Source organism: Oryctolagus cuniculus, chromosome 7, assembly GCF_964237555.1.
Source record: "Oryctolagus cuniculus chromosome 7, mOryCun1.1, whole genome shotgun sequence".
Taxonomy (NCBI): domain Eukaryota; kingdom Metazoa; phylum Chordata; class Mammalia; order Lagomorpha; family Leporidae; genus Oryctolagus; species Oryctolagus cuniculus.
Window position 1 is genome coordinate 75,351,801 of NC_091438.1, and position 130,994 is coordinate 75,482,794.

At 41.5% G+C, this 130,994-nt stretch overlaps 1 protein-coding gene and 2 pseudogenes across 13 annotated transcripts; 1 reads left to right on the forward strand and 2 right to left on the reverse strand.

Moving 5' to 3' along the window:
* Nucleotides 1-28,092: 28,092 nt before the first annotated feature.
* On the reverse strand, nucleotides 28,093-113,496 carry RWDD3 (RWD domain containing 3). Of its 13 annotated transcripts, none has more exons than XR_007923532.2 (7): nucleotides 113,341-113,468; nucleotides 112,373-112,583; nucleotides 100,619-101,106; nucleotides 97,868-97,983; nucleotides 58,867-59,078; nucleotides 39,352-39,462; nucleotides 28,093-28,425 (listed from the first exon to the last, which is right to left on the reverse strand). XR_007923532.2 is itself a non-coding variant. In XM_051856233.2 (5 exons), the coding sequence occupies exons 2-5, from the start codon at nucleotides 112,572-112,574 to the stop codon at nucleotides 97,655-97,657; spliced, it is 921 nt and encodes a 306-aa protein (XP_051712193.1). In that variant the 5' UTR covers nucleotides 112,575-112,583; nucleotides 113,341-113,468; the 3' UTR covers nucleotides 95,514-97,654. The 13 variants fall into 13 exon arrangements, 4 of the variants coding, with proteins under 4 accessions (XP_051712193.1, XP_051712194.1, XP_002715891.1 ...); XR_007923535.2 differs by having other exon boundaries at nucleotides 100,609-101,106; XR_011390142.1 differs by lacking the exon at nucleotides 112,373-112,583 and having other exon boundaries at nucleotides 113,341-113,496.
* Nucleotides 43,372-43,491, forward strand: LOC127493764 (5S ribosomal RNA; annotated as a pseudogene).
* Nucleotides 101,248-109,247, reverse strand: LOC108177704 (proteasome activator complex subunit 2 pseudogene; annotated as a pseudogene).
* Nucleotides 113,497-130,994: the final 17,498 nt, after the last annotated feature.

The following is a 130,994-nucleotide window of genomic DNA, read 5'->3' on the forward strand; positions in this document are numbered from 1 at the left end:
AGCTGGGCTGTACCTAATGTAGGGAAGGCAATTTCAAATGACATCAAGGCATTATCACTTGAAGAAAAAGGCAATGGTGCTTAGTAGACAAAAAAATAAAGAAGAAAACAAACCAGAAATAATTATTGCATCTATTTCCTACAAGTGCTATGAGTAGGATGTAAAGCGCTTAGCACAGGACCTGAGACAGAGTAAATGCCCCACAAATTTTAGGTGCTTGCCTTGTACGAGAAGCCACAGAAGAGATACTTTATTGGAAAATAGTAAACCATGGGCTCCTCTGAGATACTTGTTAAATTCTCCGTTTGTTGCTGACTTAAGATAATCGTATGACCAATCACCAAGTTCAGTAGTGGAACAATAGTGACATGCATGGTGCAGACATAAAACTCAATGCATCAATGAGGTAAGTTAGGTCTAGAGCATCGAGACATAACAGGAACACAAGCTGGCAAGGGGTTGTCCACCAGGAAAGCGAGCTAAAGACTAACTCGGAGTTTTCCTCAGGCATTTTCTTGCATTGGTAAATACTTAGACAAGGTAGAAAGCCCCAGAGAAGTGACATCTCTGATGCATCCAAAGAACAGGCACACATTTCGTCACCCCAGCCTCTTCTCACTGCCCAATAACATGCCTGCTCTGCACACCACACATGTTCCTCAAGCCTGCCGCTCGCGGCTCCGGCCTAAGCCCTCCCAGAACACTGACGCTCAGGGCCATGGCCATCCATTTTGCACAGGTGAGCAAAAGGAAACCTTCAGCTGAGTTGAGGTGTTATGAGAGTCCAACCACCCTCAACTTGCTCTATTGTTAGATACCAATCACACTCAGCCCAATGTCAATCATGGCCTTGGAGGAAGGAGGGATATGTCAGGTAAGAACCCTGAATTAAATTCAATCTCCAGTGAAGCAAAGTGACCTTCTAGGAGCAGTGTTCCTGTGCTATCACATCAGCTACACAAGGCTGACAACTAGCCAGTCTATTCTACCCTCAAACGTATGCATATCCATCATACGCATCTGATGAGCGCTTCTCAGCCAGCAAGTGTATTAATGAAAAATTGAGATTTGGGTTAAGGTGAAATGGGAAAGGGGGAGGCATCCCCATCAGCCTGCTATGTTCCCATCACTGGTATCAGCTGCTCTGTTCCATCCTAAATGGGACCTGCTCTCTTCCCCATCATCATGTCATTCTTATTATGCCCACAAATGATAAGGCAAAAATCCATCATCACAAACCAGACTGTGAAAAATCAACTAACAATGTGAAGTTGAAAATGAAGAAGAAAGTCTGGCATTTCCTTTCACCTGAAGGGGAAAAAATGATGAAGCCCAAGGCAAGCCCCCCTTACCATTCAGCAGTCCATCTTACTTTAAAATACACAGCACACAGACTGAACAGGAAGATTTCTGCTATGCACGGCAATTGTTCCATTTTCTGTATTTCATAACCTGCAATTTTGAAGCCATGCTTGGTACACACGCTTGTAAAATAGTCATATCAGATAAAAGCAGAGGGATGCTAAACTATTGGAAAATAAATCAAATTCTCAGCAAGCAGTTATATCCATCATGTTGCCGCAAGCGCACGTATAGTTTAAGCTCTGCGCGCACAGTCTATCCATTGTAATGATTTGGGGTCAGGATCCTGCCACATGCATTTAGCATTCACTAAGAAGTAAACCCAAGAGTATAGCAGGGAAGAGTGTGGAGCTGTAGCTTTTGGTCCTGCAAGTTGCCCTCAATGCATTTGTTTGAGTACAGCCATTGTATCTAAGTAGCAAGGCAGAGAAGAATTAACACATGCATAGAACGTGTCTGCTTACAAGGCACTTGCCTGAGCATTATCTCACTTGATCCTCCTTGGAAGACAAATGCAGAAAAAGCTCACATGGGGCACAACAGCAAAAAGACATTTGGAAGCATCTGAATTGTTAAGAGAAAAATCTGCCAACCCATTCACTCCTACCCCCTTTCAAAACTGAGGTGGAGGTGTTAGAGGGCTGTTTCAGCAATGTCTCGCCCTAGATCCAGCAGATTCACATTTGACTTCACCAGATATCCTACTTCTTTTTCTTTTAATACAAACGGAAGACCAGTTTTTCAGACAATTGCACAAGACTTTGTGAAGTCTTATGTAAGCACCAAATATAAAAGTTATTCAGAGAGAAGAACTGAAACTAATAAATACCATTATTTAGAACTACACATCATATGGTGTGCTATCATACAGTATTGAAAAATATTTCATAATGTTCTGATATAAAAAATACAAAAATTGAAAAGCTGTGGGATTTTCTTGGAAGAAAAAAGAAAACACACAAAGCTTAAAGTCACAGACAAGCCAGGAGCATTTTCAAGGCTATACAATAAGACTCAACCTCATCAGCATGGTTCTCTCCCAGAAACAAATGTCTGGCAATCAGCCTGCAGCTCTCCCACATCTCCACTCCTTCCCAGCACTAAGTCTTCCAGAATCTTGGCTGCCTGCTCACCAACACCCCAGATTCGATCATCCAGAGCCCTTCCTCTCTCCTGCCTCCAACCCGGAGCTATGCTTCAAGCCATATTGTTTACTACTAGAGAGGACCATGGGATTTCATAAATTGGCCCCTGTGTTAGTCTGTTCAGGCGGCTACAATAAAATAGCATAGACTGAGTAGCTTAAACAGCAGATGTTTCTCACAGTCCTGGAGGCCAGGGACCTGAGATCAATGTGCCAGCATGGTTCTCTTCTTGGCTTGCAGATATCTGCCTTGCCCCCTGGGTCCTCACACAACAGAGAAAGACCTCTAGTATTGCTTCCTCTTCTCATTAGGCTACTAATCCTTGTCACCGCATTCCAAATACCAACTCACGTTGGAGGTAGGGCTTCAACATCAGGATTCTGGGAAGACACAGTTCAGTGCTTAGCTGCTCCGTTTCCAGGTCCTCGTGTACTTCCTCTGCAGAGCCTTCCATGTGGGACAGTAACACTTCCCCTCATGCTGTCATATCTCCTCTCTTAAATTTATATCTGAAGCCAAAATATCACCTCGATCGTAGCTGTAGTTCTGTAAGAATAATGCCCGGGGCCAGCGTTGTGGCATAGTGGGTAAAGCCACCACCTGCAGTGCTGGCATCCTATATGGGCACTGGTTCGAGTCCCAGCTGTTCCACTTCTGATCCAGCTCTCTGCTATGGCCTGGGACAGCAGTGGAAGATGGCCCAAGTCCTTGGAACCCTGCACCCATTTGGGAAACCCAGAAGAAACTCCTGGCTCCTGGCTTCAGATCAGCGCAGCTCTAGTCGTTGTGGTCATTTGGGGAGTGAACCAGCAGATGGAACACTACCCCCACCCTCACCTCTGCCTCTCTGTGACTCTGCGTTTCAAATAGATAAATAATTCTCTTAAACAAATAAACAAAAGAATGATACTACCAGTCTTAGTAATGCTACATGTCTCAGTCCATTTCCAGGTGCTGTAACACCACATAGTAGGCCATTGATGAAGCTTGTTTGGCTGGTGGTTCCAAGATTGGGAAGTCCACAGCCACTGTGGGAGACAGTAGGGAGATACATCAGAAATCTGAATATAGACCTACCATATGACCCAGCCATTCCACTCCTGGGAATTTACCTAAAGGAAATGAAATCAGCAAATAAAAGAGTTATCTGTGGCCCTGTGTTCATTTCAGCTCAATTCACAATAGCTAAGATATTGAATCAACCAAGATGTCCATTAACTGAAGACTGGATAAAGAAATTATGATATATATACACTAACAAATACTATGCAGCAGTTAAAAAATGAAATATTTTAATTTGCAACAAAATGGATGCAACTGGAAACTATTATATTTAGTGAAATAAGCCAGTCACAAAAAACAAATACCATATGGCCTCTGATCTATAGTAACTAATAGAGCACCTTGAAGGTAATCTATAGTAGCAAAACTGACACCTTGAGATGCAATGATTTTGAACAGCCCTTGTCTTGACTGTTGAAGAACCATGTTTTTCTTGTTTGTTTTTTGTTCTTTTTTTCTTTTCTCTTCTTATTATTCAGTGAACTCTCTAGTTAGTGTAGGGTTAATCTTATGAGTATAAAATTAACTGAAAATTGATATTTGTAAAAAATAAGAATGGGAAATGGAGAGGAAGGAGGAAGAAGGGTGGGAGTACAGGTGGGAGGGTGGTAGGGGGGAAATAATCACCATGTTCCCAAATTTATATATATTAAATGCATCAAGTTTGTATTCCTTAAATAAAATTTTTTTAAAAATGTGTACAATGGGCAAACATTATGGCATACACAGCAGCATCCGATATTAGAGACCAGTTTGAGCCCCAGCTGCTCTGCTGACAATCCAGTGCCCTGCTTATGTGCCTAGGAAAACAGTGGATGATGATCAAAGTGCTTGAGTATCTGCCACTCATATGGGAGATCTAGAGGGAGTTTCTGGCTCCTGGCCTCAGCCTGGCGCAGCCCTGGTCATTGTGGCCATTTGCTGAGTGAGCCAGCAGACGGAAGGTGTATCTCTCTCTCTCTCTCTCTCTCTCCCTCCCTCCCTCCCTCCCACTCTTTGTGCCACTCTGCATTTCAAATAAATAAAATAAATCTATTTAAAAAACAATTTTTTAAAAAATGCATTCTAGAAAAAAAAACACTATTCTGTAGCATTTAGAATCCACAAAGGGGAATGAGCCCAAAGGAAAAGCAAAAAACAAGCTGGAAAGACCCATAGATGATCCTCCCTGGGATCAGATACGGTCTGCTGGCAAGTGTCCAGTTCGCAATCAGAAACTAAGACAGTTGTAAGGAGTGGCCATCTCTTGGGCACCTTTTTCCTGAGTTTGCCAAGATCAGTCATGTTGTCAGGTATCACACTAAGAAAATTAAAGGACAACCACCAGGTCCTGCTGAAGAGGATACTTAAATTAATCCATTACTGCTTCTCAACCCCCAACGTCCCCAGCAGGTACTAAGGAGCCACCAGCAGATCCAGTCAGCTCAGGAGGTAGGGTCCAATATTTACCAAGCCAATGCATGACTGCCACTCACCTCCCCTTCTATTTCTAAGGATTTCAACTTCAGTCCAAACAGAGAAGCAGAACCAAGGGATGGACACAATGAACTGAGTTTTTCTAGGATCATGATGATTTTTTATCCCCCATTTTGAAATCATCTTGCCAAAATCCTCATGCACAAATCAAACAAGGTGACTGATCTGAGAGGAAGTCAAATTGAAAGAAAAAAATCTGATGTGAAGACCAACAGAAAATTTAAGCCCTTTGAACAGCTCCATCATTTGCAAGCTTTGGCCTCTCTGGGCTTGCTGTACTCCCACCTCCCTGAAAGCTAGCACTTATGATCCATTGTTCAACAAAAGGAAACGTTCATCATTGCCCTTTAGAAAAATATACTTATAAGCTAGTTTATTAATAAAATCAAGTTGATTCATGTAATAGCATTAATTGAATGAATTCCAGGATCGGATCGTAACACAAATGTTTGGATTTTACAATTTGAGAATTATTGAATTGTTTCTCTGTGATTTTTTAAAATCCAAATATGTTATATTTTGCCTACACACTTAAAATAAGTATATAAATCTTGTTCAATGCTTAACAGTAAATATCTGTTTTTGAAAAAAAAATTTTCAGGACTGAAATTTAGTAGAGACTAAACAAATACATGTAAAATAAATGAAGTAATGTTAATTTGGGCTAACCTTAATGTTACACCGTGCAAGTGATCGTACAGTTAGATGTGTTCCTTTTTCATAGATGAAGAGTTTCTGGCTCAAGGTCACAAAAGTGACAAATGGTCACACTGGGACTCAAGGAAACTATGTATATTGGGAAGTCAGTACAGGACTGGTGTCCAAGAAGGTAGATTGTCAGCTCTGGCCATGCCACCAGCCTTCTGTGACTTTGAGTATCATTATTAATTTCTCTCATCCTCAGTCTCCTTATTTAACATCCTCTGCCAGTTTTAAAATCTTATAATTCTATAAATTCATACCATCTTGTTCCTGCATGTCAGTTAAAGATCCTTTCAGATGAGAGACTAAATGAAATCCTCCCAGATGTGGTATAAAACCACACAGTTCTTCTATGCTGCAACACTATCATATTAGTCATGCCTTGAGCACACTACCTCGATTTTCTAATCCATGCAAGTGCTTAATTTGTTGTATGCAATTTGTTCTCTTTCAAGTTAATATCCTTGTATTATAAAAATCAATAAACACACATTGAAAATAATTACAAAGATATAAACCTCTTACTTTGCAAAAATACGTGGGTAATGCATGCATTTTTCTACTCAGCAACATTTACTATATGTTAAAAATGATGTTCTATGCAATCTTAGGCAGAAGAAAATTTTTCCTAGGGAAATTTCAAACATCTACACGAAAAAAAGAGAATACCCATAATCAACATAACGATTTCAGGAATGGAATCAACAGACATAAAATCACCTCCTTTGGTTCTTTGGGGGAAAATAGTCGACGATAAAAATCAATGCTTGCAAGAGGTGTGGCATCTTTGGCCAGCACCCACTTACTGGTGTTCAGTGTGCACAAACTTTTATGGCTTTCCACGACAGCACTATGGGATCAATGAAGTTGTTTTGGGGCCTTGAATTTCTTACTCTATAGAACTATTGGTGCCAACCCATGGAAGATGGGTGAAGTAGGCAGCTGGGTGCCACAGGTCCATTGGAGTGGAGTTTGTCTCATGGGCTCTGACCGCTGCTTAGAGACCACAGTGGACCTACGGATTAGGATTTAATAGTTCACAAAGTAGGCTTTATGAGACACTTGTTCAGGTCAATTAAATTGGAGAGATATTGCATCGCTGTTCTATTCCCTTTTTTAAAGTTTGAAGGGGCCAGTATTGTGGCACAGTGGGCGAAGCTGCCTTGCCATGCTGGAACACCATATCATAGTACTGGTTGCAGTTTCAGTTCCTCTGCTTCAGATACAGCTTCCTGCTTAGGCACCTGGATGGCCCAAGTAGTTTAGTCCCCTGCTGCCCACAGGGAGGCCTGAGGAAGTTCCTGGCTCCTGGCTTCAGCCTGGCGCAGCCCTGGCTATTGCAACCATTTAGGTAGTGCACCAGTGTGTGAAAGATTTCTCCCTCTCTGTCACTCTGTCTTTCAAATAAATAAATACATCTTGTTACAAAAAGTGAAATTTTGCAAAACCTATGAGTATATTAAAGCCTCTACAAAGCCCTTGGTAAAGACTTGCCTAAGCTGGTTTAGGTCACATTTCTCACATCCATTTATCCATAGGGTTCCCAGCCCTCACTTCAGTACCTCACAAAGTATCCCAGGGAATGCACTTAGTTAGGACCTGCTTCTGTGACATAAGGTTAAACATAAGAAAGGGAAAGAGGGACTCCCATTCATGGATAACTCTGGGGCCTTGCTTCACTCTCTGGGCTTTGGATGTACAATTTTATTTGATCCTTACAATAATCTTGCAGAAAAGCAGGCATCTTGGCCCAGTGGATTAAGCCATCACTTGGGTCTCCTGCATCCCATAAGGAGTGCCTGGTTCGAATCCTAGTCACTCTGCTTCTGATTTATCTTCCTGCTAATGTGCCTGGGAGGCATAATGCCTCAAGTGCTTGGGTTCCTGGCACCCATGTGGGAGATGTGGGTTAAGTCCCTGCCCCCCGGCTTCAACCTGGCCTGACGCTGGCTGCTGTGGACATTTGAGGAATGAACTAACAAATGAAAGACCTCCCTCTCCCTATGTCCCTCCCTCTCTCTGTGTCACTTTCCCTTTCAAATAAACAAATAATCCTTTCCTCAAAACAAACAAACAAAATCTATCCTGTGGAACAATATCCTATTATTCCCATTTGACAGATAAGGAAACTGAAAATACATGTGGAATTGATTGGGAAAGTTGCTCACAGTCAAGTGAAAAGAATCAGATTATAAATACAGGCATATATGCATTATATATAGTCGAGAGTTAACATTGTTAACTAACAGCCTACAGGATTTTTTTCCCATTAATAGACATTGACTGTCAATATGTAAAACCTAGGAGATTCCAAATTTAAGAAAAAATCGGAAGCATTAGTGTTAAGGGGCCACTTCTTGGGTAACATCAGCTGCCACTATAGTAGCTGTCTCTTTAGTTGAGAGCTGCAATCCCTACCTCCCCATACCCTACCTGGCTGACTTGACTCATGTCTGTGAGCTGTCTGGTCCAGGCCAACATCCAGGCGCATGATGTCTGGTCTAGAAGGAGATAAGCAAATGCTCTAATACAGCGCTGTGGGTTGGTCCTAGATTATAAACACTTCAGAACAGCTCCTGCCCTAACAAACAATTAAAATTACTTGTTTGAGAAATTCTCAAATGGGAAAGCAAAAGGATAACTTGGGACTAGAGATAGGAGTGCTCAGGGGAAGTGATTTTAAAGCAGAGGACTGAAAGATTCATAGAAGTTATCTGGCAGAACAGAAAAGATAAAAAGTCTTACAGGAAATTAAGAGTATTATAGGGAGACCCCTATGAGTCTTCTATAGCAAAATCACTCAGACCATCAACAAGGCTGGGAAACTGCAACACAGATTCTGGTCTTCATAATGCACAAGGTCTCTAGGGCAGAGGAAATTGCAGGTGCCCACACCCCACAGCCCTGGGGAGCCCACAAGCAGAGCATGTATGGGACAGATACAGGGTCACAGGAACAGAGGCAGATGAGAGGGCTTTGATGTGGCTGCAGCAAGTGATGCATCTGTCCCTCCACGGTGCCTGAATGGTGGATCCTTTGATCTTGCAGTTATGTCAGGACAAAATACACTCCTGGCAATTTATGTATATTGTCTTATCTAATTTAATTTAATTAGCAAATAAATAATTATGTAGGAACTGATAGCCCATGTTCTAGAAGAGAGAACAGAGGCTCCATAGTTACATCCCTCACTGAAGGATCCATGCCAGTAGCAGGGAGAAGAACCAGACAGAACTTAAATTTTTTTAAACTTTTATTTAATGAATATAAATTCCCAAAGTACAGCTTATGGATTACAATGGATCCCCCCCCATAACTTCCCTCCCACCTGCAACCCTCCCCTTTCCCGCTCCCTCTCCCCTTCCATTCACATCAAGATTCATTTTCAATTCTCTTTATATACAGAAGATCAGTTTAGCATACATTAAGTAAAGATTTCAACAGTTTGCACCCACATAGAAACACAAAGTGAAAAATACCATTTGAGCACTAGTTATGGCTTTAAATCACAATGTACAGCACATTAAGGACAGAGATCCTACATGAGGAGTAAGTGCACAGTGACTCCTGTTGTTGACTTAACAAATTGACACTCTTGTTTATGGCATCAGTAATCACCCTAGGCTCTTGTCATGAGGTGCCAAGGCTATGGAAGCCTTTTGAGTTTGTGGACATCGATCTTATTTAGACAAGGTCGTAGTCAAAGTGGAAGTTCTCTCCTCCCTTCAGAGAAAGGTACCTCCTTCTTTGATGACCTGTTCTTTCCACTGGGATCTCACTAGCAGAGATCTTCCATTTAGGTTTGTTTGTTTGTTTTTTGGTTTTTTTTGTTGTTGTTGTTGTTTGTTTGTTTTTTTGCCAGAGTGTCTTGGCTTTCCATGCCTGAAATACATTCATAGGCTTTTCAGCCAGATCCACATGCCTTAAGGGCTGATTCTGAGGCCAGAGTGCTATTTAGGACATCCGCCATTCTATGAGTCTGCTGTGTATCTCGCTTTCCATGTTGGATCGTTCTCTCCCTTTTTTATTCTATCAGTTAGCATTTTCAGACACTAGTCTTGTTTATGTGATCCCTTTGACTCTTAGTCCTATCATTATGATCAATTGTGAACAGAAATTGATCACTTGGACTAGTGAGATGGCATTGGTACATACCACCTTGATGGGATTGAATTGGAACTTAAATATTTTAACCCCAAAGCTCATACCCTACATCAGGGGTTTGCAAATGACAGGTAAAGACATATTACTGTGCCATGACATCTACTTAGAGGCTTATAAGATAAGCATTTAAGTGAAATAAGTAATATTACAGGACTAAATAATCACATGAAGTATGCTTCCCATACAGTAATGCTAGAATGGCTTTTTGAAAGTTTCATTTCTGATTTACACGTTGCTGGGGTCCCTATGTTTTCTTCTAGTACTTCCATGACTTCTTTTGATAATTTAAATGTTTTGTCTGTTTGGAATTTATCCCACCATAAATGCTGATAAAAAGTTATAACTTCTTCCCCTCAGATATCTAGGCAAATGGTCCAACATTATTTTTTTAATTACTCCATGTACTCCATGTACTAAATTCCCTTTTATATTCAAGTATACTTCTGCATATACATGGTTATTTCTGGATTTCCTTTCACTTATCTGCCTCTATTTGCTTACCTGCCACACTGTTTCATCTACTTCAAAAACTTCAGTTTCTAAATATGTTTTGATATTTAGTAGTACTTGTCTCATTTCCCCATAACCATCATCAATACTGTTTTTATTGAATATTCTACATTTTTTAAAAATTTATTTTTTTTTGAAAGTCAGAGTTCCATAGAGAGAAGGAGAGGTGGGGTTGGGAGGGTCTTCCATCCACTGGTTCACTTCCCAGTTGGCCGCAGTGGCAGAGCTGTGTCAATCCAAAACCAGGAGCCAGGAGCTTCTTCCAGGTCTCCCACATGGGTGCAGGTGGCAAAGAACTTGGGCCATCTTCTACTGCTTTCCCAGGCCATAGCAGAGAGCTGGACAGAAGTAGAGCATCTAGGACTCGAACTGGCACCCATGTGGGATGCTTTCCCTGCAGGCAGAGGCTTTACCTGCTATGCCACAGTGCCAGCCCCTGAATATTCTATATTTCCTCATATGAGCTTTGGAATTCAAATGTCCAGTTTCAAAAAAGAAATTTTTATTTTTATTTGAATTAGAAAAAAATTAGATCTTTATGATGATAAATATGTCTTTCCACTTGTTTTAAGGTTTTCCAATATACTCCTTTGGTGTTTCTTAAGAATATTTTTACATTTGTTTTGTTTTTTTAATAGATTTTTTTGAATAGATCATTTTTAAATAGGTCTTTCACATTTCTTCTAAAAATAGATTCTTAGGTATTTATTATCTGGGTTGCTACTATAAATACATGAGTTTTTCCATCTTATCTTTGTTCATATATAAAAGCTATTAATTTTTTATTAATTTGTCCTCAGTAATTACCAAAGACACCCTATGTAGTGTTTTTTTCAATTGACTCCCTTGGGGACTCCAGGTGAAAAATTATGTTATAATTGTATAACATATAACAATTTTATATTATATATATTTATATTATATATAACATATATTATATGTTAAAATTTCATAACATAATAATTTTATAATTATATAATAATTATGTTATAACAAATAAGCCCTTTCTTTTCTGGAATCTGCTTTGGCTAGTATCAAATAATGTCAAATTCTATGGTTGATTGTGGACTTCCTTAACTTGCTTTTTTCTTATGGTCTTTAAAAGGAATTCCTCTATTGTTAACATTAAACTTTATTCTGGTTTTTCTACTGAGCCAGTAAGAAAATATTTTTCGGGGCTGGCATTGTGGCACTTGCCTGCAACTCCGACATTCCCTTTGGGCTCCAGTTAGATACCCAGCTCCTTGCTAATGCTCCTGGGAAAGCAGCAGAAGATGGCCCAGGTTCTTGTACCCCTGCACCCATGTGGGAAACCTGGAAGAAGCTCTTGGCTCCTGACTTCGGCCTGGCCCAGCACCAGCCATTGCAGCCATCTGGAGAGTGAACCAATGGATGGAAGCTATCTCATTCACTATCTCTCCTTCTCTCTAATTCTGACTTTTAAGAAAAATAAACTTTTTTTTAAAAAAAAGAAAGTATTCATCTATTCCTGTTCTATTGAATATAGGTGTTCATAAATACTTTTTAATGTTTGTCTATTTTCACCTTCTTGAAAAACAGATAAAGAGAGAGATCGTCCATCTGCTGGTTCACTCACCAAGTGCCTATAAAAGCCAGGACTGAGCCAGACCAAACCCAGAGGCCCAGAACTAAACCTTGGTCTCCCATATGGCTGGTAGAGACCCAAGTACTTGAACCATAATCCGCTGCCTCCCAGGATGCATTAGCCAGAAGTTGGATTGACCTCTCAACTTCCAGAACCAGGAGAAACACACTTTTGTTTATAAAGCCAGCCACCCCATGCTACCTCCTTAGAGCAACCTGAACAAACTAAAGCAGCAATTGGGACCCCGAAGTAGGGCTGCCTCTGTAACAATACCTAAAATATGGGGGCAACTTTGGAACTGGGTGATGGGTAGTAGCTGAAAGAATTTTGAGGTTCAAGCTAGAAGAAGCCTACATTGCCATGAACAGAAAGTTAAGGACAATCCTGGGATGACCCAGAAAGGAAAGAAGAGAAAAGAAGAGGCAAACTTGATCTTCTTCGGAAATGCCCAAGTAATTCTGAACAAAATGTTGGTAAAAATACTAGTGATGAAGGCTGTTCTGATGAGATCTCAGACAGAAATGAGAGGCATGTTATCAGGCAGTGGAAGAAAAGGCCATTCTTGTTAAACAGTGGTAATGAACTTGACTGAGTTAATGTTTGGGGCTCTCTAGAAGCAGTGGCACGAATCTCCCTACTGGATGTTCACATGACATGACCCTCCCAACAAACTCTCTCATTCTTTCCAATATGGATAGGCTGAAAATACTCCAAATCCTCAAATGCTGCTCCCCTTTGGATAAATGTTGGGAGTCTTATATACGCAGTCTTTGATCCACAGCTCAGCCGTGTAAGACAAGGCCTTGAGCCTAGAACACTTCTCTACCAAGAGATAAACTGCCATGTACCCTTCACCAAGCTTAACATCTCTTGTGGGAATATTTCTGCCTGTTTCAGATTCAATACGTGTTAGTTTATTCAGCTTAAGCATATGTGTCAAGGGCCCTCAGGCCACGCCCAGCTTTCAATATTCCAGACTTCACAAGGACAAGAGTTCTTCCTCCATGGCACAAGAGAAGTGTGAATAGGCAAACGGTCTCCAGGAGAGACCCACAGGCTGCGGGGACACAGGGCACACTGTTGAAGCTAATCTTGCTCTGTCTCTTCTCTACACAACAAAGCATCCTATGCAGCACTTGATTGTACTGTGCTTTCCTCAGAAATTCCAATACCAAGATGCAAGGGACAGAGGTGTTCCCCCTGGGATTGGGAACTGGTCTACAGTATTCTGATCAACAATTAATAATTCCTTCTTTAAATCACTTCTGTTTCCTCAAATTTTGTTATAAGCAGTCAAGAGGAAACAGTCTGCTCCTTCAATTTTAATTGGATATTCCCTCAGCCACATTTCTAACCTGACAGTGCATTGATTTGGACTTCTTAGCCTCCAGAATTATAAGAAATAAGTTTCTGTGGCTTAAACACTGTGGGGAGCAGCTCGGACTAGACTAAGTTACTGGAATTAAGACTTATTCTATGCATCTGCTCTCCTCTGTGGGGAGCAGCTCGGACTAGACTAAGTTACTGGAATTAAGACTTATTCTATGCATCTGCTCTCCTACAATATGGCGCTGGGAGAGGAGAAAACAGCTTCTACCCAGCTGCCTCCAGTTCAACCAATAAACTGTAGGACTTGCTCCTGATTGGAGAGCAGCGTACTCGGCGTGTGGGCAGCCGAGTTAGGATTGGCGGAGGAGGACTATAAAGGAGGAGAGAGACGGCATGCACGAGGAACATCTAAGGGGAACATCTAAGGGAACCCGTGCAGACCCCCAGAGAGCCGGCCGGCGGTGTGCCGCTCCCCTGCGGAAGTGGGGAATGTGGCCAGGGGGAACTGCCCTTCCACGGAGGTGGAAGGGATAGTAGCCAACCCGGGAAGAACCAGCAGCAAACCCGGGGAGGGCCGAGCAGACGAAAGAACAGCGCAGGGTCCTGTGTCGTTCCTCCACGAAGAGGGGGAGCGACATAATGGTGCCGTGACTCGGATATGAAGCCTAGGCAGGGCTTAGTGTTGCTCCTCCACGAAGAGGGGGAGCGACAAACACCACCTAGATTATGGTATGTTTTATGACAGCTTCTTAGGTTGGCAATATAAGAAGCCTCACAAACCTGCAGCTATAACACATAGAGCCCGCATGGAAAAATCATGCTTGGTGGCTATTCTCAATAGTTCCTACTGGATCCACGCTTCGGTCACCCAGCCCTTGCACTGGCCATAGACTGGCTATCCCCTGTCTAAATTTCTATGAAACCTGAGAATTGGATAAAATGCTTCCTATTTTACACCAAAGAGTTTAAAACAGTTATGAAATTATAATATAAAGTAGGAACAAACATTATAATTTGCCTTTCTTTGTCTCATTTAATGTTTTTTGGCCTGAATTCAATTTTGTCATATTTAGTTCATACCTTATTTTGTTTAAATTTGCCTCTTATGGTCATTTAATTATTTTCAACCCTTCTGAATAATTTTTATGTGTTTCTTTTTTTATTTTTTTTATTTATTTTTTGACAGGCAGAGTGGGCAGTGGGAGAGAGAGAGACAGAGAGAAAGGTCTTCCTTTTCCGTTGGTTCACCCCCCAATGGCCCCTGAGGCCAGTGCGCTGCGGCCAGCGCACCGCGCTGATCCAAAGCCAGGAACCAGGTGCTTCTTCTGGTCTCCCATGCGGTGCAGGGCCCAAGTACTTGGGCCATCTTCCACTGTACTCCCGGGCCACAGCAGAGAGCTGACCTGGAAGAGGAGCAACTGGGACAGAATCCGGTGCCCCGACCAGTACTAGAACCCGGGGTGCTAGCGCCACAGGTGGAGGATTAGCCTATTGAGCCATGGCGCCGGTCATGCATTTCTTTGAATAAAGCATTGATTAAGATTTTTCTTTAGACCCCAAAGTAAAATTTTTTTTTCTTATTTAGCTGTGGAGTAAAGCTCATTTACAATTTTCAATATAGAACATATATTTTTGTTTCAGTTCAGTTGTATTATTTTGTTTTCTCTTTTTTTTTCGCCAAAGAAACCTTTTATTTAAGGAGTACAAATTCCATAAGTACAACTCTAAGAATATAGTGATTCTTCCAGCTATACCCGCCCTCCCACCCACACTCCCACTCCCCTCCTTCTCCCTCTCCTATTCCAAGTCTCATTCTCCATTAAGATTCCATTTTCAGTTAACTTTATACACAGATCAACTTTATACTAAGTAAAGACTTGAACAATTTGCACACACACACACACCCCTTGAGAAAAAGTTTTACAGTTAATTCTCATAGTGCAACTCATTGAGGACAGAGACCCTGCATGGGAAGTAAGTGCACAGTGACACCTGTTGTTAATTTAACAATTAACACTCTTATATATGATGTCAGTGATAACCCGAGGCTCTTGACATCAGCTGCCAAGGTTATGGAAGCCTTTTGAATCCATAATCTCTGTCAGTATTTAGACAAGGCCATAAGCAAAGTGGAAGTTCTCTCCTCCCTTCAGAGAAAAGTGCATCTTTCTTTGATGGCCACTTCTTTCCACGGGAGTCCCACTCACAGAGATCCTTCATGTAGGCATTTTTTGCCATAGTGTCTTGACTTTCCATGCCTGAAATACTCTCATGGGCTTTTCAGCCACACCAGAATGCCTTAAAGGTGATTCTGAGGTCATTACTTAAAGCGATTGTCATTCTATCAGTCTGCTGTTCCAACTTCCTATGTTCGAACACTCTCTCTTTTTAAATTTTATCTTTTAGTATTGCCAGACACTTCTTATTTATATGATCCATTTAACATTTAATCTTACCTATATGATCACGTTAACACTTTTTTTTTTTTTTTTTTTTGACAGGCAGAGTGGACAATGAGAGAGAAACAGAGAGAAAGGTCTTCCTTTTCTGTTGGTTCACCCCCCCAGTGGCTGCTGCGGCCAGTGCGCTGTGGCCAGCGTACCGCGCTGATCTGAAGCCAGGAGCCAAGTACTTCTCCTGGTCTCCCAAGTGGGTGCAGGGCCCAAGGACCTGGGCCATCCTCCACTATACTTCTGGGCCACAGCAGAGAGCTGGACTGGAAGAGGAGCAACCGGGACAGAATCTGGCGCCCCAACCAGGACTAGAACCCCAGGTTCCGGCACCGCAGGCAGAGGATTAGCCTATTGAGCCACAGCGCCAACCCACATTAACACTTAATATGATCACTTTAACATTTAAGAGGGCATTTTTACCACCCAGCCTAATGGAGTTTGGGGTCCCATGGCAAGTTTTTAAACTGTACACTTAGAACTAATTCCACAGGAACATATGTAGAACCATACAGCTTTACAGTTACAAACTTCCTCCTCCCCTCTTATTCCCACTCATTTTTTATTGAGAACAAGTTCAATTGACTTTATGCACATATGATTAGCTCTATGTTAAGTAAAGAGTTCAATAAATAGTGTGAAGAAAAAAAAGTTCCTCAAAAATTGAGGAAAGGGCTGTTCAAGTCTTTTCTTCTGGAAGTGTCAGTTGCACTTCTACAGATTTCCTATTAGGTACTCTGTTAGTTATCACAGATCAGGGAGAACATATGATACTTGTCCCTTTGAGATTGGCTTATTTCACCAAGTATGATGTTTTCCAGTAATGTCTCTCATCAGGTAACCAGGGATCCCAGAGCACACAGAGCTTCTCACAGTGAGTGCCCAAAGTCCCAGCCACACCCTGAGTCTTCCCACGCAGGCTGTGTTTTCACAGTCCCAGCACACAAGTCTCCCACTGTCACAAGCACCCAGCTCCCTGTTTTCCCCCTACCAGACTCGTGTTCCCACTTGGCTGGTTGCTGGGTGCAGATACAAGCTAGCACAGCTATTACAAATGTCCAAAATGGCGTTTGCTCTCTATCAGCTTGTTACAGGATGCCATTGCAGGGTGATTGAGGAGAGAGAAACCTGCCCCCTTTTGTTTTTTACCCTCTACTAGTTTGGCAGGTGCACTATCCCTCAAAGGGCTCCAAGCCAGATTCCCTCTAGGCTCTTCCTGTAGCTTTTTCACCAGTGGCTTGGACTGCTGCAGTCTGGTCTCACCTCACTCTCCAACACTGGTGCAGAGGCTCTTGGCTGCTGGGGTCCTGAGTTGTGCACATCCACGCACTCCACATAGGTCCACTGTGTCCCTCTAATTTGTGTAGTTTCCTCTGCTGTTTTCTCCCTAACTCTTCCCTGAGACTGTATTCTTTCCATTTCTTCAAAACTATCTTCCCCTAGACCAGAACAGTAAGCGCTCTCTCTGCTCTGCCATCTTAATCCAATCTCCTGTTTTCTCTTTTCAAGTTTAGTTTTTCACTGTATGGTCAACTTTTGAGAAGGAGTCTCACAGGGAGAAACCCTGTGTGTTTAGGTGCATATAGTTATTCTATTGTTTTAAAAAGCTTTATTTCCATCGATTACACTATGAATATAACTTTATAAAATACTCTTGGTCTTCTACATTTTTTGAGATGTAAATGTTTTGGGGATTTTTTTTGTTAATATAAAGAGAACAGATTTCATGCATTCCATTGGTACAGTTCCAAGAAGACAACCACACTTCCCTTCCTCCCCTCTGTTCCTTTCATCAGTTTTTGCAAAAACATAATTTTAATCCACTCCGTATTTAAAGCCTTAACTTACCATTAACAATAATATTCAACAAGTAAAAAGACCACAGTTCCACAAGAGATGGGTCTTCTATTTTTAAACATCATTTATTCACTCCTTACCATTTCTTCTTCCCCCTCTTCCTTCTCCTCCAAATCTCTCTCTCTCTCTCTCTCTCACTCACACACAAACACACACACACACATATACACACACAATGGAACATCAATATTACCTTTGTATGTTTAAGCAACTGTTTCGTTTTTATAGTTTATTTTACAGCTTTAAATAAAGTAGTTTGGTGATCAGTTATTACCAAGGAGGCCTGAGTAAATTTATTCTACTCCCTAATTTCTGTTCAGCTTTATTTTTTCCATTGTAGTTAGTTGTATCATTCTTTCATTGTCACATATACAACACTTGGATTCTGTTCTATCACCCTAATTTCCACAATTTTCTTAGTTTTGGATCCACATTTTTTTTGACAGGCAGAGTTAGTGAGAGAGAGAGACAGAGAGAAAGGTTTTCCTTTTCCGTTGGTTCACCCCCCAAATGGCCACTACAGCCAGCACGCTGCGCCAATCCAAAGCCAGGAGCCAGGTGCTTCCTCCTGGTCTCCCATGTGGATGCAGGGCCCAGGCAATTGAGCCATCCTCCACTGCACTCCCTGGACACAGCAGAGAGCTGGACTGGAAGAGGAGCAACTGGGACAGATTCCGACGCCCCAACCGGGACTAGAACCCGGAGTGCTGGCGCCGCAGGCAAAGGATTAGCCAAGTGGATCCACCTTTAAACACATGAAAACAATGAATTTGGACCTGTATCTTAAACCATAAGCAAAAATTAACTCAGAATGGTTCAAATAACTAAATACAAGAGCTGAAACTAAAAACAGATGGAGAAGTACAAAAAGCAATGTTTCATAGCATTGGATTTGCCAGTGACTTCTTGTATATTATGCCAAAAGCACAAACAACAAAAGAAAAAATAGATAAATTGCACTATGTCAAAATTTCAAAATTATCTGTGAGTCCAAGGCCCAATCAATGAAATGAAGAGATAATCCACAAAATGAGAAACACTAGCAAATTTTATATGTGATAAGTGATAATAAGTAGTTAGTATCCAGAATACGCAAAGAATGCCTACAACTCAACAACAACTCCAATTAAAAAATGGTCGAAGAACCTGAGTAGGCATGTCTTCAAAGAACGTATATAAATGACCATAAAACACATGAAAAGACACTCAACAGCGCTAATCATTAGGGAAATGCAAATCAAAACCACAATGAGATACCATTCATTAGGTTGACTACTAGTTAAAAAAAAAAAAAAAAGAAACAAATGTCAGTAAGAATATGGAAAAATTGGAACCCTTTGTAAATTGTAAGAATGTAAAATGGTGTAATGGGCATGGAAACAGTATGATCATTCTTCAAAACATGAAAACTAGAACTAACATGTGATCTAGCAGCTTACTTCTGAGTACATATTGGATCTTGAAGAAGTATTTGTGCATCCATGTTCATAGCACCATTATTCATGATACTCCTAAGGTAGTAACCCAATGGCCATAGAGGGATGAACGGAAAACAAAATTGTGGTATATATGCACAATGGAATATTTTCCACCCCTAAAACAAAGGAAGTTCTAAACATGCTGTAACAATGATGGACCTTGATTAAATTATGCTAGGTCCAATATCCAGTCACAAAAAGATAATTATGTGATTTATGTGATCCTATTTGGGGAACCTAGAATAATCGAATCCATAGACAAAGAAATAAGTTGATGATTACCATGATATGGTGGAAGGATGAACTAGGGAGTTGTTGTTTAATGAACATCAAGTTTTAGTTTTAAAAGCTGAAAAGAATTCAAGAAATTAGCTGCACAACAATACAAAAATACATATTACTACTGAACTATACATTTAAGGATGGTTAAGATCTTAAATTCTTATTACATATATTTTATCATGATTAAAAAATAAAATTTTAAAGAAAATGTACATTAAAAGGAAATCTAATACACATTCAATTGCATTGCATGGCCTTATTTAAAACTCATAAACAAATCAACTATTTTTTAAAAAAATAGTTGAAATAAGCCAGTCCCAAAGGGACAAATACCATATGTTCTCCCTGATCGGTGACAACTAACTGAGCACCAAAAAGAAAACCTGTTGAAGTGAAATGGACACTATGAGAAACAGTGACTTGATCAGCCCTTGTCCTGACTGTCGAGGAACAACTTAATACTTTATCCCTTTTAGTATTTTTTTTTGTTCTACTTAATACTATTGGTTGAACTCTGTAATTAACACACAATTATTCTTAGGTGTTGAAATTTAACTGAAAAGTGGTTTCTGTTAAATATAAGAGTGGGAATAAGAGAGGGAGGAGATGTACGGTTCAGCACATGCTCAAGCTGACTTGCCCCAAATGGTGGAGTTAGAAACATGCCAGGGGATTCCAATTTAATCTCATCAAGGTGGCATGTACCAATGCCATCTCACTAGTCCAAGTGATCAATTTCTGTTCACAATTGATCATAATGAAAGGACTAAGAACCAAAGGGATCACATAAACATGAATAGTGTCTGAAAATGCTAACTGATAGAATAAAAAAGAGAGAGAACGATCCAACATTGGAAGCGAGATACACAGCAGACACATAGAATGGCAGATGTCCTAAATAGCACTCTGGCCTCAGAATCAGCCCTTAAGGCATTCAGATCTGGCCGAAGAGCCCATGAATGTATTTCAGGCATGGAAAGCCAAGACACTCTGGCAAAAAAAAAAAAAAAAAAAAAAAAAAAAAACGCAAACCTAAATGAAAGATCTCTGCTAGTGAGATCCCAGTAGAAAGAACGGTCCATCAAAGAAGGAGGTACCTTTCTCTGAAGGGAGGAGAGAACTTCCACTTTGACTACGACCTTGTCTAAATAAGATCAATGTCCACAAACTCAAAAGGCTTCCATAGCCTTGGCACCTCATGACAAGAGCCTAGGGTGGTTACTGATGCCATAAAGAAGAGTGTCAATTTGTTAAGGCAACAACAGGAGTCACTGTGCACTTACACTCCGTGTAGTATCTCTGTCCTTACTGTGTTGTCCAATGTGAATTAATGCTATACCTAGTACTCAAACAGTACTTTACACTTTAGATGTCTGTGTAGGTGCAAACTGTTGAAATCTTTACTTAATATATGCTAAACTGATCTTCTGTATATAAAGAGAATTGAAAATGAATCTTGATGTGAATGGAAGGGGAGAGGGAGCGGGAGAGGGGAGGGTTGCGGGTGGGAGGGAAGTTATGGGGGGGGAGCCATTGTAATCCATAAGCTGTACTTTGGAAATTTATACTTATTAAATAAAAGTTAAAAAAATTTATGAGACAGTCACAGAAATATGATGTTGATATTTAAGATATTAAGCAATCACTATTGTTTTTCAGGTGTGATGATGGTGCTGGCACTGTGATTTTGAAAATTATTCCTTTTGTGTTGTGATAACACTACAGAAGTAATAGGTGAAAGGTCTGATAGTAAAAATTCAGTTGGAAGACGAGGAAAGAATGGCCAGGGGAATGCTTAAGACCAGATTGACCATGATAACTGTGGAAGCTGAATAATGGGCACATGGAAATTCATTCCATTATTCTCTCTGCTTTTGTAAATTTTGGACTTTTGCCTAATAAAAAATTCAGTTTCCAAAAGAAAAATAAAAAGCTCATTGGCAGTTTGTTCACCAGCATTATGCAAGCCTCATTTGAGTGGCAGAACTTCTCTCTTTAGTTTCTTGAATTCACAACAGTCCCATGGCAACAGTGTTTCCTGAAATCTTCCCTGTGCAGTTTGAGTGGATCTAACAATTTCGACTCACACGTTCCCTGAGAACTTGGTGTTGCTCTTCTACCTTCTGGTGTTGAATGTTGCTGTGGAGATGAATACGATGTCAGCCTGATTTTTTTTTTCTACTCCAAGTTAAGTCATCCTTTCGCTACACAAAGAATTGTTTTATCTTTTTTAGGGTTCAATAGTTTCACAAGGATATTGCTTGTTTGTGATGGCCTGGATCGACGTTCCTTGGCACACGAAGTGCATTGCCAGTTATGTGGAGTTCTATCTTACACTGTTGGGATTTTCTTCCATTGTTCATGTTTGTCATAGAGAACTCCAGTTTGAGAGTCTGGACTCTCCTTTTCTTGCCTCTTGTGTCCATTATTTATATCATTAGAATTTTTAAGGTATATTTTTTTCTTTTTTTAAAAGATTTTATGTACTTATTTGAGAGGTAGAGTTACAGACAGTGAGAGGGAGAGAGAGAAAAAGATCTTCCATCCACTGGTTCACTCCTCAATTGGCCACAACGGCCAGAGCTGAGCCGATCTAAAGCCAGGAGCCAGGAACTTCCTGAAGGTCTCCCACATGGGTGCAGGAGCCCAAGCACTTGGGCCATCTTCTACTGCTCTCCCAGGCCACAGCAGAGAGCTGGATTGGAAGTGGAACAGCCGGGACTAGGACCAGCGCCCTTATGGGATGCCAGCGCCACAGGCAGAGGATTAACCTACTGCTGCGCCACAGCACTGGCCCCAAGGTATCTTTTTTCTTCACGTTGTTGTGTCTTCATTTCATGATTACTCATTCCCTACATTGTAGTTCAATTTTCCCATTTACCATTAACTTCTTACCTCTCTTCTGGGTCCCTATATTTTGCCATTTGGGTCTTCTTTCTTCAAGGTAATTGTTCTGTTGAGTACATTTGCCGTTCTAATTCATGGAAAGTCGTTCATACATGGCTTTCACCTGCTCGCAAGCGTTCTCCACCTACCAGGTAGTTAAGTTGCTCTTTCCCATATTTTTTCCATATAGGATCTTTCCATCAATGCTTTTTTTAAAACTGTTCATGACTGAATTAATTGCCGTGTCCTAAGCCAGCTATTTCCCAGGGCTCTTTTATCAGGGAGGGGCCAGGTGACCTTCCAGGCTCCACTCACTTCTCTGCAGCCCCAGAAAACACTGCTTTCTGCAAAGACAGCTCCCCTCTGGAGTCTCCATTCAGCCCTCTCCTTATTTCAGGGTGCCAAGCAGAAGAGGAGCACTTGGGCATTGGTCCTGCAAACCTCAATTCCTGAACAATCCTGCTAACTTTAGCACTTGCCATGAGCCCTTCATGTTCAGGATGAATATTTTCGCTGGCACTCTGCGATCTGCCATCTCTCAGCATTCTCTGTGCTGCTGCTTTTTACTTCCTCCTGTGCAGCTACTGCCCAATTTCAACGTCCCTTGGCAGCCTTTACAGGTGTTGCAGAGTCTATATTTGTCTCTTTTTTTTTTTTTGAAAATGCAAAGAATCTTCATTTTCTGTTTGTTTTTCTGTCTTTTCCTTTTGTATAATTCCTAGGACAAGAAAGGAGGAAATGCTGCTATATGAAGTCTGGTTCATACCAGAAAACTGACATTTTTAAGAATATACTCTTGAGAAGCTTTATGCTTTCCATTTTCTTGTGGTTGCCTTTCGTTTCGTTACTCTGGTTTTAATGAATTTACCCTCTATAAAAAGAGTTCAGTTTCTTATCACATGCCATGTGTATAAAACTTGTTTAGTCCATCAGAGGCTTTCTTAGTGAGAGTACACCATCTCATCTGGGAACGCATAAAAATAATGTAAAGGGAATGATAAGCCCAGATGCAATAGAATTCTTCCACTCAGTCAGTCCTGAGACGGAAGCAGGATTATTGCAAAGCAACTTATGATGCCTTACCAGCTGCTGCATTGGATCCTGCTTAAACTCTGCAAGATGACAGGATGAACTTATTCTCTTTCATATAATGAAACCAGGATCTTTCATGGTCAGTAAGAGTGTGGAAGCATCTGGATTCATTGACTGCAACAGACCTTAATAGTGTGTAACTCGCTGGGGGAAAATTGTGTGTATCATATTGTCATTTTGCATCTGTTACTCTGATTAGGATCATTGTAATACATTCAAATTCATTAATGGTGGCTACTTTGGATCCCTAAATAATTAATGAAATCATAGGTGTTTCCCTAAGCAACAAGCTGATGCCACTGTGTATTAGGCAGTGCTATGAGCTCGAAATAAACAGCTCTGACACAGTTGCAGCTGCTTTGCCACACACCTCCCCTTGTACCAGCTTTCCTTGGCTAAAACTAGAAAAACAGATCAAGGGACAGCAGTACAAATCAAAGAGGAGAGTAAAGCAGGCTACGTGAGTCGTGATGGCTCTAAATGCAGAGTGCCAGGCCCCAACTCATCCACTGACAACCTCTGGATGGTGGGGTCTGGGATCACCATTTTAATAGACAACACAGTGAATTTTTTATGCCATATATACTGAGAAGCTCTAGTTAGAGACCTCTCTCCCAGAAAAAGTCAATAAAATAGAGAAATCTTAGCCCACCAGTACACAGACTTTTCTAACTCCAAAAGCCGATATGATTCCAAGACGTAAGGAAAGAATTTATCTTCATTCTGAAACATAAAAAACAGGACCAGAGTTGTGGCACAGTGCGTTAATCTACCACTCGTGATGCCTGCACCCCATATCCAAGTGCCAACTTCAGTCCTGAATGGCTGCTTCTGATTCAGCTCCCTGCTAATGTGCCTGAGAAAGCAGCGGAAATTGGCCCAAGTGCTTGGGCTCCTATCATCCACATGGGTGACCAGGATGGAGTTCCTGTCTCCTGGATGCAGACTGGCCTAACCCTGGCTATTGTGGCCATTTAGAGACTGAAACAGCGAATGGAAGCTTTCTCTCTCTCTCTTTCTCTCTCTCTCTCCCCTCCCTCCCTATCTCTGTCACTCTGTTTTTCAAATAAACAAATCCTTAGAAACAAATCTTCCCCTACTCAATTTTGGTGATTGCTCCTCCCACTTCAGTTTCACTCTGTGAGTAGCTGCCCACATGTGAGGCAAAAGTGTTAATATTCTGAGGCTTATCCAAGAATAAGCTTAATGGAATAAAAAAGATAAGTCAGTTTATTAGGCTGTGATTAAAAAGGCACACACAATTAACTGTGCAAGTGCTTGTTTCCCAATTTCCCCAGGACAGTGATTCTTGGCAGAGTATTCAATTTATCTGCATTTCATCAAAACGGGAGACCCTACAAATAAATGGCAGTGGCATATCCTGGGGCACTGAAGAGGTCATGAGACGATCTATTATCCACACAGACTGCAAGTGCTAATAAAGACAATGCCCTGGAACTATGGGCTTTGGGTGTATTTCTAAATATCTCAAGAGGAGATGGGGACATGAGAAGGGAGGGAAAGGAAAATAGAAAGTGAAGTTTGGGTAGGTGAGCAAGAGAAAAGACCAAGGCACTTAGCCCAATTCACATCTGAGAAAGCACTCTGCTGGGGGAGGCACTCAGTCTGGGTGGCCTTTCCTCCTGGCTGCACCTTTAAAAAATGGAAAGTACCCACAGGTGAGCTCAGTAGTCTCTGCCACTACCATCATTCGAAAATCAATCAGCTGCACATGGAGCTAGGAGGCCCAGAGGATCAGTGCAAACTCCAGGTGTCTACTCGCACAGCAAACTATGCCATGGGCCCACAAGGGCTAAGGCAAGGAGCAGGGCTTGCAAACGGAAATGAGTGTTGAGAAAAAGCAAATGTTAGCAAAATGTTACTAATAGCTGCCATTTGTCAGGCCTTGCTAGATGTCAAGCACTTACAGACAATCCTGGACTTAGCACAGTTTGACTTAAGATGCTTTGACTTTATGATGTTGCTAAAGCAATAAGCATTCAGTAGAAACTGCACTTGGAATCTTGAATTTTGAGCTTTCCCCAAGCTGGTGATATGTGGGGTGATGCTGTCTAGGGATGCAGTGGCAGTGAACCGCGGCCCCGGCCAGCCATGCAAGCACAAGGGGGAAACAACTGATGTTCTGCATTGTGCTGTGTTGCTCAGCTGGGACATCCGGCAAGTTAGGAGTATTAAATGCACTTTTGACTTCAGGTATTTTCAACTTCTGATGGGTTTATCAGGACTCTGCTCCACTGTAAGTGAAGGAGCGTCTGTATCTATTGAAGTTTAATCCTCACAGAAACCTTCCCAGCTTGCACTCATTTTACTACTGAGAAAGTGAAATGTGTAATAAGGACACTCATGTGGTGAGTAGCAGAATCAGGATATGGACCACGTATACCTAATACCAAACTCCATGCTATTCGTCACAACTCTACTACAGAAGATGCTCTGTCTCTTGAGTGGTGTCTGTTTGCCCCTCTGGTGAGTAACACAGGAGGAAAGCATCTGCATCCATGACTCCACACTCAATCTAGCTAGATGAGGGATGCTCAGAGATACAGAGCATGCCCGTGGCTGACTTTGGCCATGACAGCACAGCTGACCTTCTGGATGAGAACTGAAATCATAAGTCAAGAATCTCTGCTTCCATTACGTGTAAGCTATGTGGAAAACAACAAAATTCATTAAGTAGATGACTTATTTTTTCTTTCCTGATCATATGATCGCAGTGTTACACATAATATAGCCTGGCACATAGTAAGTTCTCCCAAAATGCATGATGAATGAATCAATTCACAAAGAAATAAACATCTACATATTCCTCTGCAGGAAGTCATTGCACATGGGGCAACACACCAACCTCAGCATCATTCATCCTTTTCACCATATGTGTGCCCCAAACTTCCCCACCAGTAAAGCGAGATGGCTTGGTCATAGCTAATTACATAAAGTGCCAACAGCAATAATACATAAGGTTCATGCCTTGAGAATTCCCAGGCTAATGACTCACACCGCCAGGGTTGTTTGTACCTGGCCATTATTTTTTGGCTTTTCCTCGCATTTCATTTTTACTATAGGAATCAATATAGGCTTCTAATCATTTGTTCTTTGACCTGAATCATATGGATTTACACACACTTTTCAAGGCCATGGAATCATTTTCTTGGAGTTTCCACAGTATAAGGATCAATTTTAACTAATCAGAGCTAATTAGAGATCACAAACCCTCCCAGTCTTTATCTAGAACCTATGCAAGTTTTAAAACATTGACATGATTTTCCAGCTGACTCAAAGTTTATTTCATGGCAAGTATTAAAAGGACCCACATTTAGCAAATAATCTTTAGCTGTGCACCTTTCAATTGACAGATGGCTTAATGAGGCGGGGAAGTACTAGAAGTTATACCTCCTAAGATTCAAACATGTTATCACTATCAGATGTATGATCTTATTAAAAGAAATCACTAAGCCACACTAAAATTCAGTTTGCCCAACTGAGACATGAAGTGTTAAACTCTACTAGTTTTAAAAAAAACCTTGATGTGTCATTTCATTTGATCTTTCTTATTCCATTAGTTTGCCTTGTTTACCAACAAGGTTGGAAATTACCTGAGGATACACCATTAATTTCTTGCTTCAGTTCCATTGCTTCCAGAACACTGTTAAACACCAAAAGCTGATCAGCAGTCAGCTAGATTTAAGTAAATCAAGGTTTCCTGTGTTTCCCTACCACAAATGGAAAAGCCTTCCCAAATTTACATAAAGAATACTCTTCGAGAATCAGAACAATATGTTGTATTTATATGGGTTTTCCCTTTTTGTTTTATTGCTCAGATACGTGTACTCCTTTAATGAATGTGTGTGTACATACTTTAAAAAAAAAAATCTGTGCTTCCTTCTCTCTTGGTTAAAAATTCTAGTGGTGTTTACATGATTTCTCCAAGTGAAATTTTCATTGAAAATGGAGAATGCTCAATTTCTGCTTGCACTCAGTGATTTAAAATTCATGACAATTAACAAATGAGTCACAGGCATCCCTCCTGTAACTAATGCATTGGAAGCCAAATTCATCAATTACAGCAAGGATACAGTATCTACTTAACCAAACAGCCAGGCTTCTTAGACTTTGCACCGTTTTTATTTGTTTGCTTTGCCATTCTCTTTCTATGTGTTCTATTCACAAATTGTCTCCCATGAAGGTGTTTCCCCACTGTATTGCCACTTGGCTGTCTATACATAACTGCGTGGTAACGCAACAGAAGCACAATGGACAGAGCCAACTCCAGTCTTCTCAATTTGCAACTACAGCTTGAGAAGAATCTTGTATCAGGGTGTTACATGCTAGCTTTAATGTGAGTGTTGTAGTCTGAAACGAAAATTATTTGTACAGCTGGAATATAACATTTGCATAAGTTACAATTAAAAGGGAAAATATAATTACAAATTTTCAACTTAATTTGAATGGTTTTTGAAATGCTCATTTGGCATAGGCAACAGCTTGCAGACAAACAGAACACACTCTTGGAGTTGCAGTCCTTTGTCTGGGTACCAGTGGCATAGTGAGCTCATTTTAAAGGGCTTGCTTTAACCCCTCAATCGCAACAGCAGCAAGCACTGAGAACCGAAAGTACAAGACACTGTTTGTTTTCAAAACAAGATTACAACATACACAGTGATTCATAAATATTTGCATCTTTTAATTGTTTCTAAAAATGAAGTGGCAAGTGGCATCACACAGGAATGCTATTTCTCCCGTGGAGCGAACGAGCAGCAGAATTTTAACTAGTTTCATTCCCTCTCAGCTCTCAAATCTGAGAGCTTCGGTCGCATCTCCTGTACAATGTTTCCCTCATATCACAGTCTCTTTAATGGCTCCTGTTTCCGATTGTTTTTCTTCTTAATTACATGTCTTTTTCTTATAGTTACTTCCTGCTGAAGGCATGTCATTCTTCCCAGACGGTGTCCGCTAGGTGTCCATGGACTGAGTCCATTCGTTCTTTCATTTTCAGAATTTCTTTCCTAAGAAGCAAAGGGATCCTTTTATTAGCTTCCAACATGAAAAATCAAAATTCTCATGAAATACATTGTTCAGCATGTTTACATGCAGCCCAGCTTCCCCAAAACCATGATCACTGTGATTATTATGTAACACGCATTGTATCGCATCAATGAGGATTGAAAAAGAGGGGAAAAGGAGAAAATTATTTCGTTCAGTCTTTCCCAGGGAAAAAAATGCATTCAAGAAGACATAGAAACCAAAAAATTACACAATTACGCCTTTTTATTTTCCTGATCCTTTTTTCACAGCTATATCCAAATAATGAGACACCAGAAGATACTCTCAGAAAAAAAATGAATTATGAAAACTCATCCTTTGTTCTATTTACCCCAGAATCTGAAAAGAAAACTCTCTGGGAAACAAAAAACCATGAAGAAATAATATAACTTTATTTCATTTCAGCCTTTCCCTAAGAAAGCACAAAGATGCTCAGTGATCAAGAGTATTATTAAGTAGCATGATTCTTTTTTACTCTAAGCAACTCTGTCTACTTAAGGAATAACAAATGCAGGACAATGAGAGGACCACCTCACCACCTTCAAGAAAATTCTGCTGAAATACTTGCTGAAACTAATGAGGAGACTACCTATATGAAGTCCTATTACACAGTCATCTTTTGGGCAGCAGATTTAGAATAACTTTGTCTCTCAAAACTGGGATATAAATATAACAAATATATGGTAAATATATATGGATAAGTGTAATTGACATTGGAAAAAAATTCCAAAGCTTTAGCAAATTATAGCCTGGAACTATCTCTTGGGCCAACAACTTTCCCTTTTCTTTCCTCTTTGATTCATAATAGATAATTGCATCAGACCCTAAGTTCAAAGTCATAAGTCAGAACAAGTCATTTCCTAGAACAATATTTCCACAATGGTAGAACATTTACCACCAGTGAGATATGTTGCCTCATTTCCCAATATTTCAGTGGCTATCTGTTCATTTGTTAAACTATGCCATCTTTTGATTCCACCAACTTCATTAGTTAGAATAAGGCTAAATTATTCCATTGCACAAAGATTTGAGAAAAATACCACAAATGGAACGTAGGTATAACAAAAATCATGAAAGAGGCATACAAATGACTAAAGTCGAGGAGCGCATACCAGAAAATCACTTCTCCTTCAGGGGCTGAATTCCTAAGGGGGAAAAATGTGCTTCTCAAAAAAAAAAAAAAAAAAAAAAAAAAAAGGAAGAAAATTAAAACCGCTGGGAAAAGCAAAGTATTTCTGATTTTTGCCTTTCTTCTTGATTCACAGAAAGCATTTCTCAAAAAAGACTAAAAGCACCACAGCACAGGGATTTTCTTTGAATGCTAAGAGAGGGTTTGGGCAGAAAGGCGCAGCACTTCTTCCTGAAGAAGCCTTCCAAGAAACCTTGGGGCAAAGGAGAGCCTCTGCCAAGTTGAGGAGGAGCTGTGGGTTGCTTCTGCTGGCTCTACTGGTCTCCTCAGGGCAGGGTTGCTGTGATGCTGCCCAGCAAGCCAGGGCTGCCTACAAGTGAGAGGACTGCATGGGATTCCTGCATCTGGGAACAGATGAGGGTGGTGAGCCAGGCAGCCATCTTCATCTCGTGGTGCACCCACCTTCCACATCTCTTGCTCTTCCTCCCCCTGTCCTCCCCTTCCTTCCATTCCCTTTTTCCTCTTCTGTCTTTGGCCAGTTGAAATGACTATGACTGTATAGAAGCCTAGCTTTTTTATTTTTATTTTTATATAAAACGTTTTGCTTTAAATCTGGGTAACTTCATAGCTTATGATTCTGATTCTCCAAAGAGTCTAGAAATAGATGAAAAATAGTTTTTTTTCGCTTGCATATGGTCCTAGGATAGATACATTGTGTGATTCCATACCCATTCCCACCCTAACCACAGAAAATGGAGAAACAAGTAGTCCAAAGGCAAAAGAATGATGATTCCCCCCTTGGAGGGAAGAATAGCACTTATAACACATTATAAGAGTGACTGCGGGGCTGAGGCTGTGACGTAGTGAGTAAAGCTACTGCCTGCAGTGCCAGCATCCCATATGAGCACCGGTTTGAGTCCTGGCTGCTCCACTTTCCATCCAGCTCTCTGCTATAGCCTGGGATAACAGTGGAAGATGGCCCAAGTCCTCGGGCCCCTGCACCCGCGTGGGAGACCTGGAAGAAGCTCCTGGCTCCTGGCTTCAGATCGGCGCAGCTCTGGCTGTTGTGGCCAATTGGAGAGTGAACCAGCGGATGGAAGACACTTCTCTCTCTCTCTCTCTCTCTCTCTCTCTTTCTCTGTGTGTGTGTGTGTCTGTAACTCTGACGAAAATAAATAAATCTTAAAAAAAAAAAAAAAGAGTAGCTGTGGTGAGGAGTGGAGGACAGGGGAAAAAGAAGACCCTCAAGAAGGGCACTGCAGATAATCCCTGCACTGTGTATTGTTTGTACTCTCTAGAAGGAGCCATGCCACTTCCAATGGTAATCAGGGAACTCTAGAACAATTCACTATTAATACAAAACAGATCAAAAACAGATCCTTCATTAAATGTTTCTTTACACTCTTTCACATAAGCAACACATCATAGAGCAAATGTCAAAATGCATATAGAGGCCAGCGCTGCGGCTCACTAGGCTAATCCACCTGTGGCGCCAGCACCCCAGGTTCTAGTCCCTGTTGGGGCACCAGATTCTGTCCCGGTTGCTTCTCTTCCAGTCCAGCTCTCTGCTGTGGCCCGTGGCAGCCATGTGGGGGGTGAGCCAATGGAAGGAAGACCTTTCTCTCTGTCTCTCTTTCTCTCTCACTGTCTAACTCTGCCTGTCCAAAAACAAACAAACAAACAAAAAAATGCATGTAGAGGGTAGAGCAAGGTTTTTCATACCAGATTCCTTAGAGCCCTACAGGGAGGTGGGAGCTGTAAGGTGGAAGGAAGGGGCATCAGGTAGAAAGCTCTCCAGGATCTATCACCCCCTTAAACTCACAGCTCCACTTTTATCTCTTTTATTTATAGCAATCACTGAAGATTTCATTTGATTTTAAAAAATATAATTTTAAAATTTGAAAAAATATTTGTGTGCCTAGATTGACCATGGGAAAATAGGAAACAAATTTTAAGGTTTGTGAATGTTTCTTCAGACTGATCATTTCTTATCAATGCCTCAAAAAGTTCAAAATAAATGCTGCTCTTCTGTGGGATCCACTTCCATTAGCCTTGTGAATCACACCCTACTCCTTTTACCTCCAAGAACTTGAACTGAATCGGGGAGAATGGCTGGAGCAAGGGGATACATGGAACACATCAAATGGATTGCTGTCCCTTTATGGTTTTATATAAAATTGCCAAGGTACTAAGACTTGTGTCTGACATGAGTCACATAAGTTTAAATAGTTCCTTCATACAGAAATGACAACATTCAAGAGTAGTTTAGGTAAAAGAAACTCATTAATTTCAAACAGGAAATTATTCCCCACAGGAAAACATTCTTTAATTGGAGCATTGTGATGGCACAGAAAAATATCATGAGTGTACCAATTAGAAGGAAGTCATGAGAGTTCAGGCAATGAAACATGAATAACTTCAATTCAATGTATGTGAAAAGTGGAGAGGCTCTAAATTTGTTAGAGATGACCATACGTGGCAGGTGGCTTCCAGGGCTAAGGCTTACTGCCTTCATGATCTTGACAGCTAGGAAGAAACCCCAAAGGCTGCTTATCCTGGATAAAGCCATTCCAGACAAATGGGAAGACTGTCATCTGCATGGATGAGGTCTTTTAGAGCCATGTTTCTAGAACTTCTTGGAATCATTCCAGTGGAACAATACTCAGGAATCACTTCCACTCCTCCTGGGGCATGAGTGGGAGCAAGTATAGAAGAGTAACCCTTTGTCATAAGGAATGAGGAAAGGGGAACTGGTTTGGATAAGGGACATTGTAAATGTCAGTTCACATTACAACCACAAAAATGGAGACCTGCCCTATCAGAACTATGGCAGGTTAGTCCACAGAACAGCCACAGAACAGCAGATGTCAGATAGACTTTCAGCCACAGACTGGAAACTGTTACCCAGCAGGACTATTAGTGAATTTTTTATATCTGTTTGCTTTCTTGTATGATACGTGCTTTATACTGGGCCTTCAGTCTGGTTTTGTCATTTCCAAAGTTTCTGAATGACAGCATCATACCCACCTTTCAGGAAGAGTTCAGCCCCAATTCAAATTTCCCTTCCTTCCCCAGAGTTCATGAGTCCTCATTTGTGTTACAGGCACTATTCAAGCCTCTAGCACACCAACTTACAGGGAAATGAAGGGAGAGAACAGTCCTTGCTTGAACCAAAGGGCAGAATAAGGACATACATCTAGCAAACCCATGGTATGCACCCGGGATGCGTGCAACTGTTGTCACTGACTGGATTACAAGACCCAGGATGACAGGAGAAGAGAGACTGGGGCACTGTGTGGCATCAATCTCTTGTATATATCCCCATTCTAGCCTCTATGGATGGCTGCTTGGGTCCTTTTAGACAGATGAGTAACAGCATGGATTCTAAAGCCAGTTCCCTGGTTCAAATCTCAATTCTGTCACCTACTGGTTGCCTTGAGTGAGTCCGTTAACCTGTCTGGCCTCAATGGAGAAGATAACAACTCATGCCTCACTAATCTGTTGTGAAAATTACACAAGGTAATGTTTGTAAAGCTCTTCCAGAAGTGACAGACACATAGCAAGCATCATGTAAGAAAGAACTATTATATTTGGGAAGAGAGACAGTGGAAAGTAAAAAATGAAAATTCTTCAATTTGGGGACAGAAGCCTCTCTTATTCAGAACCATTGAGAGAAAACTTGTCAAGAGACTGATCTACCTAACTCTGTCATTGACAGGAGCCAACGGTGGTCCCAGCAGCAGTCTCTGTGCTTTAGAGAGGCAACGATCTTTGGATAGATTGGCTCTCAACGGAGGCACGGTAGCCTGCAGCAGAAGCAATGATCATCGCCAAGGGTTGTCAGTGAAACCCAAATGTGGTGTCACAGATATCCAGGGTATGCAGTGGAAGCAACCAATGAGACTGAAGGAAGTGCTGACACCCGGTGGAGATCTGTACAGTGGCACCGTAGGCAGTGGTCAAAAACACAAAAGTAATCAGTACTCAGTGGACAGCACAGGTGTGTCCATGACACATGCTCACGGGGAAACTCTAGGTCAACCAGAAACACTTGGATGTATGGCTTTGCCTTTGTATAGTTTTGTTCTGTGACTTCAGTGTGGTGACATCCTAGAATTATCATTGGTGTGGCTTTGTCTTTACAGAAGAGAAACATTGAGAAATCACTCAAAGCCCAAGCTTTGGATTCAGACAGACCTGTATCCACTCAACTGAGACTATTTACTGTGCATTTCTGCTGTGCCACAGGGTCTGCTGCAGCTGCTGAAACTGCTACAGTGAGCAAGGCACAAAAGATTCCCCCTCTCACAGACAGGGACATAGCCAGTAAACCAGTAAGGGAATAAATTAGTGAGATCTCTCCTGTGGTGAGAGCTGCAAAGACAGTAAGGAGGGCCATCATGTGTGGATACGGAGCAGGGGGAGCTACTTACACCTGGCAGCCAAGGCAAGTCTCTCATTCACAGGGAGGGCTCAGTAGCCCGGAAGAGACAGCTCAAGGCAGGGCTGCAGATAGAGTGAGGGACCTCAAGGAAGGAAGAACTTGGTAGACTGAGGGAACCAGGAAGAGCAAGGCTAAAGCAAGGTTGAGCAGACCATGATCCGGAGGCCATGTCCAGCCTGCTCTTATTGATATGAATGAAGTGTTACTGGAACACAATCCCATTCATTTGTTCATTTATGCTGCTTTCATGCTCGAATGGCACAGTTCAGTAGTTGTGACAGATATCCTATGGCCAGAACAGCCTGAAATATTTGCTACCTGGCCCTTTACAGAGATAGCATGTTGACTCTGGCCTAAAGCAAAGCGTGACAGCAACAGAAACTGGCATTTAAGGGGGAATGGGAGTGGCAGACTCTGCAGGACCTTGTAAACCATGGAGAAGGCCTTGGGTTGCATTTGAAGTGTAATTGGAAGACACTGGGAGGGTCCAAGCAGGGGAGGCCTGTGATTTTACCTATGTTCTTACAAGGCCACTCTGGGAGCTGTGAGGAGATGGACTGTAGGGGCAAAGTGGCAGCAGGGAAGCCAATTAAGTGACTACTGCTGAGCCCAGTGAGAGATGAAGGTGCCTCTATGAATGAGGATGGTAGAGTGTGGACAGGACAAGTAGTCAAGATGTGTTATTGCAGCTGTAACGCGCATGAGAATCCCAACTTTAGTGTAACCATAGGCAAGTTACTCAAACTCTTTAAGCCTCAGTTTCTTTCCAACAAAAACCTTCAAAGCACAATTGCATGATTATATTTAAAAGTGCACATGAAGCACCTGTCACAAAACACATGTTCAATAAATGTTGGCTCTGATGACTTTAGCTGTGGTTATTGTTAACTGGAGAGGAGTTGAGGACACACTCATTCCTCTATCTCCCCAAAGATGTGTGTGACACATCATAGATGCTTCATAAATGTTCATTGATTAAATTATTATTTTTTTAAGAGGGGTAGGAGCTGGCACTGTGACATCGTGCCCTGCAGTGCCAGCAATCCCATATGGGCACCAGCTCATGTCCTGCTGCTCCTCTTCTGATCCAGCTCTTTGCTTATAGCCTGGGAAAGCAGTAGAGGATGACTCAAGTCCTTAGGTCCCTGCACCCGTGTGGGAGACCCAGAAGAAACTCCTGGCTCCTGGCTTCAGATCGGCTCAGCTCTGACCATTGCGGTCATTTGGGGAGTGAACCAATGGATGGAAGACCTTTCTCTCTGTCTCCTCTCTCTCTCTCTCCTTTTCTGTAACTCTATCTCTCAAATAAATAAATAAAATCACTAAAAATGAAAGAAAGAAAAGAGGAGTATTATTCACTGTACTGTTTTTGCCTGAAGTGCTTTTTTTTTTTTTAGGATTAACATAGTATGTTTTCATGAAAAATTCTGGACACACAGTGCTAGTTGTCTCTAAAGAGCTGGTGTCCAGCATATTATGCAGTGCTAAGGAAATCTCAAATGCTACTCACTGGGAAACCTCTGGCTTGATGAAATGTATTCATGATTGTAATAATGTGTTAAGTCTAAACTATAAAGTCCACAACGCTCCAGAAATTCAATCATATCAGGTACCTACATATCAGGAATCTGCCACAGAGAAGACCCAACATGAGTCAAAAGCCATTGTTTTAAGGTATCAAGCTGTTTCCAGCCTTATTTTAAACCAGTTGGACATTCTGATCCCTGTCCAGCCTTTTGAAGAGGCCCTACTTTCTATCTTTATCTTCATCTTTTTATTGACTCATTATGCTGCCTACAAAAAGACATTTATTAAAATTGGAACTTCAGAATTATTTGTCAACTTTCTTATTCTTTGGCATCACCACTTGCCAAGAAAGACTTGAAATCTGATTTTAAGAAGTTAAATTTTATCATCCTGAAATGATCAATACCATCTAAACAATGATTTCAAATGAAATTACATTTGACATATATATTTTCAAATGAAAAAAGATACCTATAAGGCAGATATATACTTCATAGTGACTTCTATTTTTTTAAAGTGGTTAAATATCACAATGGTCATACAGTACAAAATTATAAAATCTTTAAAACGCCAACAAAATAAAATATTACAAGGCTCATTTACCTGTTGTAGTCACCATTACTGAAGCTGTCTCCACCATATACATGTTGCTATATCTCAAAGGTAACAAACTAAGACTAAATGAGAAAATGTTTTAGAGTGGCCACCAAATCAATAGTAGTAGTAGTAGTAGTAGTAGTATGCAAACCTATCAATTATAACTAAAGTACTCAAAAAATATGGGAAAATAAGAAAAACATTTTAAATGAAGTGCATTAAAGATGAGAATTCCTTATGATAGTAAAGAAAAGGTAGAAATCCTTGAAGCATCAGGGAACAGCCATAGGGAGGGAGTTTTTGTGTTTTTTTTTTTTTTACACGAAGCCTGGCATCTCACAAATAACGTATGTTCCATATTATGTGGCAGTTGCTATGGTAACAACCTTTATTTTCTGAAACAGTACACAGATGTGTACAACATACTAACTTGCTGGTTATAAATTACAGCTTTTCCCATAGTTCAATAACTTAAGAATTCCACGTTTTTGAAGTCTCAGAAGTTCTGTTGTTATTAAATTTCTTATACGAGATAATTTTCTTGTACTTTCAAAATGAGAGTGTTCCCAAGCAGGCCAGAGAAAGGAGCAATGAGACAAGGGGGTACGTGGGAGAGCAGCGGTGGACTGGGGACCTTCCTAGAGAGTCTGCAGGAAGCCCACCGAAATGAGGAGGAAATGCTTTTAATGAGTTAGACATCATGTACAAGAGCCACGAGACATCACCAGCAAATTGATGTCACAAATAAAGTCATAATTGATTTCTTATTACAAGGTGCCACATTTACAGTTTTTAAATAAAGGAAAATCATTTCCTGGAAATGTTACAGCCTTAACATAACTTTACAAGCATAATGGTGTGGGAGAATGAATTAGACAGGTGACTTGGCTTCAAATGAAATTTTTTGGAACTTGCAAAGATCTTACTGGTAGAGAAAATTCATGTTATTTTGTTTAAAATACAAAGTTGACAGTTTATAAAGCAAAGGTCAGAGTTTTGCTGATTGGTCTGTTTATCTTTTCACAGTCTAACCTTAATCAACAAATATGTATTGAGTGCTCTCTACGTGCAGGTAGCTAACTGTCCGTGCCTAGATGCATATCAACACGTGCAGCAACATAGTTATAGAAAAGCTCTGTTCTAAATGTGGTTTGTTCCTATTGTGAAAATCTACATTATGTTTTCCATGTGCAGGATCTGAATGGTTTCTTTAAATAGAGCATTCACGCTGTAGATTTTTCAATCTTCAAAAAGCTTCAACCCTGCAGTGTTAATCAGGTGGAAGTTTATTACCTGGGAAACATGTGAAAAATAAGGTTATGTAGTAATCATTTGCAGTTTAAAAATAATTTTCTAAAATAAGAAAAATATTTCTAATTATAAAGAAATTATAAGAACGCTTCTATAAAAAGCAAGGCACCCTTAACTTAGACCGTCCAGAAATTATACTGCTAATGGATTTTCCTAACAAACATAAAACACTTGGCAATGCTATTTCAAGTCACAATACAGTTACATTCAAATTCAAAATTGTCTTACAGCAGCAATGACAGAATGAGAAACAATTGAATATCATGCAGATAGGAACAAATCATTTTGGAAAGCTTGCACAATTAAGTGGTTGTTAAAATTTTTGCTAATGCTTTCCGTACACACTCCTCTCTCTCTGTCTTTTGGAGGACCATGACTAATCCATTGCAATCCTTACGTTATCAGAGTGAGAGAGAGAGTTAAGTTATCACCTAATGGGAGCTCAGTGGCTAGGACTCCCAACCCAGCAGAAAAAGAGTATTCACTGTTAGATGCATTTTAAAAGTATGACTTAAATTACATTTAAGTCATAAGATAATTATGAACTTTCTTCTCTTTTATATTTATATGGCATATTTATTGAATTGCACAGTATGCTTTTACAATCAAGTGCTTTTTACGTTGCCGCCTTTGTTCATCCAAAATAAAACTGACAGTTATCCTTTTATAAGCTATTCCGAGAACATTTTCTCTTCTTTGAAGCTGATTGATGCACTACTTTAAATGTTCCTGCAAATATCTTTTCAATTCAAGTTTTTGCATAATGTAATAAGAAGATAAAAGAATTCTATACTTCAACAAGAGACATTACAAAGCAAGTAGAGACATTATCAAGGGCATTAACATGCTCCTAATAGCAATAAAACCTTTTAACTGTCTGATGTAGAACATGCTCCCACCAACCACCACAGATTATGGTAATTGGCTCCAATTTCTGAATCTTACATTGTAAAGTTCCAAAGAGTTAGGGAGAACTGAAAAACAAATCTCGAATACTCATCTTGTTATCGGTCCCATTATAAAATGTTTGCTTTCTACCTCTGACGAGGATTGGGCTTGTCCACCGCACTGTGCCTTGCTGTGCTATCATAGTTTTGCATCCTGTCTCATTTTTATTTCTTCTGACTGATATGAATACATTTTTTTCCCAAATAACCCTCTTCTAACTCCAAAACATCACAGTAACACAAATAGCATTTTCCTGCGAGTTTCAGTGTAACAAATGGGTTCTCTGTGCATGCCTGTGTCGCATCACATTCACTTTATGTGTTCTCTCATAACGGGGAGATACAACGGGGAAAAATATTCCATGAGGACGCTTTGATTTTTCTTTACAACACGCTAGTAAATTACACGAGTAGCCGTTCCATCCTGGCGGAGAGGAAATATAATTTCAAACTGAAGTTGAGCCCAGGTTCTGTTAAATTAAATAGCAATGGAAAAATAGTCCCTAGCTCTGGTGGTCTTAGGTAGGAGGCAGGGCAGTGGGGAATTGACACGAGCCGCTCCTCGGTGATTAACCTGCGGTTTCTGGTTGTGTTTCTAGGTGACGTGCCCATCGTGCAGGAAGCTTCTCCGAGGCTGGCGAGAGCAACTTGTCTGATTTGAGAAGCGCAGATCTATCAGCACCCAGAATCGGCCTCTGAAAAAGCTGTCATCTCATGTCTCTAAAACCGCCTCTGATTTAATGTACAAGATGTCAAGAAGTAAAGGACAATAAAATAAAAACCAAAAGAGGAGAACTATTTCAATTAAGAAGCGTTGCTATACCAATTCTTGTATATCACACAAAATAAAAGCTGTCAGAATCAATCTGTGTTTAAAAGGTTGATGCTTGTGATGCTTACATACAACATGCAAGACAGGGGGAAAAATACAAACCATTAACACAGAGCAGCTGAACTCCAAAAATTCTCTTCTCACCGGATGGATATTTGGTTGTTAAATTTTCCTAATGGCTCAAGGACATGTTTGAAGGAAAGGTGGTAGGGGCTGGAGAGAGAAAGAAAAAAAAAATACAGAAAAGTCTGACACATATAATATCCAGTTCTATTTAAAAAAAAAAAAAAGGCAGATTCACACATTTGCAAGAATTTAATCTTAGTCAATAACTAAAAGCCTCGTATAAGATTCTAGGAAGTTACCTTTTCTTGCTATGATTTTCCAATGATATTTGAATGTCTTTTTTCAAAGAAAAATAAATATTTTTTTCAAGGACAGCCCTATGACCCTAGTAATCAAATATCCTAAAGGTGAATTCAGAAAAAAATCTTTATGAAATTTGAGACAACCTTTTAGCTGAGAATATAATAATATTAAATCAAGATCTAAGTATTGCCAAAAATAAACAAATAAAACTCTTATTATGAAAGACATCACTTTGTTTTTATTTGTTTTCTTTTTCTTGAATTCATTGATTTTTTAAGCTAGCAGATGAAATTGTGCTTCTGTTGTGCAGGTGACTTTTCGAGTCCATGTGCATTATGGAATGGTAAATCCAGCTGATTAAAATCCACTCATTTGTTTTTAAAATATGCTATTTAGAAACATACAGCTCCATCTTGTCCCTGTAATTTGTATTGTGCTTTTTTATTGTATATTTACTATTGAAAAGGATGTTGGGCAGTGAAAAAAAAATGAATTCATTTCTATCCCACAATTGATTTGGGTGCTTCAGGGATGTACCTTTTCAATGGTCTTGAACCTTAATTTAAAAAATAAAATCAAGTTTTTCTAAAGGAGAAAACTTACAGAAAAAATTCTCTCCCCTATCATCAAGAACTTTTCTTAAAGTAATTTTCCAAGAGCAAAAGAGAACCAGCCTAAGTCCTGCCTCCAATCAAAAGGAGAAAAATAACTAAAATCAGCTCACCCATGATTTCCTTAATATACTTAAAAGAGATAAAATCCCACTGATGCTCTAAAAATAAAAATGAGGAAAGGGCAACTTTATTGATTCCCAGCAAACCAACGAACGTGTAGCTTATTGATAACACTAAACACCATCTAAGCCTTCAGTGATTTTCAACCAAAAGTCTGCCGCGGAATGAAGGTTTAAATCATCGTATTAATATATTAGAGGGAAAATTACCATGGGAGACACTTGGAAATTAATTAAAAACCCTGCACTCAGTTTGTTTGTGAGAGAAGATAAATATCACACATGGGAAAAGATGCCTGACAACCACCAGAGTTTTCAGATCCCAAATTAGACCCTGACAGCGATGTCTTTGTAGGACTCTCCTTGGGGTATGATAAGTAGAGATAGAGAATATGAAGATTTCTGATAGAAGTATTTATTACTGACACTTCGGAAGCATTCCATGTGTGGCACGGCAAAGCATGCTTCACCTCAGACAGAAATGTCAGGTTTTCTTCCAAGGTTTTTTTTTTTTTTTTTTTTTCTTCTCTATTCCTCTTCTCCCATCCCCACTCCTCCCTCCCCCTCCGCCACTACCCCCCCCTTCTCCTCCAAAATCTGATCGCTTTTAGAAGTTCAACAGCAGCCCCTGGTGGAACTCTGCAGTTGTTTCATCCTGAGCACAGTTGTTCCTGTAACTCCATCCCTTCTGTTAATCGAAAGGAGTTTGTCGGTGTGTGCATTAGCACGTTTGGGGCACGCTCTTCCTGCAAGGCGGTGATCAGAATGCGGCCCAGAGGTACAGGTGTGCCGCTTTGTAATGGTCATTTCCCCAATTTTAGGAGCTGAAGTTTTGAAAATAGCTGTGTGTGTGTGTGTGTGTGTGTTTGTGCGTGCATGTGTATAACCAACAAAAATACTGCATTCCTTTTATGTATGAGGACCAGTAAGTAACTGCCCACTGCCCCTGTACAGTGCTTACCACAGGCTGTGTCCAAATGAAGAGGCTCCACACGGACTAGCAGGCGCTCACCATTTTGTTTGGCTCATGCGGTGTCACATTCAGCTTTGTCCCTTAACAAAATGAGCTACACAAAGTGGCAAAAAAAAGATTTCTCTGGGTCAGAGCTCAGAAGCACCACAGAATGCCCCTATGTGGTCCCATCAGAGTGCTGGCAGGGCTGACCCAGAGAGCCCCTGCCAGAGGTCATGGCTGCAGAGGTGGCAGCCATCGAAGACCACTGGCAGGCAAAGAGGAAGTGTGTCCAGGAGACTCCTAGAATGACACTCGCTCTAAATAACACTCTGACCTCAGAATCAACCCTTCAGGCTTCCTGGTCTGGCTGAAAGGCTTGTGAGATCATTGCAGGCATGGAAAGCCAAGACTCTGTGGCAAAAAAAATACCCTACATGGAGGATCTCTGTGAGACCCCAATGGAAAGAAGGGGCCATCAAAGAAGGATGTACTTTTCTCTAAAGGGAGGAAAGAACTTCCACTTTGCTTATGGCCCTGTCCAAATACTGATGGAGTTTGTGGTCACAAAAGGCTTCCATAGCCTTGACAGCCCATGGCAAGAACCTCGGGTGATCATTGATGGCATAAATAAGAGTGTTAATTGTTAAAGTTAATTGTTAAAGTCACTGTGCACTTCTCCCCATGTAGGACCTCTGTTCTTAATGAGTTGTGCTATGAGAATTAATTGCAAAACTTGTTCTCAAATTGTACTTTATATGTTGTGGGGGGGTAAACTATTGAAATCTGTACTTAGCATAGAGTTGGTCCTCTGTATATAAACTAAAAATGAACCATAATGAAGAAGGGGATGGGAGAGGGAGTAGGAGGTGGGACGGGAATCAGGGTGGGAGGGCAAGTATGGGAGAAAAAACCACTATATTCCTAAAGTTGTACCTATGAAAACTGCATTCATTAAATAAAAGCGCTTTAAAAAAAAAAAAAAAAAAAGAGGAAGTGTGTGGCTCTGTGTTTTCCATGGACAGTGTGAGTCTGCACTTCAAAAAGGTGCCCAGCAACAGGGCTCCACTCTACCTGCACCTGCTCTGGGGTCATCTGCCTAGAGGACAATGGCCTTTTTCCCAACCCAGAGGCACAGTCCTGTTGTGCAGCCTTGTCTTTGGGGCTGCATTCCTCCAGAGGGAGCTGCCTTCTCCATTCACATGGAGATGCCCTACAGGCTAGTGACAGCCTTGCTGTGGAGCATGGAGAGGGAGAATTATGGAGGGAAGAAAAGTGCTCTCTTAACAGAGATTCCCCAGTGTGCCTGGGCTGGGGACACAGATGCATTCACCCTCCCTGAGGCTATCATTAGAACAAAGGAACAATTGGAAGTTTACTGGAAAACACCAAAAGGTTTACTTTAGTAAATGTATTAAGTATCCTTATTTTGTGTGTTTTGATTTATATAACTTTTTATTTATATAAGGTGAACAAATTTCATGTATTTCCTATATACAGACTTAGAAGCATAATGATACTTCCCACCCTACCCTCCCTCCTGCCCACATTCCCATCCTCTCTCCTTCCTTTCTTGTTCTTTCTTTTAATTTTTACAATGACTTTTCTTAAATGTGGTTGCTTATTAAGAGGAAAAAGAAATAGTCCTTTAAATCTTGAAATGAATTTGTGGTGAATACTAGAGTATAGAAATATCATTTTGGGTAGAAAAAGCATTTTCGCATTTTCAAAGTATTGTCCTTCACCCGCCACAGAGACCACATGGATCTTTTCGCTGAATCAGCAAGCTGACATGTCAAGACAAGAGAAAATCTTCCATGACAGGCCACTTTGGGTGCCAAGCAGGGGGAACAGGTACAAAAAGAAAGAAGACTTGGTCTTCAGGGAGTTGTGATCTAGTGGAAGAAATAGATAGCATCTACATAGTTTTTCTATAATGTGATAGCAGTATACAGAGTCCTAAGAGACACACTGGAAACAGGAGGTCATTGAAGGCTTTCTATTTGGATGACATCTGCCCTGAGTCCTAAGGAAAGATTAAAAATTCATTCTAGAAAAGAAGGAGATTGTTTATGGCCATACCACCCTGAACGCACCCAATCTTGTCTGATCTCGGAAGCTAAGCAGGGTCAGGCCTGGTTAGTCACTTGGATGGGAGACCGTGTGGGAATACCGGATGCTGTAGGCTTACAAAAAAGAAAACAGAGGGAGAGAGGACATTGCAGGAAGAGAATCACTTTGACTCAAGGCGTGAAAATGTAAACCTGCATGTTCTATCCAAAGAGCTGCAGGCAGCTTGCTATTGCCAGAGGACACAACACAGGACAGTGAGTGACGGGAGTAGAGGCTGGACAGGTGGGTAAAGCCAAGAGAGGCTTGTCTGTCCTGCCAAGGAGATCAGAGACATTGGGGAAAGGATTGACGGTGGGGAGGAAGAATAGAATTGAAGATCAAAGGACTGAGCAGGATTTTGTCGTGATTACCCAAGAGAAAGGGAAGGACCTGAATTCAGGTGGTAGAAATGGGATTGGAAAGGAAATGGTTAGTTGAAGAAATATTGAGAAGTCAAAAGTAGGTGCCCTGTTGGATATAGACCTTGAAGGAGATGTCTGGGATGACTCACAGGTTTTAGAAGAGGAAGACAACAGAGATTGTGGTGTAATCAACCAGGCTAGAGATTGCAGGGGCCACACAGCTTTGTGGGAGAGAAGATGGCACTCAAAGTACTTCTCAAAATAAGTTCTCTGCTGTCCTCCGCAGGTCTGCACACAGTGCCTCGGAACACTGATGAACACTGTCCTCAATGGAACAGCTGCAGAGGGACCTAAAAGATCATTACGTCCTGTCATTTTCAAATATTGTGCCATAAGGACAGAGTGGGTGGCAAAGCAGGCAGAGGTGCCCACTCTCTCCCCAGATTCAATGCTGGAGGATCTACTTGTACTTGTTGTGTATATTTGAATCCTTCCTAAGACTTAGTTTGATAAAAAAAAAAAAAAGAAAGAAAGAAAAAGAAAAGAAAAGAAAAGAAAATCACCATTTGAAAGCCACTGACAACCTCTTCCTTCTTTTTCCCCTTGGATTTATTTATTTGAAAGGCAGTTAACAGAGACAGACAGAGACAGGGGAGAGAGAGAGAGAGAGAGAGAGAGAGAGAGAGAGAGATCTTCCACCCACTGGTTCACTGGTTCACTCCCCAAATGGCTGCAAAAGCCAGGACTGGGCCAGGCCGAAGCCAGGAGCCAGGAGTTTCTTCCAGGTCACCCATGTGGGTACAGTGGCCCAAAGACTTGGACCATCTTGCACTGCTTTCCCAGGCACATTAGCAGGAGTTGGGTTGGAAGTGGAGCAGCCAGGACTTGAACTGGCTTTACCCACTATGCCATCATGCCATCTTTCACAGAGAGGAAACTGAGGCCCACAGGAAGGAAATAATTTGTCCACAGACACGAGTTGGGAGCAGAATCTAAGCTAGATCTATGACACTTACTTCACCACATGTGAGTTCCAAGTGTCTTCTAAGCCATAGTTTCCTTCATAAAGAAATTGTTTGATTTGTTATGTTTTGTGGCTCTAGAATCAAAAATCTTCTCATTAAAAACTCTCAGGCTGGCGCCGCAGCTCACTAGCCTAATCCTCCGCCTGCGGTGCCGGCACCCCGAGTTCTAGTCCTGGTTGGGCCCTGCACCCGCATGGGAGACCAGGAGGAAGCACCTGGCTTCTTGATTTGGATGGGCGCAGCGCACCGGCCGTAGTGGCCATTTTAGGGGTGAACCAACAAAAAAGGAAGACCTTCCTCTCTGTTTCTCTCTCACTGTCTAACTCTGCCTGTCAAAAAAAAAAAACTCTCAGGAATTTTTTTAGTTTTATTCATTTGATAGATTTTTTTTTAATTTCGTTTTTAATTGACACATAATTGTACATATCTATGGGGACAGTGTGATATTTTTGATGCTTGTTTACATGGTAAAATAAGCAAATCATGGTATTTTATATATTCATCACTTCATAATATTTACAATTTCCTTATGGTAAGAACATTCAGAATGTTCTGTTCTAGCAATTTTCAAATATTTTGTATAATACTGTTAACTATAATCATCCTACAATGTAATTGATTGCTGGAACTTAAATATTCATCAGTTATCTTCTGCCTACCAAAGACTCTTCCCAACTACTTGACCATTTCTGTTTGGATCTCCACTGTAAGTTTTGATCCTTGAATAGATTTTTCGTGATCCCACCAATTAGTATTGAACAAGGGATTATTTTCATCTCAAGTAAATAGGATTATTATCAAAGGCATGAGTTTCCTAAATCACTAGAGAATTATAATTTATTTATATTTTAAGATTTTTTTGATAATACAGTTTTTAAACCCACAGAGTTCCTAAGGTATAATAAGGTGTAATTTTTCAAAGGGATTACTTTCATGTTACATTAATCTTTCCATATGCATTACAGAGCTCACTAGAAATAACGCACCCAAACTCAATTAGCCTAACTTGATGGTACTAATAACTGATACCTGAAATAATTACAGTATAAGATGTTTTCAAAAAATGAGAATTTGAGCCAGAGTTGCCACCACTTACCATGCCCTCATCCCATATGAAAGTGCTGGTTTCAGTCATGGCTGCCCCTCTGATCCAGCTCTTACTAATGCCTGGGAAGCAGCAGGTGATGGCTCAAGTACTTGGGTTCCTGCCATCCTTTTGGAAGAACTGGATTGTGTTTTTTGCTCCTGGCTCCAGACAGGGCCAAACTCAGCCTGATCATGACAGGTGTTTCTCTCTCTCTCCCTCTCTCTCTCTCTCTCTCTCTCTCAGAAACAAAATCATTTTATAAAGAAAATTTTGAGGGGCCAGCATTTCGGGAGGATTAAGTCGCCACTTGCAAAGCTGGTATCCCACATGGGAGACAGTTTGAGTCCCAGCTGCTCTACTTCCTATCCAGCCCCCTGTTAATGCACCTGAAAATGCAGTGAAAGATGGTCCAAGTGCCTGGGACCCTGCCACTCACCTAGGAAACCAGGACTGAATTCCAGGCTCCTGGATGGAAGACCTCTCTCGCTCTCCCCTTGTCTACAACTCTGCCTTTCAAATAAATAAAATAGATATTTAAAAACAAAAGTAAAAGAAAAAAATGTGTGAGCCTTGGCTTCTTCATATATGAAGGATTCATCATAATGCCAAATTTATAATTGTTTGAAAGGATCAAATAAACTCTTGAATCTGGAGAAAAAAAGGAATATGATTCACTAAAGTATGCAGTTAACGTTGGCTATTATTACTATTCCTTTTTTGAACATTTCAACTTGCTGCTTATTACCAGGATTAAAAATATTATACAACACCTACAATAAACCTGTAAACATTAGCTTTAATTACCATGTTAGATACTAATGTACCAGATGTTAAAAAAAAAAGAAAAATTTAATATTATCTTTACTTTCCCTGGTTCCTAGTCCTTTTATTAAATTTACTTAGGATAAGGTTGAAAGTCAAAGCAAACATCCTGTTAACTAGCAGCATTCTACTTTCCCCAGGAAAATCTTGTTGATTTGAGAAACTGATTACAAGGTGGCCTAATGATTCCTTGAAACACCTCTAATAGCAATCCTTTTTTTTTTTTTTTCCTGAATTATCAGAATGCTCTGGAACTATTTTATAAGACAATAACCTCAGTAAAATTTAATTATATGTCTACTGAACATATATTTTATATAAATACTGAGGATAAGGCTCTGAGAAAAGGAAGAAATGGATTGTACATCCCTGTCCTCAACAGACTTGCTGTCACCAAGAGCTGTCAGCTTCCCCCCGAAGGTTTTCCTTCCATACATTTCCCAAGACAACTCTGAATAAAGCTGAATGAAACTGATTTTTTTTCCTAAACTTTAAAAAACCTTTGGTTGAACTACTGTATCTTGGACCATAGCTTCAAGAATGTATTTTCCTTTATGCATTTTGATATTTGAGAATAATGAATGCAAAAATTACTGGGAAGAGAAGGTCTGTAATTGACCGCCTAGGGAAACTATGCAAAATCCCTTCAAAATTCCCACCAGGAGTAGAAGAGAAGTGGATTCAGATACAGTCTGAAACCTTCCCAAGCTTTCTCCACTGGAATTCTAATTAGTAAAAATCGCTTTAAGCAATTTGAAAGCTGCTTAATTTAAATACAGGAAGTGTTTCCTTAGGCTCCATAATACTTTGGCAGAGCTGATCCTATTTCCTCAGATTAAATAGAAGAAAATTCTTTCCTCGGGAGATTGAACCACACACAATAAGATCATTCATTAGAATGTTCATATAAATTCAAAATATAGCAGGGGAAGAGCAAATGTCTTCTTCATAAAGAGTAACACCCTAGAAATGGACTCATAACTGGTTTTTCTCTTGAGTTTTGGCCTTCGTGGAATATAATTCTCCAGGAAGAATCACTAAGGTGATAACTCATTTGACAATGAAACCAAGTGTGGGACAGCTTTTTAAAAAATTAAATCATTTTTCCCAAATAAAAAATGTCTGTCGATATTATTTGCACCTTAAGAGTTTCATTTCTACTCACGAAAATAAAAGCTGTACCTTCTGTATTCTAATTCTGAATCCTCTTCGTACCACGTATGACTTAGCAATAGGAAAATCCCATAAACTTTTGAAAGTCTGCACTTGCCAGGAAAGGAGAAGCTTCATTGGAAAACCTGCTGCTCGGATGCCTGCTTGATCAGGGGGTGGGAAGGATATGCTTCTAAAACTTCTTTATTGTCCAAGAACACAAAGGGGAGCACTTTGCAATCTCTCTCCATCCTTCTGCAAATTTACATCACCTTACTAAATTTGATAGCTAAATCGTGTTCTGACAGGGTTGTTGAGACTTGGGTGTCAGATTTAGAAATGTTATTGTTGAGGCTTACTTTGATGGTGAGATTTTAGAAGCCTATTTCCCTGCTAAACAAATGTATTATAGAGTGATGGATAACAGAGATTCAAAGGATTACAATGAGAGATCAAGGAGTTCACCTGCAATATCTATCGCATTGACAGCCGACTTTATTGAAGTTTCACAATATTAACTGCCTCTCTGTGGACTGGCTTAGCTGAGGAGGTGATTATCAATTTATCACCAGTCAAAACACAAATTGCTTCATGTACAGTGTCTGTGCCATAATCATGTACCTTGAATCTGATCAAGCTGAAATGATCCTACTAGGAAGATTCTTGTAAGAGTGAAGAAGGAACATCATCTGGGAACTTCTCTAATGAAATTGTGTCTAATTCTTGGTTTGATTGACCCTCTTTCCTGAAGCCTACAGTATGAATGCACCACTCCAGCAGGAAATAAAGATGAAGCCTGAGAGACTGATGGAGAGAATTTTAGAGGCTGTTGACTCCCTCTTCCTGAGTCTTACTTCCTCTAACCACCCTCACTCCCACACCAGAGATAGCAGGTAAGAAATTGATGAATCCTAGGCCGGCGCCGCGGCTCACTAGGCTAATCCTCCGCCTAGCAGCGCCGGCACACCGGGTTCTAGTCCCGGTCGGGGCGCCGGATTCAGTCCCGGTCGGGGCGCCGGATTCAGTCCCGGTTGCCCCTCTTCCAGGCCAGCTCTCTGCTGTGGCCAGGGAGTGCAGTGGAGGATGGTCTAGGTGCTTGGGCCCTGCACCCCATGGGAGACCAGGAAAAGCACCTGGCTCCTGGCTCCTGCCATCGGATCAGCGCGGTGCGCCGGCCGCAGCTCGGCGGCCATTGGAGGGTGAACCAACGGCAAAGGAAGACCTTTCTCTCTGTCTCTCTCACTGTCCACTCTGCCTGTCAAAAAAAAAAAAAAAAAAGAAAGAAATTGATGAATCCTTACAACTCCCTTCACAGTGGAAAGACTTTTACTTTTACCCTGAAATTCCATGCAGCAGAATAGGAGCTGACTGAATTACATATAGAAAATTATCTGGGACAGCAATGAACCAGCATTGAGATGACTGCATTATCTCTTTGATGCCATTTGTCATTAATATAGCAAGAACCTTTATTTTATAACTCCACCTACCTTCCTGATTTTATACTTTAATAAGGTCTCTTTCTCCACATACTAAGTTCCAACAATAGTCACTCCAATTAATATTTATTAATTGCAGGCATGGAGGGAGAAGATTTGGCCCTTAAGTTTTGTCTGATCAGAGCAACAATTAACAGCCGCCAAGCAGACACACATGGACCACTTACTATATGTCAACTACTATTCTAATAGGTAGATAGATGATAGATAGATAGAAGAGATAGGTAGATAATAGATTTGTCTAATCTTCTTAACAAGCATGTGAGGAGGCACTATTATTTACCCTGCATTTCAATGAGGAAATTGATGAGCAGAAATATTTTGTAATTTGACCAAGATTATCCAGCCTGCAAGCTGACTGACAGAGATGACCCTAGAACCTTACAGTTCTAAAACTCAGCCTCCTTTCAGTCATACACTGATTAGATTGCATTTCTTTGCCCAACTCTAACTGCTTACTGTCATACAGAGAAAGATAGTATGATATACATTCTCTACAATTTTCATGCAAAATGTCCAACATTCAACAAAAAAAATACCAGACATAACAGGAATTAAAGGAAAAATAAAACAGACATATGGGACCAGTGCTGTGGTGCAGCAGGTTAATGCCCTGGCCTGAAGCATCCCATATGGGCACCGGTTTGAGACCCAGCTGTTCCACTTCCAATCCAGCTCTCTGCTATGGCCTGGGAAAGCAGTAGAAGATGGCTCAAGTCCTTGGGCCCCTGTGCCCGCATGGGAGACCCAGAAGAAGTCCCTGGCTCCTGGCTTCGGATCAGCGCAGCTCTGGCCATTACCATCGGATGGAAGACCGATCTCTCTCTCTCTGCCTTTCCTCTCTCTGTGTAACTCTGACTTTCAAATAAATAAATAAATAAATCTTTAAAAAGTAAAATAAAATAAACAGACATAAAAAACAGGCCACAGAATGATCCAGATAATAATGATCAAAAAATATGTCAAATGGAAATTCAAGAACCAAAAAAATTAATAATAAAATACCGATTCAACAGATGAGCTAACAGATTAAACACAGCTAAAGAGACTTGATTCTAAAACATACCTCAGCTGAATATCCAGGGTCTGCCTCCATGGCACAGCAGGTTAAAGCCCCAGCCTGCAGATTTGGCCTCCCATATGGGTATCGGTTCAAGTCCAAAGGTGCTCCATTTCTGACTCAGCTCCCTGTTAATGCACCTGGGAAAGTAGTGGGAGATAGCCCAAGTTCTTGGGCCTCTACGCGCACATGGGAGACCCAGAGGAACCTCCTGGATCATGGCTTTGGATCAGCTCAGCTCAATCCATTGCAACCGTTTGGGGAGTGAACCAGACAATGGAAGACCTATTTCTCAATCTCTCTCTCTCTCTCTGTGTCTCTCTTTCTCTCTCTCTATCTCCCTTTCTTTATAACTCTTGCAAATAAATAAAAATAAACCTTTAAAAATATCCAAAGCACAAAAAGAAGATATGAAAATAAAACGTTAAAAAGAGAGCAAGAGACAATAGGAGATAACAAAACCCTAATGTAAGTGTGTCTGAAGCTGCAGAAGTGAGGTAGAATGGAAATGGGGGCAAAAGCAACATTTGAAGAGAGATATATGAGAATTTCCCAAAACAAATGAAAGATATCTAACCTTGAACATGGCTGGTCATGTCATAGTGAAATTGCCACGTGACAAAGACAAAGACTACACGCTAAGAGCAGCCAGATAAAGAAATGTCTGTCCTTCAAAGGAGCTACAGCAAGGACAACTAAGTTCCCAACAGAAACCAGGCCAGAAGAAAATAGGATGGCATCACAAAGTGCTGAAAAAATCATTTGACAACTTTGTAGTGTACACGCAGTGAAAACATTCTTCCAATTTGACAGCACCGAAAAAATACTTTTTTTTTTAATCAGCAGACTTATACTTGAAGAAATCCTGAAAAGATTTCTTTAGTCAAGAGGCAAATGATCCCAGATATAAGAAGAGACATTAAAAATGATAAAAAGGTAAATATGAATATCAATATGAGTGACTGACTACAAAACATTTAAATACATGTATAATTAGAATGTGTGAAAGCAATAACTCAAACAAAGGAGATAAATGAAATGAATGTGTCCTTAAATACTAACATTGTCTGACAATGCTACTAATTGATATTATAGTCTGTTAAGTAATGGAGGCATATTATTATATCTAGTGAATATAATGCCAGAAGCAAACATTTGGTGTAGAGGTTAAACCTCCAGTTAGGATATCCATGTCTCACAATAGAGTAGCTGGGATTCATTTCCTGGCTTTCAGCTCCTGATTCCAGATTTCTACTAATCAGACACTGGGAGACAGTAGTGATGGGTCAAGTAGTTGGGTTCATGCTACCAACATAGAAACCCTGGATAGAGTTCACAACTCTTGGCTTTAGCCCCCTCTACAGTTGTGGTCTTTTGAGGACTCAATAAGCATATGAGAGCTCTGTCTTTCTATTTGTCTCTCAAACAAATTAAAAATAAATGTTAATATACATAATTCCAAATGTATCAGTAATTACATTAAATGTAAATGGGTTACATGCTTCAACTGAAAGGCAGTTTGTCTAATTAGATTTAAAAATAATAATTAAACTATATGTTGCCTAAATAAGTACATTATAAATACAAGGACTCAGAGAGGTTGACAGTAAAAAGAATGGAAGAACAGATATGTAAAAACCATTAACAGGGTCCAATGCAGTGGCACAGTAGGTTAATTCTCCACCTGCAGTGCAAGCATCCCATATGGGCACCAGTTCAAGTTTTGGTTGCTCCACTTCTGATTCAGCTTTCTGCTATGATCTGAGAAAGCAATAGAAGATGTCCCAAGTGCTTGGGACCCTGCATCCACTTGGGAGACCCAAAGAAACTCCTGGTTCCTGGCTTTGGATCGGCACAGCTCTGGCCATTGAGGCCACCTGGGGAATGAACCAGCAAATGGAAGACCTCTCTCTCTCTCTCTTCCTCCATATCTCTGTAACTCTGCCTTTCAAATAAATAAATAAATCTTAAATAAAAGCCTTTAAGAAACACAATAAGAAACATTTCATAATGATGCTTAGAAATTAATCTACCAGGCTGGAAATGCAGCTCACTAGGCTAATCCTCCGCCTGCGGCGCTGGCACCCCGGGTTCTAGTCCCGGTCAGGGTGCCGGATTCTGTCCCGGTTGCCCCTCTTCCAGGCCAGCTCTCTGCTGTGGCCCGAGAGTGCATTGAAGGATGGCCCAGGTGCTTGGGCCCTGCACCCACATGGGAGACCAGGAGAAGCACCTGGCTCCTGGCTTTGGATCGGTGCAGCACCAGCCACAACGCGCCAGCCGTAGCGGCCACTTGGGGGGGTGAACCAACAGGAAAAGGAAGATCTTTCTCTCTGTCTCTCTCTCTCTCACTGTCTAACTCTGCCTGTCAAAAAAAAAATAAAGAAATTAATCTACCAGATATGAGAATTTCAAATTTTTATTCTCTCAAAACTTTAAAGCAGAAATAGATAAAACTAAAAGTATAAAGAGATAATTCCACAATAAAAGGATAGAGATAATTTCATACTTTCCTCAATTCTTTGTTAAACAATCAGTCTAAGTGATATTATTTCTAACCTTGACATCAGTAATACCTAAAAATCTGCATCTATTAAAAGAACATAGAACATTTACCAACCTGACCATATGCCCAGCCATAAAACAAGCCCCCAAACCCAACAAATTTCAAAGCATTGAAACCTTTAATATATTCTCTGAACCAAATCAGAGAAATCAACAACCAAATAATTAGTAAAATATCCCCAAACATTAGGAGATTGGTAAAAAAAGAAAAACCTTGTAAATCATATACTATTTTGAACGGAATGATAATGAAAACATGACATTTCAGTGACTTATGAATACGGGTCACTCTGCTTAGAGAAAACCCAGTGACGGCGGTTACCCTGGGAAAGAAGGTTAACAACCAAGAGACAGCCTAAGTGGGGGCCTCTTGGGTACAGAGATACTCTGTCTCTTGTGGCAGGAGGCAATTACATGAATGTGTTAGTTTTTGGAAAATTTGACCAAACTATACATTCATAATTTGGTCATTTTTTGTTTGCTTGTTATACTTGAAGAAAAATTTATTAAAAAAAAACACTAGAAATTATTCCTGACCTCTCATTTTGTCACTTCCCACATCCAGATCATCCACGTCTCCTATCAGCTTTAATTCAAAATATCTCCAGCATCCGCCATTTCTTACTACCAGCTGTCAACTTGCTTTAGGTCGACAGCATGGCTTCATGTCAAAGCTTCAGACTGGCCTCCCTGCTTCTGCCTTCGCTCCCTGTAGCCTGCTGTCCATATAGTCACCTGGGTGAACTGTTGAATCGAAATCAAAGCATGTTACCAACCTCCGCAAGATAGTCCAGTTGGCTTTTCATTTCACTCGTGAGGCAAGCCAAGTGATTGTCATGACTTCTGTCTCTACATAATCTAGACCATCATCCCCTCTCCTACTTCATCTCCTACTGCCCCATGTCTTGCTCACTCTGCTCCAACCTTACTACCTCCTTGCTCCTCCCTGAACATGCCAAGCACATTCCTGCCCTCACAACATTAGCATTCACCATTTGTTCTGCCTGAATGTTTCTTCCCCTAGATTCACATAGTAGATCTCTCAAATGTCACCTTCTTCCCTATTGTCTGGCATTGCAAATTCCTCCACTCACAGCAATCTCCAATCCCTCTTCAGTTCATTTACCAAATATTTATCAAGAGTCAGCCAGGGACTGCGCTAGGTGCTCAGGGTAAAATAGCAAACAAACTAGGCAAAGATTCCTACATTCACGGGGTATAAATTTTAGTAGAGGAAAACATACAATAAGCATAAATGCATGAATGATACGATGTGTGAGAAACAGATAAATACTATGGAAATAAACTTGAGAAGGGGGTAAGAATGGACTCACTTTATAAACAGGGTGCTCAGGCAAGCTTTAGTGAGAATGACATCTGAGCAGTACTCTGAAGGTGGTAAGAGTATTAGCCATGTAGATATGGGAGGAGAAACATCCAGAACAAGGAAAACAAGCAAAAGCTCATGGTAGGAGAGTACCTGACATGGCTGAGGAACTGTAAAATGTCAGGGGCAGCTGGGGTGATGTAGGGTGAGCAGCTGTCCAAGTTTTCCAAGGACTCAAGAGTTCCCTGGGAAAGATGACTTTCAGAGCTAAAACCAGGAATATACAGGGTAAGCCAAGATGGTTAGTTGGTCACCACTGAGAGAAAAAGTTGTTGGAGTTGAGGTCAAAGCGGTAGTAAGGGGTGGGATTGGCACAAGATTACAAAGAACCATGAGAACCATCTTCACTTTGAGACTGAGAAAAATGAAGGAGTTTGGAATGTTTTGAACAGGAGAATGCAGTGATCTGACTTAACACTTGAAACTTGTGCCTGCTGTGTTGGAAATGGGATGCAGAGACACAAGGCAGAAGAAGGGACAGCATCTCAAGTAGAACCACAGCCACACAGGTGAGAAATGTGGCAGCCTGAACCAAGCAGGTGTCAGAAGATGCCATGATATACTGCATAATACTTCCTAACAGATTGGATGAGGGATGTAAGAGAAAGAAGAAGAAGAACTTCCAGGGTTTTTATCCAAGCAACTGGAAAAACAGAATTGCCATTAGCTGAGACAGTGAAGACTGATCCCAGAGCAAGTTTGGTGGGAAAGAAAATCAGTTCCTTATTAGATATTTTATATTCACTTCTTAGCAATATAAAATACTATATATCGTATTTATTTATATCTATATTCACCCACTAGACTGTAATCCTCAAGAAAGCGAAGATTTTTATTTTGTTCTACTATATCACCATTATCTAGAATAAGTTCATATATTTCATAAATATCATGGAGTCCCTCCTAGGTTACTGGGACTGTGCTAGGTTCTATGAACATAATAAAGCACATCATGTGTTCTTATGATTGCCAGATAAAATATAGATTGGAGAAGGGAAGAAATAAGGAAATGAAAAGGGGAGATATGCCTTAAAAGGCTTTCTTAGAAAGCAATAATGAAAAAAATTGAGGAGCAAAGCTCTACTTGAAGAGTGGAGATTGGGAGTGCTTAAAAGATGTGTTCTCCCCAGAGAGAGAGGCAACAGGGATGGGAAGGCGCAGAAGAGGGCATTCTGTATGGCAGAAACAGCATATTCCCAGGCTTTGAGGGAAAGAAGGTAAACAACGTAAAATGCAACTGTGTGGTCAAATAAGATAAGGTCTTAGAAGGGTTTATTGGATTTAGCAATTAAGAGGTCACTGGTCATTTAACCTCTTTGTGCTTCAGTTTCAATACTTGTTAAATTAAATTGAAAAATAATCTCTAAAGCAACTTACGCTCAAATGCTCTCACCAGGTGGGGTCTTTTACACACAGAGACACAACCGCTTCCACTCACTCCCACACATACACACTAATATTTTCCTTAATCTAATTTTTCTATCTCTCTGCAGCTATATTTGCCTTTGGAGAATTCCAGTTCTCTTTGTTTAATTACAATAATGCTTTGAAAAGATCAATTATAAGAGTCTACTGTGCCTTGATAAACTGAGCTGCTGTACAATAAACTCGTTAATATCAGTCCCTATAAACATTTCCAATGCCTTATAAATACCTTTTACAATGCAATAAACTCTTTAGAATGTGGATACCAGATATTAAATTTTTTCTATTTTATTTTATTTGAAAGGCAGAGGCACAGAGAGAGAAAGGGGGAGAGAGAGAGATCCCAATTGCTTTTTCACTCCTCAAATGCCCACAATAGCTGGTGTTAAGCAAAAACCAGGAACATGGAACTCAGTCTGGGTCTCCCATGTGGGTGGCACGGACCCAACACCGCCTCCCTGTGTGTACATTAGCAGGAAGCTGAAATTGCGAGTGGAGCCAAGACTTGAATCCACACACTTCAATAAGCGGTGCAAGCATCCCAAATGACATTTTAACCACTAAGCAAAACACCTACCCTTATTCTTTTAATTAATTTATTTATTTGAGAGGCAGAGGGTTAGAAAGAAAAAGAGGAATGAGCACTCCATCTGCTGTTCATTCCCCCAAAAGCCCACAACAACCAGGGTTGTTCAGCCAAAACTGGGAGCTGTAAACTCAACCCAGATGTGCCACATGGGTGGTGAGAATCCAGTAATCTGAGCCATCACTGTATCACTCAGGTCTGCATTAGCAGGAAGCTGGGGTAGGAAGCCAAAGGCAGGTGTCAAACCCAGGTAGCACAATATGTGATTCAGGCAAGGCCAAACTCCCACCTCGGAATCATGCTTTTAATTGTCTAAAAGAAGATTACATTTGAGATGATGGATATACTAAATACATTTATGATATTATGTTTGTGATAAGTAGGTTACACAATATATCCTTCTAATCAAAGCATCACACTGCACCCCATAGGTGTGAAGAATTACTAAAACAACAAAAAATAAGAATATAAATGAAACCAATTATATTGGAATGAGATTATTGTTTTCTAAATTAGTGATATAGTAACACATGTACGTCTTTATTACATTAAGTAATAAGTCAAGCAGTTCTAATAACTACTATAATTTTGAAGTAGTGATGATCATACACAAGACATTAGGGTGCTTAAAACAATGTGAATGTACCATGAAATTTCACAGAAAATACATATTGTGAAATTATGTGTGGATTTCAAAAGCGTTGGCAATAAAATGAACTTATTTCCAAATCTGTGTTCCACAAACATTTTGAAGTCCTCTCCTATAGGTTGTGATGACAATATCTGTGATTTCTAGTGATGACAAAGTCACAGTCATGGCTAATGAAACTGTGCTATGTTGCCTACATTCATCATTCCACAAGCCTTTGAATTTTACTTACAGGCTAATCCAAGGGAAGATTCTGTTTTCTACCTGACTGCATAGGCCCCTCCCCACTGTCCTAGGGTGTTCAGCCCAGTCAGGACTTTCTCTTTGAATAACATAGCTCTGTGGTACAGCTCCATCCCTGCGACGCCTCAGACCTGCAGCTGCTCCATTACTAGGGGCACACTGCCCTCCCATGGTGTCTCCGGAAGAGGTTAGCACTAATGCCTTCTGCAACAAAGCAGCCTTTTAGGACATTAGACCCAACCTGCAAATTAATACACTGGTTCATCACAATTCATTAATCAAACTCAGACTGGATTTAACAACAGATTATTAAAGACTCAAAATTATATCCACAGGGGCAAAAAAAAAAAAAAAAAACAGCTTCCAGAGGGTCAAATGTAATGTGAATGGCTTTGCATAAAACCATAAACCTGCTATTAAATTAAAAACAGGAAAAATTATGTCCAATCCTTATCTCCGTTTTTTTTTTGCAAAAGGACTGCCACAAGAATTTATTTCTTCACTGTCCCTGGCTACACAGTGAAAACTAAAAGGCTAAAATGCAGTGGTTCTGATGTTTGGTTGGTAACTTACACTAACACATACTGACTGAGGTGAAGACATTGAAGAAATTCTTCCCATAGTTCATTGCTAATAGAATGCTGTCACTGTTTTCATCTGGCAAATTTTCCTCATATGCTGGGACAGCTCAGGGACAGGCACACTGGCTGGGGGACTCACTCCCTGTGAGAGTGCCTAACAGTGGAGGACTTGCTACCTCATCCTACCATTTTCCCATCTCTCACCTCAAATGTGCTTGCTCCAGACAAACAGGTCTATTCTTCTATGAACAAAAACAGAAGGGAGAAGCTATGACTTCCATTTTTTCCTTTCTCTTCAGGGAATTCAGATAGACCCACTGGGAATTCCCAAAGGCATCCAAACCCATTCAGAATACTATTATTTGGCATATCAGAATGCTACAATCAACTGTGCAATGAATTTATTTTTAAAAGGTTACATTTTAGAGTAGCAATCATAAAGAGTATAATAATAGGTATGGTAAAGACAAATATAAAAGACTGAATGATTTTGCGCCATCTTTACTCTTTCCTCATTAGGATTGAATCATTAGTTCTTGTTTTTGCAGAAAGATTTGTGAAAATTACTTGCACTCATTAAGGTAGATTGACATTTCTGGAAACAAAAGTGATTTATTCAAATTGTGTACCTGTTTGATATTTATAGGGTGTTTTTGTCTTAGTACTGTCCATTATAAACTCAAAACTCCTGAACAGGGACTGTCTCTTTGTTATATACCTGAAAGTAATGAAAAACCTCTCTGTAAAAATTAGCTGCTATACACTGTAGACACCAAGATATATAAAATGATATTATAGATGAAGTGAAATATACCAAAAATAACATAATACATGAACAATGTAGTATTGTATTAAATATGTAGTGTATATATTTATATATATATATATACATAAATCTGTATATATTGAAGTCCAAAATACTTGACATCTTTAAAGAACTTTATAAATACAATGAGATTCTAATAGAGCAAGACTCAAGTTGGGATTTTGGTAACTCAAAGCAGCAAATACCTAGTCCGATTTTGTCGCCACCTCTCCCAACGTCCAGCACTCTTTCCCAGCAGCTTGGGTTCATCATTCATCTTAACACAGCATTGCAGACACCTCCATTAATTGTTCAGTGGTCACTTGAAAGAAATTGCGTCCACTCTACCAAGGCATAGGTCCTCCCACGTAGTAGATGATCCACAAATATTCATAGCAGAAAACAGGAGCTCCTTATGCTGTTTCCAAATGAAAATACATTATGTTAGCACTGTCCTTCCAAACCCACTTAATCCTCCTAATTCCCAGGAAGAGTTATCATAGAGATTAACTGCAAAAGAGTGTCTCATAAAAATATTTTGGACTGATGCACTGAGCCTCGGATTTCAAGTAGATGTTTTCTATTCTATCATGAGGGAAATTGTATACACCAGAAAAGAAAGCTACATTCACTTGAAAACACAACTATAAAACTCATATCATAGAAACAAGGGACATTATAGGCAAGAATGATTATCAAAAATGAAACAAACCTTAACATTTGAATGGTAGTGCTCTGGCCAAAAGAGTGCTATTGAGACTCCTTCCTGCTCTAAGGTGAAATAAGTGGACAAATTATAGTAATTGCTACAGCGTAGAAAGCTCTTACTTACGGCTATCTGCTGTTAGGTGACATGAAACAACAACCCTTGATGCACATGATGTAGGCATTAGCATTGCCACCTCACTGAGAGCTTCAGCAACTCGCCTGAGGTCACACAAGGCAGTTGTTGAGTCAACACTCAATGTCCCATCCAAATGTCCCATCCGGCCAACTCCAAAGCCCCCTGTGACGTGACTGCTCTCTCCTCTGCCGCTCGTCCTCAGGTCCTTTCTCAAGGTACCTCTCCAAGAGCTCCTCAGGTGGAAAAAGTAAATACCGAAACAACAATCTGGGGCCCTTATGGATCTTTGGGCCAGTTCTCTTTAGACAGCCTACACAGTATAAGTGGCAGAATAGCAAAGTAGTCAGTGGCTTGGGCTTGGAATCAGATTGCCCAAATTGGTTTGCCAATTCTAAACCTTCCATGTATGACAATTTTCTTATTTTCTTTGTGCCTCAGAGTCCTCATAAGTAAAGTGGGTGTGGCAGCAATAATTAATGGGGCTGGCTGTAGTGATAATTAAATGAGTTAACCAAGATGAACTACTCAGTGCTCAACACATAGGAAGTGCTAAGTGTTTAAATATTAGACAACACTTTTTAGCTCTTGTGACTGTAATGGAAGGCAGATTCAGTCACCACAATTCAGTATCTTAGTGGAATAGTTTTTAATTAGCAGGTTTTGTTGAGCGTCTGAACCCCTGCAGCTAAACAACATAGAACGACAGTGGTCCTACTCTAAGACATGAGTTTGCAAAACCTTCGACACAAGGACCATTTGGCAATTCCTCACTAAGTCCCAACAGCACTCAGGGCTGCCTCACTCCACAAAGGAACACTGGATTCTTTCCCAGGGAATTCATAACCCACACAAGTTGATCTTTTTCTGCTACAGTTTTTTTTAACTGTTCGGTGTTTTACCCCCAGAACTTTGTGGGCATACATAATAGTGAAATAGGCAGATATTTGGCATGGTGGTTAAGATGCCATTTGAAACACCTGCATCCCATGTCAGAGTGCTGGGGTTCGAGTCCCAGTTCTGCTCCCAGTTCCAGCTCCCTGCTAATGTAGACCATACTAGGCAGTGGTGAGGGCTCAAACAGGTGTGTTCCTGCCACCCACATAGGAAACCTGGATTGAGTTAACCCACACTGACTTCAGCCTGGTCAAGCCCCAGAGATTGCACGCATTTGAGTAGTGAACTAACAAATGAGATCTCTCTCTCTCTCTCTCTCTCTCTATATATATATATATATCTTCCCCCTCTTTCAAATTTTTTTTAAAGATTTATTTTATTTATTTGAAAGACAGAGTTACAGAGAGAGAGGTCATCCATCTGCTGGTTCACTCCCCAGATGGCCACAATGCCTGGAGCTGTGTTGACCCAAAGCCAGGAGCCAGGAGCCTCCTCCAGGTCTTCTGCGTGGGTGCATGGGCCCAAGCACTTGGGCCATCTTCTACTGCTTTCCCAGGCCATAGCAGAGAGCTGGATCAGAAGAGGAGCAGCCAGGAGTAGAACCAGCGCCCATATAGGATGCTGGTGCTTCAGGCCAGGGCGTTAACCCACTGCACCACAAGACCGGCCTCAAATTTTTATTTTTTAATTAAGTAAATAATACTAGTGAGCAGTGGGATTGGGCACATGGTCAGTAAAAATAGGACAGGGAAGGAAAAGGTGTCATAAATTTTGTTCATGAAATCCCTGGAACTTCCAAATTAATATGTTCTTTCGAAGTTGAGGGAACAGGGAACCAATACTTAACCTTGCTATATTATTTCAATGCATCAGTGTAGAAATTGGGGCCCAAGATCACCAGCCAGTAATTACAGTATTGAGATTTGAACCCACAGTTGACTCATCAGGTGCTTATTATACCTATAACCTCAACTTGCCCTTCTAATGAAAGAAAAAATTCGAATATTTTATATTATCATTATCTCTTAGCTACAAATTTTTTTTTTTTTTTTTGGACAGGCAGAGTGGACAGTGAGACATAGAGAGAGAGACAGAGAGAAAGGTCTTCCTTTTGCTGTTGGTTCACCCTCCAATGGCCGTGGCCGGTGCGCTGCGGCTGGCACACTGCGCTAATCCGATGGCAGGAGCCAGGTACTTATCCTGGTCTCCCATGGGGTGCAGGGCCCAAATACTTGGGCCATCCTCCACTGCACTCCTTGGCCACAGCAGAGAGCTGGCCTGGAAGAGGGGCAACCGGGACAGAATCCGGCTCCATGACCGGGACTAGAACCCGGTGTGCCGGCGCCGCAAGGTGGAGGATTAGCCTAGTAAGCCACAGCGCCAGCCGCTACAAATGGTTTTAATACATTATAACTGTTAGTTAAACACTTTCAGCCGATCACAAAATAAGAAAATTAAAAACATGTTGATAGCAAAGAAACCTGTCAACAACACTTTCTAACTGGCTCCAATACGTGATAAAACCAAGTATCTAATTTTTTTTTAATTTTGGTAAATCTATTTTCACTTTCATTGGGGGAGGAGGAGATCTTCCATCTTCCATTCTCCAAATGCCCACAATAACCAAATACAGAGCGTACAACTCAACGCAAAGCTTCTACATGGTTGGCATGGACCCAAATACTTGGGCCATCACCTGATGCCTCCCAGGCACATTCACAGGAAACTAGATTGGAAGCAAAGTCAGGCTTCAAACTGAGGCACTCTGATATAGAATCCAGGCATCCCAATAAGCATCCTAACTGCTGGACCGAGAGCCTGTCCCTACGTATTGAAGAATGATTATTAGAGCTGATATAGTACTAAGTAAAAAATTACCCGCATACAATGGTCACACCCATCGAACCTGAATCAGTGCTTGGAAACATCACATTCATTTAACAAGTACTTGCATTCTCCACTAAGAGGAAATTTTTTTAACAGTACTCCAGGCTGGAGGAGCCAACAAACTCTCTAGATACTGGTGGCAAAGACTCTCTAGATCCTTTCCTATTGCTTGGAAAAGTGAAGGGATTTTATTAGTTTATGGGAGAAGAAATGAGAACAACACAACACAGCCATCTCAGATAACATATAAATTCCCTCTCCAAGGAATGGGTCCCCTCATACCCTGAGTCACTCTCAGACACAGCTGTCTAAATGACAGAGGCCTTCACTACAAGTCAAAAATCCACATGGCCACAAGTGAACTCGGATGTTAAGTCTCATCCTAAGCTATATTTCATAAAAGCATTCTCTCTGGATCAATAAAATGCAAATGCTAAAAATTATCTTGTTAACCATCAAAATAAAAGGAAACTTGAGAGTCAAGTTGTCATTCTTAATTAGTGTGGGCTCTTTAATTCCTTCACTCTAACTAAGTAAAGTAGATATTAATACTATAAACACTTAGCTAACTACAGAAAGATTCTATCCATACCCTCAATTAGGGAACACTTAATTTATACATGATGCAGCTCATAACTATTTAGCAGTGTGGTTGGGGTAAGTCTCTTCGGCCTAATTTTTAAATGATTAAATACTCTCAGTCCTGCTGAATAAATGCCTTCAGAGTTGCATTTTGCATGCTAAAACATTCTTGAAACCCACAAACCATCACTCAGATTGAAGAGGAAAGAAATCTGAGCAATGGTACATTCATTATGTCTTTATTAAAGCTGAACTTTTCCACAGGGTTATGTTGCAGCTGAAAATGGGACTGAGTTTAATAACAAAGCAAGCATTCTTAGCCCTACAAAAATTATAAAATTTTAATGTTTATTGTGTTCCTTAATTATAGAAATCTCTACAAAGAATAACATCCTTGAAATTTACTATGCAAATATCCTTAATTTATGACAAATTGCTCCTTAAAACACAAGTATTAAATCTCTATTAGATTTGTTGAAGTAATGTACTATTATGCATCACTAAGGTCTTAGATTTCTAAGTAGCAATACTGTTTGTTAGATGCAAATAAAGATTACCTTAATTAAAATGCACTATCCTCGGCCTCTCAGTAGATTTAGCTCAGTCTTTATATAGGACAGGTTCATTATCTACCTCAAGTTAATAAAAGTATGACCTACTGTGGTTATTTCTTTTAAAATTTAATTTTAATTACTATTTTGCAAATGGAAATAAAGCACTAAAGAATTGTGAGTATGATCCAAAAGCAATTTTGAAAACTTAATTAAAATACCTCTTGAAAGCTTCAAAAGGAATTTAGCACTAAGATGGTTTGATAATTGATGTCCTTGCAAATAGAGCATTAGATATAAACTCTATATAAAAATATTGAATGAAATACATATTAAAACTATAATGCTTCCTTAGTCTGCATCTTGAACTAATGATCTAACTAAATATGAGTAGGTGTAAACATAAAACTTTTAATTCAAAATTTCAACATTAGACAAAGGCTCTTAACAAAGAGATGAAATGAGTAACCGTTACACAATGCTTTTACAATGCATAAACCTTAAGTGCAGTCAGAATTTTTGCATAAAACCATCATGGTTTATTCCCGAAAATCGCAGATGTTTTCAGTTTGTCTTCTGGTCCTACGGGACCAGAATATAAAATTAAAAGGCTGGTATATGTTGTAGAAAATGCAGCACCAGAGTTTTAGTAGGCAGCTTCCTCTCCAATCTAAATTTCAAAGGTTTACACATATATTATTGATCTTATCTGTGAACATATTGGTTCAGTAAGGAGTCTTTAAACATAACACAATCCATCGATTTTATTGAGACTCACTGCTTCTCATGAATAAGATAAGCATATGAGATGAAGGGTGTAACAAAGAGCCTGCTCCAGGCAAGAAACAATCTTTGTGATATTCAAAATATACTTAGCATCTCTTCTATTACACACCTACCAATGGCATTGTTCATAATGCAATATGTGTTTTTGTACCAGACTACTTGTTCCAGCCAGTAAAATCCCTGAATTCATTAGCAATAATGATTTTTGTTTCTTACAGATCAATTTAATGAAAAAGGCATTTTTGTCCACCACCACGCCCAAATTTTTTTAAAAAATCAGTATAGCATTCTGTTTAGCATAAAGTCATGGATCTAATCTTGTAATCATAGGAGTTTCAAGTTCAGAAATAAAATTAGGAACAAATCACTAAAATGATGGGATAACAATTAAGTTGTTACTACCGAATTTCTATAATTCTGTATTAACTTATGATTTAGATTCATAGCCAAAGATTTGATCTAATTGCACTAATTATGTAGATATAGGAGAGTCCACCTTAAAGTATTTCTTTTTATTAATCAATATAAAGTTGCTTTCCAAGAGTTTATTTACATGTCAGTTTTTTTAACTTAACATGAGTGCTATCCTAAAAGTTATAAGTAGTGATTAGGTTTATAATATATATTTTAGATATATATATGTATACATAAAAGCTTATCAGCTTTATAGCATAGCTTGAAAATCTACAATGAAATATAGTAGAAAGCAAAACTATTTCCATACTAGCAATTAAAGTCAAATTGAATAAAAGTTTATTATTCTTAAATACACTAGAAATCATAGATTTAATTGGAAGAGAAAGCAAACGTAGATGAGAGATTTGTGAGCTTCATGAAGAGGACTTTGGAGCTGCTTTAAGGTCTTTGGAGGTTATTGCCACAGTTCTGAATAACAGAGAGTAAAATTGTTTCAATACTAGTAATTAAAGAAAATGGAAAGTCAAATTGAATCAAAGTTCATTATGCTTAAATGCTCTAGGAATAATAGATTTAATTGGAAAGGAAAGAAAGTATAGATGAGCCATTTGTGAGCTTTCTGATGAAGGCTTCAGCACTTTCTCACAGTCCTATGAAGATTGTCATCACAGTTCTGTAGTAGGGCTTAATTTCCTGTGAATATATAACAGCATCTCTGGATTGTTCAGCTACAGTAAGTTTAAAAATGCCTGTCTTTCCCTTCCCTTGTAATAGATACTCCCTATATTAACTCCATGTTTATTAACAATGATAAGAGTAATGTTTAACTTATAATTGAGATGAGAAAAGAGCAAAGAAGAAAGGTTTGTCTAAAGATAAGTATGTATGCATTAGAAGAAAGGAAAGGAGGGAGAAAGCAATCATGGCAAGAAAAGAGAGAGGGGTGATGGGGCTTAAGAAGGAAGTACGAACACATCAGAAGTGGTGACTTCTGATTCATTGATTGATGGAGTTTCACTTGAGTTTTTAGTTTTTATTGTGTGTTTATTGCGTGTTGTGACAGGTTACCCCGGGGCACTGGAAAAGTCCCCAAGCTAAGAGCAATGCAGGCTCTCCAGCTCCACCCAGAAATACAAATCACTTACCTGGGAAAAATCTGTTGAATGTTGGGAGAAACACCCTAATGAAGGGACCACGGCTACAAGTATATAACTTCAGATTACAGTCTGTGTTGTAGCAGTACCCAGCTTCTAGCTGTGTTGCCTGCCTGCTGCTCCCTTGCAGTGTTCAATAAATCTAGCTCTGCTCATTCTATCTCACTGCTCTGGTGAATTCCTTCACCACTTGTGACACCAGCCTTAATCGGTCACTTCCTGTGACATGCGTGTGTGTGTGTGTGTGTGTGTGTGTGTGGCTATGTGTCTGTGTGTATAAAACAAGGAAGTGAAAACCACATGGTATCCAACCCTTACCATTGAAGTTAGTTTTTTTTGTCTCAATTATTTCTTTTGAAGGCAAAATGTACCAAAATGGCAGTTCAGCCAAAGGATCCCTTAAGTACAAAATATACTGGCTTATATGTTCATGTCAATAAACATTAAGAAGAGGCAAGACAAATACACTTCAGAATAATTCAGAGTTTTTGAGTGAAACCATACAGTTTAGTTATATTATTGTAAAACATTGTGTTTATATTTTGATCTTCCAGGACCTATTCAAATTATTGACTAATAATGTTCTCCATAGAATTCAATACCAGAGCTATTTTAGTCAAGGTCAAAAAAAAAATTCTCAGGGCCTTTAATGTGTTCATGTGCGTGGGAACTCTTGGGGAATGCAGTGCTTCCCACACAAGCCTGAAGTTTTCTCAAGGGGTAGCATTCTATGGAATAGACCCTGGGAAGAACTGAGTTAAACTTGAGATTGAGACAAGGATCCACACTAACACCCCTGTTGTCCAAGGATTCCCATGTAGGGGCAAAGGAATTCTTCCCTCCCCCTCTGAAAGTTCAAGTCTGCTGGATTACACTGGCTGTCAACTAACAGGATAAAGAACACGCACACTTTCCACCTGCAGAGGGGATCACAGGAGAGTGAGCACTCAATAACCCACAGAGATTAAGAAACTTAAATATCCCTCTTGATAAGGGAGAGGGGAATGGGGATGTGAGAATTTAGAGGGCGACTAAGTGACTTTTAGGGGAGATAAATGGGGCAAAGCACAGACAATATCCTGACACAAATTTTTTCTGGTCTCCAGGGAGATGGCACAAAATGATGGTAAGGTGAGAGGCGGAAATGCACTTGGAGCAAAGGTTGTCTTATAACACAGACATAGCCTCTCAGATAATCCTCCAGGGCTGCCCTCAGAAAACTCGTTGAAAAGTCTCCGAGTGTCTCTTCTCCAGTGATTAACTCCAAAATTGTCCTTCATTCAAATGAGTTAACTTCACAGAGAGAAAGCCCCTCCCTGCACTTGGGCTAGGAGGCAGAAGGTACAGAGCACACAAGGGAAAGGTTTAAGAGAATTTGGCTAGGCCGGCGCCGCGGCTCACTAGGCTAATCCTCCGCCTAGCGGCGCCGGCACACCGGGTTCTAGTCCTGGTCGGGGCGCTGGATTCTGTCCCGGTTGCCCCTCTTCCAGGCCAGCTCTCTGCTGTGGCCAAGGAGTGCAGTGGAGGATGGCCCAGGTGCTTGGGCCCTGCACCCCATGGGAGACCAGGAAAAGCACCTGGCTCCTGGCTCCTGCCATCGGATCAGCGCGGTGCGCCGGCCGCGGCGGCCATCGGAGGGTGAACCAACGGCAAAGGAAGACCTTTCTCTCTGTCTCTCTCTCACTGTCCACTCTGTCAAAAAAAAAAAAAAAAAGAGAGAATTTGGCTCTTTATTTAAAAAATATTTATTTATTTGAAAGGCAAAGTTACAGACAAAGAAGAGAGAGATTTTTCTATCCACCAGTTCACTACCAGCATAGCCACAATGGCTAGGGCTGGGCCAGGCTAAACCTAGGAGCCTGGAATTCCATCCAGGTCCCCGACATGGGCATCAGGGGCCCAAGCACCTGGACCATCCTCTGCTGGTCTCCCAGATGCATTAGCAGTGAGCTAGATGGGAAGTGGAGCAGCCAGAACTCGAACTGACGCTCATGTGGGATGCCAGCATCCATCGCAATCAGAGACTTAACCCGCTATATCACAATCCCAGCCCCTCTAGGGCAGCTCGTAAGGTTTCCCAATTGCTTACTATTCAAAGGAATCAGTATATCAAAGTATTACACTTTGAGATATCATTTTCTGAGCCCCAACACCCATTAACACTCCTATTTTCCAACAGTGTTCGGAGGATCTAGCCAATCAACACTATAAAACAAAATAAATGTGACATAAATAAGAAAGGAATAGACAGTATTTTCTTTTTGTTTTCAGTTGACATTAGAAAATCCAAGAACATCAACTAAAATTCCTTAAACCTAATAAGAGTTCAGAAGAATAGAGTAAGATACAAAATTGATAATTTTCATGCACACCAACAACAATCAGTTGGAAAATACAATGGGAAAATATTCCACTCATAAGAGAAACTTTAAAAAGAAATGGAGAAAGCACCCAAAAGAAAAATGGGCAAAGAATATTAACAAGCAATTAACAAGAATATGCAAATAGTCAATTAACATATGAGCAGATGTTCAAACTCAATAATAATCAAAGAAATATAAATTAAAACAAGATGCCATTTTCCCCTTATGAGAATTGAAATGATTGAAAATGTAGTTTATAGCGTATCTTGACATGAAATGTGGGAGGAAAAGACACTCACACAAGTATTACTCAGAGCCCAGACAGGAGACAAAAGAGCATACTCAAATTGGGTCATTTGGAGAATAATTAACACAGAATTGCTCCTAAGGGTGTGGGCAGGGTAGAAGGAACCCAGGAGGGGTCGTATGGTCCCCAAGGCCACCAGCCCAGGGACAAAATGATGACAAAAGAGGCTGAAATACTACAACTGTGACCTTCATGCAAAAGAGGCAGCCAACCACATCAGCAACCTCACAGGGAAAGCCTGGAGAAGCAATCCCTCAAATTAACGCCCCCCATTCCCTCTCATCCCTCCTGGTGCCTCCCATTGAGCCAGCCCTACCTCATCCAGCAGCTGAGGGACTTCTACCTCCAGGCCAGTCTCCCAGCACAAGCGGGGTGAAAGAGAATACATGGTGCCCAGGTGGGCCACAGAAGACACCAACTTGCGGTGATAGAAATGAGCACATCCACACTGGCAACAGCTCTCCAATCCAAGTAACCATGTATACCATGATATCCAATAGCTCATTAAAAAGATAAAAGAATAACATCAAGCCAGTAGACACAGTATCCCTGGGAAGGATTGAAATGCAGGATCCATGCTCTAGTGTCAGCCAGATCTGGGTTTTCAGCCTGATTCTAGTTGTTCTGTCAATATTCTTTTGACCAAAAAAAAAGGGGGGAAAACAAAGAACTGACATAGGGGAAAAGTTTTGGTCAAGGCTCACACACCAACCCAAGGGGAAACCAGGGTAGGTGTGATTCAAAACTGTGCGGCTCCAGGGACTCAATCCCCATCGAGTTCTCTCCCTTCCATCCCTTCCCAGAGTCTACAGCGCCACCTCCTCACATTGACTTCCATCGCTTGGGCCGGCAGCTCATACAAATTCAATCCTGGGCCTCAGGGCACTAAACTTTAATTCTTCAAGCCTCAGGGCCCAAGAGAAAAGGGTGTCCCTTGTGGTTCAGTGGAAATCATCCCAGCAAATGCCACTGAGTGGGCAAGTCTGGATCACATGGCCAAACACAGACAAATCCCGTGGCAGGGCAGGGAACAGGGCCTAGTGTGCAGCTTCTGGAGCAGCCCGCAGCCCAAGGCTATGAGCATTTTGCTGGAGCCCCACCACAATCGCGTGTTAGGGAGTCAGGAAGCACAATTCCCCCATCGGAGACTTTTTCTTCTGTGCCAGAGAAAGGTAAAAGGACTGTATAAATGATAACCTGGTGAAAGTTATTTAACATCTCCGCTTCCTTATATATAAAACACAAAGGGATATGATGGTATCTACATCATGAATGTGTTAAGGGATTAACTTGGTAGGTTTATCGTATTATCTTTGTTTTTCATATTATTTTTTAAAGAAGACATGTTACTTTTAATCATGAATAAGAAAAAAGTTTCCATTTTGAGAAAAAAATAAGTCAACAATGCTAACTGAGGAAGAGCTATTAGGCAAAGTAATCATTATTGATTTAAAATATGTGTTGCCTTGACAGTCACCATCTACAAAGAACCTACTATTAACAATTACTGAATTGTGTGTCTTACACATATTATAAAATTTAATCCTCACAAATACTTCATGAAGTACATGTAATTCTCATTTTACGGAAACAACCAAAACTCAGAAAAGTAACTTACTCAAGGACACAAAGCAAAAATCAACAGAGCTGCTTCCTAAGCCCACGTCTGCCTGATGATGATAGGGATCTGCAAACTAAAGCCCCCATGCCACATCCCACCTGCCTCGCATTTGGCCACAGCTGTGAGCTGAGAATGGCTTTTCCTTTTTTCAGTTGTGAAACAACTAAAAAGAATATTTTGAGACACACAAAAGTTACATGAAATGCAAATTTCAGTATCCAGGAATAACATTTTATTAGAACAGTCACACTCCTTTGTTTACATCTCCCCTGCAGCTGCTTTGGTGTTAACAGTGGCATCCTGGTGACAGATCATAGGGACCACAGAGGCAAAAATACTTCATCTCTGGCCCCCTTCTGCTGAAAAAGTTGGCTGACCTGTGGTGTAAATCCAAAATGCCTTATCTTGTAAGCACCTCGCACTGCCTAAAAATTACCTACCAGAAACTGGTAGGTCTCTGGTGGCCATAGCAACAGTACATCCACGCGAGAATGAGCAAGTTCAACTTGGAAGACTGAAGAGGAGGCCTTCAGGGAAGTGACTAAGTCATGAGGGCTTGGCGCTGGTGAGTGAGATTAATACTCCTAAGAAATGGAAGTGAGGATGTGGTGTCAGCCCTTCTGGAGGGGAGTGGAGCACAGGTCAGCAGGTGCCATCTTGGAAGCAGACAGTGAGCTCTCACCAGATTCTGAACCTGCTGGCACCTTGACCTTGGACTTCCCAGCCGCAGAACTGGAAGAAATGCATTTCTATTATTTATAATGTTTCCAGTCTGAGCACTTTGGTATAGCTGCAGGGGTGGACAAAAACGGTGTCACTTGATTCTACTTCTCACAAATATGAGCTCCCCTCAAAGAAGTAAGAAGTTATTGGGCTCCCAGAGAAGGGACACTGGACTGAAGACAGGTCAGGGACTGACTACCACATATTATCTGCTTGATCTTGAGCAAGTTACTTAATCTCTTGTCCTCCACTTTATCTATCTGACTGATAATACGCAGGATATGTATTAAAGTCTTCTGTGAATGGCAAAGCATTGTAAAAGATGTGAGCTTGCATAATTGTTCTGAATTGTTTTCTTTCTTTTTTTAAGTTTTTATAGAAGTTGTTTTTAAGTTACTTGTTTATTTTTATTATTATTATTTATTAGAAAGGCAGCTAGACGGTTCACCCCACCAAGTGCCTACAACAGCCCCAGGCCAAACCCAGGAGTCCAGAACTCAATCCAGGTCTCCCACACAGGTGGCTGAAACCCAATTACTTGAGCCATCACCTGCTGCCTCCCACAGTACACATTAACAGGAAGCTGGAATAGAGAGCAGAGTCAGAATTTGAACTCAGGCACTCTGATATAGGATGGATGGAGGCATCCCGGTACAGCTTAACCACTGTGCCAATGCCTGCCCCCAGTGATTTTCTTTAGTTTCAAAAACTAATTTGGTATACTTCCCAGATAGAGCTGGACCATTTTCAAGCAAGTTTCTATGACTACTTAGGGTTAAGAAAATATGGCATATACTTCACATGCAATATTACAAGTAAAAATTAAATAGCAAAAGGTTGATGAGTTGAAGGAAATAAAATACATCTTGTTCCAACTAACTCACTTTTTTTTTTTCTTTTTTGTCTCACTGGGCTTGATAAAACTACAGTGAAGTCTTCATTGGAGATTGCATTTTATCTGGCAGGTTAACCTTTCTATACTACAGGATTTAGGTTCAAAAGCTGATGACAAAACCACCTTGCGTCTATACACTGATCCACTCAAAGCAGAAGTGCTGTGCCTGTTAATTAACCCCTGAATCCCATCAAGGCAACTGAAGCATAAACTTAAGATGAAGATTTCCATGGCAGATAAAGCAAAGAAGTTCAGAGCATGTATCGGCCCACCCTATGCCCTCTTCTCTCTCAGTATGACAAAAGCAGGTTCCACAGCTTTAGCTCAGATCTGCAGAAAATAGTAAACTGGGCACTTTGAAATCCAACAAAAATTTAACGCCTCAGATAATATTGCCAACTACACATTTTACAGAAGTGTGCTCTTACCGCGTTTTCTTGTTCTTGTAAGTGCGTATGTTTTATGTAGATAAACGATACAGATTCCATTATTGTCTTACTCCGCTAAACACTGTAGTATGAGGCCAATGATAAGATATCAGCTATTTTTATTTAGAAATTATTTTAGTTATAGACAATGATCTGTTTGGTTTCGCACAGAATCAGCTCCAGGATGATCCTTCTTATATTTCCATTAACTATGAAATTAAATAGAGGAGGCAATTTTTAAAAGAGAAATATTGCTTTTAGCCTGAAACCCTTAAGTGTTGAATTTCTGCCTGCAGTGAGCTTTTTCAATTAAATTATAAACCATGGGTAATAGAGATTTATAATGGGAGTGCTGATACAATCTTAACTATAGGGAAACCATCCGACACGCTCTATCCAGTATATGGATGGATTATTTGCATTAAATTATCTTTAGGAAATGCAAACAAAACAAAGAAAAATGTAAAGCTTGTCTCATTATTAGCATAAAATTAAAGTCCTTGAATGCATAATTGTTCCATACCCAAAGCATTAACGGATTTTATTCCTAGAGTTCAAAGACCTCCTAATTAATATGCAAAATGGCTTCATTTTATAAGCAAGGTTTTTTTTTTTCCTTCTCAGAAAAAGAGACAGTTCTTTGCTGGAGGAACACAATGAAGTTTAGAAAACACTAATATTGATATAAAAGCCCATGCACTCATATGGCCAAAAACAATAACACTGGATGCTATTAGAATGTTTATAATTCTTAAGTCTATGGATGACTATAAATTATAGAATTAACTAAATAATATTTGGCTTAGGAAGATTAAGCCTAAAATATTTTAAAGGAAAAAACAGTCTGTCTAAAAAGCTTTATCTATTTTTATAACAATTTTTAAACATATATATATGTATATATATACATATGTATGTATATAGTGACCAATTTGTGTTTGTTTTATTTGATAGGCAGAGAGACAGAGGCACTCTATCTGCTCATTCCCCAAAATCCTGCAACAGCCAGGGCTGGGCCAGGTTGAAACCAAGAGTTAACTCTGTTTGGATCTTCCTGGTGGATGGCGGGGACCCAATTATTCCGGCCACTTCCAGCAGCCTCCCAGGATGCACATTAGCAGGAAGCTGAAGTGGGAGTGGAACAGGATATGGAACTCAGGCACTTTGATATGGAATGTGGCCATCTCAAGTGGCTTCTAAGTCACTGCTCCTACCATTTAGCCCTAAAAGAATTATTAAAAAGAAAGTAAATTCAACAGAAAGGGGAATTCTGGATCTAGTAGTTTATATCTAAATCATGTGATTCCAAACCTAATTTTAGAAAACACTCATGCTCCAATTTACATGGCCCAAGTTGTCAAGATTTGCAACAAGAAAAACACAATAATGTTTAAAATATATAATTTTTGAAAAGTGAACTAACATACAGATAATTCTCCAGAATTCTAATTTTGTTCTTATTTTTCTAAATAAATATTAGAATACTAAAATTTTTGAAAGTTATTTATAGATTTTCTTTAATAAATTTCTTCCCAGTGTAGATAACACTAAACAACTGATGTTTATTGTGAATATGTGTGTATTTTTCAAAGAAGTTATGCTTCTCAGAATATTTGACACATGTTACAAATCAAGCTATAATCATCAGAATATTGTCATAATTTATAAAATACAATAACTTATTTTGACCAAGAAATAGTGTTCCTACAAAACAGATACGAGGTCTTAAAACACAGTGCAGTCTCAAAGTGTCTCACTCATTGCACAGTGGTACATAAATCTGTCAAACCCTAATACAGTGGTAACACAAAGTTCACTGCCAAGATTAGAAGTAATACACTACTTATGTGCAATATTCATATCACAAATATTGATGGAATCAACTGTGCTGAGGCTTGGATGTGGTTTCAGCGGGTCCCCAAAGGATTCATGTTTTTGTGTGCATGGTCATCCATGTAGGCCATGTTGGGAGTTGTGAGCAGCCTTGAAGAAGTGATGCCTAAAGAAAATTAATTAGGTCATCCAGGGAAGTCAGGCTGAACACTTTATTTTTAAAGATGTGCTAAGTAAACATCTTTTATTTATTTTAAAGAAAAAAAACAGCCTCAGGTATTTTGTTATAGTAATAGATAATAGCCTAATACATACTATGTGTTGTGGAGTGTGCTGGACTTTCATCCTACTGTTATCCCACTTGAACCTCATGTTTCCTGCACATGTATTTTCACTTTATATTCACCAGCTGTAACATACTGTTAGGATGTTAGAATCCCTCATTACAACATTCAGAGTATAAATTCATTCTAACCACATTAGAAAAAGTTATTATTTTCAAAAAATTTTCTGGAGTTAAGGAAGAAAGAAGGAAAAACAATTTATCAATATATTTTTCAAGTCCTTAACAGTTATTCAATATTAAAAAGCAACTGACAGTGAATGAATCGCAGATGACAACATTAAACCATTTTCAAGATAGGTCTTTTTTTACTCAAAAGTAGTTAAAGCCAGAAAAATTTAAAAGTGTACTCTAAAATGGGGCCAATGCTGTGGTATAGCGGGTAGAGGCATGGCCTGCAGTGCTGGCATCCCACAGGGGTGCCGGTTCCAGTACCAGCTGCTCCACTTCCCATCCAGCTCTCTGCTATAGCCTGGGAATGCAGTGGAAGATGCCTCAAGCCCTTGGGCCCCTGTACCTGTGTGGGAGACCCAGAAGAAGCTCCTGGCTCCTGGCTTTGGATTGGCACAGCTCCGGCCGTTGTGGTCATTTGGTGAGTGAACCAGCACATGGAAGACCTCTCTCTCTCTCTCTCTCTCTCTCTGCCCTGCCTCTGCCGCTCTGTAGCTCTGCTTTTCAAATAAATAAATCTTAAAAGAAAGAAAGAAAGAGAGAGAGAGAGAGAGAGAGAGAGAGAGAGAGAGAGAGAAATGGAAGAAATACAGTTTAATGTTTCTTTAAGTTATATGTCTTTATTTGAGAAGCAGAACAAGAGAGAAAGAGCTTCCATCCACTGGTTCACTCTCCAAATACCTACAACAGCTGGCACTGGAGACCGTAGACAGAAGCAAGGAACTCAATCCAGGTCTCCCACCTGGGTGACAGAAGCCCAATTATCTGAGCCATCACCACTGCCTCCCAGGGTCTGCATTAGTGGGAAGCTGGAGTCAGGAGCTACAGTAGGCTATAGAAGTCAGGCGCTCAAAAGTAGGATGCAAGCTAGGCTAAACAGCTCTCTCCAAATTACACATTTGAAAAACTACTTTAAATGTGAAAATGATTCTACATATTAAAATGTCTTGTTTATGGGAGATTCTGCTGTCGTCTCATTGAACAAGCTATGTACAAGTAAAAAATGACTTTTCTCATTTACTTTAAAAAAAATCCAACATTGGGGTGGCACTGTGGCGCAGCAGGTTAAAGTCCCAGCCTGCAGTACCGGCATCCCATATGGGTGCTGGTTCAAGTCCCAGCTGCTCCTCTTCCAATCCAGCTCTCTTATACGACCTAGGAAAGTAGTGGAAGATGGTCCAAGTGCTTGGGCCCCTGCACCCACATGGGAGACCCAGAAGAAGCTCTTGGCTCCTGGCTCCAGATCCACTCAGCTCTGGCCATTGCAGCCATTTGGGGAGTGAACCAATGGATGGAAGACCTCCCTCCTCTCTCTCTCTATCTCTACCTCTATATGTGACTCTGTCTTTCAAATAAATAAAATAAATCTTTTAAAAAAAAATCCAACATTACTAGATAATTCAAAATGTGTTCAACTCAGAAAAGGTCCATATCTCAGCAATGTTTTTAAGAGCAGGCATTTGTCACAATGGTGAAGACACCACTTGGGATGCATGCATTCCATACCAGAGTAACTGGATTTGAGATCTGACTCCACTTCCCATCCAACTCCCTGCACACCCTGGGAGGCAGCAGGTGATGGCTGAAGTAGTTGAGACCTTGCCACCCACGTGGAGGACCTGGAAGAAGTTCTCAGTTCCAGACTTCCGCCTGGCTCAGCCCTGGTTATTGTGAGCATTTGGTGGTGAAGCGGCAGACAGAACACTCTCTCCCTCTCTCCTTCAAATAAATGAAAATAAATCAGTAATTTTTGCAAACTTTTGTATGCTTCTAGTTTTTATATGTTTTTGTCAAGGAAAAATGACTAGCCTTTTTGCTAAATCTGCAGATGCAAAGACTGAAATTAGCATTGTATGAAAAGCTGTAAAAAATGCAAAAAAAACACATTATTTGATAGTTTGCTATATTTTAAAATCTTAAAATGGGATATATCAAATTATTTCATTTATAAAGCACCTTGTGGTTTACCAAGTGTTTCCATACACACATCCTTCTTTTAAGGAAGAGGGATGAAGCTTCCGTGAGAAATTACTGCCCACAGATCACTACCCATGACAGGTCTGTTGTATTTCTGGTTAGTTAAACCTTGGCTATAGCATAGAATTCAATCCTGGATGCCACATTTTAAGAGAGACATTGACCAATTAGAATGTAATGAAAAGGAAATGTGCAGGTGAATGGGAGAAGCTATAATTTTTGATAAATTATTCAAGCAACCTGGGAGGTAAAGAATAAGAAAGGCATAATATCTCCTTTCAAATATTTGAAGGGCTGTCATGGAAAGAATAATATACTAATTCTGTGTTGCTCCAGAGGCCAGAACTTGACTGAAAGTCAAGGAAAGTCGATTTTGATTCAATGCAAGAAGCAATTGCTATCTTCTGCACTGCCTAGTAGCAGTGACTGCTGTGTCGAGGGGGAGGCACTGATCTCCGGAGTGTTCTGAACGAAGTTGCACGTCTATCGCAGTTAGGACTTCGAAAAAATGAGTGTACCGAATGGAAAGTTGGACAGAAACTTTCTAAGTTTCTATCTAAGTCTCAGGTTCTATTTTTCCATATAAAATGAAATGTATAAATGTAGTCCAAAAGGAGATTTTTATTGTATGTTCATTTCTCTAACTGTAAACTATTTTTGATAAAGTTCTTAAAATATAGATAAGATTCTGAAATACATAGAATGTTTACTCACAAAGAAAAAGTCACTTGATCGTTAAAATACCCAATGTGTATAAAACAAGAATTGTGGCAAGTTACAGCCATGTTCTATTCATAATTAAACCATTGCAATTGTAAGACAACGGCTTTATTTGTGAAACAAAACCTTTGTGACTCAATCATGACTATAAATTTAGGGATAATTTTACATAATTCATACATAAAGGAAATTATCTCTCCTCTCTGATCTGCCGCAACAGAATGGAGCAACATTTTCCCTAGCAGCCTGTAACTATTGGACAATAATTGTACGCTGGCCCCTCGAGTTCTCCTTTAACGCTCTGTAGGACTCCAGAGAGGTGATGGGGTTGGCACTGTGGCATAGTGGGTAAAGCCACTGCCTGCAATGTCGGCATCCCACATGAGTGCCAGTTCGAGTCCCAGAAGCTCCATTTCCAATCCAGCTCCCTACTAATGGCCTGGGGAGAAAAGTAGAAGATGGCACAAATACTTGGGGCCCTGTTACCCGCATGGAAGACTCAGATGGAGCTCCTGGCTCCTGACTTCTGCAGATCTCTCTCTCTCTCTCTCTCTTTGTCTCTCCTCCTCTCTCTGTAGCTCTGACACTCAAATAAATAATTTTAAAAAAAAAGAGCAGATAGAATTGGCTCTCAAATGTCGATTTATAGACCTACTCCTGGTTTTGCCACCAGATGTGTGAGTGACCTTAGCTAAATCACTTCAGTATCTCCATTTAAAAGAAAAGCTCTTGGTTTGGAGAAATTTTTAATTTTTGTCTAGTCCTAAGGTCTCTGACTTCTATATGTATGATACCCCACATATGAAGTCAGGCACTGCTGAACTTCGGGAAAAATTCATGAACCTAAAAATAATCTTTAAAGTTTGCAATCATAAGTGGAATAAATAAATGGAAATAATAAAACGAAAAAGGAGATGAAGCTTGAAAAGACACATTGTGGGGGCCAGCATTGTGGTGAAGTAGAATAAGCTGCCTCTTGGGACACCCACAGCACATATAGGAGTGTTGGTTCAAGTCCCAGCTACTCCACTTCCAATCTAGCTTCCTACTAACATGCCTAGGAAGCAGCAGATGATGGCCCAAGTCCATGAGTCCCTGTCACCCACCGGGAAGACCAAGATGGGGTTCCTGACTCCCGGTTTACCCCCCAGCCCAGACTATTATGGCCATTTGGGGAATAACCAGCAGACAGAAGCTCGCTCTGTCTCTTGCTCTGTGTATATGTGTGTGTGTGTGATTTTGTGTGTGTGTGTGACTTTAACTTTCAAACAAATAAATCTTAAAAAAAAAGGAAGGCACATTGTGATTAGTTGTCACATTGATTGAAAGACACACTCTATCTAGTGGTGATGACTGGAAGAAGCTAAGCCCTGTTTCAAATATATTTGAGTGTAAAGAAAGGAGGAATGTTTGAGGTAATGGTTATGGTTACCCTATGTGAACATTACACAATGTATGTATGTATCTAAACATCACGTAGTACAACTTTTAAATTCTACTTTAAAAACAAAAGGTAATATAAAAACAGAAAAAAATTAATTAATTAAAAATCATAAATTGTATTTATTTGAAAGACAGAGATACCCCATTTAATGGCTCACTCTCCGAATGCCTGCAACATCATGGCTGGGCCAAGCAGAAGTCAGGAGCCAAGAACTCAAACCAGGTCTCCCATACTGGGGACTCAAACACTTGAGTCATCTCCTCTGCCTCTCAGGGTGTGCGTGAGCAGGGAACTGGAATATACTGGAATACAGCCAGGACTTGAACCCAGGCACTCAGATATGGATGCAAATGTCCCAAGTAGTATCTCAACCACTGTACCAAGCAACCACTTAAAAATCATAAGACTTAGAAAAATTGACAAGAAAGGGAAAAGCAAGACAGTCAAAGAAGGAAAAAAGTGTCAAAGTTGGGAGTGGGAGGGGTGGAAAGGAAAGAAATCAGTAAGTGGCCAGTCTATACAACGGTGGAGTGTAAAAAAAGCGTCAGAAATGGCAAGTATGAAAAACAGACAGGAATGAAAGGAAGATAGCAAAAAAAATTTTAATAAATAAATAAAGAGGAATGCACCCACAGGAATATGAAAGCAATGGGGTCATACAGTGGGAGTGGAAGCTGAGGCTCCACCCTGGCAGACCTGGAGAGAGCTTCCTAGGATCACAGGTGGGTGGAATTGGGGCTGCGAGTGGCAGCTCCAGTGCCCTGCACTTAGATTAGGGGCAATGTATTCTGTTTATAAGAGGACTACAAAACATTCTAAAAATATTTCATTTCCAAAATGTTTCCAAAAGGGCCTTGTCATTAAGGAACTAGCTTTTGGATCATGCAAAGCCTCATTCATCTGAAGTTAACTTGCATATGGAGTGGTTTATGCATATAGATGTAAGGACAATTTATAAATAGATATAAATAACTTCATACACGAGGGCCTAGAACAAAGCCCAACTCTAAAGAAAGCAAATGCATTCTGCCCTTCTCCCTAGTCTCTTCCTACTTGAATTCTTGGAAATTCACATTTCTGTGGGCTGATAATGTAAACCCAGCAGTGGGTTTAGTGAAAGACAAGCAGTGAACATAAATTAAATTCTCAGCAGAGTTTTGACCATTTTTTCCCTGTGTGTAATTTTACAAAAATCTATGACTTCAGGAGAATTCAGAGCAAAAAGTTGAGTGTTGCTCTAAGTCTGCTGATATCTGAGCATCATGCTAATTTCCAGTAATTATCAATTATGGTTCTGGGAAACCCAAAGATTAGAATAAAAACAAAAGCACGCCAGATTGACATGCATTTTGTTAGAAACATAAAAGAATTTCTAAAGTGATATTTCCTTCCTAATAGTCAAAGAAATATTTGCCTATTTAATATGATGTGAGATGGTATTTAACAACACTAACTAACTTGTCTTTGCTTTGCATTGTGTTGTATTCTCTCCTCAACCCAAACAGTAAGAACATCCTACTTTCACTGCATCAGAGGATGATTGTCAAAGCTGGGCACAGAAAAACAAAATATTTAAATTCTTTCTAGTTAAGAAAATCTAGATTCCTAAAGACTCTAGGCAACAGGCTGGTATTGTGGCTGAGTGGGTTAAGCTTCCGGTTGCAACACCAGTTTGCCAGATGAGTGCCCCCTCAAGACCCTTCTGACCCAGCTCCCTGCTAATATGCCTTGGTAAGCAGCGGGTGATGGGCCAAGTACTTGGGCCCCTGCCACACATGTTCGAGACCCAGAAGAATCTCCTGGCTCCTGGCTTCTGTCTGGCCCAGACTTGGCTATATGGGAAGTGAACCAGCAGATGGTTGATCTCTTTCTCTTTCTCTTCCTCTGTGTCTCTATCATGCTGCTTTTCAAATAAATAAAATAAATATTTACAAAAAGAACTTTAGGCAAAAATTTTAAGCCATAAATAATAGATTCAGAATAACTCACAGTCACATTTAGACTCATATTTGTGCTAAGTACCAAAAGGCACATCTCTCAGATCTGGATTTGACAACATATGATAGAAAACTTAAAATGTGGCCAAAAGCTGCAAAGGTGTATTCTTTCACATTAAAAAAAAAAAAAAAAAGAAAAGTTCTCAGGGTAATTCCTGTGCTATGCTCCATTTTCACTCTTAAACTCCCCTCATAATTCAAGATGTCTCTGTGTGTCTGCAACAGTGCCCCCAGTCCAGGGCATAGAAGGGGAGTATTGGGGGGACAAAAATTCCCAGGGAGCCACTATCTTCAAGAAGCCCTCTCAGAAGTCACATTCGATGTTTATTGACCCAGAGCTTAGTCTGATGACTGACCACACCTAGTCTCAAGGCAAGCTGGAAATGCAGCTTTTGTTTTAGATCACACTGTACCTCAGTAAACATTGGGTCTCAATCATTAGAATGGAAACTAGGTCGGCACCTAATGATCACCAACATTGCTAGCTTTTCCCTCTCAACAGGGCACAAAATTCTCTGGGCTGGAGGTTAGTGAGATGCTTTGAGAGGGAGAAAGAGTCAAGTCTGGAGATGAAAGGACCAATGGAATGGACAAAAGCAGGGGTGGTGTCCAGAGGCCACATAGAGGAGGCCCCAGGGAACACTCTAGGAGCTGTCAGGGCCTTGCTACTATCCAAGTTCCGTGCAAGTGAGCAGCGTGTCTCACCAGTGCAAAACAGCATCAGGAGCCAGCCCTCACTGTTTTCTGGCAAGGGACTCCCAGTAGCTCCCTGGCTTATGACCACACCACACTGAATATTCTGCTCTATGCCCTGAGACTTGGTCTGGCTTCCATGGTCAGTCTTTTTACCATGGCTCTGGACTGAACCAGAAATTATGACACTAGCCATCAAGATGGATCCTGATTATACAAAAGGCACCAGCGCACTTCATACCAGCACAGAACATGCTCCAGATTTCCACCAGAACCAAGACCGCAGTGAACAATGCCCTCCTTATATATGTTTTCTCAGCAGCGATAGCTTCTAAAGTGCTTTATTTCTGGAAAATTACCTGTTTCAGAATACTTAAGAAAACCTACAGGTGACTAAAAATAAACCTTGGTATGATATTCCCAGCCACTAAGAATGATGATCATTTAGAAGAGTAGCAATGCCAACTGTTGTTGATGGAATGCAGCACCTGACACCTGCATACATCGCTGGTAGGAGGATAAAACAGTACAGCCACTTTGGAAACAGTTTGGCTCTTCCTTATGAAGTTAAACATATTCTCATCCTAGAAGTTGGACTCCTAGATAGCTGCCAAGAGGGATGAAAATTTGTGTCTTTAAAAATTGTGTACCCAAATATTCATAGCACTTTATTCATAGTGTCCATCAACAGATGAGGGAATAAATAAGTTCATACTGTGGACCACTGGCTAACAATCAAAAGACCAAACCACTGATAAACAGCACAGTTTAGACAAATTATAGACAGTGGAAGGAGCTGGACACAAATGAGTACATGTTACATGAGAATGCTTTTGTGCCACAACAGGCAAATCTACAGTTCATCTACAGGGACACAAATCAGAACAGCGCTTGTGTGAAGAATGCAATAGAATAGAAGAGATAGAAGAGATTTTTTAATTTTAATTTTTAATTTTTATTTTATTTATTTGAAAGACAGAGTTACAAAGAAAGGTAGAGCCAGAGAGAGAGAGAGAGAGAGAGGTTTTCCATTCCGCTGGTTCATTCCACAAATGACCACAATGGCCAGAGCTGAGCTGATCCAAAGCCAGGAGCCAGGGGCTTCTTCCAGGTCTCCCACGTAGGTGCAGGGGCCCAAGGATTTGGACCATCTTCCACTGCCTTCACAGTTCATAGCAGAGAGCTGGATTGGAAGAGGAGTAGTCGGGACTTGAACTGGTGTCCATATGGGATGCCGGCACTACAAGCTGGGGCTTTAACCCACTATGCCACAGTGCCAGCCCCAGTAGAGGAGACTGACTACAAAGGGGCACAGAGAACTGTGTGGGGACATGGAAAGGTTCAGTTTAGTTGAATCCAGCCACTAGATTTGAGTCAAAGTGGAGGCTGGGGAATTCCCTGAAGGAACTTTCCCGCACCTTCTTAAGGTCTGGTGGAGATTCCAAAGCAAGAAGCACTGTGTGGTAGGGTGCTCAATCCAGAGCACTGTTGTGGGGAAGGAGGCCACTGCATTCCCTCACAAGTGGCAGTGAGAAGAGATGCTCTATGCATGTTTGTCCCAGTGAGAGGTCACGTCGCTTATACGAGCATATAAGGGATGTGGCTGAGGGCAGGACTAACTTCTCTGTGTTTAGAATCATCGTTTATCTTTCCTTGTTTATAACAATCTGAACAGCCTTCTTGGCTTCAAGCCCACTGGGGAAAAGATATAGCTGACCTGGTCAAAGAATGCTCAGAACAGAGAGTAAACAGGGGATGGAGGAACTGGGGACCCTGCTGTCGGGTGGTAGTGACAATTGTGTTAATCAAAAGTCAACAACATATAACCTTAAAATGAGTGAATTTTATTTGTGTAGCTCATTAAAATAGAGAGCCTATATTTACCAAAAGACACAATGAAAAGGTTAACTAGAGTGGGAGAAGCTACTTGTAAAATATATCCAAGAAAGGGCTTGTATACAGAACGTATAATGAATTCTACAGCCAACAAGAAAAGCAGGACACCCAACAGGATAAATAAGGGCTTTAAAGATGCAATTTAAAAAATAGGTTGTCCAAATGTCCAATAAATATATTGGAATATGCTCAATCTTATTAGTATCCAGGATCACTACATACACACAAAAAACGGCTAAAATTTTTAAAGACTGACAGTACTAAGTGCTGACACAAATCTGTAGTAAATGGAGCTCTCATATAATGCTGGTCAACTTCCTGAGAAAATAGCTTAGCATCATCTAGTAAAGATGAAGACATGCGAACATTAAATTCTAATCATGGGGCTAAAGCTGTGGCCTAGAGGATAAAGTTGCCACCTGTAACCCCGGCATCCTATATGGTTGCTAATTCATACCCTGTGTGCTTCACTTCTGAGCCAGCTGCTTGCTAATAGCCTGGGGAAAGCAGAAAATAGCCCAAGTGTTTGGGCCCCTGCCACCCACTTGGGAGACCTGGAAGAAGTTCCTTGCTTCTGGCTTCAGATCATCACAGCTACGGCCATTGCAGCCATATGGGGAGTGAACCAGCAGATGGAAGGTCTCTTTCTCAGTCTCTCCCTCTCTCTGTCTGTAACTCTGCCTCTCAAATAAATAAAGTAAATTTAAAAGAAGAAAATAAAAAATAAACTTAATCATTACACTGCTAGTCATGTACTTAACAAAAATGCATATATATCTACATGTATAAATATCAGAAGACATGCAGTATCACTTGTAATTGCAAAATATTTAATTAACCCAAACAGTCATCCACAGATGACCATAGTTTTGTAAATATAATGGAATACCATACAGCAATGAAATCAAATGGCTTATGGTCATACACAATAAAATGAATGAGAGCAGAAAAAAATCAGATTTTATTATATAAGAAGTAAAATGAAATTACACTACTGGCATACTTAAATAGCAAGATGAAAAAGAACAAGGAAGTGACTGCCATGAATATCCAAATAGTGATCTACTTCCAGGGATTGAGACTGAGCAATATACAGATGCTGGCAAGATTATTTTTTAGGATTTATTTATTTATTTATTTATTTATTTGAAAGGCAGAGAGAGAGAGAGATCTTCCATCCACTGGCTCACTGGCCATATGGCCACAGTGACTGGGGCTGGGTCAGGCTGAAGTCAGCAGCCAGGAACTCCAACCAAGTCTTCCACATGGGTGACAGGAACCAAGCAGGTGGGCCATCTTCTGCTGCCTTCTCAGGCACATTAGCAGGAAGCAGGATTGGAAGCAGAGCAGGTAGGACTACAGCTGGCACTCTGATATGGGATTCTAGCATTGCAAGAGATGGCTTAACCTGCCCCATCAAGGTTACTTCTTTAAGAGCAATGGTTACATCCCTGTCTGGTACCAGATCTCAGTGGAAATGCTTCCAACTTTTCCCCATTCAATAGGATGTTGGCTGTGGGTTTTTCATAGATTGCTTTGATTGTATTGAGGAATGTTCCTTCCAAACCCAGTTTGCTTAGAGTTTTCATCATGAACGGGTTGTATTTTATCAAATGCTTTCTCGCCATCTATTGAGATAATCATATGGTTTTTCTTCTGCAGTCTGTTAATGTGGTGTATCACATTGATTGTCTTGCGCACATTAAACCATCCCTGCATACCAGGGATAAATCCCACTTGGTCTGGGTGGATGATCTTTCTGATGTGTTGTTGCATTCTATTGGCGAGAATTTTATTGAGGATTTTTGCATCTATGTTCATCAGGGATATTGGTCTGTAATTCTCTTTCAGTGCTGCATCTTTTTCCGGTTTAGGAATTAAGGTGATGCTGGCTTCATAGAAAGAATTTGGGAGGATTCCCTCTTCTTCGATTGTTCTGAATAGTTTGAGAAGAATTGGAGTCAGTTCTTCTTTAAATGTCTGGTAGAATTCAGCAGTGAATCCATCTGGTCCTGGGCTTTTCTTTGTTGGGAGGGCCTTTATTACTGTTTCAATTTCTGTCTCAGTTATGGGTCTGTTTAGGTTTTCGATGTCTTCCCGGTTCAGTTTAGGTAGTTTGCATGTGTCCAGGAATCTATCCATTTCTGATAGGTTTCCCTGTTTGCTGGCATACAAGTCCTTGTAGTAATTTCTGATGATTCTTTTTATTTCTGTGGTGTCTGTTGTTACATTTCCTTTTTCATCTCTGATTTTATTGATTTGGGTCTTTTCTTTTTTTAGTTAGTTGGGCCAATGGGGTGTCAATTTTGTTTATTTTTTCAAAAAACCAGCTCCTCGTTTGGCTGATTTTTTGTAATGTGGGATGTCCACTCTCACCACTGCTATTCAATATAGTTCTGGAGGTTCTAGCCAGAGCTATTAGGCAAGAAAAAGAAATTAAAGGGATACAAATTGGGAAGGAAGAACTCAAACTATCCCTCTTTGCAGATGACATGATTCTTTATTTAGGGGACCCAAAGAACTCTACTAAGAGACTATTGGAACTCATAGAAGATTTTGGCAAAGTAGCAGGGTATAAAATCAATGCACAAAAATCAACAGCCTTTGTATACACAGACAATGCCATGGCTGAGGAAGAACTGCTAAGATCAATCCCATTCACAATAGCTACAAAAACAATCAAATACCTTGGAATAAACTTAACCAAGGACGTTAAAGATCTCTACGATGAAAATTACAAAACCTTAAAGAAAGAAATAGAAGAAGATACCAAGAAATGGAAAAATCTTCCATGCTCATGGATTGGAAGAATCAATATCATCAAAATGTCCATTCTCCCAAAAGCAATTTATAAATTCAATGCAATACCAATCAAGATACCGAAGACCTTCTTCTCAGATCTGGAAAAATTGGTGCTGAAATTTATATGGAGGCACAAGAGACCTCGAATAGCTAAAGCAATCTTGTACAACAAAAACAAAGCCGGAGGCATCACAATACCAGATTTCAGGACATACTACAGGGCAGTTGTAATCAAAACAGCATGGTACTGGTACAGAAACAGATGGATAGACCAATGAAACAGAATTGAAACACCAGAAATCAACCCAAACATCTACAGCCAACTTATATTTGATCAAGGATCTAAAACTAACTCCTGGAGCAAGGACAGTCTATTCAATAAATGGTGCTGGGAAAATTGGATTTCCACGTGCAGAATCATGAAGCAAGACCCCTACCTTACGCCTTACACAAAAATCCACTCAACATGGATTAAAGACCTAAATCTACGACCTGACACCATCAAGTTACTAGAGAACATTGGAGAAACCCTTCAAGATATTGGCACAGGCAAAGAGTTTCTGGAAAAGACCCAGGAGGCACAGGCAGTCAAAGCCAAAATTAACTATTGGGATTGCATCAAATTGAGAAGTTTCTGTACTGCAAAAGAAACAGTCAGGAGAGTGAAGAGACAACCGACAGAATGGGAAAAAATATTTGCAAACTATGCAACAGATAAAGGGTTAATAACCAGAATCTACAAAGAGATCAAGAAACTCCACAAAAACAAAACCAACAACCCACTTAAGAGATGGGCCAAGGACCTCAATAGACATTTTTCAAAAGAGGAAATCCAAATGGCCAACAGGCACATGAAAAAATGTTCAAGGTCGCTAGTAATCAGGGAAATGCAAATCAAAACCACAATGAGGTTTCACCTCACCCCGGTTAGAATGGCTCACATTCAGAAATCTACCAACAACAGATGCTGGTGAGGATGTGGGGGAAAAGGGACACTAACCCACTGTTGGTGGGAATGCAAACTGGTCAAGCCACTATGGAAGTCAGTCTGGAGATTCCTCAGAAACCTGAAAATAACCCTACCGTTCGACCCAGGCATCCCACTCCTTGGAATTTACCCAAAGGAATTTAAATTGGCAAACAAAAAAGCGGTCTGCAGCCTAATGTTTATTGCAGCTCAATTCACAATAGCTAAGACCTGGAACTGACCTAAATGCCCATCAACGGTAGACTGGATAAAGAAATTATGGGATATGTACTCTTTAGAATACTATACCGCAGTAAGAAACAACGAAATCCAGTCATTTGCAACAAAATGGAGGAATCTGGAACACATCATGCTGAGTGAGATAAGCCAGTCCCAAAGGGACAAATACCATATGTTCTCCCTGATCGGTGACAACTGACTGAACACCAAAAAGGAAACCTCCTGAAGTGAAATGGACACTATGGGAAACGGTGACTTGATCAGCATTGCCCTGACTGTTAATGAACAACTTAATACATTATCCCTCTTAGTAGTTTTTTTGTCTGTTCTACTTAATATGACTGGTTTAATTCTGTAATTAATACACAGTTATTCTTAAGTGTTAAAAATTAACTGAAATGTGATCCCTGTTAAACATAAGAGTGGGAATAAGAGAGGGAAGAGATGTATAATTTGGGACATGCTCAAGCTGACTTGCCCCAAATGATAGAGTTAAAAACATACCAGGGGATTCCAATTCAATCCCATCAAGGTGGCATGTACCAATGCCATCTCACTATTCCAAGTGATCAATTTCAGTTCACAATTGATCATAATGAAAGGACTAAGAGTCAAAGGGAGCACATAAACAAGTCTAGTACCTGCTAACACTAACCGATGGAATAAATAAAGGGGAGAGTGATCCAACATGGGAAGTGAGATACTCAGCAGACTCATAGAATGGCAGATGTCCTAAATAGCACTCTGGGCTCAGAATCAGCCCTAAAGGCATTCGGATCTGGCTGAAAAGCCCATGAGAGTATTTCAGGCATGGAAAGCCAAGACACTCTGGCAAAAGATCTCTGTGAGTGAGATCCCAGTGGAAAGAACAGGTCTTCAAAGAAGGAGGTACCTTTCTCTGAAGGGAGGAGAGAACCTCCACTTTGACTATGACCTTGTCTAAACAAGATAAGAGTCGGAGAACTCAGAGGGCTTCCATAGCCTTGGAAACTCATGACTGGAGCATAGGGAGACTACTGATGCCATAGACAGGAGTGTCAATTGGTAAAGTCAACAACAGGAGTCACTGTGCACTTACTCCTCATGTAGGATCTCTGTCCTTAATGTGCTGTGTATTGAGATTTAATGCTATAACGAGTACTCAAACAATATATTTCACTTTGTGTTTCTATGGGGGTGCAAACTGTTGAAATCTTTACTTAATGTATACTAAACTGATCCTCTGTAAAAAAAAAAAAAAAAGAAAAGAAAAGAAAAGAAATTATCAATTCCCAACTTGACTCTCACTGGGATTAAACATGACAATAGGTCTGATCTGATTTCATCATCATTTAAAAAATCATCTATTATTTTTCACTTTATGTTTCTGTGTGGGAGCAAACTGTTGAAATCCTTACTTAATGTATACTAAGCTGATCTTCTGTATATTAAGATAATCGAAAATGAATCTTGATGTGAATGGAAGGGGAGAGGGAGTGGGAAAGGGGAGGGTAGTGGGTGGGAGGGACGGTATGTGGGGGAAGCCATTGTAATCCATAAATCGTACTTTGGAAATTTATATTCATTAAATAAAAGTTAAAAAAAAAGAGCAATGGTTACAAATATTTTACTTTATAATCATACCTTACTGTTCATTTTTGTGTGAGTGCTGTGTTCCACAACAAAACAACATTGTAAAGAGCTATGGGAGTTGATTATATAATAACATCATAGATTTCAATTCAGTGATCAAAATGAGGTATATGGGAATCAAAGTTAAGAGAGGATACTATTGGCCGGCGCCACAGCTCACTAGGCTAATCCTCCACCTTGCGGCGCTGGGACACCGGGTTCTAGTCCCGGTCGGGGTGCCAGATTCTGTCCCGGTTGCCCCTCTTCCAGGCCAGCTCTCTGCTGTGGCCAGGGAGTGCAGTGGAAGATGGCCCAAGTCCTTGGGCCCTGCACCCCATGAGAGACCAGGATAAGTACCTGGCTCCTGCCATCGGATCAGCATGGTACGCCGGCCGCGGCAGCCATTGGAGGGTGAACCAGCGGCAAAAGACCTTTCTCTCTGTCTCTCTCACTGTCCACTCTGCCTGTCAAAAAATAAAAAACAAAAATAAAAATGAAAAATAAAAAAATAAAAAGAGAGGATACTATTTTTAAAGGAACTAAGTTGAGCATTTTTCATTATTTAAGATTAAAAATGCTAGAGAGAATTTATGTTAAAACATCTCATAGGAAACATCATTCTGTCTCGATATTAGGAAAGAGAACAGTCAGAGAATATTCTAACTGGAGGAAGTATATGGGCGGCCATATTGGGTGATATTTGGAAGGTAGATTGTTCTTGGGGGGCTGGCATTTGGCCTAGCAGTTAAGATGCTGCTTTAATGACCGCACCCCACACTGGATTGTGTGGATCAGTCCTGGCCCTGCTCTCAACTCCAGCTTCCTACTAATGTGCACTCTGGGAGGTAACAGGTAGATGACTCAAGTACTTGGATCTCTGCCACCCATGTGGTAAACTGGAATTGAGTTTCTGGCTCCCAGCTTCCACCTTAGCCCAGCTCCTGGCATTGCAGGCATTTGGTAAGCTAACCAGCAGACGGCAATTCCTCTCTCTCTCTCTCTCTCTCTCTCTCTCTCGTAAAAAAAAAAAAAGAAGAAAAATTAAATGCTGTTGATGGAAATTTTGGAGATGACTTACATTTGTGGTCATTGGTTTGGTATGATTTGGTCTTGTTTGAATGTTTCTATACACTCGTATGTATACAATGACTTTCCAGAATCCAGAGAAAGAGTTGAAGCTTCTCTAGTAACACACTTTTATTCATTCCACATTTCCAGTAAACAAGATTCTACCCCTGACAAACTACTTCCAATCTAGTAAAGGGAAGAATCAAATTCATTTAAGCACATGATATGGGGTGGGTGTTATGGCACAGTAGGTTATGCTACCCTTGGGATAACTACATCTCATACTGAAGAGTCTGGGATAGTCTCAGTTTCTCTACTTCCTCTTCCTTCTAAACCTGATCTCTGCTAATGCACACCCCAGGAAGCATGAAGTGATGGCTCAAGTGAACCAGTGGTTAGATCTCTCACTCTCTCTCACTCTCTCTCACTCTCTCCGTCTCTCTGCTCTCTTTCTCTCTATCCATCTCTCCTTCTCTCTCTGTCTCTCTCTTGCATAAGGGGCAGCATATGTTAAAAGGGGAGAGAAGGCATAGGAGAGAAAAAGGAAGCAGCTAATATCAATTGAATCCCCACTATGTGTTAGGCACTGTGATAGGTGCATTTGTGCATTATTGACTCCTGTGACAAATCTAAGAGGTAAAAAAGTGGTATGACTTATGGAAAAATGGAAGCTTTGTTTAAGAATTCAGACCAAGGACAATTACTGACCCCAAAGTGGAGATCAAATAGTCTATAGAGAAAAAAGGTCTGGTAATACAGAAAAGATATCAACAGAAGGTCAGAGTTGTAGCACAGCAGGTTAAGCCCCTGCTTGCAATGCCAGCATCCCATATCAGAGTGCAGGTTCAAGTCTTGACTGCTCCACTTCCTATCCAGCTCCCTGATATTGCACCTGGGAAGGGGCAGAAGATGGCCCAAATGTTTGAGGCCCTGCTACCCACATGGGAGCCACAGATGGAGTTCTTGGCTCCTGTCTTCCACCTGGCCTACCCCTGGATGTTGCAACCATTTGGGTAGTGAACCAGTGAACAGAAGATCTCTCTCTCTCTCTCTCTCTCTCTCTCTCTCATTCTTGCTCTCGCTCTCGCTCTCTCTCAACACTTTTTCAAATTTATTAAAAAAAAAGATACCAACAGTTAGCTGGCAGAGAAATGGGCTAGAGGAAAGATGCTTCAGGAAGGGCAGCCCTGAGTATATGTGGAAGAGCAGAAAGTAAGCAGTATTTACCATTTCAGCTTAGGAAAAAGGGGGTATGTAGAGAAGGAGTGGAAGATAAAACTAGAAAACAGTGGTTTGAGGTCATATTGCAAAGACATTTGAAAATACCACAGTCAAGAGATACCCACTGGGAGTGATGTGATCACCTGAGGAAGATTTATCCAGTCTAGGTCTACCACACCATACCTACAAATTCCAAAACCCATAAAGTTATAAAGTCCAGAAATATGGGATTTTCTATCCTGACCATTTATTTGGAAACAATCTGAGATGAATTTACATCATCAAAGTTTGAACTCATAGTGCACATTCAAGTTTCACTGCAGAAATGACAGTGTTTGGTGACAGAATGTTGCCCCAGTCCCTGTTATGGTAATTTTGTGATATATAGTATTTTTGTCATATTACCTTGCTAAAAGTCCAAAAGTTTAAAAAAAAAAACTACATTTTAAAATACATCTAACCACCAATAGTTTTAGCAATTTTTTATTTATATAAGTTGTGCAAATTTCATGTATTTCATATAAACAGAATTAGGAGCATAGTGATACTTCCCACCCTCTCCTCCCTCCTGCGCATGCTCCTACCCTCCATCCTCCTTCCTTTCTTATTCTTTCTTTCAATCTCCAAAGTTTTAATTTTTACAGCAGCATATTTTCAATTTATTTTATAATCATAAGCTTAACTCTCTACTAAGTAAAAAATTCAACAAAAACTACGGAAATAAAAAAAAAGAACACAGTTCCACAACATTAGAGATAAGGGTTGTAAGCAATCATCGATTCTCAACTTGCCAATTTCACTCATAGACATTATGTTTTTGTGCCATTATACTAAGTGAAATAAGCTGGTCCCAAAAAGACAAATATCATATGTTTTCCCTGATCTGTGGTAATCACCAAGAGTTTTAGATGAAGGGTTGTCAATTGTAGCAATGTGTAGGATAGACTAGAAGGGAGAAAGAGGTGAGGAGATCAATGTGAAGACTTCCAGTTGTACTGGCCAGAAAATCATAAGAACCTCACATACAATGTTGGTCATGATGAGTGAATAGAAGACTCTCTGGGAACTAAACTTCACAGCTAACTGAGGGCGTGAGGAAGAAATCAAAGGAAAATCCAAGAGTAATCCTGGGAGCCAAGAAATACTTTCAACAAAAATATCAACCACCAGAAAAATGAGATCATCACTGTTTGTTTTAATTGTGCTGCATTTAGGTTGTTGACAAAATACCGAGGTGGTAATGTGAAGCAGAGAGTGAGAAATACGTGTGGAGAGTTCAGTAGGGAGACCTAAGGTGTCAACTACACAGACCAAAAAACGAAAGCTCTGCAAATGGATGGAATGTTCAAGGAATAAAGAAGTGAAAAAACACCTGTGTGGAACTCTGATAAATCACTAGCTTTCTTATTTGCAATAGCAGGTCTATTACTAAAGATTACCAGAGGCTAATCAGTCCATAATAATGGAGGAACAGTATCATCAGATACCAGAGATGCACCAGGCTGGGATTTACCCAGAAAGGAACATAATTCCTGAGTCTTTCCAAATACCAACTTTGGGTGTCTTGCCAAAATACAAGTTTAGCACTCAAAGGATACACCAGAGCTGATGAGTTCACTTTAAAAAAAATAATCAATACATGTCTTTTAAATGCACAGTTTTTATACTCCTAGACTAGTAGAAATGTCACTTTTTGCAAAATCTGTTACAGCCAGTTCTGACTCAACAGGAGCCACGCAAGCCAAAGTAAACTACAGTTTGTCAGGTTGTTAACTTATTGTGTAAGTGATATCCTTCTTACTAATGTCACTACAAATGCATATCAGTATTTAATGTCTTGCAGCAATGAATACATAATAGGGAAGAGATTGCAATAAGATAAGCAGATGTGAACTGAAAGCCACATCCCTCACCTCTAAAAACAAAGCTGCTGGTAGGATGCATCTTGACAGGTGCAATGGTTAACTTTTAAAGATTTCTTTATTTATAAGGCAGAGTGACAGAGAGAGAGGGAGAGGCAGAGGAAGAGGGATACTCCATTTTGTTGTTTACTTTCCAAATGCCTGCAACAGCCAGCGCTGAGCCAAGCCAAAGCCAGTAGCTCAGAACACCATCTAGGTCTCCTACATGGGTTGGGGGGGACCCAAGCACTTGGGCCATCATTATCCACTTTCCCAGGAGCAAGATCAAACATCTAGATCAAAAACAGAGTAGCCAGGGCTCAATCGCAGGCACTCCAATGTGGGATACAGTTGTCACAATCAATGGCTTAACCTGCTACATCACAACACTCACCCCAATGCTGGTTAATTTTGTATATCAACTTGGAGGGACCAGATATTTATCAACGGGAGGCACTCTGGGAGATCAAAAGGTAACACTGGTTCTGGCGTTGTCATACATGTTGGCAGTGGCTAGCAAGGCAGCAAGGGATGCAGTAATTCCAAATCCTAATAAAAAAACAACACCCATCTCTAATTTCAGCCCTAATCTCCAGGTAGCATTCAAGCCAATCAAACCTCAATTACAATAGTCCCCAGGGCTGCAACAGCAGGTGTGGGCTCTTGGCCATCTCTGAACTTTCAGTGTATCACCCACTTTTTCTTCTCTCTTGTCCCTCTGCCTTTCTGCATTTCTACCCTTGTGAATTTATAACTAATGTCTGTATTTTAATGTTTGCTTATTTATTTATTTGAAAGTCAGAATTACAGAAAGAGGAGAGAGAGATAAAGAGAGAGGGAGAGGGAAAGAATCTTCCATCTGCTGATTCACTCCTCAAACAGCTGCAACAACCAGGGCTGGGCCAGGCCAAACGAAGCCAGGAGACAGGAGGTTCATCTGGGTCTCCCACATAGGTGGTTATGACCCAAACACTTGGGCCACCTTCTGCTGCTTTTCCAGGTCATTAGCAGGGAGCTGGACAAGAAATGGAGGAGCCTGGACACAATATAGAATGCTGGTGTTGCAGGTGGTGGCTTAACCCACTGTGCCACAATGCCCACCCAACCAATGCCTGTTTTAATCTCAATGTGTTTCATATTTCCTAACTGGAACTTTATTGATGAACTATCTCTTCAATTCTAACATTTTTTCATTTCTAGAATTTGTTTTTGTTTAAATACACCATACCACCTTTACAATTTTTTTTCAAGCTTGATTTTTATGATCTTGAATATTTACACATAACTGTTTTCTGATCTATGTCTGCTAACTTCAGCAAAAAGTTTCTACAGGTCTATTTGTATTGCCTATTGTTGCTGCTGCTTCCCACCCAGTATCTTGTTTCTTTATGTATCTGATTACCTCTGACTGTTTGCTGGATACTGAATTTTTTTTTAAGATTGTATTTATTGATTTATTTATTTAAGAGGTAGAGTCACAGAGAGAAGGGGAGAGAGACAACTGTATCCCACATTGGAGTGCCCGGAACTGGGCCAACCTGAAGCCAGGAGCCAGGAGCTTCTTCTGGTCTCACACATGAGTGCAGGAGCCCAAGCGCTTGGGCCATCTGCCACTGCTTTCCCAGGCCATAATCAGAGAGCTGGACTGGAAAAGCAGCATCCAGGACACAAACTGAAGCCCATATGGGATGCTGGTGCCGTAGGTGGAGGCTGAGCCTACATCACAGCACTGGCCCCCTGTACACCTCAATTTAAAATAATTTGTGGAAATTCTTGAGGCTTGTGATGGTGTTATTTCCTCCAAAGAAAATTCAAAGGTGTTGAGACATTAATAATCATGGATCTTTAATCCACATTCAAGGATTAAAATATTTCTAGACCTAACCAGACTCCCCAAAGTTTAGCTATAATCTAGGAAAACTGATTTACACTGTACCCTTATTCCAATAGTCCCCTGGGGCGGGGGGGGGTGTCCCAGCTCTTGACGCACCTCCTCTCTCATCCAGATCTCTAATTTTAGACCCTAAATCTTCAAGCTGCCAAAAGTTAACCCAGTGCTTTGGCTAAATTCCAGACTGGCAAATGCACCCTAGGAATAAAATAGCCCCAAGTACTGGGTCTGCTTCTCTGGATTCATCTCCCCTCTAGGGTTAGCCCAGTAATTCTCACTATTTGCTTGACCTTGATACTTTTTAGAGGATGTGTTTTATATTTTGACTTTAGTTTTCTTCAGTGAGAAAATGGCCCACCATTCCCAAAGCCGAAGTCCTAATTATCATTTCCTAAGCTCCTCACACTGAAAGGACGGAGCAAAGTCCCACATGGGAGACCAGGAAGAAGCTCCTGGCTCTTGGTCTCAGCCTGCTCCAGCCCCAACCCCAACCAAACTCTGCCTTTCAAATAAACAAAATAAACCTTTAAAATAAAAAGTCTGAGGAAAAAAATATCAATGAAAACAAGTAAAGGTCTCTTCCTCTAATACTAAAATGAAAGAAATATTAAATAGATTCTTAAAACTTTTTGGTATGTAATTTTAAATTTTATTTTATCCAGCAGTCAAATTAAAATCATAGAAATTGCAAACAGCTTCAAGATTCGGTTTCCATTGTGGTGTGCATTTGTGAAACACCGTGATACAAACGTCAATGGTGGTTATAATGGCCCATACTTTCTGAACATAATTTTAGCAGACAGGATCATAATTAAGTTGAAGAAAGCCATCAGTAATATTCAGTTTGTCCTGATTCAGGCTCTTCTATAGCAGCAGGTGGTGACATCTGAAGATGAAAGTTTGAAAATGCATGGAGCAGGAAGACACCAGAAGAACCAAGGTAAAACAGAGGACCAGGAGTTCTGTTGTGATCAAATTTAAATCAAACCTCCTGCCATTGCTATGATTACAGGCTTGATGGAGATAACTTTGTTATGATATCATGATCCCCCCTCAATCTGTCTCACCATATCGCCAAAATCTCAATGGTATTGTTTTTCACTGTTTTATTTTCCACTAAAAGTTCAACAAATTACATGAAAGGGGTAATAACAACCACCCCCAAATTTTTAATGCCATTTTCTGTTTTTCATTTCAATAGGATAGTGTCTCTTTGTCATGTTATGTCCCTGTCACAGAACAATATAACACTTACTAGTTCTCTGGGTGGGGAGGGGGAATCATAAACACCCAATGATAAGATAAAATAAGCCAAAATCCCCTTCATTAGTAGAAGTCTGTAAAATCATCAACCGGTGGGCATAATTTTATTAGAAGTGCGCCTGAAGATGAGATAGTTGGCTTAAGCCACCACAGATACAGCATGTCATAGTGGTTTCCACACGCCTCTCCCCCGGCAGTGTAACTGGCTGGGGACATCACTGGATCTCACAGGAAACAGTGAGAGGGATTCATTTGGCCTTTAGCAATGACTCAGCCCCTTGTATTTAAAAGTCCAGGGGCTTCATGCACACAACTATCCTTCTTCAAATAGAAATGCCTGCTTGCATCTTTGCTACAGTAAAACAAAACCTTTAATGCAAGTTTTTATTTTATGGCATCATCTCTCCTTAGATCATAATAAATATATTTTATTATGCTTTAACAGATTTCACAAGCAATAAAAAGTAGTATCTCTATATCATCTTCCCCATCCAGCAAGCCGGTTTCATTTTGTGTAAACATTTCTCCCCTTATAAATCCAGAAGATAAATAAATTAACTCTCTAACCCTACCTAGCTTCTAGAATCTCAAAGAAAGAAACTATAAATCAGGTTCTACAGAACTTCTTTGGTTTGTACTTTTTTTTAAAGATTTATTTATTTTTATTCAAAAGTCAGAGTTACACAGAGAGAGGAGAGGCAGAGAGAGAGAGAGATAGAGATGTCTTCCATCCGCTGGTTCCCCAATTGGCCACAACAACCGGAGCTGCGCCAATCCGAAGCCAGGAGCCAAGAGCTTCCTCCGGATCTCTCACTAGGGAGCAGGGGCCCAAGGACTTGGGCCATCTTCTGCTGCTTTCCCAGGCCACAGCAGAGAGCTGGATCAGAAGTGGAGCAGCCGGCTCTTGAACTGGCACCCATATGGGATGCTGGTGCTTCAGGCCAGGGCGTTAACCCACTGCACCACAGCGCCAGCCCCTGGTTTGTACTTAAACACATGACACACAATCCCACAAAGAAATGAGTGTGGAATTTTTCTTAACATTCAACTTGAAACACTAGACATAATAAGCTGAATTGCTGGGGGGGGGGGGTGGGAGGACAAGGAATTATGATCAAATGCTGAAAATGTAAACATGAAAACAAATCTTTTAAAAAATGATTTAATTATGAAAAGTCAGAAAACTGCAGAGTTCCAAACAAATTCTACACGTGGAAACAAAGGCTCATTTACCATCTTCTTTTAAATTTTGTTTTCAAATAATGGTCCATCTATTGAACCTAGTCTTTCCTGGCAAACAGAGAAAAATACAGGGTTTTTATATGTTCAATATTCCGTAAAACACAGCCGGCATTTGTTCCTGAAGTTAGGATGACACCTTTCACTTTGATTCAGAGGAACTTAAAAATTGTTCCAGCATGACTATTTCCATTAGCTACTCCCAAAACCCAGTGCACAAACAACAACAAACACTGCTGTTTTAGTAAGAGTCCTGTCTTCCCTTTTATTTTATGAGCCCAAGAACAAATTCGGAGAAAAGCTTCCTAAGTCCCGCAGTTTCAAATTCTTTTTGTAACTCATCCAACGCTGAATACTCTTTGACTTCAAATGCCAGAAACCTGCATTATACAAGAGAAGCTCATGAATATGCCTAGATTTGTCAGAGTATAATTATCGATTCAGTTGCTTTTCCATCTGCAATAGTACTAAATTATACCTTTTGTGTTCCGTCTGCACTTTTGTTTCAAACAGTACACTAATCATTTTCTCTTTGCATTTCTTTCCACTTGAGTCCACATCTACTTTGGAGGTTTTCTGAAGAATCAGGTACTCCTAAAAGAGAAATCAGAATGTTAAATACGTCGCTTACTCTGTGTCTCAAAGTTCTACTTTGAAAGCAGCCACAAACTTGCAGGCTTATTTTCATGCTTGCAGACTACTCTCTCTTGGAATCAAGCAGTACGAGCTATACAGTGTTTCCACATGTTTGGCAAAATAACCTGCTGGTGAAGACAGGAATCAAGAGTGACGACATGGAACTACTCAAGTTTAAACCTGGACTGGACTGCCCTCTAGATCACACCCTGGGCTGGTTATTAAATCCTCTGTGCCTCAGTTATCTCCTCCATAAAATGGGACTCATGGCACGCTCCACCTCATGAGGAAGCTGAAATGAGGTAATACACAAAAAGCACTTAGAGGCCGGCATTGTGGCACAGCAGGTTAAACTGCCACCTGCAACTCCAGATCCCATGTCAGAGTACCTGTTTGAATCCCAGCTGCTCTGATTCTGATCCAGCTCCCTGCTACTGTGCCAGGGAAAGCAGCAAAAGATGGCCCAAATAATCAGGGCCCTGCCACTCACGTGGGAGACGGATTCCTTTCCTGGCGCCTGGCTTTGGTCTGCTATTTGGGGATTGAACCAGTGGATGGGAGATCTCTTTGTCTCTCTCATTTTCTCTCTCTCTCTCTCTCTTTCTCTCTCTCTCTCTCTTTCAAATAAATAACACAAATCTTAAAAGACAAACAAAAAAAGCACTTAGATGGGTACCTGGCATACAAGTGCTTTGGCACATTTAAGAGCACAAGCCACCACTGTTATTACTACTAATGCAGCATGGGAATAAACGTATCAGTCACACAGCACTTACCATTCCAAATTGATGACATCCATAAATATGTTCCTATACATTCTCAATCCCAGTATACAAATCTCAAAATTTGGGGCAGGTGTTTAGCACAGCAGTTGAGATGCCGCTTGGGATACCTGCATCCTATACTAGAGAGAGGCATTGAGTGCTGGCTCCTCTGCTTCCAACCCAGCTTCCTGCTAGTGCATACCGTGGGTAGCAGCAGGTGACGGTTCAAGTGCTGAGTCCCTGACACACATATAGGAGACCCAGACTGAGTTCCAGGCCTGGCTTTGGCCTGGTCCTGCATTAGCTGCTGTGGGCATTTAAAAGTGAACCAGTAGATGGAAGATGTCTGTCTTTCAAATGTAATGAAAACTTAAAATATAAAATAATGGGGGTGGGGAAGGAGAGATGTTGTGATACAGTGGGATAAGCCTCCACTTGGGACATGTGCATTTGATATCAGTCTACCAAGGATCAAATCCTTGCCTCCACTTCTGATCCAGCTGCTTGCCAATGTATACCCTGGGAGGCAGCAAATGATGGCTCGAGTACTTAGGTCCCAACCACCGATGTGGGAGATGTGGGTGGTGTTCCTGGATCCTGGTTTCAGCCTAGCCCACCTCTGGTTGCTGCAGGCATGGGGGAATGAACCAGAAGATGGATGTTCTCTCTCTCTCTCTTTCTCTCTCTCTCTCCCTTTAAAATAAATAAACTTTAAGAAATTTTTGAAAATAACAAAATTCAACAGAGAAATTTATGTAAAGTTTTAGAAACAACGCATACAAAAGAACTCTTTAAAAAGTTCATTAGCAGAGTTCTATTCATATGACTACATACTTCTCAACTGATGATTCAATCTGAGTGACAACATCCACAAACAGCTGCATTTACCCAGACAGTTATAGATACACTGTAACTCACCATAGAACAGTACCTGACCCAGAATACATACCGCATGTGAATTATTGTTATATCTCTTTCCCATAATCCAGCATGAATCTGGTTAACCAAATGCCAAAGTCGTTTTGTGATGAGAGCCCGTCATGAAAGAACTAGGTCGTTATTCTACAAGTCTGAAGATTATAGGCTGTTCATGCTAAATCTGTTAGAAAGGAGTTCAGTTATAATTATTCCTGACCCAATCTATCTAAAAGTAAAAAAAAGAACTATTCTGTGATTTGCAGCTCCTTTAATATTTAAAATATAATAAGCAGTTTTCCTCATCTGGTCCCACATAAAACAGGTTGGAAAATTCTGAAGATGACGATTTTGAAAGCAGCCGCTGAGACAAGTCAGGTGGAAAGCAAAAGTTAGTAGGAGGTGACAAGCTGACAGCCCTAATGACTCTACTTTTACTAACACTAAATCTTGGTTACAAGGGACAAGCACCTCTTCCTGTGTAGTATAGATCCAAATTAACGTGTCAGGATGGATTTTTAACTGCCATGGAGTCACATGTTTTGCAGGCTACTGGCTATGGAAGGAAATATTAATATGCACATACATTCCTGTCCATTTAGAAAGTTGAGGCTCACGACTGACTATGGAAATAAACAGACAAGCCACAGAGAGTCTCTTAGAACCTGTCACTGCCCTGAAGTGGCATGATTTTTCACAATCTACTCTTACACTCCTTCTTCAAGCTTTGCAAGTTTGTAGCTGTAATCACGAGTTAGACATTCTTTAAAGAAGAACTGAAGATTCATTAACATAGTAATAGTGAAAGCAGAAACATCCTAATGATTATCCTATTGTTATAAAGCACACTTAGAGGCACACCATTTTAAACAGAAAACAGCCAGATTCCCATTCAACACTGAACTTGTTGGCACCTTGATGTTGTTTCTGTCGCCTTGGAGTAAAATCAGTATGATTTTACCCAGGAACATCAGTCTTCCCGTCAGCCTCAAGTCTGAAGCCCACGTCTCCACGGTTTTGATGTATTTGGCCCTTGCTCTCATGTGATCTAAATGCAGAAGAGTCATCCACAGGCCGTCGTCCGCAGCCGTGCTTGTTGGCAAAGCGCGCTGGGGGCTGCCCGCCTTCGTCTCCAGGCCGGCCAGGATGCGCCCCAGATGCTGCTGGATCCAGAGAAGCAGCTCGTGCACCATGGGCTCCGACACGAGCTGCGCCGCTCGCTCCAGTAACTTCCCTCTCACAGCCTCGCACTGGGTCCTGGTCAGGTGCTCGGAGTGAACGGAGATCCCAGGGAGACACAGAGGGTAGCTAGCCGGTAAATGGAACACGAGCTCCAAGGGCACGTGCACACCCTTCAGTCCTTCGGCTTCAGTGCGGACTCTGACCACGGCCCCATCTGTCTCTGGAAGGCACCCAAAAGTCATCATTAGCTGTGCACAAGTCAATGGGAAGAGGCACTAGCAAGTTCAATGTTTTTTCCCCCCATAGGAAAAAAAAAATTCAGCTATTAACCAAAAAAAAAAAAAAAAAAAAAAAAGCAAAAAACAAAAAGCCACTAACAAAGCTGTGCAGATGATCTCCTTCAACCGTACACACATCTCCACACATTTACACACATCGGCACCTGGGACATAACTGGTAGTTACACCTGCTATAGCTCACTACTTATGAAGCTACCAGGGAGGATTTTTTTTTTTTTTTTTTTTTGGACAGGTAGAGTGGACAGTGAGAGAGAGATAGAGAGAAAGGTTTTCCTTTGCCGTTGGTTCACCCTCCAATGGCCGACACGGCCAGCGCACCACGCCGATCCGAAGGCAGGAGCCAGGTGCTTCTCCTGGTCTCCCATGGGGTGCAGGGTCCAACCACCTGGGCCATCGTCCACTGCACTCCCTGGCCACAGCAGAGAGCTGGCCTGGAAGAGGGGAAACTGGGACAGAATCCGGCGCCCCGACCAGGACTAGAACCTGGTGTGCCGGCGCCGCAAGGCGGAGGATTAGCCTAGTGAGCCACGGCGCTGGCCCAGGAAGGATTTTCATCAGATGATTCTTTTGTGGCCAGATTTAGTTGACAATTCTAGAAACTAACGCTTACAAACTTCCAAAGGACCACCGGGCATAAGGCTATCAACTGTGTTCTTAGTTAAAAGTTGGGCATGACCTCTGAAGGTCACGTTGTGGCAAGTTCAAGTCAAAACAAACACTGACCCTGCACAGAGAAATAATGGTGTGAGACCTACCCAGCCCCTCTCTTTTCTCAGTTACAATGCGTGATTATCAGTATAGGCTGAAGGCAGCCAACGTGAGTGGACATCATCTGGCTCCCTAAAAAGAACGGGGCAGCACACACAGGAGAGGAGGCAAACTCCTCTGCTCTCTCTCAGACCCGCTCGGCTTCACCCCTCTGATGTGTTCCACACCACTTCACCCTGCTCCTCCAAAAGCTGAAAGAATGTCAGGCTGATTGATTCAGCAGGGGCAGAGACGCCCGGATCAGAAGCACTGAGCAGCCCAGAGCTGGATGCAATCAAACCTCTTGGAGACGAACTTGCCTCTGTGCCCCTGCTTCTCCTTCCCTGTGCCCTTGTCTTATTCTTCCCAGGAGAAGCGGTCAAATCCTTCTGTTTCACACTTGGGTTGCTGCTCAGTAGCCTCAACACCTGCAACCTGAAGGTACCCCGGTTTTAAGGAGCCTAACGGGACATTAACCCTGATGTCCAGCGCTCTGATTCCACGTGTAAAAAAGCTGTTGTCACATTGATTCACGCAGGACCAAGCACATCTGTCACATGGTTTTTCCTTAATAGACTCCTCAGTACCAGCTGCAAGGAACTACTATTTTAGGACACCACTCAGAAACACAGGCAGTCACCATGATGAAGACCGTTTGAAAACGGTATCATTTAAATCTGTATTGCATAACTAAAATGCAGAAAGAAAAATGTGCCAAACCTAATTTGGTGCATTCTTCTAAAATTGATCCCATTTCTCAAAACCTATCTTTCCTCCATCCAGTTACGTCCCTTATTTTTTTTTTTACTTTTTTTTAAGGTTTTATTTATTTATTTGAAAGGCAGAGTTAGAAAGAGAGAGTCAGAGAGACAGATCTTCCATCTGCTTGTTCAGTCCCCAAATGGCCACAATGGCTGGAGTTGGCTGGTCCAAAGCTAGGAGCTAGGGGCTTCTTACAGGTCTCCCACATGGGTGCAAGGGCCCAAAGACTTGGGCCATCTTCCACTGCTTTCCTAGGCACATTAGCAGGGAGCTGGGTTGGAAGTGGAGCAGCCAGGACTCCAACGGGTGCCCATATGGAATGCCAGCACAGCAAGCAGCTGCTTAACCCACTGCACGACAGCACCGGCCCCTTACTTCCCCTTTTCAAAAAAAAATATTTTATTGTTAAATTAGGCTCCCTAAATGTCAATTGGATCAACCTGCCTCACTGCATGAAATGAGTGTTGAAAATAGATCTGCAGATAATATGGGATCATGGTGCCAAAATTTCCAGTAATCACTCTACGAGTCCAGACTCTCTCATGGATGAGGGCCAACTTTTAAAGATCTTCATTCATTCATCAGTCAACAAACATGGTCTGACTACCTCCTATGCCCAAGCCACTACCCCAGTCTCTGAGGAAAAAGACATATCCTGAGTGATTTCCTCGACTTTCCACACCTAAAAACTCCCCATATGTGTCTGTGTTCAGAGATCATTCTCCAAAGGTCTGGCATTTCTGACCATCCTCTGCGCAAAGGGCACGGATAGCTTTGTGCAAGCGTGTTTGCAGTGCAGCTTTGGAAGCTAGAGCTACCTCCAGGTCAGAGGGCAGGTGTGTCTCCTGACCAGTTTTATAAATGCAACACGCTCCTTCAGGTCAAAGGTTGAGCAGAATGGCCAGCGTCCCCTTACAGGATTACAGGGCTCCTAAGCACGGGCGCTATTCAGCTGTGACAAAGAGCCACTGTGAGCACAAAGAGCCATTGTGGGCCCACTTCCACCTCCCCACGGGACCTGGACGACAAGGAGGATCACTGGGAGCATAAGGCTCACGCTGACTGCTGCACATGGAGCAGTAGTCTGTCTGAGCGCCCCGGGACTCCCTGTCTCCTGACTCGCTGAATCCATGAAAGTCCACCAGTGACCTGGCAGCTGCAGTCACCCCGGCTGCTTAGGCACTGCCCAACCAGCTGTCAATACATACATGCTGTCACCACCGCGCTCTTGCCTTCTCTTCTGGATCAGAAAGAAGTGCCTTCTGCCTTCCATAGGAAACCCTACCATCTCTAGGGCACAGTTCCAACCACTGTCTGTTCCCTCCTGCTTGCATTTTTTTATCTCTCCCGCTAATGTTTCCTCTTCTTCTGCTTACCAAGTATTTTCCTCTTTGCTTCCAAAAAAAGAAAAAATCTCATGCTATGAATTCCTTCAGTCTATAGATCTCTTTCTCTGTCCCTGAATTCTCAATCTTCTTTTTTTGTAAAAATGTCTACATTTATTTTTATTTATTTGAAAGGCAGAGGAGAGAGAGGGAGACAGGGAGAGAGGTAGGGAAGGTATTTTCCATCTCCTAGGTTCACTCCTCAATGCCCAGAACAGCCAGGGCTGAGCCAGACTGAAACCAGGAGCCACAAGCTCTGTTCAGGTCTCCTAAGTGGACGGCATCAACCCAAGTACTTGAGTCATCATCTGCCACTTCCCAGGGTACACATTAACACATTGTTTTTCACACAAAGGTCAGGTCATTTATTTTCCCTGTAGGCCTGGGCTCAGTACATGGATGGCTTCTCTTCACCCTTTGGGTTGACAGTTTTCTCCAGGTTGCTGCTAATAATATGATAAGTTCACCATAGAAGGCCCTCAGGTCCAGCATCACGGCCCTTAGTGCCCCATAGGTCACCTTGTCTCACTCATGTACCAAGGCCCAGTAATCCACTACATGGGTCTCCTTGGAGGCCTTGGCCAGAGCATCCCCACGTCCTAAGAAGTTCTTGGAGATGGTTGTCTGGAAGGTTTCCACTTTGGTCTTCGCCACATTCATCCTCTCTAGCACCTCCAGGAGGATCACTACCCCAAAATCATCTCCATCCTCGATCTTGGGGGTCAGGTGCTGGACCCATGTGTTCACCAGAATGCATTTCTCTTTGAGAGTCCAGACTTTTGGCTTAACCAAAGCAAGCAGAGCCAAGAGCTTCCCATTCCCAGGAATAAAGCCGCACTCAGGGTGTTCCTTCCTCTCTTGGTTATCTGTTTCCATCTCCTCATCCTTGGTGGGGTGTCTGGGATGGGGACGTGCAGTGAGGCCCGGAGGGAGGTCAGGTCAGCCACCCACATGGAGGGAGTCCTCTTACAAGAGTTGCTTCTGTTACATGATTTTCTGTGGCAGGAAACTGTGGAGGAATTCCTCAGCCTCTTGGCAAAGATTCTGCCGGAACACATCCACCTGTTTGCAGGCCTCCCCACTCAGGCCCACCCCACATGCCTGGCCATGCTGTTGCAGGCGTAGATCTCTGGGTGTGAGGCAGAGGCAGGACTTGAGCCCCGTCACTCCAACACGGGATGTGGGCATCCCAAGCAGCAGCTTAACTCTGCATCACGATGCCTGCTCCTCGGTCTTCTTAAAATATAATTCTTATCACCTGCCTACATTTCCCTGTAAACCAAAAATCTCCATAACTACTTCCACTGTGGCCTCTAATATCTCTTTTCTCTGAAGCTCCTCTCTTCAATGTTACCAGTGATCTCTTCATTGCCCCTGTGCAGGACTGAAATGATTCCGCAGGCCTGGGTTGTTCAAACCCTGCACATTCCCAGGAGAGGCCCCATTTCAAGGCTGGACCTCGGCTGGCTCCCGAAAGCTGAGCTCAAAGTCCTTGTAATAGTCTGCCTGACAAGAGTGTTTTTTGTATGCCTGGGGTCTTGAGCCACATTATGCCAGCCTAATTAAATGGGTGGTACTAACTGTGATTTATGGTCAGCAGGGGCTGGATGGAGACTGAGTGGCTCAAGGCAGCCATGCAGGCCCCACACTCCTGTGTGACGGAGCCCCAGTAAAAACTTAACACCAAGGCTCATGCAAGCTTTCCTGGTTGGCAACACTGCTCACACTCTGTCCCTCGCACACTATCGCTAAGAGGAGTAAGCAGGTCTGCAGGACTTCACTTGGAGGCTGGCTACCAGTTTCTCCTGGACTTTGTTCCAAGCACATTTTCTCTGCAGATTTTAACCTGTATGCTTTCGCTGCAATAAACCACGGCCATGAGTGGAGCAGCTTTTCTGAGCTCTGCCAGTCCTTCTAGCAAATCCCTGCCTAGGAGGGCAGCTCGGGAACACCCGAGACAGCTACACTCAGGGATTCTAACCCAGCCCGACCCTTCCTCAGCACCTACATTGCACCAGCTGAACCTCTACTGGGCTCCTTCTGCAAACTCATCCCTCACCTCCCAGACACCACATCATCCTGGTTCTTTCCCTGCAGCTCCTGCTTTGCCTTCTTTTCCTAAACCCCGAGACATTCTAGCAGGCCCAAGTCCATGAGCAACTTCCTTGTTCCCGGTACCCAGGCTAGCAGCCTTAAAGTCACCTTCAAATGCTTTCCCCCTTACTTGCTTCCCACTGAACATCCAATGGCCAAACTCCCAGAGTCAGCTCTGCACCGTTTCTCTCCTCTGTGTCACCACCCCACTCTCCTAATACAAGCCTTTCTCTGGTTCCTGCAACAGTGGCCCCCTCATCACCTGCCTCTCCCCATACCAGCTTATCTCTGGGACCCTCATTGAGCCCATCACAGGGGCCAAGGGCCTCTCTCAGGCTAACAAATGAATCAGAGACTGCTCCAGCCAACACTGAAGACCCTACAACCTACCCCTACTTCCTGTCTCCTCACTCCTGGCTCCAGCTAACCCACTCTGTACTACGTCCTCCACAGAGTCTCCAGGGCCCCATCTCTGGTCCTTACTCCTGCCATCATGGATTCTAAGAAGGCCCTGTCTTTCCAATGCAGCCTTTAACCCTCCATGGCACTTGATCTAAAACCTACTTTATGACTTTCATGGTATTCAGAATTTATTTTATGGTATTTCATATCCTGAATTATTGTGGCTGAACTAAATCAACATTGTCTTGACCCCTAAAATATCTCAATGTTCTTTTTGAACAAAAACAAGGTGGGGAGTACAAGAAACTGTTGTGTTGTTTGGTTATGCAGCTAATAGGGGGTAATCACAGATCTCACAAGTGCAGAAATCCGTGGCACCTGCATGAGGCTCAATGATGACCCAAAGATGTGTAGGCCCTGTTCCCCACAGCCTGTGCCCAGGTAAATGGCCTTTACACACCTGATTAAGTTGAAGATCTTGCAATGAGAGAGTTAGGCTGCTTTCTGTGGTGAAAATGCCTATTATGAAAAACTATGTATGGATTTCAATTGGCACCTAAACCAAGTTACTTTTTCATTAAATATTTCCCACAAACTTTTGAAGCACTTTCATTTCGATACTCATCTATTCCTCCCCAGTGCAGGGAACAAATGGAGATAAAACATTAAGGAAAACAGTTGGAAAAGGCTTTCAAGCTGGCCACGCAAATCTTTCCCAATCTTCATTTTTTTTCTCAGTTATTTTCTGATCCTTGTCAGCCAACTGAACAGGAATGAGAGGAAATCCTGACTTTCACCCTGAAAAATGGTGAAACTATTAGTTACGATGTATGTTGAAAAGAAAAACTACTTTAATTCTTTGAAGAGTTGGCCAGGATTAATATCCTGCCTAATCAATGTTCTTGGTGAACGCCTGTCTCTCACACACCCACTGTAGCTGCAAACTAAAATTACAGAAAAAGCCATCTCTGTAAGAAAATGAGATGCCCAGTAACAGACAGCAGTCAGCTGCTACTTAGTGTGGTAATAAAGTTACACCCTCTTTTAAAAACTCACTTTCTCCCTAAAACTCTAGAATATCGACATATCTTACTCCTTCATTGCTCCTTGGCCCTAATTTGTACAAGCAATGAAATGGATTTTGGTTTTAGAAATGTTCACATAACACATGCACTATAAATATGATCTCTGTTGGTGAGGTTTTGGTCTGGTTTGGTTTAGGGTTTTTTGTTTTGGTTTGGTTTTTTGCCTAATAAAAAGGAAAACAAAGTTGCCTCTAACTGCTTGAAAGCTATTAACAGCTCAAAAACAGAGCAATTAACAGGAAAGCAATGGTGCTCTAAACCTGATGTTAATCTCTGCTCCACCCTGGCCCCCAAAACTCAAGTTATTAAGTTTAACTCATTATTCTCCATAAACATCTATGCCCTAGAAAACTTATGCTTGCCCTAGGAAACTAAAATTGTCCTGAGTTGCAAGGCTATTTTCATCGATTCTAAAGACTCTACCAAAATATGTACATTTGGCCCTCTGGTTGAAGTCTATATGTGCATATGTGTGTGTACACGTGTGTGTATGTATATGTATATACATACTCATAGGTGTTTTTTTTAAGCCAGTCTGCCTTTTAAGTGTATCCATTTCACAACTAAAACACAAACTCAAATTGGTTTCAAATTCCATCCTTCATTTCAAATACAGGAAAGCAATTAGGTTCCTAACCACCCTGGACAACAGAAATTCAACTGAACTGAATACCAAATTCCACATTAATACATTTTTAGTATTTCATTCTACTGCAGTCTAGAACACACAGAATAAACTCAATAAATGTACTCCAGCAATAAAAGCTGCTAAAAAAGGTAAATAAAAGATAAGAGAATGGGCTCTTCAAGATGCATTTAGAATCCATTATGAAATCATTTACAATGGCCAACAGGTACATCCTGTTGCTTAACATCCCTAATGATCAAAGCAATGCAAATCAAAACCACAATGAGATATTTTTTCATTCTAGTTAGATTGGCTATTAAAAAAAAAAGAACCAAAAAAAAATTGGTGAGGATGTGGAGAAAATGGAACTCTTACACACTGCTGGTGGGAATGTAAATTAGTACGGCCACCATAGAGAACAGGATGGAGTTTCCACAAAAATCTAAGAACTAGAAATACCACATGATCCATCAATGCCACTACTGGGTACCTAGACGGGAAATGAAATCAGTCTGTTGAGGAGACATCTGCACTCCCATTTTCACTACACAATAACCAAGAAATGGAAGCAACCTAAGTGCTCATTATCTAAAGGATGGCTAAAATGTGGTACACATATGCAGTTAATACTACCCAGACAGTTAAAAAAAAGATGATATCTTGTCCTTTGCAATAACATGGACAGAACTTGAGGCCATCACGTTAAATAAAATAAGCCAAGTGCAGAAAGATAAGAGCTGCATGATCTCACTCATAGGTAGAATCTGAAAGAGTTCATCTCATAGAAATTGAGATTATAATGTTGGGTACCAGAAGCGAAGGAGACTAGCGGAGAGGAAGGGATAAGGAAGGATTCCTTAACAGGCACTAAGACACACCTGGAGAGGAGTGAGAAGTCCTTATGTTCTACAGCACAGGAAGGTGACTATCAATAATGAGAATGCACCACATATGTTCCTTTTAAAAAGCTAGAAGAAAGAATTTTGAATGTTTTTACCACAGAGAAATGGTAAATGTTCAAGGCAATCAATATGTTTACCCAGATTGGATGTTACGCAATGTATGCATGTACTGTAATATCACATAGCACTCCATAAATATGTACAAACCTTTCTGTCAGTTAAAAAACTTTAAAAAGAAGTCACCCACATACTAAATGCAGTCCTCAAAGTAAGCCATTGTGCAGGAGCCCACGCCAAAGCCCCCACACCCTTGCCCCCTGCTTGGGACAGGGGTTTCTTTCATCTTGCACCCCAGGCAGCTTGCCACAGGCTGCACACATAAGTGCCCGTTTTACACGTCAGCTGGATTTTACATGTTCTTAAAATGTGGTCACAGAAGGAAAAAAAAAAAAACTAAAACTAAATGAAGCTAAAACCGGCAGTGTCCTCCTGTAGAAATGAAGTTTCAAGGCTGAATGGGTGTTGCCGAGATGAGCGGAGTACTGGCAGCAAGAAACAGAGCCGAGAAGATTCAGAGGGGCCAACGTGAGATCACCACAATTCATGGTGCAGGAGGGCCCAATCCCATCTCAACATTAGCACAACTCACTCTGAAATCGCTGTGCAAGCCTGTTAGCTCTCAGGAGGTTTTCTCCACCACCTCCCATTTTGCAACTTTGGGATTTGCAAGATGATTTACAGAAACACAACTGCATTCAATAAGCTTTGACTACAGAAAGATGCTCTCCATGACCCTCAATTCTCCCACCAGGAAAATACACACATATAACATATCAACCTCAGGCACCTTTGGGTTTGCGCACACACGCACACACACTCACACACCCCTTCAGCGTTGTTCTGAGCACAGGTTTGGGTACAGCCACCCCTTTTCTCTGCACGCGTGTTATTGCTCTTGCTTTCTGGACAAGGGCTGCCTTGCTCTCTAAGGAGAGTTTTGCTGATGCAGCAGCCCCATTTCTACACAGGAACGTGATGCAATGTGAAGGCCCACGTGCTCTGGAAGCCTGCTGGTTATTCGCCAGTTGGAGCATCAGCTACCTGGTCTGAAAACCGGGGCCAGGAGTAGGCTTCATCAAGTAGGATGTATTTACAGTTACCAGGTACATGGTTAGCGACTACACCGAAGCTGGCACCTGCACAGACTGCACCGGGTAGGACAGAATAGCCCTGAGTAGGTCTACAGGCAGCCTCAGTCACACACAGCAGTGTGAGGACTTACATAATCCCCACTGCTAAGAAGTGATTACCAAAGATGCCTCTTACTGTGAGTTTACTATTACTTCTTTTTTTTTTTTTTTTTTTGGCAGGCAGAGTGGATAGTGAGAGAGAGAGAGACAGAGAGAAAGGTCTTCCTTTACCATTGGTTCACCCTCCAATGGCTGCAGCGGCCGGCGTGCTGCGGCCGGCAAACCGCGCTGATCCGATGGCAGGAGCCAGGTGCTTCCTCCTGGTCTCCCATGGGGTGCAGGGCCCAAGCACTTGGGCCATCCTCCACTGCACTCCTGGGCCACAGCAGAGAGCTGGCCTGGAAGAGGGGCAACCGGGACAGAATCCAGCGCCCCGACTGGGACTAGAACCCGGTGTGCCGGCGCCACAAGGCGGAGGATTAGCCTAGTGAGCCGCAGCGCTGGCCTACTATTACTTCTATAAAGACAGAAATGTAGATAAAGCCCCTCAAATTCTTTGCATTCATGAATCCAGTTACAACAGACTCCGATTATTCAGCCTCCTTGATCAGACGCCCTTAACCGTGGACCCTTGCGTCAGCAGCCTGAGCCTTCCTGGACTTTCTTGTCACCAGAAGTGCCATCCCGCCTAAATGGTCTCCAGACTCCAGTGCTTATCTGGGGGAGGCCAGGAAGGAACGGGTGGGACTCAGTGTGACCCTGCGAGATACACTGACAGTGAGCACACGCTCACTGCGGTCTGTAGAGAAACCCTCACCTGACCCTTAATTCCCAGTTGCGAGCATCAAATCGTCCCATTCCAACCACTGAAATTGCTCTACCTTGCAGAGAAACCGCTCAGCAACAAGACACCCTAAGTTGTTACACTGAATTCTTTTATAATTCAATTACTTACTGATGCCAGAACACTGAATTAAATTAATTACGAGGCCTGGCTTCAAATCCACGCTCAATTTAGCAGCAGATAAAGGGTCCACACTGTTCACAATACTAAGAAACTACTCTAAGCTTTTTTTTTTTTTTTTTTTTTTTTTTGGTATGGTCTCTCCGACCCAGCAGCTGAGTTTCACACTCAGTCCATGTGCTCCAGAGCCAGGCCGCCACCACACCACCCTCTATAAGGTGTGAGGGGAAAGTGCAGGCCCATGGTTCCAGGATGCTCCCAACTGAGCCATCATAAAGGAACTTCGGAGAACTCATGATGTCTTCAAATAGCTGCCTCGGGCGGAAGCAGTTACCAATGTGAAGAGTGTCCAAGACAGGGAGGGGGATGCCGAGCAATTAGGAATGCTATCCAGACACAAGGCAGGTGACGCTCAGTAAACCCTTCCATGAGGATTCTAAGGACGCTGTGGTGTAGTACACTAATCCTCCACCGACGGCGCCAGCATCCCACATGGGCACCAGCTGGAGTCCTAGCTGCTTCTCTTCTGATTCAGTTCCCTGCTGATGTGCAAGGGGAAAGCAGTAGAAGATGTCCCAAGTCCTTAGGCCCCTGCACCTGCATGGGAGACCCAGAGCAAGTTCCTGGCTCCTGGCTTTGGATCAGCCCAGGATGGAAGACCTTTCTCTCTCTCTCCCTCTCTCTGTCTGTAACTCTACCTCTCAAATAAATAAATAAAATCTTTAAAAATTAAAAAAAAATTTTTTAAAAGGACTCTAAGCCAGGCTGGGCACTGGAAAGAACAGGGCTAGGGTTGCAGTACCTGGGACGTAACAGTAGTCGGTATACGTGTATGCACGGTGACTGCAAGAAGAAACCCGCCACAAGGGGCTAGCTCCTGCTCTGTGGGTGAATAATGGCACAGGGACACTGGGGAACTCTCTCAGTCACAGGGGCTCTCCTCATTGCACACTGCCTTCTTAAAGCGCAGTCAATTCATGCTCACAAGGACAATTTCAATACCGGTTTCAACATGAGAAGATACATACCATGCCTACTCAAATGCAGAGTATATTTGAAAGTGGGGGGATCCCATATGGGCCAGGTTGGAGTCCCAGCTGCTCCACTTCTGATCCAGCTCTCTGCTATGGCCTGGGAAAGCAGTGGAGGAGGGCCCACGTCCTCAGGCTCCTGCACCCACGTGGGAGACCCGCAGGAAGCTCCTGGCTCCTGATCTCCAGGCTTAGCCATTGTGGCCACCTGGGGAGTGAACAAGTGGATGGAGGCTCTCTCTCTGTCCTTCCTGCTCTCTGTAACTCTGCCTCTCAATTAAATAAATACATCTTTTTTAAAAATTAAAAATAAATTTCAAAAGAAAGCTAAATAAAGTTCAGAACTATTTGCATCACTGTACTTTCTCATGGGAACAGACTATTAAAAAAATGAGTCAAAAGAACCTTTCTGGACCATCAGCTCTTACACGAAAGGGCAATGCAGGTCAAGGTTTGTAGAATTCAACACACGTGGGCTTAAGGATCAAGGCGCCCCCCAAAGTCTGTGACCGGCAGCCCGGTTCCCGCCCACTAGACAAGTACGAACAAGGCAATCTACTTGGTAACGCAAAGCAGACCAGGCTGGACTGGAGCACCAGGTGGGTCAAAATAGTCACTCAACAAACCTCTACTGTGTACACAAATACTAGTGGAGTTAAAACCGTCTCCACAGCGTAACGCACAGTGCTTACGAAGGACACATAGCCTTCTGCGAGTGCTGGACTTCAGGGCGGGCAGGGGCTATCCAGAGGCCTCCATTTCAGGTGAGACCCGCAGGACAAGCAGACGGGCCTCCCCTCCAGCCTGCTCCCACGCCGCTGCAGGCCCCGCGGGGTGCGCATCCCTCCTCCGGACTTGACTCTCCGCGCCCCCGGCTGCGGGCCCACGCTCAGCGGTGGAGAGGCGAAGGCAGAGGGAGGCCCCGTCCGGAGGGTGCCTCGTCCCGCCCGCGCGAGGGTAGTCACCTGAGCGGCTCAGCACCTCCCACTCGTGGGGCCCGCAGAAGATCGCGGCCAAGGCCGAGAGCTCCTCCTGCATCGACTCTGCCATGGCCGCGCAGCCCGGCCGGCTCGGCACTTCCCGTTCCGTTGCGAGCCTGAGCAGTGCGACCCAGCGGCCACGGGGGGGCGCCCCTGGCCACCGCAGCCGGCGACGGGGGCGGGGCGGCCACGTTCAGAAGCCCCGCCCCAGACCTCGGCTCCGGACTCCAGACGCTAGCTTCAGCCCCTTGGGTTGGGCTTTCTCTGTGAGTTCTGAAGCCCCACACCTGGGTCTGCGAAGATCGCCTGGCTCGCTCGCGGCTCTCCTTTGCCGAGAGAGGTCTCCCAGCAAAGTCTCAGCTCCATGCTTGCAACACACCCCCCAGACCCATGCCCTGCCTAGGTTCTGCTGGGCTGGGGACTCAAGGGTCCAGAGGAACTTGGTGGATAGGAGAGAAAAAACAAACGGGAAAATAAATGAGCAGCAGATGAGATGGACCCTTGTCCGCTGGGGGTTGCACTAAGCGTTGGGGAGACCCTGGAGCCCTGGAGCCCTGGAGGGGGTCCCGGCTCAGGAACCTTAACAGGTGCAAAAGGGACAGCCCTGGACTTCCTGGGCAGCTGTGCGCCAAGTCCTAACGTCCCCCATTCCTCAGGTGCGTTCAGCCGGCGGTGCTCCTTGGCCCTGGTGGGGTTGCGGGGAGGAGGTGTCCTGGAGAGTAAAGGCTGCTTTCTCTGAGTTTTTGATTTTGTCATACTCAATGCGTGCAAAGCACAATGAGTGTGTGTGACTGTGGCTCTTGAAGCTTAAAGTGAAGATGAGCCTCCTGGACCCCAGCACCTGAGTGGAGGGATCTGAGCCATGCTAATAGGGTTACAGAGCTGGAAACCCACCGTGTGCAGGCGTGGCCCCGAGCTGATGGGAGCTCCTGCTTTCCAGCGTGCGTGGCTTATCCTTTTTTTTTTTTTTTTTTTCCTTCTTCCCAAGTACCGATTTCAAATGTTGCAGCCCTAAAAGCAGCTGGCCCTGCTCCGGGAGGTCCCGTAATTTTGTTTATATCAAAAACAGTATTTCAAGCGATAAATCAAAGTGGCTACTCAGTTTCTCCTGATTTTGACCTGTGGAAGCCGGAAGAACAAACTTGGCTGATTTGGGGACTCCAAATCCATGTTACATCATCATCATCATTCTCACTGTGGTTAAAAAAAAGGGGGGGTGTGGAGGGATTTGAAAAGGGAAATGATACTGGGTTTCCGAGAATAGAAAGGAAATCTGACAACATGGCCTGCAGAGAGAATGGTTTGAGGATGCCATGGGATTTCAGTGACCCTAAGTAATTAGCAGCACTGCTGTGCACATAATTGGAAAGAGAAGGTTTATTTAAACTCATAATTATCTCTGATGTGACCAATTTGTTTAAAAACAAACAAACAAAAAAAAACTCCTTTGAGTTATTTCCAAAATAGCAGCCATTCAGATCCATCATTAACTGAGAGAATAGTGAACAAAAGAATAAATTTTTTAAGAATAAATTTTTAATTTAAAATATTCCTAAGTTATTTGGTCTTAGTTTGAAGTCCAACATTACTCTTAAAAGTGGTGGGAAAATATTAATTTTGTTATTTGATTTATTCATTAAATATAAACTACAAATTAATGGAAGAGTTCTTAGAATATTTTTAATTTTCCAAAATCAACATAACTGATAGTGAAATACTATGCACAGCAAGGTGACAGCTTGGCGGAAGTGTTGGGGAGGCAGGCACGCCAGGGTCCGCCAGGGGTGCCCGGAAATTGATGTAAACCTACAGCAAACAATTACTGTATTTACAATTTTCATGTCAATATGGCTCCTCTGTTCTTCCTTTCTCTGTTGATTTCTGAACCTGCTCTTCATCCTTCATTTAACATGTTTAAATAAAGAAGTCTGTGTGAATGTCTTTTAAATTGACACTATCCTGAGGCACTGGAGTCCCATGAATAAGCCCCTGTACCCTGGCATTTGCAGCATTCATCACAGAGACAGCATAATGTCAGCTTGATATTTCTCACACTATTGAAAATACCAGCTACATGTCAACTCTCTAAAGTCTGCCTTCATGTAATAAGGTTTCTGCTACTCACAGACTACTGAAAACACTACACAGTGAAAGGTAGTGGCTGTGTGAACTCCGGCCTCCTCCGGCATCTCCCCCTTCACACACACAGCAGGGTGCGATTGCCTAGAGCACTACTTTACATGGAGTTTTTCTGCATCATTTGAAACCTTACATCTTCAACTAAAACCCAGGAGCCATTCTTTAATATTTGTGGATAAACAGCACTGCTCACTTTCTCGTGAGTAGTGAGTAGACTTAATACACTAAGCCTGAAATTTTTCTTTTAAGATTTATTTATTTATGTGAAAGGCAGAGTTACAGAGAGGGAGGAAGGGAGGGAGAGAGAAAGAGACAGATAGATCTTCCATCCTCTACTTCATTCCCTCGTGGTCACAATGGCCAGGGCCGGAGCAGGCCTAAGCCAGGAGCCAGGACCTCTATCCAGGTTTCCACTGTGGTTGCTCTTCTGGAGGTATTCACAGGGAACTGGATCAGAAGTGGAGCACACAGGACTGGAACCAGTGCTGAGATGGGATGTTGGCACCTTCCATGGTGGCTTAACCTGCTCCACCATGACATAGGCCCTATAAGCCTGAAATTCTAAGGCAAAACCTCCTTGAACATAGAAAGGAGAACACATTATCACATTAACAGCAGTTGGAGAGGTTGAGATTGTTGTGTTGCTCTGACCTCAAAATCAGTCCTTAAGTCTTCCTGGCCTGGCTGAAAAGCCTGTGAGAGCATTTCAGGCAAGGAAAGCCAAGACACTGTGGCAAAAAATGATCTGCATGAAGGATCTCTGTGAATGAGACCCCAGCAGAAGGAAGTGGCCATCTAAAGAGAGGAGAGAACTTCTACTTTGCTTATGGCTTTGTCCAAATATTGATGGAGTTTGTGGACTCAAAAGGCTTCCGTAGCCTAGGAAGCTCATGATAAGAGCCCCAGGTGGTCACTGACATCATACATAAGAGTGTTAATTGTTAAATTAACAACAGGAATCACTGTGCACTAACTCCCCATGAAGGACCTCTGTTCTCAATGAATTGTATTATGAAAGTTAACTGTAAAACTGGTTCTCTCTCTCTCTGTGTGTGTGTGTGTGTATAAATTGTTGAAATCTTTCCTTAGTATAGAGCTGATCTTCTGTGTACAAAGTTAATTGAAAATGAATCTTAATGGAGAATGAGACTAGGAAAGGGGAGGGGAGTGTGAGTGGGAAGGTGGGTATGGTGGGAAGAATGACTATATTCCTAAAGTTGTACTTATGGAATTTGTATTCCTTAAAAAAATAAATTAAAAAAGAAAAAAAGAAGATTGTTGTGTTGAAAAAGCCAAAGACCCTGACACTGCATTGGGATGTGATAAGGAAAATGATCACATTAAATCTACGAGGCAAATAAAAATACTTCCAAGAACCACCAAGAGTAGAGACCAAAAGAGGCAATAAATGCCAACTTCCTAAGTAAACCCGAATTCCAAGAAGCTGTGCTTCGGTTCTGTCAAAGGATTTCTGTATTTCCTCACTTCACAAAGTGTTCTTGGGCCCTCTCTGACTGCTGGCCCAGACCTGCAAGCTGAGTTTTGAGCTAGAGAAATAAAATGCTCCCTTTCAAGGCTCCAGTCGGTCTAGACAAGTAAGCCCAGCAAAATTCAGCAGTTACAAGTTCCTTTACCAGGCTGAGGGTACAAGAATTACCACAGTCCCTTGCTAGGTAAAGTTCAGTATCATGATATAGGTGAAAGCAATGAAGAGATGGGTGGGTACACAAACCTCCCACAACTTCCCAGGGAAGAAATCAGTTTGTGATGCGAGGAACATAGTAGGTGTCCCAAAGTACCCAAGTCCATGCTATCTGTTTGTCTAGGACTTCTTGTTCTGTTACAGTGTACAAGTCATAAATATGATATCGGAAAAAAAGCAAACAAAATCCATGAGAATTTGACACTGACTCTGAGATCATATCATTTTGTCCAAGTTATCTGTATTTCCCTCCTGAATGTTGGATGCACTCTGCCTGTGCACAATTCCTGTGCACATTAGCAATTTCAAAACCATCCCAGCCTGCTTTCTGGAAAACCACCCCCATGACTCAGTCCCACTGACGTAAAAGCCCAGTGCCTTATCAATGGTCTAAAAATACATCTTCAATGTCATTGGGTTTTAGAGTTTGGTCCAGTTAAAATAATGTGCACAACTTAGTTCCAGTTGCCACTGTGAATGGAGTCTTTTCATTGATTATGTCTCCCCACTGTGCATTATAGTGTAGTCAGTTTCCATTCCCTGAGGTAGGGTCCAGGACTGTGGGACCTGTTAAAAAATCCCTTTCTCCAAACTCATTAAGGGACTATAAATGGGTAAGTTCTGACATTTTCACAAAACATATTCTTGTGGTTAAAATGGAGAGATTTGTATCAAGCAACTACAACTATGAATGGGGAAATTAGTTTGGATCACAGAAGAAGAAGAATAATTAACTTTAAAAATGGAAAGAGGGAAGAGGAAGGAAGGGAAAGAGGAGAGAGAGAGAGACAAAAGAGTAGAGGAGGAAGATGAACATATCAGGAGAGGTTGGGGAAAGGATAATTTTTTTTAAATATTTATTTATTTATTTTTACCAAGAAGAAAATTGGATGTTAGGAATTTGGCTTTGTATCTAGAAGGGTAGAGACGATATATTCACCTGCTTCTGAAATTTCATTCAGTTATGAGGTCTGGGATTTGATTCAACATCATGTAGGAAGTGAGAAGAGGCTGGGAGATGGGTGCGGCTGAAGTTGAGTCCAGTTAACAACTGGTGGAGCTGAGTGTTGAGTACATAAGGACTTAGTAGTTCATTCTCCCTGCTTTTGTGTGTTTTAGAGGCTCTTTTTTAAAAAGGCTGTCTTACAATGTAGTCAGTAGAGAATATATAAAAAATTTGAGTTTTGCATAATGCTTAGTTGAAGAAGCAAGGACAGAAATAATGGGGAAATAGAACAGAAGGGAAAGAAGCTAGTCCGGGCTAAATAGAGTGAAGCGAGTTGGCAAAGCTTGTGAGGAGCCAGAGGTTCCAAACCCGTATGTTTAATACTTGTGTGACTCACATTAATTCAGGTGAGAAAGCATAGGACTGCACTGCAGTGGCTTTAACGAGATGCAAATGCTTTTCTCTTGCAAAATCAAGTGTGGAAGCTGGCAGAGCTGTGGCGCTCCACAGTGTCCAGACCCTGGTTCCTGCCACTTTGTGGCTCTGCTCTGCAGAGGGTTGATTCACACAGTCCTGTCGTGGGGGAATTGCTCCTGAAACCCAGCCAGAAGTCTACATCTTTGCAAGATAAAGGCAGCCAGCCCCTCCCACCCGCTAGAAGTCAGTTCCATGACTGCTCGAAGGTACTAAGAGGAACAGGACAAAGTCATTTCCAATCTGAGATGCCAAACAGCCCACTAAACATGGAGGAGGAAAGGAAGTATTGTTGTTGTTCTTTTCTTATTATAAAGAAAGAGACAATCCCCTGGGAGATAGCTGGCAGTCCCCCCTGCATCAAGTTGAGTTTGGGTTGGGAGATTAAGTTGCTCTGTTTCTGTAGAGCTCAGCCTCTCCCTAACCCTGATCACCACCACTACTTACTCTCTTCTCATAGTCTTGGTTTACTTTTCTCATACATTTTAAAAATCACCTTGCTTATTTGTTTACATGTGTCTTGTGATTGTCATATGCGTGTCCCCCAAAATGCATACATTGCTACCTAATCTCCAATGTGATTGCACTGGGAGGTATGGACTTTGGGAGATGACTCGGTCATGAGATGGAGCCTTCATGAATAGGATGAGCGTCCTTTTAAAAGAGCCCTGAGATGGGGGCTGGCTGGCTCTGTAGCACAACAGGCTAAGCCACAAGCCTGCAGTACCAGCATCCTTTATGGGCACTGGTTTGAGTCCCCGTTGCTCCACTTCCTATCCAGCTCCCTGCTAATGCACCTGGGAAGGCAGTGGAAGATGGCCCAAGTGCTTGTGCCACTGCACCCATTGGGGAGATCTGGATGAAGCTCCTGGCTGCTGGCTTCTAGCCCAGTTCGGCCTTGGCTGTTGCGGCCACTTGGGGAGTGAAACAGCAGATGGAAGATTCTCTCTCTCTCTCTCTCTCTCTCTCTCTCTGTTACTCCCCTACCTTTCAAATAAATGAAAAATCTTAAAAAAAAAAAAAAAAAAAAAAAGAAGAGGCCTGAGAGAGCTTGTTTCCCCCTTCCACCAGGTGAGGACACAGTGAGGTCTCCTTCATGAGGGAGCAGGCCTTCACCAAACTGCCAGTGCCTTTATCCCAGGCTTCCCAGCCTTGAGAACTGGAAGAAACGGTTTCTGTTATTTATCAGCTACTCACACCAAGGTATTTTTATTTATTTATTTGAAAGGCAAAATGGCAGAGAAATAAGGGGACACGAGAAACTCCCTGAAATGCTTCCCAAGAACCAGGACTGGGCCTGGCCAAAACAATGCACTTGGAACTCCATCTGGGTTTCCCACATGGGTGATAGGAACCCAACTTCTTGGGCCATCATCTGCTACCTCCCAGGTGCATTAAGGGGAAGCTGGATCAGAAGTGGGGAGCAGGACTTCATCCTAGGCGTTCCAGTATAGGATTGGGCTGTCCCTAGCAGCAGTTTAACCTGCTGCATCGCAACATCCATCTCGGGCCGAGGATTTTTCTATAGCATCCCAAATGGATTAGGACACTTCCCAGTGCAAGATCAATAGCTAGACCACCAGCAGCAAATTGGTTGAGACGTCCACAGTGATGCTACATGCACAAGGATATCCAGAAAAGTGTGTTAAGTCATCTGCTGAGGCTTTCTGCAAGAGTAGTTCAAAGTGGCCTGAAAGAAGGGAGAGTGAATAGTTTTGGGTTCATTGTGGTTGTGGGTGGGGGCTGGGGCTGCAGTTCTCCTGCATACTGCTGGGGTTGCCATGGTCTGAACAGCCCCCACCAATACAAAAAAAGTGGATAGCTAAGTCTTCTTGCCTGCTTGCCCAGAGGTGAGGCAGAAGGAGAAACTGACAAGTAGGAATTGTAAATTGTCAATGGTCAAACATCAGAAGTGGAGTTCAACATGCTTATTGTCTTTCTCATTAGAATATAAACTTCTGTGCCACCAGGGGCCTTATCATTCTTGTTCATCTCTGTATCCTCCACATCTAAAACAGTGCCAGACAAGTAAGGGATTCGGTAAACATTTGCTGATGCAAATAGACTCATTGCAGAGTTGATAAATTCTTGATAGGATCGCTTATTCAACGGAGTTGTTTGCCACCTACTGTATGCTACTCATTCTGTGAAGTTTCAAGGCCTTCTGTGAGTGGATAAGACAGTTTGGGATCTAACTCAGGAGGGACATCACCCTCTCCTGGGATGGAAGAATGAGGCCCAGCCAGGTGAGTGAAGGGCACCAGAGAAAACCTCAGAGGCCTGGCGTGGCCGTTATGATTGAGGCGAGGAAGAGGAAAGTTTAAATAAACATGGCTGGAAAGATAGATCTGTGCCTTCCTTCTTCAACAAGCAGCTGTTGAGCAATGTGCCAAGTATTGCACAAGGTCCTAGGGAAACTGTAGCTTGCAACACAGACCTCTTAGAAGGTGAAGTGTGGTGGGGAAGACAGACCTCACAGGATCACACCTCTGCTGACCTGCTGCCTGGTGATATCATGGGAGTGGATGAGATGGCTTCAGGAATTTCACAGGGACAGTGATGTGTTTCCCAGCAATGGAACAAAGAAGCCCTATTTTGCCTGTCTTTCTAACACAGTCTGGACCAAAACAATAGTCCTTTTGTGGGAGTGATTTTGTATTTTCCTGTTACTTTTCTCTTTTTTCTTTCCTTCTGTTTTCATGGGGAGAAGAATCAAGTCAGAAAAAAAAATAAATAAAAACGCACTTGTGAATACTACCACCTGGTAATACCACCTTGGGCTCTCGCTGTCTCCCTCTCTCTCTCTCTCTCTCTCTCTCTCTCTCTCTCTCTCTCTCTCCCTCTCTGCTTTGGTGACTAAAGAAAAACAACTATATGAGAATGAAAGGCTGGGCTAGAATTCTTTGTCTGTTGTTTCAGGTAGAATCACTATATGTATGTGATTCTCATTGTCTTTGAAACAGTGATTAGCCAGGAATTTCTTCACTGATATCTTTGATAATTTCAAAATGAGCACTAAACTTCTAGGGAAAGCACACTCAGGATTCTTACTACTGGGATCATATTTCTTCAGACTTTATTCTTAAGTCATTCTTCCTTTTTCCTAAGATACTTTCCCACCTCTTTGCCTGGGGAACTCTTACTGATGTGTCACATCTTAATCCCAGCTCTCCTTCTGGGTCAGGTCTGAAGACCAGACGATCTCTCCTGGTTTCCCCATCACTTAACGTATTGACTCAGACTCCACTTTTGTAATTGTTTATCCGTCCACAGCCTCAGTACAGTATGACTTTCATGAGATCAAGGAGTATTCCCAGGCAATTCTGTATCTCCAACTCTTAGCACACTGCCCAGCATATAATAGGTATTAAGTATTTGAATGTAGAATGAATGAATGCATGGTTATAATGTGTAAGTAAATAGGTCTGATTCACTTTTCATATTACCTCTACTCTGATTCCAACCAGATTTCATTATCCCTTGAACATATTGATCCACGTCAGTGTTAAGCAATGAGATTGCAACCCACATGTTCACTTGGTTCACGTTCAGAGTAATGAAGAAAGTACGAGCAGGCAAAGGATATTGTGTATTACTTCTTAAAAACCACAAAATTTCACTCAGGGGATCTTGTTTATATTAACTTTGCATATTTGGTAATGGTTACTCACACTTGCAGCTTCGTTTGATTACATTGTGTACCAAGGAAAATGAATTTTCAAGTAATTATTACAGTGAATATATAATATAAAGCTTTGACATTACCAGGCAGGAAGCCATGTGATGGGATGGTATTTATGTCCCAAGCTGAAATGGGAACCCACTTAGTACCTGATCCAGCTCGGCTAGAAATTCCTCATATTTCCACCAGAATGTGTGATGAGGGCATTGTATTTTGTTACTGCGCAGGTTAATAATAATCATTTGAAAAATAAGTAAGTCACTTGAAGATAGGATAGTGATATATAATAGTGTAACCACAGTAGTCAAAATTAAGAATTTAAGAGGCTCTTAGGCTTTTTGCTATACAATCTATGATCACTTAAGAAATTTCTTTTTTTAATTTTTCTGATGTGTCAAATGATGTTGCCTATGGCTCAAATTAAAAAACTGGCATTGTGGCACAGTGGGTTAAGCTGCCACCTACAGAGCCTGCATCCCATATCAGGGCATCAGTTCAAGTCCCATCTGCTCCGCTTCTGATCCAATTCTCTGCTATTGTGGCTTGGAAGGGAGTAGAAGATGGGCCAAGTGCCTGGACTCTCACCGCTCACGTGGGAGAACTGGATGGAGTTTCTGGCCCCTGGTTTCTGCATGGCCCGGCCCACTGTTAGAGCAGTTTGGAGAGCGAAGCAACAGATGGAAGATCTCTTTCTTTCTGTAAACCTGCTTTTCAAATAAATAAAATAAATCTTTAAAAAAAAAAAAAAAGACCTGGTCACGTTAAAGGTGGCAAAGGATTGACAGGAAGGGGCCCACATGAACATGGGCAATCTATTTTCTGTATATCACAACTTCAATTTTTACAAGTATATCATGGGAGAAGATAGGCAGGTTATAATACTTCTATAAGATGCCCCCTTTGTTCTGAATTTAAGCTGGGTATGCCCTTAACTTGAAAATTGAAGGACATTTATTCTTTTACATAGATCTTTAAGTCTTGCTATTCCTGGATTTTTACGTATAACAACAAATCTTGGCAAGAAGAAGCTGCAGGTTTTGGATGTCTTCAAATGGCACCAACTTGTCTCTGTGAGGGGAATGCTGATAGAAACAGAGAAAGCCATTGTTTCACCCAGGGCAAATTGTTTTTAGCCTGAAAGCTCAACCCACCATTGACTGGAGATATATATATTCTTAAAGTGATCATTTCAAGTATATCTCATTATAAGCAGACAAAAGCCCAGTCATTAAAGCAATTTTTAATGTACTAAAGAAATTCACTGTTCTGGGGGCTGGCGCCATGGCTCACTTGGTTAATCCTCCGCCTGCGGTGCTGGCATCCCATTTGGGCACCGGGTTCTAGTCCCAGTTGCTCCTCTTCCAGTCCAGCTCTCTGCTGGGGCCTGGGAAAGCAGTGGAGGGTGGCCCAAGTGCTTGGACCCCTGCACCCACATGGGAGACTGGGAAGAAGCACCTGGTTCCTGGCTTCAGATCGGCACAGCGCCAGCCATAGCGGCCATTTGGGGAGTGAACCAACGGAAGGAAGCCCTTTCTCTCTGTCTCTCTCTTTCTCACTATCTAACTCTATCTGTCAAATAAATTTAAAAAATTCACTGTTCCAATTACCTTTATGATATTTATTTATTTATCTTTGACAAAATGAGGAAGCTGAAGTAAAGTGGGCCATTTGTACACCAATTCTTAGATGAGCATATTTTTCATGTTTTTGAGCACTTTTATTCTTATGTTCTATTTAAAAGGCAAAAAGACAGGCAATTAGAGAAAGATCTTCCATCTGCTGGTTCATTCCCCAAATGCCTGCAATATCCAGGGCTGGGCCAAGGTGAAGCCAGGAGCCAGGAACTCAATCCAGGTCTTCCACAGAGGGTCAGGGAATCAAATACTTGAGTTTACATCTGTGGCCTTCCCAGCAGGAAGCTGGAATCTGAAACAGAGCTGAGAGTTGAACCAGCCACTCCAGTGTGAAGTGAAGGTGTTGTAAGTGGTGTCTTAACCACTGTGTCAAATGCCCCTTCACACTTAACATCTCTGAATCATGAAGCTTCAAAACATGGATGGCATGATACATTGGCCATTAGCTAGCAGCTGACAAAATATATAAGCGATATGACTTGTGTGTGGATGAATTTGGTTGTTTTCCTTGACGACTTGATTGTGGTGAGATTATGAAATATACAAACCTCAAACTCGCAGAATCACAGAAAGAGTGCTAGCAACTTGGGAAAAAGTCCCAGAGGTATTCATGGAGCTTTTGTTTCATTTTGTTTTTTAGAACTACATTGCCACCAATACCTCAATGAAAGAAAGCATAATATGTCCGAAAAACAGACACCTTTGCCTTTTTTTAAAGATTTATTTTTTATTTATTTGAAAGCCAGAGTTACAGAGAGACAGTAGGAAAGAGAGAGACAGAATCTTCCATGTGCTGGTTCACTCCCCAAATGGCTGCAATGGCCAGGGCTAGGCGAGACCAAAGCCAGGAGCCTGGAGCTTCTTACAGGTCTGACACGGGTGCAGGGGCCCAAGGACGTGGTCCATCCTCCACTGCTTTCCCTGGCTCACTAGCAGGGAGCTGGAACAGAAGTGGAGCAGCTGGGTCACAAGCAGAGGCTTAACCTGCTATGCACAATTCCGGCCCCACACCAATGCCTTTCAGTTGAAATGTGGTTAACAAACACAGCATGTGAACAGGTTTTTGGATGCTCTAAAGACGTATTTTTCTTATATTTCCTTTTCTATGTATGCACAACAGTGATATTTGGTCATCTATGTCCAAATGACTATAAGAGCTTACTCAAGAGCCGTATAATAAAACCTTCAAGTGATCTGTGAGTCATGATATAATTAACAGCTTATTTTCTTTTACAGTGGTAGGTAAAACAATGGCCTATCCCACAACTGATCTCATCCTCCAGTCCGTGAATGCTGGTTTTGTCAGCTGGCTTTTTGTATGTTGAGTTTTTAGCCAGAGGAATGGTGGGAGAGTCAAAGACTTATTATCAAACAATATCTTACATGTATAATAAAACAACACCACTCATTGAGTAGTTACTCTAGGCTAAACTGTTAGGCTGAAGGCTTAATAGGTACACATTATTGTGTGTAGTTCTCTCAAGAAACCCTGAGAAAGAGAAAGAGTTGTTTTCTGCTATGACTTGAATGTCCCTTCCAGAACTTGTGTTGAAATTTAGTTTCCAATGTAAAGGTACTGGGAAGTAGGTCTTTAAAAGATAATTAGGTCCTGGGGGCACTGTCCTTATAATAGAGTAAGGCCTCTGTGGTTAGGAATCAGTTAGCAGGACAGTGTTTGTCTTCCCTTGCCCCCTCTTTCTCCTGTCCTCCTGCACACCCATGCTCTCTCTCCGAGTGCCGCCCCTTCACACAGCAAGGCTCTCACCAGACACCAGCACCATGCACTTGGACTTCCCAGCTTCCAGACTATGAGAAAATACACATATTTCCTTTCTTTATAGATGACTCAGTCTGCAGCATTTTTGCATCCAAAAAAATGGACTAAGAAATTATTGAAATGACTTTTATCCCTTCAGAGCCATTAAAACAACATGTCCAAGATAAATTTCAAAACTGAACTTGAACCTTGTTTTGTCTGATCTCCAAAGCTCTTGTACAATAGCTTTCTTCCTGCCCCTACATTCAACATCCTCAGTACTTAAAAGTGAATACTTAGGCCAGTGCCACGGCTCACTAGGCTAATCCTCCGCCTGCGGCGCCAGCACTCAGGGTTCTAGTCCCGGTCGGGGTGCCGGATTCTGTCTCCGTTGCTCCTCTTCCAGTCCAGCTCTCTGCTGTGGCCCAGGAAGGCAGTGGAGGATGGCCCAAGTGTTTGGGCCCTGCACCTGCATGGGAGACCAGGAAGGAGCACCTGGCTCCTGGCTTTGGATCTGCAGCTATTTGGGGGGTGAACGAACAGAAGGAAGACCTTTCCGTGTCTCTCTCTCTCTCTCTGTCTCTCTCACTGTCTAAATCTGCTTGTCAGGAAAAAAAAAAAAGTGAATACTTAAAGAACGTAGAGAGAAACAGCACTCTGGCCTCAGAGTCAGCCCTTAAGGTATTCAGATCTGGCTAAAATGCCCATGAGAATATTTCAGGCATGGAAAGCCAAGACGCTCTGGCAAAAAAAATAAAAAAAAAAATAAACAACTAAATGAAAGATCTCTTGTGAGTGAGATCCCAGCAGAAAGAATGGGCCATTAAAAGAATGGGCCATTAAAGAAGGAGGTACCTTTTTCTGAAGGGAGGAGAGAACTTCCGCTTTGACTATGGCCTTGTCTAAATAAGAACAGAGTTGGCGAACTCTGTGTCTCTGTATGGGTGCAAACTGTTGAAATCTTTACTTAGTATATTCTAAATTGATCTTCTGTATATAAAGATAATTGAAAATGAATCTTGATGAAAATGGGATGGGAGAGGGAGTGGGAGATGGGAGGGGTACAGGTGGGAGGGTGGTTATGGGGGGCAAAAAGCTGCTATCATCCTAAAGTTGTGCTTTGGAAATTTATATTTATTAAATAAAAGTTAATAAAAAGAAGGTAGAGAGAGAGAGAGAGAGAGAGAGAGAGAGAGAATGAGAATCCCAGCAGCATTTCATTCCTGCTCAGGTTGCTCTGGAAGCCAGCTTTACCCTCAACTTGGTGGTGCCACTCTTCCTTCAATTACGTGAAATGCCCTAGGATCCTAACATCAAATTATCCTCTTTTATTGCCTTAGCTGGTTCGATGTGGAGTTTTATCTGTTGCAAGCACTACCATAATCATTCACAGCTTCAATACATGTATACACTTTACTAGTAATAATAAAATGTTCCTTCTAGCACACCTCTAACAGTGTGATTTGAGCCCCTGGCTTGCTTCTTGAAGCTGTGCAATGAAGGAAGCTGGCTGGTTCCGGCACAGTTTGCAGCTCTGAAAGTGCCTAATTCCCTCTGGGATTAAACTGTGGCCTGATCAGCACTGGGTGAGAAGCAGCGTAAACAAGCGCACGATTTTCCTCTGAGCTGCCCTGTGTTTGAGCGTACGTTGCACAGCTCTCACGGAACTCAGTTTCTTCCACTGCAAAATCATTTCTGTGACCATTTCCGGTTTTAAAGGTCTTAGCTCCTGCATAAATTTAAACCACCCGGACATTGCATGGGTTACTACACATGAGCAACTTCAGTGAATTTCATGGCCCATTTCACCCCCCAATTTCTTTGATAACACAAGGGGACTTCAAAAAGTTCATGGAAAATGGAATTGAAAGGTGACTTCATTTTTGGGCAAAATATATTGAGAGTCACGCATCGTTTTTTCATATGTGTTTTCCATGAACTTTTTTCTTTAAAATTTATTTACTTATTTTTGCATATTTGAAAGGCAGAGAGAGAGAGAGAGAAGGAAAGAGAGAGGAAGACAGAAAAAAATTGTCCATCTACTAGCTTACTTCCCAGGTGACTGCAGTGGTAAAGGCTGGGTTGGCTGAAGCCAGGAGCCAGGAGCTCCAACCAGGTCTCTCACAGAGATGGAAAAGATCCAAATACTTGAGCCATTACCTGTCCCTACCTAGGATACATATTAGCAATCAGAAGTGGAGGTAGGACTCGATTGCAGGCATTCTGTTATGGGATGCAGGCACTCCTGACATCTTAACCCACTGTGTCACAAGGCCCAGCCCTCCATGAACCTTTTACAAACCTCTTGCATGCATATTTTTTCTTAACAGAATTCATTTAATATTATCAAGTAGTACTCTTAACAAAATTAAATAAAGACAGTTTTGCCCATTGCTAACAGTTTTTTTCAAAACCTATAAAATACCCATGCTTGAAATACAAAAATACATTGATGTTATAAACCTTATCTCCAATAACTCTCTCATGATGGCTTTCACACTACAGGAGACGTGACGGGGGACAGGAAAATTGCCGTGTTTTGGAATGGTGCATAGAATAACAGCAAGCATCTTTGAAGTTGAAGTTAGATCTTCAAAGTTAGGCAATGAGGAGCCTTAATGTTCTTGTTTTCCTTATGGACTATTGATTTCAATTTTAATACCAAAATATAATAACATATAGCTCATTTTCCTCAAAAAGATACCTTAAAAACACCACATTAATAAGTGATTTAGAATTATAAAAAATGTGTGCTCGATCTCAGCCAACCAACACAATTTTCAAAATGAAAGGCTAAACTATTCAAACAAAATGTTGACTTGGAAAAACAAGATATAGAATATAGTTGGAAAACTATCATAGTATTGTTTCTTCCAAAAGCCTTAAATCTTTATTTCTGACAAAAGCAGAACTGATTCAAAAATGGCTTTAAATTATTTTTTAGGAGACATTATTAAAAAATAATTATAATTTTTTCTTTTTAAAAACATGTTTATCTGATATGCACACAGAGAGAGACAGAGAAAGTCAAACAGAGATCTTCCATTTGCTGGTTTACTCCCCAAATACAACAGCCAGGACTGGGCCAGGCCAAAGCCAGCAGCTCAGAACTCACTCCAGGGATCCCTCATGAATTGCCGGGACGCAAATACTTAGGTTATTCCCTGCTGCCTCCCAGGATGCTCATTGGCAGAAAGCTAGAAGGGTAAGTGGAGCCAGGACATGACCTCAGTCACTCCTACATGGACTACAGGTATCCCAAGTGGTGTCAAAACCACTAGGTAAAACTCTCACCCCATTAAAATTCTAGTTGTTGGGTTTTTTTTATTTGATTATGTCATGTTACTACTCAGAAATAAATATGGTTTGGAATTTTTTAAATTTTTATTTATTTGTGAGGCAGAGAAACTGAAAGAACCATCCACTGATTCAGCCCCCAAATGCTGACCAACAGGTGAGACTCGGTTAGGGCCCAAACAAGGAGCCAGGAATGTAACCCTGGTCTCCCACTTGGGCACCAATTACATGAGTAAGCCACAGCCACTGCTTCTCAGGGTCTGCATTATCAGGGAGCTGGGATCAGGCACCAGAGCAGGGTATCAAACCCAGGTACTCCAATGTAGGACATGGGCGTTTTATCCACAAGGCTAAATGCATACCCCTTGGCTTGTAAATTTTTGATAGTTTGTACGTATGCCTAACAGGCTCGTAATCAACAGATTATTCTGGGGCCTAATCTCCTGCAAGCATGCATTACTTTGGATAGCATGTTAACAAATGGAAAGCAAGAAAAGGAACAAAACTATAATCACCAAATATAATCACCACCTTGTATTCATACCAGCAGATGGTCATCCACAGAATCAGCGTGAATACAACATCTGGCTGTGTGGATGCCGTGAAGGGCTGTACCATTACTACTTGCTGACTCGGAGAGAGCCAGCACATCTGCAAGAGGAAAGTTGGCTTTCAAAATCCATCAGGACAAATCCCTGACTCTCCATCCCTGCATCCTCAGGAATCTTAATCACTCACACAGAGCGAGGCCCAGATATGGGGCTCATTCCAGCAATGCGTGAGAGCCAGGAGAAAACTGCCCCTGTGTAGCTTACCAGTACTACATCAGTGGTATTCAAAATACTTAACAACTCAGGTCTGGCATTGTGGCACAGTGGGCTAAGACACTGCTTATGGCATCAGTACCTCATATCTGAGTACCAGTTCTAGTCCTGGCTGTCCCACTTCCAACTCAGCTCCCTGCTACAGTACCTGTGAAAGCAATGGAAGATGGCCCAAGTCCTTGGCTTCCTGCCATCCATTTGGGATATCCTTGATGGAATTTCTAGCTCCTGGCTTCAGCCTGGCCCTGCTGGGAACCATTGTGACCATTGGAGAGTGAACCAGCAATGGAAGACCACTCTCTCTCTCTGTCTGTCCCTTTATGTCTGTCACTCTGTCTTTTAAATAAATAAATCAGTAAGTCTTTGAAAAATATTTAACAACTAATGCAGCTCTCACCTTGACCGATCTAATTAACATTAACCATAAATACATATGCTAGCTAGAGCAGCTCACCCCAGCTAAGGGTCGGCCCCAGGAATTAGTAGCTTCAACACATACACAACCTTAGGGTTCACAAATGCATCTCAAAGCTATCTCATTTAGTTCTCAAAATTTCTACTATGTAGACAGTGCTGTTGCTCTCAGTTTGTGGATGAGAAAACTGAGGCTGTTGGAGGTTGGGCAATTTGCCCTTGATCACCCAGTTGTCAGTGATGGCACCCTGAGGGAGCAGCTGTGCACAGCACTTTGTTTCCTTTGGTGATTTCTCTTCATTCTCAGGGCTAATTATTATTAAACTCTTTTCATCTTCTTCGCCATGTTACCTATTCAGAAATCAGAAAATGAAAAGTGACAACTGAAAACATTGATCCAGTACTTCAGCTTCATGTTATCCAAATCGCTCAGTTACAAGTCATTTCTATGCAATGATTTTTGACTTGGCCTATGGAAATGACTAGGAAAAGAAATATGTGAGTAAGACACTTTTAATATTATTTTTGTGAGGTTCTTCTTCACCGCGCTCAGCTTCTGCTACTGTCAGCACATTCATCTGAATTGAAAGATACGAACCAAATAGCTAACTTCCTGGATGAAATTTTTCCTACCAGTTTAATCATGGTGAGCAAGGCATGAAGTCATCAAATCATTTTTAGGTCTAAAAATTCACTTTTCCTGGGGAGAAGAAACAAAATTGGAGTGCAGAAGAACTGTGAATAATTTCTGCAGATATTTCGCCCTCACTC

Bases quoted from the DNA above. Each gene is read 5' to 3' on its own strand.
- RWDD3 (XM_051856233.2), bottom strand. From the start codon at position 112,574: ATGGCTAAGCCTGGAGATCAGGAGCCAGGAGCTTCCTGCGGGTCTCCC. The intron at 101,107-112,372 runs GTATGTATCTTC...GGTGCCTTCCAG, and splicing joins TCTGCATTTGAGTAGGCATG to AGACAGATGGGGCCGTGGTC. The intron at 97,984-100,618 runs GTGCCAACAAGT...TTTCTCTTTTAG, and splicing joins GCGACAGAAACAACATCAAG to GAGTACCTGATTCTTCAGAA.